Genomic DNA, 144179 nt, shown 5'->3' with positions numbered 1-144179 from the left:
TGTATCTTCATAAGGTATATCTTCAACTATAACTTCATCTTCACCATGATGCTTAGTTTTATCGGCTCCCTTTACCAATGAAGCACCAATATGAATAGTTTCAATGGTTGATTTGTGTTCAATTGGTTTCTCTACATCCTTTGTCAGATTAGGAATATCTGACACAACATTACCTATGATATCATCAACTGAGAAAACATCAAAACCTTCAGTAGAGTATTTGTCTTTACCTTTCCCTTTGTCAAGGGTAGCTGCACATTGGTCCTGTTTTGTTCCCTTTTCTATTTCTTCTTTATCTTCCTTTTGTTGGCTCAAAATTGTTTTCCATAAGGCAACACCCTCATCATGCACACCTTGGACATCTCCTATAGCCACTCTCCCTGTCCTATTCCTTATTCTGAAGCATTGAACACATGCTTCTGCCAATATAGATGCTTGATTATAATCAAGATCATGTTGCACTTCCATGAGTGCTTTTATCCTGTGCTCTTTCTCAATAGATAAAGCTATTTTCCATCTCCCTTCAATTTTATTTTGCAATTCTGATAGAGCTATTCCATATAGTTCACTAGGGTTTTGCAGAACTTATGCATGTTCCAGATAAGTGCTTCTTCAATTTTCCTTTTGTCATCCTCATTGTAGAGGGGATATTTTCTCCCAACACCAGATAGACCTCCAAACTCTTTGATCCCATGGACCAATTCATCAATAGTTAGAAGTACATTTCTACCACTTCTTCTGACTTCTTTTATTTCCACATCAGATTGGGTTTCAGTGTTATCACCATCCTTTTCATCCTTCTTGGGTTTCTTTTTATCCTTTGTGTCAACTAGCCCTTCACTCTTTTTCTTTCTTGCATATGTCACTCCTACCAGTCCACCTTTACCTAGGGAAGATGGAGGAGTTTTTGAGTCCTTTTATTTTGTGTATGTTTCCGGCTTGCTGGATGTAGTACCCTTGGGTTTTGCCTTCAACATTTTCTTCTTTGCTCCTATTTGTTCTTTACCTTTGATTGATTTGGCCCCTGTTTGTTCACTAATATCAGTGGAAGCAGTGGTACCGGATGCTTCACCTCCATACTTTCTATCTAGGGTATCAATCATTTTCCTTACTCTCCTTTATATGATTGGCTCCTTAAGTTCCTATTTTATTTTGGAGCTTGCCTCCTCATAAGTTCCAAATTTCTTTTCTTTTTTGTCTACTGGTTTAGACAATAACATGTTTGCATACACTTTAGTAATGTTTTCTTTGATCTCATAACCCATAGAAGGTACCTGTGTGGGGGAAAAAGCGAGACTAGGTTATCATGCCCTTAATCCTACCTCTTGTCACACACTACGGAATACGAAAGAGCCTAGAGGTATCACACAATTGGCTACTTCTTTTTGTGAAAGAGAGAGCCACGGGCTACCTATTAGGGTTTCTATTCCTTTGTTGTAATGGAAAGGTAAGATTATGCAAGTTCAATTCTTAACCCTAAAATGCAAGTATGAGCTAACAACAAGATTACAGAATTGAACTTAAACAATGGAAAGCTATAAATACAAGGATGAAATAAGAATGCAGATGTGTACCCGGAGTCAAAATCGGACTGAAAATGTGCGGGATGGGGGCGCGGGCGCCACTGTCCTGAAAACTGCACCGGAAACTGTCGTTCTGCACTCTGAAACACTGTCGGGAAGCTGTCTGAAAGCTGTCTGTCCGGAGGACCAGGGCGCCCAGCGCCTCTATCCCAGGGACCAGGGCACCCAGTGCCCCTGTCCTAGCAGGACCAGGGTGCCCAGTGCTCCTGTCCCAATCTTCTGCTCTGCAATTTGATACAGAGTGCTGCCTCGACCTGTTCTCTCCGGATCTGTATCCTGCAGCGTCGTCCGAGTCCCGAAACCTGCACTTATATCTGAAAAAGGGGGTATGGGCGGCTATACAGGGTTTTGCCTTAGTCAAACCCCCGCTTCGGTGATTTCCACCTCCACAAATAGCCAAGTTGTTTTGTAAAATGTATTGTGTGTGCAGACCTAGTGTGTGTGCAAGGTCCTAAAATGCAAGAAAGCAAACTAGAGCAACCTAGAAAGTAAACCCTAATTGCTTGTAAATGATAATGTAAATGCTCTAAATCAAGATGCAAAGTGATCTAAAGCATGAATGAAGGATATATATATTGAAGCTTTATGCAAAGACATGAAAACAACATGAAATCATACCCAACCCTCAAGGGAGAGGTACAAGCCAATCTTCAGTCGGTAATCTCCTATTGTTCTTCAATGTCTTCCAAGCCCTAAATGGATGAATGGAATTGATGAATGCTTGATAGAGGGATGTTGTAAGATGTTGAAGTCTTCAAAGATCTACTCTTTCGCTGCATATGAGGTTCCTGGAAACAAAAATCCGATCCTTTCAAATGAAGAAAGAGAGCTCTTATGTATGAAACCCTAGGTTGCAATTTCGTCTTTTGGCCGACCTAGAGATTGAATATCCCACCAATTTCTTGGGGTTAAGCTTTATTTTATGATTGGATCGCGCTCCTAAAATTTTGGGAAAAATGTCCAGGACCGTGTGCACTCCAGGCACCATGGTCTCGACAAATTTTCACCAAATTTTCAAGGCCGTCAGATATGATGATTTTAGAGAGAATCCCGAAGTTACAGGTGATTTCGAGATGTTTTGACCCCCGAAATCAAGCCCCCAAGTTTGAAATAGGACTTAATTAGGGTTTTTGATTAGATGATGTATTGGAGGAATAAAATGAAAAGGGGCACACTTTAACGAAAGGGCCTGACTTTATGATGTGAAGGATGATGAAATAGGACCTTAGACCTAATTAATTTGATTAATTAAGTGCTAAAGGAGCAATGCAATGCAAAATGTAAAATGCACTAAGGCGGGTGCTAAACTAGGTGTTAAATTGTACCGCTTTAGCAAGTGCATACAATTTACGACGCTACAGTACCCAAAAGGTTCTAGGTTGAACCGATTGAATGATGCAACAATCGGTATCAACAAGAAAACAAATGTTGTCCTTGTACTTCTAAACTATACCAGTTGGGATTCTCTCTCTTTTGTGCATTCTGATTTGGAATTCTTTAAAATATCCCCAAATTATTTCCCCAAACTTATCACCTAAATCCCTAATCATTTCACCTATTTGAACCATGATAGGTTTATCCTCAGACCACACAACATTGCCCTTACTTGGAAAGAAATTTTGCACATAGAAGAATATACATACTAGTAATGAGCCATACTTGAATGACTGTTTCTTGTCCTTTTTAATTCGCTTCATGTTCACCATAAATTGACTTTTGATCATCTCACAAATATCATATGTTGCATCCTCCTTGATGATTCGATTGGCTACATGTATAGCACCGCTTGACACACTGTCAATGCGGCTTGATTGATAGACCCTATATCCTAGCATTGTAGAAGCAAAGCTCACTTCTCCATCCTCAATATGAGCGATTGTCATTACTCTCCCATCACATCGGGATTGAGTCAATTAGGTGACTTTAGTGGATGATATTGTTCTTAGAGTTAGTGATTCACTGCCTGCGCTAAACCCTGTTACTCTTTGAATCACATCCTTTGTGATCTTGATCGGTGCTTCAGCTTCCAGCCATAGGAGTTGATCATGCACTCTTCTTAATACATACCTAACCCAACTGGCATGAAATTGATCAGGAAAATCAACAACATTTGACAAACCCTTGGTCTTCAGATGCAAGTATTGTGCCTTCAACAGATCATGATTACAAAACCCTTTGAATTCATTTCAAATAAATTTGTCTCCAAGTTCTTCAATCTTGCAATGGATGAAGGAGTGAATATCTTCAACCAGTAACACACCAAAGGGCATAGATGATAGGGCACCGGTCATGTCAATCTCTCCAGCCTTCATAGGATGCATTTTAAACTCGGGTTGTGGTTCCTTCATTGCTTCAACCAACACAAGAGTTGATATAGAAGCTGTCATGATGAACTTCAAACAAATTATTCAAAATAGGGTTTGAATACCTAGAATACCTTCTCCTCTAAGGTTGTCAATCACCACTATCACACTGCTTGATCACTTCACACAAATATCACTAGAAATATTTAGATCGCCTTAGGTTGCACGAGAGCTCAAGAATGTTCACAAGAAAGCAAGATAAATGAAATGTATTGACATTTCTTTATTTATCCATTTAGGTTTATCAATGCTTCAATATAATGGCTAGTTTGTATAATTTTGACCATTTATAACTTAAGGTACACTGATTTACTTTTTACCGGTTTCTTGTTACCAATACCAGTACACAAACAACATTTACACTAACCCTCAAAACATTTACCAAATAAGAGCTTTAAACAAACTTTTATGCATCTAAACTATGCAGATAGACATAACCTCATATCGGTCGAGGGGATTTAATAATGATCTTACCATATCTCCTCCCCCTGAGCATCGATATGCCTAGTTTGAAGAGGAACTATCATCACCGATGGATGATGACTTGGTTTTAGAATGATTATCTCCTTCTTTTCTTTCTTCCTTCTTAATCCATGTCTTTTTCATTTCATTCCTTACTTCTTCAATTGTCTTATTTCCTTTCAAGTCATTTTACCCTTTCTTTTTGCCAAACCGGTTCCTGTCTTCAGACCGGTTATAGGATCGGTTCCTACATTCTCTAGCTAAGTGACCGATCTTATGGTAATTCAAACATGCCATACCTATTGTTCTCCATGGTCCTTCATTATTTCTTTGAACCATTCTTAGTCTGCAATTTGCTGCATCATGACCAAAATTACCACAAGTGAAACATGTGGCATTAAACGGATTACTCCTTTTATTAGATCTAACCAGTTTGAATGATGATCTCGATACATTTGACTTGAACATGCATTCTTTAGCTTTGTGTCCATATTTATTGCATGTAAAGCAATATCCATTAAATCTTCTTCTATTAGACATGCTGCTAGATCGAGATCTACACTTATAAGTTGTGTGACCATACTTGTGACAATTATAGCAATAACCATCAAAGGTGAAAGAATTATTTTGACTAACCAATCAATTTCTATAGACATCAGACTTATTACCTGGTTTACCACAATGATTGCAAGAAGATTTAGAAAACTTCATTCCTTTCATTCCTGAATTTTTCCTTTTATCATCCTTCATCCTTTTGGATTTAGATGATTCTACAGTTTCCCTAGGACCTATACTGGAATAACCAAGACCGGTTGTCTCCTTTGTTCTCCTCTAAGATTTCAATTGTTCATCTATCTTCTCAGAGCTTTCATTAGGTTTTCTCATCTTTTCATTTCTCTCATTTGCAGCTTTTAGCTCATTTTTTATTTTTTCAATCTCTTTCATCATCTTCTCCTTTTCCTCTACATTGTCATGAAGATGCTCATGTATGTATTCATTCTCCTAAGTAAGAATTCAGATTTCTTCATCTTTTTCAATGATGATTGTATCATTTTCTCTGAAGGCTTCTTTAACAAGCCTTTTGGCTTTTTTCAGCTTTTGACAAAACTTCTTCTGCATCTCTTTTTCTTTCATCTGCTATCTTGCTGGCTTCTAGTATTTCAGTCATTCTCAAGGCCTGACTTTCATGCTCTCTTTTTAGATATGTGATTTCTTCAGTCAACTTCTTATTCTTTTCCATCAGTTCAAAGACTGCTCCTTCTTCTTCAGATCCACTCCGTTCAGAGAGTTGATCTATGATATCCTGACTCTCATTTAGTTGTAGAGCTAGTTCCTTTCTTTTAGCAAGTGATTTTCTCAATCTCTCTTTCAGCTGAGCAATAATTTCACTATCTTCATCAATCTGCTTTTGATACTGATATTCCTCCATGATCTTTTTCCTCAAGTTGTCAAGCTTTCCTTCAAAGGACCAATGCTCTGATACCAATTGTTAGTATTAACTGGTGGTTGAGAGGGGGGGTGAATCAGTCAAAACTATTTATACACAATTCAACCTTTCAAACTAACCAGTCTACAACTATCCTTCCAAATTAACTTAAACTTTGCATTAATCGTGAAAGAAGAGAATGTCATAGAAAAGAAATTTGGATGCACAAATAAGCATCACATAACACTAGCAATTATATGTGGAAACCCTCAGTTAGAGGGAGGAAACCACGATGGGGATAACCCACAATCTCTTTTACTGCAATGAAAAAGAGTTCCATGTTAAGATCTTACAACCAGTTCTTTCTGAGAACATCACCCTGTTAGGAGTGAATAGTATCTAGTTAAGAATACCTTAGAACTTGTTAAAGTTCACCTTGCTAGAGGATTTTATAACTTTATATTAGAAGTGACTCTGTTAAGAGATTTTACATGAAGAACCGGTTAAGGTTCACCTTGTTAAAGGATTTACAATTCTGCAATTGTTAGAAGGAAACAAAGATGATTGATCTATCTGATGACACTACCTCTGTCTCATAGATCCACTTTTCATGCTCTGTTCTTCTTATCAGTGTCGTCTTTACCGATTCATACCTCTATCTGATGCACTCTATTTTTCTCCCCTGTTAACATTCACACAGATCTTTTTCTCATTAACAACACATGCAATCCTTATGAAAGATGTGAATATATTAGCCTTTTATTCTAGCGCCAACTTTCCCTCCAAAAATCAGATTCAAAAGTCTATTATCGTGCCTCAAATTAATCTCCAAAAATCATTTTGGGAATATCGATAAAGACAATCGTTCATGTTGATAAGCTTGCCAGTTGAAAAGGGAAGTTTGTAGGTTCAACTGGATGTTATCTGGATATTTCTAAGTCTGTCGATTGAGACTCTTGTATCACTAGTTGTTGCCTATGTACCGGTTCAATTCTGCCTAACCGGTTACCTTCTGTATATCGGTCTACTCACTGCTTAGCTGGTTACCTCCTGTATATTGGTCTACTTGTTACTTAGTCGGTTAACCCCTATATATCGGTCTACTCATTGCTTATCCGGTTAACCCTTGTATACTGGTCTACTCACTGTCGATAGGAATAAGGACTCTTGTTCTTCACCGGTTACCCTTTACTCCTTTACCAATGGACTGTGGAGACTTAGAAGATGATGTTGCCAACAATGACAACCATTTCATCGGTCATACAAAATGCATCATAATGCCAACAAAGCCGATGGTAATGATGCTAGTGGAGAGGTAGCAGAGGAGAAAGGAGAGGAGAAGGCAGATCAGGCTTTGGTAATAGTGGCAAGAGATATTGTAACTAATAAAGGTAAACAAATTGCTATTGATTTAGATGATTTTGGTCAAGGGCCTATTGATTTGAGGTCTTTATCTCCAATTCAAGCACTAAAGTTAGAAAATCTCACTTGAGATAAAGCAAGTGAGGACTTACTGAAGTCCCATACAACAGACAAAGAGTTGATAACATTGGTAGGAGATGTCCTGGAGACAAATTTTCCATCTTTCAAATCAGAAACATCAGATCCCTCCAGTAAGCTTAAGAGTATGTTGAATGTTGTAGGTTCTGATTTTGAGTCTTTGGAGAAGGCAACAAATACTCAAGTTTTGAATCAATTTAATGCCATGCGATTAAAAACATTTTTGAAGATGATTGAGGATGATAGAGTTAGTTTAGTAAGTGTTATGAAGGGTATTCAAGATGAACTTGATGAAGGTGGTCATATATACAAGTCATGTCTAATTTTTCCTAGGTTTACTATAGACATTGACAAGAAAATAATAGAATGTGAAGGCCATATTGCTAGCATATCTTAGTCATATGCACCTCAATCAGTCCCGGCTAGCAATTTTGAACCACAAGTTTTGATCATATTGAATAAGATTAAGAGTCTAAACTAGGAGAAGGATAAAATTTTAGGTAGAGTAGGAGAAGTGAGGAATCTTATCACTCCCTGGATAGATTCTCTAATGAGTAGTATGCAAGATGGTAAGGATGCTTTGGATAAGAGTGTTCTGACAAACAGACAGGGAGCATAGATGCATGCTTACCTTTTTAGTGGGATGAATAGCATTTTGGAGAGATTGAAGAAGGCATGGGATAACCATTTGTTGTCCCTAAGAATAATTTTTGTTGATATTTTTTAAATTTTTGTGAGCAATTGTACATATCCTTGTATATAAGTTATGCCAAATTCCTATCTTTGGCATTTATATCAAGGGGGAGAGAGCAGAGTGAAATTTATGGTGTAAATTCTCAGGGGGAGCTTGTAGAATCTTAGAGAGTTTGGAATCTTGCGTGTATTTATTTTTCATAGTGTTGCCATCAATACCAAAGGGGGATATTGTTGGCAAGAGACACTTTTCCAGTGAATATTGGTGCATGATTGATGCTTAGGAGTTGTGTTTGATGGCAACCTAGTTTGAAAATCACATTCGGTGTACATAAATTTTATTTTTTGGAAGTCATATTGTTCCTAAGGTATAAGTTTGGAGGGTGGAACACAGTAACCGGTAGAGCATGAGATCATTGTGCATATCTTGATATTGGTAATGTAATTTTGGTTCCGATGATTAAGGCAAATGATTCAAGGTTTGAGGTAGCTTATTTCATGATCCCAGTATCCAGTGTTGATTCATAAGCAAGATTGAAGGTCTGGTATCCGGTAATTCAGTTAGAACAGAGCTATTTTGGTGTAACGTGTGATGCAGAATTGTTGGGTTGATTTTGGTGATTGGTTTCATGTTTGAGGTGATTGGGCTGACTCATATGAATCTTGTTATCATTTTGTTTAGATTCAAATATGGATTTGTGGATGGATTGAGCCAATTTAAGGTTACACGTTTCATGTTGCGTGTTATGTGGTTTTTGTGAAGCCGACATGTTTGAGATCTTATTAGGTTGTGTGGATATATAATGTCAATCCAGATGATCATTTTAGGTATGATATATGTCAATGTGGATGTGTGGTATGTAGATGAGCATCATAATGCATAATTGGTGCTTCAGTAGATGATTGTGCAGTATACCAGGGCAGAAAGGAAGAGTAGCATTTGATGGTCAGATTATGCTTAACCGGAACTGATCTTTGGCATTTGTAGATTCTATATTCTAGTTCAGACATTGTAATTAATCTTGTATCTCATTTGTAGGATAGTGAGTCCTTTGGGGTTGTTGCCCTCTTTTGTAATTGAGCAGTGAGCTCTAGGCAGTGTGCTTGAATGCAAGTGCATTCCCTTTATGTAATATTATCATACTTCTAGCCATAGAATAATAATATTGTGGGTTCAAATCCCACCATGGTTTTTCCCTTTCCAGGTTTCCATGTAAAAATCTTGGTGTTATGGTTGATTGCTTTATGTTTCTACACTTTACTTTCTTTCTTATGCATCTGGTGGTTTAAGAATCAGATTAACAAGTTTGAAAATTGCAAAACACCAATTTACTCCCCCATCTTAGTGTTCATTGATTCCAGCATCTATATTTGGTTTGATTAGCTTTCAGAGAATCAACATCTTTTTTCAGCTTACATCCGGTCACCATAGGTTTACCAATAGGTTTAGAATCCTCAAAACCAAATTTCTTCAACAATTCCTTCACAAATTTAGACTGAGATATAAAAATATCTTTATTAAATTAAGTAATTTGCAATCCGAGAAAGAATTTTATTTCACCAATCATAGGCATTTCAAATTCATTTTGTATTTCTTCAATAAATTTATTACATAGCCAATCATTTCCTCCAAATATAATATCATCAACAAAGCCTTCAACAATCAAGATATGATTCTGATTAATCTTGAAGTAAAGATTACTGTCAACAGTACCTTTATTGAATCCAAGCTTCATCAAATACTTATCCAATTTGGTATACCAAGCTCTAGGGGCTTACTACAATCCATACAATGCTTTCTTCATCCGACAAACCATGTCCTTTTGATCCGTCAGCTGAAATCCATTTGGTTTCGCAATCTAGACTTCTTCCAATTCTCCATTAAGAAAGGTTGATTTGACATCCATATGATAAACCTTGAAATCTTTGTGAGCAACATAGGCAAGAAATAACTAACGGCTTCAATTCTAGCCACCAGAGCAAAAGTCTCCTCATAATCAATTCCTTCCACCTATGAATAACCTTTACAAACGAGTCTAGTTTTATTTCAGACAACTTCACCCTGTTTATTTGTAGTGCCTCTCCCTAAGCCATCTATCTCTTTTGTACAACAATAGATCTCTTTGTTATAGCTTAGTCTACTTAATGTTGATTTGATGATATTTTATGATGTACTAACCCTAATTCATGATGTGAGATCAATTATGATATTTCTTGATTGTTTGCGAGTGTCTTCTACTATCTTCGTGATAGGGACAATGTCACATCACTCATTGCGAGTGGGATATGCCATTGCGATTCTCTATCACTTGCCTGTATTATATATTATACATATCGTATCATGGCTTTGTGGATGTAGGATTTGCAAGTACTAGATATCGACTCCACTTGGCTTCATAGGTCTAAGTGTGTCTTATCCCAATGGAAAGTTGATCAGAGATGACACTCTAGGTTTAAGATTGATTACCCTTGTCAGTCTTTATGTGAGTTGTTGTTTAGTGTCGAGTGATTTCTTGAGTTGCTCTTTGTTATCTTGCATGGCGTATTGTGTTTATTGTTTGATTTAATTATTATTATTAATTAATTAATTGAGTTATATAGTTTAATAATGTTAAATTGAATTAATAGACTTATATAGTTTATATTAAAATAAATATATATAGTTGGTAATAATAAGATAAATAATTAACTCAGAAGGAGTACTTTTGGATAAATAATTTTATATCACATTATTAATTTGGAATTAATATTATCATTTAGTAAGAAAGCGCTTTATTATTAATTAGAGTATTTATTTATATAAATAGCCTTTGATTTATTATTGTGGCTTTAATTTATTATAGCCTTGGTTTATTTATTTATTTATTTTGGTTTATATTTAATAGGTGATTTTATATTATTGATTAAATATTTATCGATTTATGATCATTGGATAAATATTATCTATTAATTTGGGTACTTATTTATTTGTGCCCATGAGTATTATTATTATTTCTCTTGTTACACTTTGGGATAGTTAATATATTCTTTCTACTTACCCTCTTATTCTATTGGCTGAATTATTGGGTAGGTTAATTAAATAATATTTTATTATTTTTACCTTGGTTTTTGAGATGGGTTGATTAAATATTATTCTACCTACCCTTTCGTGTGATTGGTTGAATTATTGGGTAAGTAAATTAACTATTATTTTATTTATTTCTAACTTTGATTTTGTTATGGGTTGGTAAGAAATATTAATTTTGCTATTATTTTTATTGGCTGACATATTCTATGGTTTTGGCCTAGTTTTCTATTTAATTGCTTTCTTGAGATTTCATAGGGTTTGGCTCAGGAAGTATTTTCTGCGAATTTGGGATTTGGATTTCTTGGAGGAATTTGGATTGTGGTTTGTTAGATCTTCTTCAACAAATTCATCCTTTCATTTTTAGCTTTCACCAGGTCGGAGGATTTCTTGCTCTTGCATTTTTGAGTTTTGAAAAGATTGTCTTCTCTACGTATTCTTGGGAGTTTTTGGGGAAAATATTCATATAGTTTTATATAGTTTAAAGTTTTAATTTATGTCACATGAATTATATACTATAGTTAAAACTATATTAGATTGGGGAAAATTTGTATTATGTTGTGCACAGCCATGAATGGTCGACACTACATATATTGTCTGTTTATTATTGTCTTGTATTCTTGGCTTCTTGTGAGTTATCCTTTGGATAGGATCTGATATTTGACATTGTTATTCCCTTTTATTGTATGCTGGAGGGAGTTGAGAATTCATTTTAATCTCTATAATTTTTGTGTGTTCTGGCTCAATGTCATGTCGACCATTTTTGGAAAATATTTTATTATGGTTTAGGATTTGGTGTTTTGTTTATATCATTTGTTTCCCATGATCTAGGCGTCTCTTTTGAGCCTTTATTTATCAATTTTTGATACTTCTATGTGTAACTAGGAAAATGGAATGCATCAAAGCAATAAATATTAGCTAACCACAAAGCCAAAATTGCAATGAAATAAATCCTAATTACAATCAATAGAAGAATTGAAAACAAGACACTCAAAGTAAATGGAAATCCATCACCAATGCCTCTTTCAATTGACCTCCATTGTTCTCCTTTCTCCTCCAAACAGCGGATTTGTGTGGATCTCACCTACAAGTGCAAAAGCATGAAGCAAGATTGATTTTGATAGCGCAAGGATACTAGAAGCGTGGTTGATTGATTCGATTTTATTGAAGAAAATCATCCAATTTATAGACAAATTGGAGAGAGGACAAGATTAGCATGAAGAGATTTGAAAGGAAATTCAAATCAAGAATGGCAAAATTATGACAAATGTATGACAATTTCTATGCAAGGTGTATGACAAATTATGACAAGTTGCTATGCAAAACGCATGACAAATTATGGCAAGTGGAAGCATAAACATAGGAGAAAATGAGGGAATGAAATTAGGGGAAATATTAGAAAAATTAAAGAAAATAGGAGAAATAGAAATTAGGAATTAGGAGAAATTAGCAAATTAGAAAATTGAGGAAAAAGATGAAATAGAAATTAGGTGAATTAATTAATAGGTTTTCATCCATTAATTAATTCATGAAAAGAGACCTAGGACTAAATAAATAGATTTATTTAACCCACAAAGAAGAAGAAAAGGATTAAATGAACAAATCATAAAACCCTAGAAATAAGAGGACAAGGAATTAGGTCAAGACAACAAGAAATTAATGTAGGTTCGATCATGATTCTAATTGACAAAGGACCAATGTTGATAAATGATTGAGATTGATTGACAAAAATCAATGACAAATTGACCAAGATTGACAAGGAGATCAAATTGATAGGCGCCAATTGACGAGGAACAATGACTAATCGATCCAAATTGACATAATTGAAAAGGACAAGGATCGATGACGAATCGATCGCAAAATGACAAGATTGACAAGGACAAAGATCGATGACGAATCGATTGCAAAATGACAAGGCTGACAAGAGGACAAAACCTTAATTTTATCATCGATTAGGATTGACGATGTCCAAAATGATGATAAATGAGCACACACATTGATACGACAGGATAAGATTGACCAAAATCATGATTGAAGATTGCTATCAACAAGACCTAATTCGAAAGCGATGATAATGAGGAATGCAGAAGAAGGACTCGATGCTCGCAAATGATAAAGACCAAATGTGCAACATAGAAGAAATGTTAATGTGACACAAGAACCCTAAAATAAGGCAATGCGCAAATGTTAAAGTATGACTCCACAAGCGTTGACCAGAATAAGATGTCTACATTTTGCCCCTCTTTGAGACAATGCGATTTTAAGCATTGTTTCAAAGAACAATAATGAAAATGCCCCAGACAATAGCAATGACATATGCATGCCCCCTCGAGGAATTGGCTGGAAAAATCTAGAAAAGAGGCCAAGTGATCGATAAGAATGACAGAAGATGATAGGTTCGAACAGACTGCCAAGACTGATGGAAGAAATGTTAGTAAGAAGAAATTAGACAGAGGACAGTTAGAGGTGAAGGAAAACTTGCTTTCACAAATACACATAAGTAGGTGAGAACCTTTATTTAATGTAGCAAAGCGTATGCAGAGCATCATGGCATTGAAGGCCAGAGCTAGAACGCAACCCCTTTTGCAAAAGATAGACACATTGCACACAAGGAATGAGTGAAGCATCCTAGGGTGCATACATCAAGGGTCAAGGTCTGTGCGGTGTTCACAAAGTGAACGTACTTATCACAAACACCCAATGATATAGTTGCCCCAGTTTGTGACAAACATTCCACAAACAACAAACACAACAAAAAAGGAAAGGGACCATGAACCATCTCGGTCACTCTAAATCACTCAGTGACATCATCGAGCAACATAGGAACATGATAAAAGCCAAAGATAAATCAGTAAAAAGATAAGATGCACAAATTCAACCAAGTCAAACAAATAGTCTGATTGTCATTGTCAAAAGTGGAAAACAAGAATGATCATGCTGTCTAGTTTCAGGGAATGCAGTACCCCGTCTAAGATAGGACACAGTCTAGTTTCGAGTATACCATACCCTATATAAGACCCATGATAATGTTGACAAGGACAAATGATATTGATGTTGAGTGATTGATATGACAATTTTGATCAGTTTGAATGCCTAGTTTGATTGAAAAGTTCATCTATTAATGCATGATTTCATTAAAGCACAATGTTTGATTGATTGTCGTTGGTTGTATGCTCAGTGATCTGTCTATGCACAGAGGGGACCATTTATTGACAAAATGCAAAATGCCAAATTGTTTTTGGATTTTGATGTTTTTCACTTTGTAGGAATTTCGACTTTTTTACAATTTTTTTGTTCGTTTTTTCAGGACTTTATTTGACTTTTTAGGGATTTTTTCAGGACATTATTTGATTTTTAGGGATTTTTTCAGGACAATATATGATTTTTAGAGATTTTTTCAAGACATTTTATGATTTTTAGGGATTTTTTTAGGACATTATATGATTTTTAGGGATTTTTTCAGCACATTATTTGATTTTTAGGGATTTTTTCAGGACATTATTTGATTTTTTTGGATTTTTATGATTTTGCCCCCAATGTCTAGCAAAGAAAGGAATATGAAAGGTGAATAAATAGGCTTGCTAAAATGTTGGTGGATAGAGGGAAGACAAAGGCCTTTTATTATGGAGACAATACAGATGCAATTTTCAAGGGTTATGGCCTGATGGGACAAGAGACTAGATATGACAATGTAAAGCAGGAACATGGCATGAGGGATATGTCAAGAGGTTTTTGAAACCAAGTTTAAATTTTGCGTCCTTATGTCAGATCAAGATCAAGGAATGAAAAAGAGTGTATGGATAGTGATAAAATATGGATAGGATAAGCAAGACCAAGAATAGATAAGGGACATGGACTGAAGGTCAGGGTAGGCTAAGGGATAGTGGCAGAAAGTTGCAATAAGCTAGGGAATATGGATGAAAGGTTATAATAAGCAAATGGATAAAGACCAAAAGCTATGATGGACTAAAAGCTGAAAACTAGATGCATGATGCTCATGATGATCCTCAGCCTTGTCAAGATCAAAGGTGGAAAGAGGAAATGGAGAAATGGACATGAGGGACAATAGGATAATGGAGGAGTATGACATGGTATGATAGGATAATGGAACAATGAAGGACAAAAGGATATGATAGGATAAGTACGGTATGCAAGAAGTTCATAGATTACGCATGACACCTGTTTGCTAGGTTTTCATCATGGTACTTGCCCAAGGCACCTGTTTGCCAGGTTTTCACCAGTGGACGAATTGTTTTTGCTTTACTTTTTTTTTCTTTTGCTTTTTTTTTCACTTTTTTTTTTTTTTGTATTTTGACTTTTTCAATAGAAGATGGACACATGATAGGGGATGGAAGAAGGACTCAAGCGTCTTTTTTTTTGGATAGTAGCCTTGAAAAAAATGGACCATGACCTTTAAAAGTATGCTCAAAGACGTTGGTAGGATAAGGACATGGAAAAAGAGATGAAATTAAGGCAAGGATTTATGCAAAGGATGGGATCAAAGGGATCGAAGAATGGAAAATATGCATTGGATAATGGATAGGGTATTGAAAGAATTGGGCTTCAGTGGATGGAAATGAAGGCAAGATCAACATTGGCACACACCTTGATGGGTGGTGAATTGATGGAGGAAAAATGAATCTCAGATTGTGAGATTTGGATGGAGGAATAGCTTGGGATTTTGGGACATAAGGGCCCAAAATGGATGAAGAAGGTGATGGAGGAACAAATTTGAGAGGGCTGGATGGAGGAATAGCAACTTTGGATGCCAAGTTGGATGTTTATTTAGGATTTTGTGCTTCAAGGAGCCGCTTAGGGATCCACATGGTTTTTGATTTTTCATGCTTTTGTGGTTCCTTGGAGTGCATTGCTAACACAAGGGATTTAGGAACCCATATATATTTTGACTTTTCTTTATTTTGCTCAGTGGGCCTTTGTGGCCTTTTGGATATTTCTTTTTCTTTATAGATCATATTGTTTTTTGTTTTGACATGTCGATTATATTGGACATGTTGATCCTTGAATACATGTGGATTGCTAGACTTATGACTTTTATGCTTGGCATCCAAATTGCTTAGAGGGGGAAAGGAATGCATGGATGGATATGAATGAAATGGACTTCTTTTGGATTGATGAAATTTACTCAAGGATGTGTGCCTTTGCTGACCTTTCATAGAGAATGAAGGAATATAAGGACCTAAAATGGATGGAAAGTATGATGGGGAAGGTGTATGTTTTGATTTTGAAGGGATGTTCGATTTAGTAGGGGTACCCACGTCTTGAGGAATTTCACTGAGGCCATGACCCTTAATATTTTCTTTAACATGAAGGGATTCTTGCTTATGGAGATCTACTCCTTTGCCTTTATGAATATCTTGACTTGTAGGATACTCTTTTCTTTGGGAAGAAGACGCAAGTCCATTATGAGGTGGATATGATATGAGAGAAATAATGAGATCTTGAAGTGGATCAGATTGCACCAAAGTTGAAGAACCCATTATGCATGTTGAGGGTTCATGAACATCTTGCACTGACATGTTAGAATCATGAGGGGGATTAGGATCATGAGGGGGACTAGGATTGTGTAGTGGACATGGTTCAATGACAAGCTCTTCAAGAGATGGAATGGGAGAAATAATGGGATCATCAAAAGAAATGCGATCTTGGAGTGTATATGGAGCATTAAGACAAGGAGATGGAGGAACAAAAGGATCTTGTGGAGGATTTAAAGGAATAACTTGATCTTGACAAGGAGGAAGATCATTGGAATCCTCTTTAAAGGTGCTTTGCTCTTGACTTTTAATGGGATCATCAGAAAGGATGGAAAGGATATCTTGCTCTTTCTTAGGAAGTGGAATGCCAATGGGATTTGAAAGGACATTTTGTTCTTGGATAGAATTGACAAGAATAAGTGAATCATTGCAAGTGTCTAGGGAAATGGGATCTTGGTCAACAATTGGATGGGATGATAAGGTTTCAAGATCTTGATCTTCATCTATTTCAAGACACGTTTCTTCATGCTCTAAATTATCCTCTTGACATGGGGTTGGACTTTGGATATGCATGGGGGATTTTGGCAAGGGATTAATGCTTTGGCACGAAGGGGATGGAATTTGAATGGGACTCTCTAAAAGAGAAGCATTTGATGGCATTAAAACTTGTATTTCCAAATAGTACAAGGGATTTGTATAAATGAATTGATTAGCATATATTTTTGTGGCAAACAATCCTTGGGAGGATGCATTATTTGATACATCATTTGGAGGTGATGGTGTAAATTGCTCTTGTGAAACTTCAAAATATGATGGAATGGGAGGGGAAGTGGAGGCAAAATGAGGGTCAAATTCTTGATGGATGGATGAGCCATTGCTAGACATTGGTGTATGATTTTGATCATCCTCAGGAAAATCACTTAGGACTCTCTTTAAGATTTGTCTAATAAGGCCACCTTTCTTTGGAGATGCATTTGAATCCTTGAGTGGTTTTGACATGATTGGATTTATATTTTTAACTTTCTTGGCAAGAATTTGGTCTTGGTTTGATGTCATGTTTTGATATTGGACTTGGTTCAATTGTTCTGACATGTTTGAAACTTGGGTTGGTGTGTGTTGCAACTTGTGTTTTTGAATGTTTGGTTGTAGTTGTTGACATTGATATTCCACCATTTGCTGAACCATTTGTTGACATTGTATAGTTGGTTGGACATATTGTTGAAATTGGACCATTGGTTGTGTCTATTGGAAATGTTCGAACTGTTGAACAATTGGTTGTGATGGTTGAAAATCTGATTGATAGTAGACACCTTCTTGTTCTTGTTGTGCAGGCACATAATGTTGTTGTCTCTTTTCTTGAAATTGTTTCATCATCTCTATTTGTGAGAGGAGATCTGGTATGTTTGATTGTTCGATAAGAGATCTTACATCAATTGGCTCAATATTTGGATTTTGACCTGGAAATTTTTGAAACATTTTGGACATTTGTGATCTATTCTTCTCAATGCTTTTCACTTTTTGTTCCAAAATCTCCTTTTCTTGAGCTAGTTTCTCCTCTACTTTTTGTATTTGGACATTTACATCATCATGATAAGTTTGATCCAAGTTCTGAGACATGTAGAGATTGGATTGACATGATTGATTTCTCAATTGTGATGACATGGCTTCGTAAGAAGGTTGAGACCTCATTTCAACAAACATGTCACTATGCAATGCAACTAATGGGATTGACAAATGCAACCTAAAAGGATGACAATGCAACTTAATGTTTTTCTTGTTTTTCAAGATTTTGACAAACTTTTGGAATGCAAACCTAAAGACTCAACCTTGGGAAGTTGAAATGAAGCGAAGACCTTAAAGGACAAAGGACCAAATGACAATAGGACAAATTGACAATGTCTCACCTATATGCTTGGATACTATGCTAGGTTTGACAAAAATGATATTAATGAAAGGACAAATTTTAGACAAGGTCAAGACTCCCTAACAACAACTTAGGGTATCATCCAAAGTTTTGATTTTTCAAGTTTGACAAACCAAATTTTTGAGACTAAATGCAAGAAGGCAATGATTATGACAATGACTTAGGATATGACATGAAAATGATCTAAGGATATGATATGACAAGATGAAGCCAAGACAAGATGACAATACAATGATAAGGATATGCGAAGACCAATGACTTGGAATAGGTAAAATGCAACCTAGGCAAGACCTAATTTTAGCATGACAAGGATAATGCACGAATGTCACCTAAATGGAAATCTAGCTTGGATATGACAATGAAATGCAAACTTAGGGAAATGATTTTGAACCTAAGTGCAAAATGAGGACGCTTGCAATGAAAAGGACTAAAATGAAGGGAGATGACAATATGCCCTAGGACCTAAGTTGGACTATGCAAAACCTAGCCTAAAGTGACATGAATTTTGAAACACAGACATTCAATGTTTTGACAAGCCATGTTCAAATGTTGGATGAATACTTGGACAAATTTGGAATTTTGTTTAGATTTTGAATTGAAGGTTTTTTATTTTGAAAACCCAAGTTGATTATGAGCACTTTTGAAAGTTTGTTTTTGATTTAACTTTTGACAATGACGGAAGACAAAAAAAGTTTGTTTGACTTTGACTCAAGACAATCAAGCACATTCACAACAAATCCTATGGCTGGCAAAGGAAATATCTGTTGAATCCTCTAACCATAAAATACAACACTCAGCCAGATAGCTAGACACTTGGTAGCACTGGCTCCCCCTTACAGTGCACTCACTTCTCGGGCATACCAAGCTTCGAGTTTAAGGGGAATCACTTCCCAAGAACTTGCTATCTCTAACTGAGGAGTACATGAGAGGTGTCTTCAACATGCACATATCACAATGCCTAAGCCAACAGATAGAAGGATTTTGGCATCTAAAAACAAGAGATTCTAGTAAGGGCATCCATTCGGGTGGGTATTGATCCGGTGAATAAATCGTCGCAATACCATTCCAACACCCATTGTCTACAACTTTCGTTGCATCCATGGTTATTTAGAGTGGTTTGGAAGAGCTTGGCTTTAGCCCATCACCACTTTGGGTCATTCCCTCTCACCAATGCCTGTGCGAAGTGCCAGGCAAATCGGGAGGCAAGCCCAGTTCTAGAGGCTAAAAACACACAAACAAAATAAAAAAAAAGACATGATAAGCATTGATTTTTTTGACCTTTAGAAAATCAAATGAGTTTATTGATTCATTTGCATCCTAATTAAGACTAGATGAGATTAATTCCACATTAATTTGAAAAAGATTCGATCAATTTAAGCCATGATTAAATGCAATTTGTTGTTTATTTTAAACCCTTTTGCATGCATGAAATATGGAATTTGTTGTTGTTCTTTGATCCAAATATTAATTAAAACTATGTGAGAATTGTAGGATTCATTCAAACCTCCTAATTAGGCTATGTGAAATTTTTTTGTTCATTAAATCCCTCTAATTAAACTATGTGAAGATTTGTTGTTCATTGCATGTTAAGAAATCCTACATAAATCATTGTTTAGACTCCATAAAACCCACATGCAATAATAGATCCTATCATAAATACTGCATGCAACAACATATTAGTGCAAAAAATCTGCATGCAACAATGGATTAGTCCAAAAAATACACATGCAACAACAAATTAGTTTAAAAAACTTGCATGCAACAATATATTAGGACAAAAAACCTACATGCAACAATGGATTAGTCCAAAAAGCCTACATGCAACAATAGATTAACACCAAAAACTTGCATGCAAAAAGAAATCCACACAAAAAACCTACATGCAAAAAGAAATCCACACAAAAAACCTACATGCAAATATTAGACTCACAAAATTGTCAGATTTACGTGTTCACGTCGGGTTCACCAAAAAATGTAACTAGGAAAATGGAATGCATCAAAGCAATAAATATTAGCTAACCACAAAGCCAAAATTGCAATGAAATAAATCCTAATTACAATCAATAGAAGAATTGAAAACAAGACACTCAAAGTAAATGGAAATCCATCACCAATGCCTCTTTCAATTGACCTCCATTGTTCTCCTTTCTCCTCCAAACAACGGATTTGTGTGGATCTCACCTACAAGTGCAAAAGCATGAAGCAAGATTGATTTTGATAGCGCAAGGATACTAGAAGCGTGGTTTATTGATTCGATTTTATTGAAGAAAATCATCCAATTTATATATAAATTGGAGAGAGGACAAGATTAGCATGAAGAGATTTGAAAGGAAATTCAAATCAAGAATGGCAAAATTATGACAAATGTATGACAATTTCTATGCAAGGTGTATGACAAATTATGACAAGTTGCTATGCAAAATGCATGACAAATTATGACAAATTATGGCAAGTGGAAGCATAAACATAGGAGAAAATGAGGGAATTAAATTAGGGGAAATATTAGAAAAATTAAAGAAAATAGGAGAAATAGAAATTAGCAAATTAGAAAATTGAGGAAAAAGATGAAATAGAAATTAGGTGAATTAATTAATATGTTTTCATCCATTAATTAATTTATGAAAAGAGACCTAGGACTAAATAAATAGATTTATTTAACCCACAAAGAAGAAGAAAAGGATTAATTGAACAAATCATAAAACCCTAGAAATAAGAGGACAAGGAATTAGGTCAAGACAACAAGAAATTAATGTAGGTTCGATCATGATTCTAATTGACAAAGGACCAATGTTGATAAATGATTGAGATTGATTGACAAAAATCAATGACAAATTGACCAAGATTGACAAGGAGATCAAATTGATAGGCGCCAATTGACGAGGAACAATGACTAATCGATCCAAATTGACATAATTGAAAAGGACAAGGATCGATGATGAATCGATCGCAAAATGACAAGATTGACAAGGACAAAGATCGATGATGAATCGATCACAAAATGACAAGGCTGACAAGAGGACAAAACCCTAATTTTATCATCGATTAGGATTGACGATGTCCAAAATGATGATAAATGAGCACGTACATTGATGTGACAGGATAAGATCGACCAAAATCATGACTAAAGATTTCTATCGACAAGACCTAATTCGAAAGCAATGATAATGATGAATGCAGAAGAAGGACTCGATGCTCGCAAATGATAAAGACCAAATGCGCAACATAGAAGAAATGTTAATGCAATGCAAGAACCCTAAAATAAGGCAATGCGCAAATGTTAAAGTATGACTCCACAAGCGTTGACCAGTTTTAGATGTCTACACTATGATTTCATTTTATTCTCGTAAGTTTCATTTTTTCTATATGAGTTTTCTGAGTAAATGCGCTAAAGGAATATATGCGTTATTTTTCTTGTTATATGCGATGTTTTATTTACTAAATGTGCTAGTCTCTACCCCAAATGAGCTATTATAATCATCAAATGTGTTGTTTCAATGTAAATGTGCTATTAGTTTTTGTAAATGCAAGATAGAACCAAATATAAGTGTTGCAAGACATAATATATGTGTTGCAGAGATTTGTATAAGTGTTGCACAATAATGTGAATGTGCAATTTTGTTGGTTTTCTATGTTTTGAGTCATTCTTCTAGTTTTTTGAGTATCAGTTTGAATTTTTGCCGATTTCTTAGTTGTTCTAGTGGTCTATCCAGAGGCTGTGCTATGTTCCTGAGTGCTCTTGGATGTCTGGAGTAATATTTTGATGTGTTATTTGTTCAATTGTATTGTTGCAAGAGGAATAACACCTTTCTATGTTAATGTATTCTTACGCTATGATGTTGTTGTTGGCAATTTGGAGGAATTGATTATGTGTTGCATTGATGTTTTTTCATTGATGGCAACACCGGTTGTTTTGGTTGTTTACCAGTTTTTTGTTGGTTCCGGTAGAGTGGTTGGTTTATGATATTGATCTGGTATGCTTCGGTATGCTTTGGTTTGTGGAACTGGTTTGGATCTATCATTCATGCTATTCAAATGTGTATCACAATTAGTTGGTTCAGGATTTGATGACTCAGATACCATCATTTGTTCTAGTAAGCCTTTTGGTCATAGGTAAGGGTTTTACTGGCAAAGCTTTGTTGAAGATCTTTTGATGCACGTGATAAGTGGTGTTGGTGCGGATTCTAGATGGCTTTCAGGATGCCGTTGGTTATCTTGTTCCTATTCCTATTGATTGGTGGTGTTGGATTTGGTTTATGGCAACCTATTTTGGGTCTAGTGCTATCTAGGTTGTGGACCAATTTATGTAACGTGTTGGAGGATTTTCCTGATCGATTACCGACAAGATTTAATGATTGTTTTATATTGTTTTTGGCCTCAGCCAACTTGGTTGATCATTGGATTGCCGGTTTATGCTATGAATTTATTGTATTATCTTTTTGATGGCTGACCTAATTGTTTAGGTCCCGGGTTGGTATAAATATGATGTAAGATCTCTTTGTAGATCATAGGAAAAGGTTATGGGATGATCTATGTGCAAATAATGTTGTAATTATATGCAAAAGGGTTGGTTGAGCATAGGTGATCGAATTGGGTTTGCGTAAGAGGTTTAAGACCTTTGGTATTGAGCTTAACCGGAACTATACTTAGGCATAGGAGATGTTATCCTTGTAGTTCAATCTTCATTTCGGATTATAGTCTAGATTTATTTTGTAGTCAGTGAGGTTCCTTTTTTGATGAGAAATGTGCTCTAGGCTATTGGCCTTCTTGCATGTGCAAGCCCCTCATATTGTAATAACATACTTACTATAGAAGAATTATCTGACTATGGGTAGGCTTTCCACTGTTGTTTTTTCCTTTATTGGGTTTTCCACATACAAATCTAGGTGTCGTGTGTTCTGGATGGATGGTAACTTTTTTGTGATTTATGTTTATGTTTAGTTTCTATATCAATTATTCTGGTATTTGGTTTATGCATTCTGGTATTGATTTTATGTGTTCTGGTAATAAGGTTTTGAATGCTTAAAGTTCTATAATTCAGTGACAACTGATTCACCCCCCCCTCTCAGTTGTCCTCTAGTTATCTGAGTTGTCTAATAATTGGTATCAGAGCTTGGTCTTCTCTACAGAATCTTAACCACTTGAGGAATATCCTATGGCATCTAGCAGTTCAAGTTCATCAAGTACATCTGCAACTATTTTTCGGAGAGAAATTTCTAGGCTTGATAGAACAAATTTTAGGGTATGGAAGATTCAGATGGAGACTCATCTAAGATGTCTTGGAAAGGAAATTTGGGAGATCACTGAGAAAGAGGTAACATCTTTTAATCCAGCAAGCCTAGATAAAGAACTTGAGAATGATTGTAGAGCTAGAAGCCCTTTTGTGTGCACTTTCTGATCAGTAAATAATGGGAGAAACTGACAAATCAACTGCAAAGGCTATATGGGAAAAATTGGAGACTTTGAATGAAGGTGACCCTACTGTTAAAATTGCTAAACTTGATGGTTACCGGGTGAGGCATGAGAACCCGGAGATAGAAGAAGATGAAAAGATTACTGCTTTTATGGAGAGAGTTAATGAGATTGTTATGGGAATTCAATATTGTGGTGGATCTCTGAGCAAAGATGAAATGGTTCCTAAAGTACTAAGAGATTTTCCACCGGCTTATAAGATAAAATCTACTACAATTAATGAGCTGAGATCTATGGAAAACACCTCTATTAATAGGGATACCTTGGTTGGAAATTATCTACTTTTGAACTTGAGGAATTTGGACCTTCTGGAGCTGTTAAATCTGAACTTGCTTTTCATGCATCTACATCATCTACCAGTAAGAGTGATTGGAAATATTTATATGCAAAGGAACTAGAGGATATGAAGAAAGAAGATGAAGAGTTTGAGCAACTTGAAGCCTTATTTGCTAGAAGAGTACCTAAAAGACCAATAGGAAGTAAGTATGAAGAAAAACCACCTTTTAAATGCCTTGCATGTAATAAGATAGGTCATTTTGCATCTAGATATCCTAAAAGGAATTCAAGATTTAAAGAAAGAGCTAGAAGATCTTTTAGGCCTAACCATGATTATCAGAACAAGTATACGTATAGGAGAAACAAAGACAAACCATGCTAGTTTGTAGATGAGGAAGTTGTGACTGATTCTATTGATGAACCGACACAAGATTCAGCTAGTGGATCCAACAATGGAAAGGAATGGGTATTTTTGGCTATCAAGGAAGATTATTCGGTACCTGAAGAGAAGGCCCTTGCTGATAAAATTGAAGACAAGGATGAATGGGTAATTGACAGTGGATCTTCACATCATATGACTAGAGATAAAAGGAAGTTCTTATCTATGCAAGAATTTGATGGTGGTTTGGTTAGATTTGGAGATGACAAAGAATGCATGATCAAGGGAAGAGAAACAATATCATTGGATGGTAAGAATAACACTAATAATGTTTATTATGTTGAAGGTTTAAGGCATAATCTTTTGAATGTAGGAAAGTTGGTGGATAAGAGACTTTAGTTACAGTTCAAGGATGGAAAATGCAAGATTATTAACAGATCTGGATTGGAGATTGCAACTGGTACATAGACTAAAGGTAATATCTTTCATTTGAACTCCGATGAGAAGACACGTTTGATTGCACAAATTGATGAGAGTTGTCTATGGCATAAGAGGTTGTGTCATGTGAATTTTGATTGCATTGTGAAGATCAGTTCTACTAAGGCAGTTAGAGATATACCTAAGATTGTAAGGCTCTATAATCTAGTATGTAAGGAATGTCAAATGGGAAAGAAAGTCAGAACTTATTTTAAGAGTATACAAGACAAATCTAATGATGTTCTTGATCTTATTCATACTGATTTTTGTGGTCCTTCTAGAATCAAAAGTTTTCAGGGTGATAGATATTTCATGCTAATCATTGATGACTATTCAAGAATGATGTGGGTTACTTTTCTAAGGGAGAAGTATGAAGCATTTGAAAAGTTTAAAATATTTAAAGCTAAAGTTGAGATAGAGACATGATTGAAGATTAAACATTTAAGGTCAGATCAGGGTGGAGAATTCACATCCGGTGAATTTAACAACTACTATGAGAAGAATGGGATAAGGAGACAGTTGTCTGCAACTCAAACACCTCAGCAAAATGTAGTTGTGGAAAGGAAGAATAGAACTATCTTGGATGCAGCTAGAACTATGATGATGGAAGCTCATCACCTCATGTCTACTAGAGAGAAGCTATAAGCACGATGACATACACATTCAATAGAGTTCATATCAAAGAGATATCGGTAAGACACCTTATCAATTATGGGTTGGTCATACACAGACAATTAAGTATTTCAGAATCTTTGGTAGTAAATGCTATATCAAAAGAGATGATTCCATTGGAAAGTTTGATCCTAGATGTGATGAAGGAATATTTCTTGGTTATTCTAATGAAAGCAAAGTATATAGATATTATAACAAAAGATTGCAGAGAATTATGGAGAGCACAAATGTCAAGGTGGATGAGCAGAACAAAAGTCAAATCATAACTTATGAGAGAGAATCAACAGTGGAAATGATCATAACTGAACCAGTAGCACCTACACTGGAACAAAATGTTGAGCCAGTTACTCGAGAAGTATCAGAAAATTCAACAGTAACTGAAGATCAGGACAAAGGAACATAAAATTAGAAGACTCCTATGTATATAAGGTTGAATCATTCAAAAGATTAGATCATTGGAGACAAAAACAAAGGAGTGATGACAAGAAGAAGGTTGGTAGGTGATGAGGTATATTTTACTTCTCAAGTTAAACCGACATTAGTAATTGAAGCTTGTAAAGATGAATATTGGATGAAAGCTATGGAATAAGAATTAGATCAGATAGAAAAGAATAACACATGGAATTTAGTTCTCGGACCTAAAAATAAAAATGTTATTGGAACTAAATGGGATTTTAGGAATAAATTGAATGAGGATGCACAAGTTGTAAGGAATAAAGCTAGATTGGTTTGTAAAGGATATTCTCAGAAGGAAGGAATTGATTATGATGAAACCTTTACAATGATAGCTAGGATTGAAGCTGTGAGATTATTTCTTGCTTATGCTGCACATAAGAGCTACAAGGTTTATCAGATGGATGTTAAGTGTGCATTTTTTAATGGAGATCTTGAAGAGGAAGTTTATATTGAGAAATCTGATAGATTTTCACTTTTAGATGACAAAAACATGGTTTGCAGGTTAAAGAAAGCTTTATATGGATTGAAACAAGCCCCTAGAGCTTCGTATGCAATATTGGATAAACATCTTTTGAAGCTTGATTTCACTAAAGGTAATGTTGACAATAATTTATATTATAAGATCACTGATGATGACATATTGATTATTGAGGTCTTTGTTGATGATATCATTTTTTGGGGTGAAGATAAGTTGTGTATGAAATTCTCTAACAATATGAAGAATGAATTTGAGATGTCTATGATTGGGGGGATGATGTTTTTCTTAGGTTTGTAGATTACTCAAACTGATAAAGGTATTTTCATCTATCAAACTAAGTATGCTAGAGAGTTGTTGAAGAAATTTGTTATGGAAAATTCTAAACCGGTTGGTACTCTGATGGTTACAAGTGAGAAATTGACAAAGAATGATGCATCTACATGGGTAAATTCTACAAGGTACAAGTCTATGATTGGAGGTTTGTTATACTTGACTCAGACTAGTTTGGATATGATGAATGCAGTTTGTATTGTATCAAGATATCAGAGTGATCCTAGAGAAAATCATGAGAGTGCGGTGAAAAGGATTTTCAAGTATTTGCTGGGAACAACTGAGTATGGTTTGTGGTATCCTAAAAATGATTACTTTACATTATGTGCATATACAAATGCAGATTGGCTTGGAACTGTTGATTACTGGAAGAGAACATCCGGTGGAGCTTTCTTTCTTGGAAAGAAACTTGTTTCATGGATCGGCAAAAAGTAGTCATGTACCTCTTTATCTACTATTGAAGTTGAGTATGTTGTTGCTGCTACTAACTGTACACAATTTCTATGGATGAAGCAAATATTGAAGGATATAAAGGTGGATTGTAATGAACCGGTAGTTATTCACTCTGATAACTCTGTTGCTATTAATATATCAAAGATTCTGGTATTTCATTCTAACACAAAGCACATATCTATCAAGTATAACTTTTTGAAGGAAAAGGTGGAAGCAAATGAAGTCAAATTGGTTTATGTGAACACTAAAGAGCATATTGCAAACATCTTCACTAATCCTTTGCCTAAAGAATCATTTGAGTACTTCAGAGACAAATTGGGTGTTTATGCCCATCAGGTAGAGACCTAAGTGATGCTCATTGGCATTAGTCTAATATAAATTTATAGAGCTAATATTCATTCTGGATTGATGTGGTGGTGCTACTACTTAGGGGGAGTAGTCAGCTATAAGATTCATAGGATTTATGATTTTTCTTTGATATTTATGTCATATCTTTGGCATTGATGTCAAAGGGGGAGAGTTATTCTGGTGAAAAACATAAGGGAGAGATATATTCATTAGGGGAGTTTGGTTTAGAACTTCATTTCTATATCATTTTGTGGGAGATTGTTGGTTGTCTTCCATAGGGGGAGATTTGTTTGACATTTCTTGGCACTTGGATTTTTTTTACATCTAGTGTTGCCTTTAATGTCAAAGGGGGAGATTGTTGGCAATTTGGAGGAATTGATTATGTGTTACATTGATGTTTTGTCATTGATGACAGCACTGACTTTTTTGGTTGTTTACCATTTTTCGGTTGGTTCCAATAGAGTGGTTGGTTTATGATATTGATCTAGTATGCTCTAGTATGCTTTGGTTTGTGGAATTGGTTTGGATCTATCATTCATGCTATTTAGATGTGTATCATGATTAATTGGTTTGGGATTTGATGACTCAGATACTATCATTTGTTCTAGTAAGCCTTTTGATCATCGGTAAGGGTTTTACCGACAGAGCTTTGTTGAAGATCTTTTGATGCACATGATAAGTGGTGTTGGTGTGGCTTCTAGATGGCTTTCAGGATACTGTTGGTTATCTTGTTCATGTTCATATTGATTGGTGGTGTTGGATTTGGTTTATGGTGACCTATTTTGGGTCCGGTGCTATCTAGGTTATGGACCAGTTTATGTAGCATGTTGGATGATATTCCTGATGTGTTACCAATGGGATTTAATGATTGGTTTATATTCATTTCATCCTAAGCTAACTTGGTTGATCATTGGATTGCAGGTTTATGTTATGAATTTATTGTATTATCTTTTTGGTGGTTGACCTAATTGTTTAGGTCCCAGGTTGGTATAAATATGATGTAAGATGTCTTCGTAGATCATACGAAAAAGTTATGGAATGATTTGTGTGCGAATAATATTGTAATCATATGCAGAAGATTTGGTCAATCATAGGTGATCAAATTGGGTTTTTGTAAGAGGTTTAAGACCTCTGGTACTAAGCTTAACCGAAACTGTACTCAAGCATAGGATACGCTATCCTTGCAGTTCAATCTTCATTCTGGATTGTAGTCTGGATTTATTTTGTAGTCAGTGAGGCTCCTTCTGTGATGAGCAGTGCACTCTAGGCTATTAGCCTTCCTGCATGTGTAGGCCCCTCATATTGTAATCGCATACTTACTACAGAAGTATTATCTGACCATGGGTAGGCTTCCCACCATGGTTTTTCCCTTTACCGGGGTTTCCACATACAAATCTTGGTGTCATGTGTTCTGGACAGATGGTAATGATGAATACTAAGAGGGGGGGGTGAATTAGTATACCAAAAAATACTAAACTCAAACACTTAAACAATTTAGCAGTAAACCGGTATAATAGTTTTACTAACAAACCGGTTAACACAAATGCAAACCAAACAACAAATACGACATTCACCCACAGAAGCACAATCACCATAACACAAGATTTTGATGGGGAAACCCAAATGGGAAAAACCACGATGAGATGAAACTCACAAGTAACTATCTACAAAATAGTAACCAGACTGGTTAAGGTCAGACCGGTTAAGGTCATACAATGTTCTTCACCAGAACAAATCCTATTAGGAATCTCAATCTCTGTTAGGAGATAAGTCCAATTAAAGACTACCTTTTGAGAGGATTTCAGATCCACAGTTGTGAACCACATTGTTAGAGGATTTACAAAGGCTTTGCCAAGCCTACCCGGTTAAGGGTTTCAGACTTGTCGAAGATGTGAGTAATCAACAAGTGAGTGATCTAAATACTAGCACAGTATGCTTGGTTAGATCCTTAATAGCTCATTGTTAATGCATTTCAGCATTACTTCAGACTTCAAAAATCTCCACATTCTATTTCTTCACATAGACCTAATCTTCTTCTGTGATCGCACATGCAAAAACCTCATCAACCACCTAAAACCCTGACCACCACTAAAACCCTAGACATGATGTCCTTATAAAGGAATCTGATTTCATGTCGGTCCAATATGATTACATTGCAAGTTCCTAGGTTGAGTGTATCTGGACACATTTGGTAACACGACACAGAATCACCGCCAAAGTGTCGGTGGATGATAACTCATCACAAAAATAATACCGATTGGTAACTCATCACAAAGTAATACCGGTTCATACATTTACCTATTACCGGTTCACATATTTTACCAATTACCGGTTCATACATTTTACCAATTACCGGTTTTGTCAGAATGAAGATTGGGAAAATTGATAACAACCACTTTGGGATCCTTGAACCACTTGTGTCTTCATACCACTTAGGTCTTCATACCGCTTGAGATTGGTAAACACTTTCTACAAAACACTGATAGTCTAAAGACTATAATATATAATACCAGTTGGATCAAATACCGGTTGAGTATAACTCATACATACAAAAAGTGATCTCAAAGCAAGTGTGTGTCCATCAATGACAATCACAACATCATCATAAAAAATGCCAACAATCTTCCCCTTTGGCATTGATGGCAACACTTAGGAAAATTTTGACATATAAGTGTTTTACAACAAAAATATGCCATAATAAAAAATTACTCCCCCTAAGCATATACACTATCCCTTTTGTAGAAAATACAATGTATACTACTCCCTTACAGAGATAAACATGAAAGTATACATAACATGCATCAAAATTTTAAATACAGAATACTACTCGCCCTTTGCCAACAATGACAAAGTATTGCAGAATAACCCCTGTTTCTCATTATCATTAATATAATAAATGTTTATGACAATAATGAGTGAAACTTATCAAAACCTGATTTAAAATCCTGAATAAATATCTTCATGGATAAAGACCATACTCAAGCAATGAGGTGGCAACCTCACTTTCCATTTGCATCTGGGAAACCTGTTCTTCCATGGAGTCCAAGGTACTCATCTCTTGAGTGACCGTTAAGGCATCCAGATTGAGATAGCACTTCTGAATTATTTGCAGTCTTGGTAATAGAGCCAGTTGAAGTTCCTGCAGATCTCTGGTCCGGTTGGTGATCCCCAACTCTATTCTAGTAGTCTAGAGTTGAAATCGGTGAACGGTTTTACCATATGTGGTGGAGGAATCATAGGGCGTCTTGAAGGTGCTTATATATGCCTGTAAGTCAGATTGTAGCTTTTCCTTCTATGCAAGCACATCATCACAAAATAGATGGGGTTGGCTTATCTTACTAAGCAGTAGTTTCCCCTCATCCAAAGCATCTCTTATGTCCTTTTGTGCTTTTTGAAGTTCAGACCAGAGCTCGTTTAATTTCTTCACTAAGGCAATGTTCAGTGCTTTTTGATGCTTCTTTTGTGCATTGGCTTCAGCAACATCTTCTAGGTTTTGTACTTGGTCCTCTACAACTATGCATAAAAGTTTTAGTTGGGCCAGAGAGGAATCAGTACTGGGGAGGTTGGTACCAGGTATCAATAAGGTAAGATTTTCCACCACAGTTTGAATAACATCTTGTTCCTTCTTCCTCCTTAGCATTTCCAGTTGCTCTTGGGCAAGCTTAATGCTTTGGAGTAGCTCCGTTTCATTTGTAGATTGGAGGTCAATGGGACTAGTAATGTCATCTGGTTTGGCTTGACTATCGGTTGCCTTTGGGGTCTCCACTTGTGTGCTCTTTGCCACTTCCTCCTTCTCCTTGGCTCTTTTCTTTTCCTCTTCAGCCTTCTTTTACTCCTTTGTTCCTTTCTTTCTCTTTTCTTCTTCCTTATTTCTATCTTCTTCTTTTTGCTTCTCTTCTTCTTTCTTCTTCTCCTCTTCCCGTTTCCTCTTCTCTTCCTCTTTTCTCTTCTCCTCTTCCTGTTTCTTTTTTTGCTCTTCCTCTTTCTTCTTCTCCTCTTCCTTTTCCTTCTTCTCCTCTTCCTCTTTCTTCTTCTCCTCTTCCTTTTTCTTCTTCTCCTCTTCCTTTTGCTTATTCTCCTCTTCCTTTTGCTTCTTCTCGTCTTCCTCTTTATTCTTTTTCTCTTTCTCCACTTCCACTTTATCAGCCTTTTCTTTGTCCTATTTTTCTTTGTCCACTCTCTCTTTGTCAGCCTTGTCCTTTGTTGCATCCAGAGTGACATTTTCACCATCCAAAGCATCAACGTCAATTGTGTCCATTTGTTCAGTGACCGGTTCTCCTTCACTGTCATACACCTCATCCGATTTTCCAGTTTCTGGTTCTTGCTCGGCCTTCTTGTTGTCTTCGGACACTTGGTGCAACCTTAGAATGGCTTTGGCATGCGAGTGGGTATCTTTTACCACTTCGGGGACTTTCCCTTCCAATAACATGAGTCTTCTTCTTCTCATGAAAAAGAGGCCTGTGTACTTTTCCATAACTTCATAAAGTTCTGAATTTGACACATCAAGAAAATATTGTGCAAATATTTCTTCTCTTATTTCCTTTTCCCTTTCTATGGCAATGTGCCATTTTTTATCTAAAGAATTATATAAAGAATTCGGTGTCACAGATCTAATTTCTGATTGCAACCGGTCATTAATACATAAATATTGGATAACTTCCTATTCAACTTCCTCCTTTTCATTGTCATTAAAATCATCAAAATGATCTATTAAATCACTTAGCACTTTTCTCCTAATATTTTTGATAGTTCTTTGATAATGTGTCAAAGGTTTGTAAGAGGAAATGTCTATATTCACCAGTGTTGATGATGCTGGTTCATTGTTGGTTGTCTTTGTCTTCTTCCTCATTTGCCTAGTCTTTTTAGGTTGTATCTTAGGTTCTATATCCTCAGAATCTGGTGAGGTGTTCTTAGTTTTCCATTTCCTTTCAAAGACCTTGGCAGGTGTAGCTTCTAGTTTCTTCTTTATCGGTGACCGCTTGGTCACTTTAGGACTTGCTGAAGTAACCGGTGCCAATACCAATGACATTGCCTTTCCTTTCTTCACTGAAGGTTCTTCAACCGATGTTACCCTCTCCAAATAGGTGCCAGTTCTTTTCTTCTTAGGATCAAGAGGTGAGGCAAGTAGGGTAGAAGCATACCCGTCTAGCATGTCATATATTACCTCATATCCCATGGGCTCTACTTCTTCTTTTCTAGGCTCAACCGTCTCCATTATGCACTCATCTACTCTAATGATAAAGCAGATGTCCTCTTCATACTTCTTGACAATATCACCAGATATTCTCATCCTCTGGCTCATCTTGCGTCTGAACTCATCAAAGTATTTGTTTAGGACTTCAGGATAACTGATTCCTATTGCTTGAAGACTCTCTCTGATTTGCTTGGTAACCAGTTGGTCAGCAGATCATTGGATATCACCTACTACTGGGAAATAGCCTTGAAAGTAGAAAAACAATCCTACTAGCAGTTGTCCAAATTTAAATCTTAAGGCATTGTCCTATTTAATTGACTTCAGGTTCACCAGAAGTTGCCTTTGCATACAGGTGCATAAATCAAATGAGGCATCTTCCATGATCATCCTATAGGCGACATTTACTGCTATAGCAGAGATAGAGTTAATTCTGCTAGCATAGAACATCCGATAACCTATCACCATACAAGCATACTTGACCAGATCATCCTTGATGGTATTGATGGTCATTCCCTGTTGGTCGCTCATAGAACCGGTGACCTTGGTCATTTTCATCTTAATGACTTTCCTTAGGGTTGGCACATCTCCAACGTTATAGAAACCGGTGATGGCATGAATCACTTCTGGTGTGATGCCATGTGTCCACTCAAGATACATTTTGTCATCGTGCACTCTGCTTAGAATTATGTGGATGTCATCTTCTATAAATTCTTCAAGGAAATAGACCGCATTGTGAAGTTTCTTTGTTTCCAGGATGCTATATTCAGGTTTGATCTTCTTATCATCTCCACAAAACAGACCTAGCTGGGAATGGATTACTAGTGATCCTATGTCTTCCAGTTTACAATCAATATACCCTGAAATATCATCTTCTACTATAAGTCCAACGGGTATCTAGGATAGGGCATTGTATTTCACCTTCCGTTGGATGAAATCTATTGAATCATCAGGTGCACTATGACTGGAGTGCGATGCAGAAGCCATGATAAATGGATAAATAGGAATTTCGATAAATACCTTCAAAAATCTGCAATTTAGGGTTTGCAACTTTAGCTTCGCCACACACTACTTCAATTGCTGGATTACTGCTTTGTGTTCTTCACCTGACTGATTGATATTATCTCCGGATTCTACTTCAAATTTTTGAAATCTCTTTGAATCGCAAGACAAATCGCCTTTTGTCGCTCTGCAGTTGAAATTTCTTCGCTCGCAAACAGATAAGTGAAAATGACTTGAAAATTCCTTTTAAACGAATTCTTCACCTACAATAATAAATGCTCCACCATTAGGGCGTAAACCCTAATTTTCCTTTTACCATTTCCGGTCTTCTGCCAATTGATAGGTATCACATACTGGTTAAGGTCTTTTATCGATATAAACCGGGGGTTCAAAATATTTCACTGATTTGCTCCCCCTAAGCTTTTCTGAAGCTTAGTTTATCGGTTCAGCGACTTCCACACTAGGTGCACAAACTGGTTCTTCTTGTGACACTTCTTCAGGTTTCTTCTTCCATGTTGTCTTCATATCTACTTGAACAGTTTCAACATCAATCTTTCCTTTCGAAGTGACCGGTATATCATTTGATATGTTCTTTCTCATTCTACAAGTTCTGGTAGGGTGTCCTGGTTTGTTGCAATGATAGTAGACCATTCCAAGAGCTCTCCATGGTCCATTATTCATGTTTCCATTCTTCCTTCTGCATGTTGCAGTAGTGTGACCATGACCATGATAGATCAAGTAGGTTGCTCTCCAACCGGTTGCCGCTTGATAGCCACCACCACCTGACTAATGATCATAGGCATTATACTGGTTTGGATTCCAGTTTACAGAGGATTCAAGAAAAACTCCTTGACTCCTTTGAGGATATCTTCCAGTGTTGTGTATAACAAACCTGCACTCAAATGCTCTATGCCCAAACTTGTTGCATGCATAATAGTTACCATTGAATCTATTGGATCTAGGCTTAATGTTTAGAAAGTAGGGAAAATTATTGTAAGCCTTACTTCTACATACATTGGCAGTGTGTCCTTCCTCGAGACAATTAAAGCAAATAGGTTTGAACTTTTTCTTACCTTTATCCTTTGGTGTCAATTGCTTCTTTGATGCTCCATCTTTTGTTCTAGAGGTCTCACCTTCCTCATAACCAGAAAAACCAAGTCCAGTGGTATTCTTTACCGATTTTGCTGATTCAAGCTTTTGTTCTAGCTTAACAGTGCTCGTATTGAATTTGGCAAGTATTTCTTTTGACTCAGTGAGCTCTTTGAAAATAGTAGCATTGGATTCCTTCAAGCTTGCATTCTCAAAAATAGCCATGTTTAGTTCACCTTACATTTCTTCTTTTTCCAATTTACTCTCTTGGAGATGAGCGGTAAGTGTACTGATTTCTTGCTTCAGCTTGGAGATCTCATGATCTTTGTCTTTTACCAGATCTTCAGCTTTCGTCCAATTCTCAATCTCTTGACACATTTTGATAGTCAGTCCTTCCAGTTCCCTTCTTAGGTTAGCATTAGATTCATTCAGTTTTTCAACTTCTTCAACTAGGGCTTCCATATCTGCTTCATCAGAGGAACTATTTTCAATAAGCTCCATCAGTTTTTCAAAATGCTCTCTTCTCTTTGCTAGAGAGGTTTTGTATTTGACTTTGAGTTCATCAAAGGCTTTCTCAATCTGAGTGAGATGATGAGTAAGTTCCCTCACATTTTATTCCCCCATATCTCCTTCCAAGTGGTTAAACTTATAGAAAGGTTGGCTTTGATACCAATTGATGAATACTAAAAGGGGGGGGTGAATTAGTATACCAAAAAATACTGAACTCAAACACTTAAACAATTTAGCAGTAAACTGGTATAACAGTTTTACTAACAAACCGGTTAACACAAATGCAAACCAAACATCAAATAAGGTATTCACCCACAGAAGCACAATCACCATAACATAAGAGATTTTGACATGGAAACCCAAATGGGAAAAACCGCGGTGAGATGAAACTCACAAGTAACTATCTACAGAATAGTAACCAGACCGGTTAAGGTCATACAATGTTATTCACCAGAATAGATCCTATTAGGAATATCAATCTCTGTTAGGAGACAAGTTTGATTAAAGACTACCTTGTGAGAGGATTTCAGATCCACAATTGTGAACCACCTTGTTAGAGGATTTACAAAGGATTTGCCAAGCCTACCCGGTTAAGGGTTTCAAACTTGTTGAAGATGTGAGTAATCAACAAGTGAGTGATCTAAATACTAGCACAGTATGCTTGGTTAGATCCTTGATAGCTCATTGTTAATGCATTTCAGCATTACTTCAGTCTTCAAAAATCTCCACACTTCGTTTCTTCACACAAACCTAATCTTCTTCTGTGATTGCACATGCAAAAACCTCATCAACCACCTAAAACCTTGACCACCACTAAAACCCTAGACATGATGTCTTTATAAAGGAATCTGATTTCATGTCGGTCCAATAGGATTACATTGCAAGTTCCTAGGTTTAGTGTATCAGGACACATTTGGTAACACAACATAGAATCATTGCCAAAGTGTCAGTGGATAATAACTCATCACAAAAATAATACCAGTTGGTAACTCATCATAGAGTAATACCAGTTCATACATTTACCTATTACCAGTTCACATATTTTACCGATTACCGGTTCACACATTTTACCAATTACCGGTTTTGTCAGAATGAAGACTGGGAAAATTGATAACAACCTCTTTGTTCCTTCATACCACTTTGGGATCCTCAAACCGCTTGTGTCTTCATACCACTTAGGTCTTCATACCACTTGAGATCGGTAAACACTTTCTGCAAAAACCGATAGTTTAAAGACTATAATACATAATACCGATTGGAACAAATATCGGTTGAGCATAACTCATACATACAAAAAGTGATATCAAAGAAAGTGTGTGTCCATCAATGAAAATCACAACATCATCATCAAAAATACCAATAGGTAACTATTTTGTGACTTATGTTTATATTTAATTGCTATATCAGTTATTCCAGTATTTGGTTTATGAATTTCGGTATTGAGTTTATGTGTTCTGGTAATAAGGTTTTGAATGCTTAAAGTTCTATAATTCGGTGACAACTGATTCACCTCCCCTCTTAGTTGTCTTATGGTTTTCTGAGCTCTCTAATAGTTGTGTGGTTTATGTGACCTACGTGGTATATGTTATTCACTCATTGTGCTTTTATGATGTTGTATCTTGGTTAGCCAGATAGTGTTTTGTGAGTTTCCTTATTTTGATTTCATGTGTTTTGAGGCCTAGGTGCATGATCAGGGGGAGTGGGCTTTTGTGAGTATAACGAGGTCACGATGAATAGACTAATAGGATTCTTGAGTAATAGAGCTAGGGTCTAGATCATTTGGATAGCTCACTGGAAGTTTTCCATTATAATTGATAAGTGATAACTTAATAATTAATATTAGGTAGGTTGGGTAGAGTAACTCATCTAAGAAAGATAAGAGATGTGTTCTATAATACCCATCTCATGGATCAGACACCAAAGTGAGGTGGTAGATCTGATAACTAGGTAAACCGTACTACCTTGATTTCCTCAAAGGTTGAGATGGTTCGGCATGTGTATCCTATTTGGTAGCATGTGATGACACTCTTTCCCTACATGTTGGTCCTAGTTCCTTATGTCTTTTTGTTTAGTCACCTCTAGAGGTTTCTTAGTTGTTTTGTATGTTTTCCTTGGTTTGTGTTAGTGTTTATTCCTCTTTGGTTGTTAGGTGTTAGTTTAGATCTAGAGTGTGTGTGGGATCTTGTGTCATCTCCTAGCACGGGGGGTGGTTCCTTTGGTTCCACATGGTCAGGTGGTTGGTGCCTTTTTTCCATTGGGATGTTCTTGAGTGAATTCTTTTCTTAGATGCCTTGCATGGATGTGGATATCTCTTCTCTTCAGTTCATGGATGGATATTAGTAGCAAATTATTGTACTTGATTCATTTGAGATGTATATGTAATTGTATTTGAGGACTATGCTCATTGTTGTAAAAGACATCGTATTCATGTATCTAGTGGATGTTATTGGAAGATGATGTATCATGTGTATTTTGAGAATGATTAATAATGAGAATAATGGATATTAAATCTATGAATGTGTACTTAGTGCTCTGCTTGTGATGATGTGATTATTTCATATTGCTATGGTTTAATAATGTAGTAATTGGTATTGAAATGGTTAATTGATGTTACAAGAAATGAATGGTTGGGATTAGGAACATTTAGTATTGGTGCTTTAAAATGAACCTTAAGGGATGGTTGAGTATTCATAAATAGATGTAATCATTCAAGATTAGAGTAATGAACTTTATGTGATTGTGTGAAAGGAACTAATGATAGTAAGTTTGACTGCATTTGGATTATGAAAGTAAATATATTATCATGTTTAGGAATTGTTAAGTGTTTAGACTAAGTAATGGCACTGATTTACCCTAGGGAAGTTAGATGTTATTGTTGAAGTTGTGTTTAATTCTGCTTGCGTATCTTATTGGTGTTCATGTTCATATTGATTTTATACTTCTTAAATAATGATTGTTATTTCATAAGAGAAGTTATTGTATTGGATGCATGTATATATGTTTTTAAAAAAAAAATTATCTCTATTTTGCATGATAGTTAGTGTATTTCTCTAGGGTATTTTGGCAGGAATTACATCATTCAACTTATTTTGGAATACACATTTAGTTCCAATTACATTTTTAACCTTAGGTCTAGGAACAAGAATCCATGTATTATTTTTCTCAATCTGATTCAATTCTTCTTCCATAGCTTTAATCCAATTTTCATCTTTGCAAGATTCATCAACATTCTTAGGCTCAATCTTAGATATCAAACAAATTTATTCAACAAATCTTCTCCTAGTCATCACACCTTTATTCTTATCACCAATAATCTAATTTTTTGAATGCTTCAATCTTACATACCTGGGAGTTTTAGGATTTTCTTGAATTTTACGTTCTTGAACTCTTTATTCTGCACTAACATCTACACTTTCATTCTTAAAATTTTCTGGAGCAATCTGAACTTGAATTTGGGTCTGCACCTATTTTCCTTTATCTGAACTGGTATCTTGATCATCAGTAGCATATCCATGAAATCTAATATATCTCACATTACCTTCATCAACCTTAACATTAGCACTTTCAACCATTTTTCTCAATCTTTTATTATAACACCAGTAGGCCTTACTTCTAGTAGAGTAACCAAGAAATATTCGTTCATCACATATAGCATCAAACTTTCCAAGATCTTCATCTCTTTTGATATAGCATTTGATATCCCTTATCAACCATCTGACCATCACTCAAAATATTATGCTTTAAGACTTCAATATACAACACATGATCAATACTATGCTTACCATCAAGAGAAATAGAAACTCTACCATGGATTACACAAGGTTTTTTATCACCAAATCTTATTATACCACCATCATACCTTTTCAAGTTTACAAATTTATTCTTATCACCTCTCATATGATGAGAGAAACCACTATCAATTACCCATTCATCTTTCTCCTCAACTTTAACAGCTAAAGTTTTCTCTTCATTAGTGCATCTTGTAGAATCTGTAGTTACAAGATCATCTTCCTTGATAACAATGAACACAAATTCATCTCCTAAATTACCCTTATCTGACTCATCATCTATCTCACCTTCATCATCAGCACAATAACACTTCTTCTGCTATTTAGGCTTATATGGCTTAAATGGCTTCTTAGGATTTCTATCTCTGACCAGAGACCTTGATGCAAAATATCCTATCTTATTACATGAAAAAAATTTAAGAGGTAACTTTCCTTCATACTTACTCACACCTTTTGGAAATCTTCTGGCAATAAGTGCTTCAAGATCCTCAAGCTCTCTTTCTTCATCTTCCATCTCTTTCATCTCTTTCTCATATCTAGATACTCTTGTAGAACTTTCTCCCAGATCATATCTCTGATTCCCAGAAATAGTAGCTTTGAATGCAGATTCAGTCTTAGGAAGAGAGTCTCCAAACTCACTCATCTCAAAAGTAGCGTTTGTCAACCAACATTCCTCTTGTTACATTTGTCACAGTCTGGATCTCATCAATAGCAGCAACTTTATGCTTGTAAGTAGGAGGCAAGGATCTCAACACCTTAGCAACAATCTCAGACTCTTCTAATACTCCATCAACACATCTAACTCCAAACACAAGTTGTTAGGATTAATGATAGCCCCAAAGATACTAAGACGGGGGGGTGAATTAGTATCTAACCAGTTTACAAAATATTTGACCTTATTAAGTATTTTGCATTCCAAAACAATGTATCGGTAAATAAGAATTAATGCAGTAAATAGGAACAATAAAGACAACATAGAAAACACACCATAACACAAGATTTTTAACGAGGAAACCTGGTGTAGGAAAAACCTCGGTGGGATTTGTGACCCACAATATTCACTCACTAGCCAATGAATGGATATTACTTACAATGTGGTGCCTGCACATGTAGGAAGGCCAATTGCCTAGAGCTCACTGCTCAATCTACAAAATGGAAGTCTCACTGACTTACAAAATGGATTATGATAATCCAATATAATGTATTGCTACAATTCAGCATCTGCTATGCCAGGTTCAGTACCAGTTTAAGCTCATACTACAACCAAAAACCTTATACAAAATTTGCCTTAATATTCACTCATCACTTCTACCATATCCATCATATGTCTATATCAAAATGATTTACAAGATCTAATACATATATGAGTCTATTACAATATGCCATGTTGGCTTTACAAAATATATTTACAATTAAATACAATAAACAAAAGTTTTTTCTTGTCAGTTGGGGTGCCGGTATACATTGTTGCCGCTGCCGGTGAAGTGTCTGTCGGTGCCAGTGTTAGTGCCTGCCGGTGGTTTACCTAATAAATGCTACAAGGTTACCTAAAGGTTTCCACTAGGTTACCATCAATGAAAACACCTTCAATTCTCATTAGAGTGTATAATGCCAACAATCTCCCCCTTTGGCATTGATGGCAACACTCATGAGAAAAATCCAAAAATATGTTCCAAAAATGAAGTCCAAAATTTTACCAAAAATGTGTGCTCCCCTTGAGCAGATGATCTCCTCTGATTAGCCATTTTTCTCTGTCCACTACTCCTCCTTTGACATAAATGACAAAGGTTGTCAAAAATTGTCAAATGGGTGCAGAATTTCACCTTGAAGTTTGTAACCGGTTGGTTACAATCTGAAATATGTTAGCCAAAACCAAGTTTAAACTCTTTATGAATCTGTTACTGTCAGTCATGGTTGCCTCAATTCTTTGGATTGTACTGGTGAGATGATGCATATGCTCATCTAGTGACTTTTTCCCTTGAATTAATGCCTCAAAGATCTCTTTCCTCAGAGAGATAAGGTTGTCTAATTTAGGACTGAGTTTGAACTTAAGCTCTCTAGAATTGGCCTTGATCCTTTCTTTTTCTTTCTCTAACTTCTCCAACTTTTCCTCAAATCTTGCTATCTCTTGCTCAATAATTGATATAGGTTTAGATGTACCAATGATATTATCACCTATATCATTTATCTCCTTTTGAACTTTTCTTATTTCCTTTTCAATGTCCACTATCAACAGATGTGGCTTGCATGTGTCCATGTACAGTTCCTTATACTCCAAAATTGTTTTATTCAATGCCGGTAAAAGTGTGTTAATGTGTTCCATGCACTTCTTTATTGTTTCCTCAAAGAAATTTTCTTTTTCTTTTTCCATTTTCTCTTTGAATGTTTCCTCATTTATTTGATCAACTATTAGTATATTTCCAGCAATGAATTTAGACAATGTGTCTAATTGACTTAAAGAATCCTTTACATGATCTAAATTGCATTTTGGTGCAATCATTTTAAGAATAGGTATTGTGTCATCAATTGCCTTATAGGCTAATGCATTACAATCAGTTATCTTCTTTATTGAGTCCAGAAGTGCCTCTGTCACATTTATAGGTCTGAATTTGCTCAATGAAGTACTTGATGTTTGACCAACTACCTTCACTATCTCAGTGCTTGCAGTACTAGCAACCAATTTTCTTGAATCAACCTTTGGTGGATCAGTCCGAGTTTGCATTTCTACTAGCAATGGTTTGGGTTTCTTAGTGATTACCAGTTACACTGTCTCAATGTGTACCTGTGTATCTATCGATTTCTCTATATTATCTACTTTCAGTATCTCTGTTACTATCTCTGCAGGTTTCTCAATGCTAGCATCAATACTTTCCTTCTCAGAGTCAGAGAATGTATTATATAGTTTTCTCACATTTGATAAATTATCGTCATCAGTGATTTCACTCAATAAGTTATCCAGAGGTGGTATAACCAATTTTTGTTTCTTCTTTGGTGTCAACTTCTTTGTTGGTGGTCTTACTGCCTATTGCTTCTTCATTGTTTTCTTTGGTGAAGGAGAGGGTACCGGTGAGGGTTTTCTCTTCCTATCAACTCTCTTAAATTCAGCAGGTATTTCACTTTTAGATGATGTACCAATTGGAGAGATATGTGTCTCCGATTGTAATCCTTCTAGGTCACTTTCCTTTATTCAAGTTATGTTCATGATGTTTTCTTTTATTTCCTTTACTTGCTTTGTTGCACATATTGATGAAAGTTGGTTATGGCATAAGAGACTTTGTTATGTAAATTTTGATTGCATTGTGAAAATCAGTACAACTAAGGTAGTAAGGGATTTACCTAAGATTGTTAAACCTCACAATCCGGTTGGTAAGGAATGTCAATTTGGAAAGCAAGTTAGAGCAACTTTTAAGAGTATTCCAGAAAAATCCAATAATGTTCTTGACTTAATTCACATTGATTTATGTGGTCCAGCAAGAACTAGAAGCTTACAAGGAGATAGATATTTTATGCTAATCATTGATGACTATTCTAGAACGTGTTGGGTTACTTTTCTCAAGGAGAAATCAGAAGCTTTTGGGAAATTAAAACTATTCAAAGTGATGGTAGAAAATGAAACGGGTAAGAAATTCAAATGTTTGAGATCAGATCAAGGAGGTGAATTCACATCTAAGGAATTTAATACATTTTGTGAAGTGAATGGAATTAGAAGACAGCTATCAGCACCTCGGACACCCCAACAAAATGGATTTGTGGAAAGAAAGAACATAACTATTCTGGATGTAGCTAGAAGCATGATATCATAAGAAAATCTACCTCATGTATATTGGAGAGAAGCAGTTAATACTACAATTTACACATTCAACAGAGTTCACATCAAAGGTGAAACCGGTAAGACCCCTCATGAACTATGGTTTGGTAATACGCCTACTCTTAAATATTTTAGAATATTTGGAAGTAAATGTTATATTAGGAGAGATGAGTATATTGGGAAATTTGATCCTAGAAGTGATGACGGAATATTTCTTGGTTATTCATCTAAGAGCAAGCCATGTAGATGTTTTAATAAGAGATTGCAAAAAATTGTTGAGAGTGCAAAAGTGAAGATTGATGAACAATTCAAAGGTAATTCAAGGTACATGGACTCTGAACCGGCAATAGAGATAATATCAAATGAACCTACAATGAGTACACCAGTATAGAATGTTGATCCAGTCACACTGGCATCTTCTGAGAATTCCACAGTGACTGAAAAACAACAAGAAGTAAAAACACCCAAGTATGTAAGATTGAATCACTTTGAAAGTTAGATAATTGGGAACAAATATCAAGGTGTTATGACTAGAGGAAGACTAGAAAATGAAGAGGTATGTTTAATTTCTCAAATTGAACCAGCATCAGTTAATGAGGCATGTGAAGATAAACTTTGGATTAAAGCTATGGAAGATGAATTGAGACAAATTGAAAAGAATAACACACGGACATTGGCTCCCCGGCCTATAAACAAAAATGTAATTGGAACAAAATGGGTATTTAGAAATAAAATTAATGAAGATGGTAAGGTAATCAAGAACAAAGAAAGATTAGTGTGTAAGGGATATTCACAGAAAGAAGGAATTGATTATAATGAAACCTTTGCACCGATAGCTAGAATTGAGGCAATCAGATTATTCTTAGCTTTTGCAACACACAAGAACTATAAAGTATATCAAATGGATGTTAAATGTGCATTTCTGAATGGTGATCTTGAAGAGGAAGTCTACATTGAACAACCTGATGGATTTTCATTAACAAATGAAAAATATATGGTTTTCAAGTTAAGGAAAGCTTGATATGGATTAAAGCAAGCTCCTAGAGCTTGGTATGCCAGATTGGACAGATATTTGTGTTATGTGTTGTGGATGTTATTTGTCTTTCTGTTTCATGCATTAAACTTTACCAGTATTGTAATTAACTATTAAAACTGTTAATCAACATAAAGTTTGGTTAAGTTAGTATTGGATTTGAAATTAATAGACAATTGATTCACCCCCCCCCCCCCCCTCAGTTACCTCTGGGACCTAACAATTGGTATTAGAAATAAGAAAGCATGCAAATAAGAAATAATTTTCTCATCTTCACTCATCTTTAGGTTCTAATATTTACCCTTCAAGCTTTGTAACTTAGCAATCTTCACATGACTATCACATTCATGCAAGGTCTCCAATTTTACCTAGATCTCATGAGCAGTCTCTAAGTCCATTACATTAGTTATTTTAGAATTTGACAAGGCACTCAACAATGCTTCCTCAGATCTAATGTTGATTTCTTCTTCCTTTATCTCATCCAAAGTGGTAGGACCATTCTGAGGAACATTATATACATTCTTAGTAATCTTCTAGTACTCTTTTCCAATGCATCTCAAATGACATTGTATTCGGCTCTTCCAAAGAGTTTAGTTCATTCCATTGAATCTCAAACTATCCTTCTTGAAAGCAAAGGTTTCCATCTCGGATCTCCTCAAGCAGCCAAGATTCTTCCAGAGGATCTAGCTCTGATACCAATTGTTGGCAACAATGCAACAAACTGAGAGGGGGGGTGAATCAATTTGCACCCAAAACTTACTACAACTTAAACCATAAAATAGATCTTGTAGACACCTAAAAATGGTCAATGCTTGCGGGATCATACTTTAACATTTGCACATTGCCTCATTTTAGGTTTTTTGCATTGCATTAACATTTTATCCTATGTCATGCACTTGGTTTTTATCATTTGTGAGCATCGAGTCCTTCCTCTGCATTCTTCATTTGTCTCGCTTTTGAATTAGGTCTTGTTGATAACAATTTTCAGTCATGATTTTGGTCGATCCTTATCAACTTGTCAATTTTGTCATTTTGCGATCGATTTGTCATCGATCGTCGTCCTTCTCAATCATATCAATTTGGATCAATTAGTCATTGTTCCTCATCAATTGGCACATTTATCAATCAAATCATTTATCAATCCAAAATCATGATCGAATCGATATCAATTATCCTTTGTCAAGACCTAATTGTCATCTTTGCATTTCTAATTCATCTTCCAAGGTTTTATGATTTATTCATTTAATCTTGTTTGGCATTTTCCCTTTAGGTTAAATAATTTATTTATTTATCCTAAGTCTTCTTGTCACAATTAAATGTTTATTTAATTGGCTAATTAATTCCTCCTATTTTTGTAAATTAATTAATTAATGAGAAATTATTAATTAATTTACCTAATTTGCATCAATTTCCTAAATTCCAAGTCATCATTTCTAATTTAATTTTCTAATTTCTCCTAAATTCCTAAATGTCTATTTCTATTTCAAAATCTTGTCATAAATCCTTGCATAGCAATTTGTCATAAATTGTCATAAATCCTTGCATAGCAATTTGTCATACACATGTCATAATTTTGCTATTCTTGATTTGAATTTCCATTCGAATCACTTTCATGCTAATCTTGTCTTTTCTCCAATTTATCTATAAATTGGATGAATTTCTTCAATCAAACCCCCTGATCCCCAATTGATCACATTTTGAAGCTTGGATCCCCAGCTAATAATCGCTTGTTTTGAATTACTTTGTTGAATCAGTCATGCTTCGAGTACTCTTGAGAAATCATCTTGTCTACTTGCTTTCATATCATGATCATGCACTAGTAGGTGAGATCCACAACAAAGGCTATTTGGAGAAGAAAGAAGGACAATGGAGCCGCATGAAGGAGACATTCGAATCTGCATCTGGTTTGCTTAGTTTTTAGTTTTGAATGTTTTTCTTTTCATGTCTCTATTGAGTGTGTTAGGATTGATCATTGCAATCTGCTTTCGTGATTGAGCTAGACCAATTTCCTATTTGCTTTGATAATTTCCGATTTCCTAGCTACATTAATTGGTGAACCCGACGTGAACACTAACCATCCAACCCCTTAACTGTGTTTTTGAGTGCTTTCGAGTTGATTTGCAAGTCAAAAACCCAAGAAACAGGGTAGTGCAAGACTTTCTGGGAACTTCTGCACCTGTGTCAAGCATTCTGCACCTATGTTATGCATTTTGTGCCTATGTCAAAGACAATCTACACCTGTGTCATGACTTCTGCACCTATGTCAAGACTTCTGCGCCTGTGTAAAGTCCAGAAACAGAGGTAAAAGACAGTGTTTTTCACTTGCAAGTTGTTTTCTTTTGCATTCTGTTTCTGCTTTTTTGGTTTTGTTGGTACTAATTCTCTATGCAGAACCTTGGCATACGCATGGCAAAGACAAATAAATGAAACTACTAACACATTTTTGTGCAGGTTCGATAGTCGAAGACTAAACATTTCAAACTTCTGACTTGGGTTTTGCAGGTTGCCTTGGACTACAACTAAACTTTGTGTTTGAAATTAATGTTTAGGCACCTAGTGATTTCTAAATAGGATGGAATGAATCTATGCTTGATTTGATTGTTGAGTTTGACATTGGAGTAGGAGAGTATGCTCTCATCCTTTTTAGGGTGATCAGAAATCCAAATCTTCAATACCATGCTCATGTTTTTGATTGTTTGTCACCTTTAGAGGGCCTGCCTTCCCGACCATTTGCTTTTGCAAGCAAGTGATAATCATGAGAAGGGAATGACCCAAAGTGAGTACGGCTAGAATACCTTGGCATTCTAACTCACTATAAACAAATACCTGATGGGCGAAAGCTTTGAAGGAAGGGTTACGTGGGAATTGCAGTTACTTGGGAAGTGATGACCCTTGAACTCTTTCTCATATCAACATCTAAGTAGGACCTCATGGTCTAAATCATGCTTGCGTGACTACATTTGTTTGGTATCTTGGTGGGCTTAATGTCTCAATCTCGCTTGCGTGACACCAAGGAGTAACACTTAACAGAAATCCTTACTAAACACCTTGTATTTAGAGGCCAAAAATCCTTCTAGTTGCTTGAGAAGGACAAGTTCGGATACTTGGAAGAGATACTAAGTTCGCCATGGGGAGATTTCCATGGGGACTAATGCTTGGCTACCTTGAGAAGTGAGTGCCCTGGAGGGGAGCCCATGGGGTCAAGCATCTATGTATTCTCCTTGAATCCCATAACAAGTCTACCTCTCAAGTACCTAATGTCCTTGCCTACTATAAGAAATGTGTTAATGAGCATGATTGTCTTGAGTCTAAGTTGAAATATCTTGTCTTCTTTGTTTGTCAAAAGTTGAATCGCATCTCACGACAAATTGATTCAAAACAAGGTTAAAACATAAGAACATATCATTTAGCAAAATTCAAAGCATCTTCAAACATGGTTGTCAAACATTTTTCAAAGTCTTGTCTCATTATTCATGTCACTTAGATTTAGGTGCATCTTAGGTTTGCATTTTGCAAAGTCATTGTCAAGTACCAAGGTTAGGTTTCATCTAGATCATACTCCTTTGCATATCAATAAGGGTCATCCTTTTGCATGTGTCCTCTTGCATTAGAGTAATACCATTGTCATACATTCATATTTGCATACCCTAGGTCTCTTCATTAAGTTTAGGTCATTATCATATCATATTAGGGTTATTTGGATAGTAATTGTCCCTTTGCATATAGTGTCAAAACTAGGTTTTGTCATACTTGAGTAATCCAAATCTTTGATAAACCCTAAGTCATTGTTAAGAAGTCTAGACCTTATCAAACCTTTTCTCTTTATGTCATTATTGTCATTTGGTCAAACCTAGCTTAGTATCCAAGCATATAAGGGAGATGTTGTCATTTGTCCTTTGAGGTCTAGACATCATTTCAATTTCCTAAGGGTCTCTTTTAGATCTGCATTCCAAAAAGTTTGTCAAAATCTTGAAAAACAACCAAAAACATAGATTTCACTCTTTCCATAGATTGCATTTTCATTTATTTAGTTTGCATTTAGTTGCATATCATACATTATCCTTGAAAAATCCCAAAAACATTGCATAGTGACATGTCTATTGAAACAAGGTTCCAAGCACCAATGATGCAACAAAGTTTGACATATCAACCGACAATGCAATCACAATTATATCCAACCCAACAACAAGGCAATATCGATCAAACTTTTTATGATGAAACAAATCTCCAAATACAAAAACTAGAGGAGAAGCTGGCTCAAGAACAAGAGATTTTGGAACAAAGAGTGAAAAACATTGAGAAGAATAGATCACAAATGTCCAAAATGTTTTGAAAATTTCCAGGTCGAAATCCAAAGATTGAGCCAATTGATGTAAGATCTCTTCTTGACCGATCAGACATACCAACTCTCCTCTCTCAAATAGAGATGATGAAACAATTTCAAGAAAGGAGACGACATCAATTTCAACATTATGTTCCTTCACATCAAGAACAAGAAGGTGTTTACTATCAATCACATTTTCAACCATCACAACCAATGGTTCAACCAATTGTCCAACATATTCAACCAACACAACCAATGGTCCAATTTCAACAATATGTCCAACCAACTATACAATGTCAACAAATAGTTCAACCAATGGTGGAATATCAATGTCAACAACCATAACCAAACATTCAAAAACAAAGGTTGCAGCACACACCAACCCAAGTTTCAAACATGTTAGAATAATTGAACCAAGTCCAATATCAAAACATGACATCAGATCAGAACCAACTCCTTGCCAAACAAGTTCAAATTCCAGATACAACTATGTCAAAACCTTGAAAGAAAGGTGGCTTTATTGCAATGATCTTGAAGAAACTACCAAGTGAGTTCTTTGAGGAAGATCAAGATAATACACTGATGTCTAGCAATGCCTCATCCCCTCGCAAGCAAATGGACTCTCCAGTGGCATCTATCCCTACACCTCTAGAAGTTTCACAAGAACCTTCTATATTGTCCTCATCAAACAATACACCCAAGGATGCAATTATCCAAGAGCTATCCATAATTGATTGCCACGATAATCCAATTCATGATGCACGTCCTTGTCATGTTTCAGAAATACAAGACTCAATGCCACCATGCACTTTATTGCCATTACCTATTTTAGAGGACCCCATTCGAAGTCCCTCTTCCTCATGTTCAAGCATTGATTCCTTGTCAGAATCCATCACAAATGTTCAAAGTGCATCCCCTTCGTGCCAAAGCATTGATACCTCGCCAAAATCCCCCATGCATATCCAAAGTCCAACCTCATGTCAAGAGGATAATTTAGAGCATGAAGAAACGTGTCTTAAAACATATCAAGATCAAGATCTTGAAACCTTATCATCCCATCCAATTGTTGACCAGGATCTCATCTTCCCAGAAACTCATGATGATTCCCCTATTCTTGTCCATCCAATCCAAAGTCCTATTGACACTCCATTCCCCGGGTAAGATCAAGATATCCCAATTCATCCAATCCCAAACGATCCCCTTCCATTTCATGAACACAATGTCCTTTCAAATCCCATTGACATTCCACTTCCTGAGAAAGATCAAGATATCCTTTCTATCCTTTATGATGATCCCATTAAAAGTCAAGAGCAAAGCACCTTTAAAGAGGATTCCAATGATCTTCCTCCTTGCCAAGATCAAATTATTCCTTTAAATCCTCCACAAGATCCACTTGTTCCTCCATCTCCACGTCCTAATCCAGCATATACACTCCAAGATCACATTTCTTTTGACGATCCCATTATTCCTCCCATTCCATCTCTTGAAGAGCCTATCATTGAACCATGTCCACTACACAATCCTAGTCCCCCTCATGATCCTAATCCCCCTCATGATTCTAATGTGTCAGTGCAAGATGTTCATGAACCCTCGACATGCATAATGAGTTCTTCCACTTTGGTGCAATCCGATCCACTTCAAGATCTCATTATTTCTCTCATATCATATCCACCTCATAATGGACTCGTGTCTTCTTCCCAAAGAAAAGACTATCCTACATGTCAAAATATTCATAAAGGCAAAGGAGTAGATCTCCATAAGCAAGAATCCCTTCATGTTAAAGAAAATATTAAGGGTCATGGCCTCAGTGAAATTCCTCAAGACGTGGGTACCCCTGCTAAATCCAACATCCCTTCAAAATCAAGACATACACCTTCCCCATCATCCCTTCCATCCATCTTAGGTCCTTATATCCCTTCCTCCTCTATGCAAGGTCAGCAAAGGCACACATCCTTGAGTAAATTTCATCCATCCAAAAGAAGTCCATTTCATTCATATCCATCCATGCATTCCTTTCCCCCTCCAAGCAATTTGGATGCCAAGTATAAAAGTCATAAGTCTAGCAATCCACATGTATTCAAAGATCAACATGTCCAATATAATCAACATGTCAAAACAAAGAACAATATGATCTATAAAGAAAAAGAAATATCCAAAAGGCCACAAAGGCCCACTGAGCAAAATAAAGCAAAGTCAAAATATATATGGGTTCCTAAATCCCTTGTGCAAGCAATGCACTCCAAGGAACCACAAAAGCATGAAAAATCAAAAACCATGTGGATACCTAAGCGGCTCCTTGAAGCACAAAAGCCTAAAGAAACATCCAACTTGGCATCTAAAATTGCTATTCCTCCATCCAAACCTTCCAAGTCTATTCCTTCATCACCTTCTTCATCCATTTTGGGCTCTTATGTCCCAAAATCCCAAGCTATTCCTTCGTCAAAATCTCAATATCCAAAATACATTTTTCCTCCATCAGTCCATCACCCCTCAAGGTGGTGCCAATGTCGACCTTGCCAACATTTCTGTCCACTAAAACCCAATTCTTCCAATACCCTATCCATTATCCAATGCATATTTTCCATCCTTCGATCCCTTTGATCCCATCCTTTGCATAAATCCTTGCCTTAGTTTCATCTCTTTTTCCATGTCCTTATCCTACCAACGTCTTTGAGCATACTTTTATAGGTCATTTTTTTTTTCAAGCCTACTATCCAAACAAAAAGACACTTGAGTCCTTCTTTCATCCCCTATCATGTGTCCATCTCCTATTGAAAAAGTCAAAATACAAAAAAAATAGTGAAAAAAACAAGCAAAAGAAAAGAAAAAAAAAAATAAAGAAAAATAATTCGGCCACTGGTGAAAACCTGGCAAACAGGTGCTTTGGGCAAGTACCATGATGAAAACCTAGCAAACAAGCATCATGCGTAATCCATGAACTTCTTGCACACCACACTTGGGGGCAGGTTTCCTCCTTCATATCCTATTGTCCTTCATTATCCTATCATACCCCTATCATTACCCTTCATATCCTATTGTCCCTCATCTCCATTTCATCTTTCCACCTTTGATCTTGACAAGGTTGAGGATCATCATGAGCATCATGCATATTGTTTGCAGCTTTCAGTCTATCATAGCTTTTGGTCTTTATCCATTTGCTTATTACATCCTTCCATCCATATTCCCTGTCTTATTACAACTTTCTGCCACTATCTCGTATCCTATCTCGACCTTCAGTCCATGTCCCTTATCCATTCTTGGTCTTGCTTATCCTATCCATATCTTATCACTATCCATACACTCTTTCTATCCCTTGATCTTGATCTGACATAAGGACGCAAAATTTAAACATGGTTTCAAACACCTCTTGACATGTCCCTCATGCCATGTCACTGCTTTACATTGTCATATCCAGTCTCTTGTCCCATCACACAATAGCCCTTGAAAATTGCATCTGTATTGTCTCCATAATAAAAGGCCTTTGTCTTCCCTCTATCCACCATCATTTCAGCAAGCCTCTTTATTCACCCGTCATATTCCTTGCCTTGCTAGACACTGGGGGCAAAATCCAAAAAAAATTGAAAAATGTCCTGAAATAATTCAAAAAAAATTGAAAAATGTCTTGAAATAATTCAAAAAAAAAAATCAAATAAAGTCCTGAAATAATCCAAAAAAAATTGAAAAATGTCCTGAAATAATCCCTAAAAAGTCAAATAAAGTCCTGAAAAAATGAACACAAAAAAATTGTAAAAACTCGAAAAACAAAACATAAAAATATCCCCTTTGTGCATAAGACAAATCACTGAGCATCCCTCCAACGACAATCGCAATCCAACATTGTGCTTTAATGAAATCATGCATTAATAGATGAACTTTTTCAATCAAACCAGACATTCCAATTGATCAAAATTGTCATATCAATCAACCTCACTATCATTTGTCCTTGTCTCTACTATCATGGGTCTTATACAGGGTGTGGTATACTTGAAACCAGACTGTGTCCTATCTTAGATGGGGTACCGCATTCCCTGAAACCCGATAGCATGATCGTCCTATCAGCACTTTCAACTTTTGACAACGAAGATCAAGGTGTTTGTTTGACTTGTTGGAATTTGTGCATCTTATCTTTTTATTCATTTATCTTTGGCTTCGATCATGTTCCTATGTTGCTCGATGATGTCACTGAGTGATTTAGAGTAACCAGGATGGTTCATGGTCCCTTTCTTTTTGTTGTGATTGTTGTTTGTCTGCGATGTGTCTGTCTTTTGCAAAAAGGGTTGCATTTCAGCTCTAGCCTTCAATGCCATGATGCTACGCATCCATTTTACTACATTAAAATAAAGGTTCTCACCTACAATGTGCATTACTGAAAGCAAGTTTTTCTTTGTCTCTAACTGTCCTCTGTCTAATTTCTTCTTACTAACATTTCTTCCGCAATCTTGGTAGTCTGTTTGATCCGTTCGAACCTGTCATCTTCTGTCATTCTTATCGATCAATTGGCCTCTTTTCTAGATCTTTCCAGCCAATTCCTCAAGGGGGCATGCATATGTCATTGTCAGTGTCTGGGGAATTTTCATTATTGCTCTTTGAAACAACGCTTAAAATCGCATTGTCTCAAAGAGGGGCAAAATGTAGACACCTAAAAATGGTCAACGCTTGCGGGATCATACTTTAACATTTGCGCATTGCCTCATTTTAGGTTTTTTGCATTGCATTAACATTTTCTCCTACGTCACGCACTTGGTTTTTATCATTTGCGAGCATCGAGTCCTTCTTCTACATTCTTCATTTGTCTCGCTTTTGAATTAGGTCTTGTTGATAACAATTTTCAGTCATGATTTTGGTCGATCCTTATCAACTTGTCAATTTTGTCATTTTGCGATCGATTTGTCATTGATCGTCGTCCTTCTCAATCATATCAATTTGGATCAATTAGTCATTGTTCCTCATCAATTGGTGCATTTATCAATCAAATCATTTATCAATCCAAAATCATGATCGAATCGATATCAATTATCCTTTGTCAAGACCTAATTGTCATCTTTGCATTTCTAATTCATCTTCCAAGGTTTTATGATTTATTCATTTAATCTTGTTTGGCATTTTCCCTTTAGGTTAAATTATTTATTTATTTATCCTAAGTCTTCTTGTCACAATTAAATGTTTATTTAATTGGCTAATTAGTTCCTCCTATTTTTGTAAATTAATTAATTAATGAGAAATTATTAATTAATTTACCTAATTTGCATCAATTTCCTAAATTCCAAGTCATCATTTCTAATTTAATTTTCTAATTTCTCCTAAATTCCTAAATGTCTATTTCTCTTTCAAAATCTTGTCATAAATCCTTGCATAGCAATTTGTCATAAATTGTCATAATTTGTCATAAATCCTTGCATAGCAATTTGTCATACACATGTCATAATTTTGCTATTCTTGATTTGAATTTCCATTCGAATCACTTTCATGCTAATCTTGTCTTTTCTCCAATTTATCTATAAATTGGATGAATTTCTTCAATCAAACCCCCTGATACCCAATTGATCGCATTTTGAAGCCCGGATCCCCAGCTAATAATCGCTTGTTTTGAATTACTTTGTCGAATCAGTCACGCTTCGAGTACTCTTGAGCAATCATCTTGTCTACTTGCTTTCATATCATGATCATGCACTAGTAGGTGAGATCCACAACAAAGGCTATTTGGAGAAGAAAGAAGGACAATGGAAATTTCTAATTCATCTTCCAAGGTTTTATGATTTATTCATCTAATCTTGTTTGGCATTTTCCCTTTAGGTTAAATAATTTATTTATTTATCCTAAGTCTTCTTGTCACAATTAAATGTTTATTTAATTGGCTAATTAATTCCTCCTATTTTTATAAATTAATTAATTAATGAGAAATTATTAATTAATTTACCTAATTTGCATCAGTTTCCGAAATTCCAAGTCATCATTTCTAATTTAATTTTCTAATTTCTCCTAAATTCCTAAATGTCTATTTCTCTTTCAAAATCTTGTCATAAATCCTTGCATAGCAATTTGTCATAAATTGTCATAAATCCTTGCATAACAATTTGTCATACACATGTCATAATTTTGCTATTCTTGATTTCAATTTCCATTCGAATCACTTTCATGCTAATCTTGTCTTTTCTCCAATTTATCTATAAATTGGATGAATTTCTTCAATCAAACCCCCTAATCCCCAATTGATCGCATTTTGAAGCCCGGATCCCCAACTAATAATCACTTGTTTTGAATTACTTTGTCGAATCAGTCACGCTTCGAGTACTCTTGAGCAATCATCTTGTCTACTTGCTTTCATATCATGATCATGCACTAGTAGGTGAGATCCACAACAAAGGCTATTTGGAGAAGAAAGAAGGACAATGGAAATTTCTAATTCATCGTCCAAGGTTTTATGATTTATTCATTTAATCTTGTTTGGCATTTTCCCTTTAGGTTAAATAATTTATTTATTTATCCTAAGTATTCTTGTCACAATTAAATGTTTATTTAATTGGCTAATTAATTCCTCCTATTTTTGTAAATTAATTAATTAATGAGAAATTATTAATTAATTTACCTAATTTGCATCAATTTCCTAAATTCCAAGTCATCATTTCTAATTTAATTTTCTAATTTCTCCTAAATTCCTAAATGTCTATTTCTATTTCAAAATCTTGTCATAAATCCTTGCATAGCAATTTGTCATAAATTGTCATAAATTGTCATAAATTGTCATAAATCCTTGCATAGTAATTTGTCATACACATGTCATAATTTTGCTATTCTTGATTTCAATTTCCATTCGAATCACTTTCATGCTAATCTTGTCTTTTCTCCAATTTATCTATAAATTGGATGAATTGCTTCAATCAAACCCCCTGATCCCCAATTGATCGCATTTTGAAGCCCAGATCCCCAGCTAATAATCGCTTGTTTTGAATTACTTTGTCCAATCAGTCACGCTTCGAGTACTCTTGAGCAATCATCTTGTCTACTTGCTTTCATATCATGATCATGCACTAGTAGGTGAGATCCACAACAAAGGCTATTTGGAGAAGAAAGAAGGACAATGGAGCCGCATGAAGGAGACATTCGAATCTACATTTGGTTTGCTTAGTTTTTAGTTTTGAATGTTTTGCTTTTCATGTCTCTATTGAGTGTGTTAGGATTGATCATTGCAATCTGCTTTCGTGATTGAGCTAGACCAATTTCCTATTTGCTTTGATGATTTCCGATTTCCTAGCTACAGATCTAATAATTACCAGTTAAAGCATGAAACAACACCACATCAATAACGCACAGAACACCTAGATTTTTGACATGGAAAACCCAATTAAGGGAAAACCATGGTGGGAACCTACCCACAATTATATTTTTACCCTGTTAGGAGTAAATGTGAATATTACAATGGGAATGCGCATGCATATAGCCACACTACCTAGAGATCACTACTAAAAATAAGAAACCGAGAAAGGCTACAACCTTAACGGAAGGCTCACTGCCTTACATGAAGTCTCACTAACTTAGAAAAACATTCAAACTACAATTCAGATCATAGGAACTGTGAAAATAGCATGTCCATATGCTTGAGTACAATTCCAATTAAGCACATAGTCTTCTCTACAACATTTCTCTTCTTCTTCACACTTCTGAAAGATCAAAATACTTGTTCACACATCCAGTTCAATCATACACTTATATATACAATGCAGAGAATTGAAGACATACATCTTACATGGTTATTACACATATTTATACAAACCCTCAGCCCATTAAATATAGGTTAACTAAACCCTCAATACAAATTACAAAATAATATCCTCACACACTACAATAATACATGTGGACCAAAACAATGTTGGCTAAGACATAGTATGGACCCAAATCAATACCACAAATATGAAACACCTCTAAGAATTATGCTTCGATCATCCACAACATGCTACAATCACCAACAATATCATATAACATGAAGAACATCATCGGGCAAGGAAATATTGGCATTTTTGATGATTGATGCTGTGATTATCATTGATGGACACACACTTGATTTGAGATCACTTTTTATGTATGAGTTAAAGCTCAACCAGTATTGTTCCAACTGGTATGATGTATTATAGTCTTTAGACTATCGATGTTTTGTAGAAAGTGTTTACCGATCTAAAGTGGTATGAAGACCCCAAGCGGTTCGAGGATCTCAAGTAGTATGAAGGAATGAAGCGGCACAACTCATATTTCCTAGTCTTGATTTTGTCAAACCGGCAACCGGTATTTTGCTTGAATCGGTAATACTCTGTGATAAGTTACCAACTGACATTTTGTGATGAGTTACCATCCACCGATTGTTTTGCGGTGCCGACACTTTGACGGTGCTTTTTGTGTCATGTTACCAAATATGTCTAGATGCATTGAACCTAGGAAATTGTATTGTAATCCTATTGGACCGACATGAAATTAGATTACTTTAAATAGGACATCATGTCTAGGGTTTTAGGTTGTTGCAAGGGTTCAAGATGGTTGATGAATTTTTGTAAGTGTCAACATAGAAGAGAAGTTCAGGTCTGTGAGAGAAATAAGAGTGTGAATGTGTTGAAGACTGAAGTAATGTTGGAATGCATTAGGAATGAGCTATCAAGGATCTAACCAAGCAATCTATACTATTTGCTAGATTACTCACTTGTTGATTACTCACATCCTCAAAAAGTCTGAAGCCCTTAACCAGGTAGGCCCAAAAATCCTTTTGTAAATCCTCTAACAAGGTGGTTCACATCTGTGGATCTAAAATCCTCTAGCAAGGTATTCTTTAATTGGACTTATCTCCTAACAAAGATTGAGATTCCTAACAGGATCTGTTCTGGTAAAGAACATTGTATGACCTTAACCGGTCTAGTTCCTATTCTGTAGATAGTTACTTGTGAGTTTCATCTCACCATGGTTTTTCCCATTTGGGTTTCCATGTCAAAATCTCGTGTTATGGTGATTGTGCTTCTATGGGTGAATGCATTATTTTCTATTTGGTTTGCATGTGTGCTAACCAGTTTGTTTGCTAAACTGTTTTACCGGTTTACTAGTCTAGTAAAGTGTTTAAGTACAGAGATTTTTGGCATACTAATTCACCCCTCCTCTTAGTATTCATCAGGAAAATCTTCAATAACATGCACAATGATCTATGTAGACCACCAATAAGCATAGAACATGATCTAGAGACATTCACAAGCAACGTGAATTGTATCACAACAACTGCAACAACTCGGATTACCAAAATCATCATCATCTCTCTACCAGAGCTCAAGAACATCAACATAACTAACTGTCAACCTAAAATATTTGCTTGTGGCTTTCCAAATCATGAACCATACAAATTGAAGACACACCTCAACATCTAGAATACATCCCACACATCCGCAACCAAAGATATATCAATTCTGGAGCAATACTGAGCACAAATCAAAATACTAAATAAGAAGTACAACTACATAACATCCTCAATACCAGATCTCATAACTCGATCAAATTATCGTGCAAACCTTTGCATATGGTAATGAACCATCTATAGACAACATAATAGAAACCCTTTAAACCACATCAGCTCATCTGCAACCCATATGGTAAACCAATTCATCCAATTAAACTTTAACACTGGAATACACAAAAGAAAACTTTTCATCAATCTCCTCATCAATAATCTCCACATATGTTGACATCAAGGACAACATATTAGCCAATATCCAACATGGCATCTCTTTATCTTTTTTCAAGTTCTAGATGCCTAAAATATTACACACAAAAAATGGTTATATTTATCTCTCACTTATAAAAAACTTATTTATGTTCCATTTGTATGTTTTTACATGTATTCTGGTGTAGCCATGGTCTAGTGGGTCCTCAAAGAGAACAGACCAGATCATGCAAAAAGATTAACAAAATGAAAGAAACATCAACACATAAAGAAAAGGAATAATCAGATATCGGCATCATCATATATTCATTGTAGATCATCTAATAATCATTTGGTTACATATGGGCTAACATGCCTAGTTACAGACTACATTCTAGATTAAAATCCATCCGGACCTCTAAGAGGTATCTGAATTACCATTCTAGAATCTAGATCCTCCTCCTCCCCCAACTACCTTCTAAGGGTCACATAAAACAATATTTATACCATCTAGAACACATTTGGATCAGCCACAAAAGTCTACATTTACCAAGGAAGGAAAATGAAATGTGTAAAATAGGTCAGGCCCAAAACGCAAAGATCTCCTTTGCCAAGAATGAAAAAGAAGTGCAGACCACCAAGGAAGGTTGGCCAAGGACTCAAGAACATCGAGAAAGGTGCCAAATAGATTTGCAAGCCAGGAAATGGCTCTTCATGAGAAGAAATCACCAACTAGCCGTTAAGCTCACAAACTTCTCCGGAAACCAAGAACAACCAAACTGAAAGAAATAACTCACTAGAAAAGAATCCAGATGAACTAAAAAAATGGAATGGCGATCAAGAATAGGCTTGAAAACCAAAAATATGATCCACAATGAAAAAACACTAGCTACTGAAACACATTGAAAGATCACAGAAACTACAATGCTGAATTGAACAAGAACAAAATCTGAAAGGAAACATTTTTGGTTGATGCGAGATTTCTCATAGACCAGGAATGCTCTTGCATCAAACACCCTTGATAGAAAGAGATGTTCCATGAGAGGAAACTCATGAACATCAAAAAGGATTCAAAATATAGTCTCCATTCTCATTTATGATCCAAACATCTTCTTTGTCTGCAAACCTCTTCCTTACCTCCTTTGAAACCTTAACTAGATTTTCTGACTCCTGACTCTCTTTATTTTTCTTTCCTCACTTTAGTCCTACACATGGTTTCTAACCAATGATTTCTTTCTTTTTAAACTCTTCTTTATTTTTTCCATAAGATTTCATCTTGTCTGCCATCATAACCTTACTGCCATCTGGTTCCTCCTTACTATCAGACTTATATACTAGACCCTTCTGCAAATCCATGTCACCATCTGATATAACCTCTGCAACTTTCTTCTCAACACTGCAACTTCTCTCAAGACTCAAATTCCTCACTTCCTTCTCTTTCTCTCTCAAATAAGCCAATGTGAACTTATTCCCATCATTCTCAATAGTGATTTGGTTTCTTCTACAATCATAGATAACTCTTCTATCAAACTACCAAGGTCTTCCCAACAAAACATGACAAGCACTCATAGACAAAACATCACATAAGACCTCATCCCTAAAAGGTCCAATATTATAATTTACCAAACATTGCTCTTTTACTTCTAAATTTTGATTATCTTGCAACCAACTTACCTTGTAAGGACAAGGATGCTTAAGCCTCTTAAATACAAGCTTCTCTACCATCTCCTCAGATACCAAATTATCTGTACTTTCACTATCAACAATATTCTTGCAACACTTACCACCTGATTTAAACACAGTCTAAAAACGATTCTTCCTCTGAGTAGGTCTGGTATCCTCACTACTCTGCTCCATCAAGTCTCTTCTAAATATAAGAGATTCTCCCCACTCCGGTTCTAATGCATTCTCATCGGTAACTCTTGCATGCATCTAAAAATTGTCAATGCTTGCGACACCATACTCTAACATGTTCGCGTGACCTTATTTTAGGGTTTTCGCATCAATTTAAATTTCCTTTATGTTGTGCACTTGATATTTATCATTTGTCGACATTTTGTCATTCTTCTATGCTTTCTTCCTCTTTTGATTGTGTTTCTCACATTTTTAATTAGGTCTTGTCGACATTATCATGACTTTCAATATTTGGTCGCTATCAATCATTTTGTCTTGTCAATTGGAGATAGTGAATCCTAATTGATGTCGAATTAGGGTTTTGTCCTCAATCTTAATCATTGTCAATTTGATCTTATCAATTCGACATCGTCAACCCTTCTCGATTGTTGAATCAGGGTTTTGTCCTTGGTCTTCATCAATTTTCAAACAATCTTTGATCAGTCATTGTCATTTTGTATCATCTTAAGTCATCAATTTTTCAATTCCTTATCAATTTGCGACCGATTTCTCATTGGTCTGTTGTCATGTGACCTTCATCAAGTTGACCATTTTATCAATCTTTAATCAATTGTTATCATTTTGGATCCTCTCTTCAATTGCCATTTGTCAGTCGATATTGTCAATTTGTGATCGATTCATCAACGGTCTTCATCAATCTAACCATCATGTTATTTGACCTTTCATGAACTTGACCTTTTATCAATCTTTGATTGATTTGTCATCGGTCTCAATCAATCATCAAATGTTTGTCAATTTTGGATCGATTAGTCATTGATCTTTTGTCTTTTGTCATCTATCAATTTTGTCCTTTTTTCAATTATCAATCAATTGGTCATCAATCTTTGTCAATCAACATTGACACTTTATTAATTATCCAATTTTTATCATTTTCAAATAGATCTTACATTTATTGCTTTTTTTTGTCATGACCTAATTGTTGTCTTTTCATTTCTAATATTTCTTCTAGGGTTTAATGATTTAATCTTTTAATCCCTCTAACTTGTCTCTTTAGGTTAAATGGATTAATTTCATTTATCCTAGGTCCCTCTTGTCACAATTAAATATTCCATTTAATTGGCTAATTATGTCCCCTTTGTGAATTAAATATTCCATTTAATTGGCTAATTAATTTCACCTAATTTGCTAATTTCTAATTCCCCATTTTCCACCTAATTTGTTAATTTTTGAATTTCAAATTTCTTTAATTTTCCCTCCTAACTTTTCCCACTAATTTCTCCTCATAATTAGCTCCCCCTTTTTGTGCTCAATTTGTCATAAAGCAATGATCAAATTTTTCAAGTCAATTTGTCATATGTCATGTGTTAGGAACCAGGAAGGACAACTGAGAGGGGGGGGGGGTGAATAAGTTGTGAACCATTTTTATATAAATTGTAATCCAAATGTAGATTATTCCAACTTAAACTTAATAACAGTAAACCAAACTTAAGTTCTAGTAAAACATATTAATAGTTATAGTAGTACCGGTTTAACTTAATACATAAAACAGAAAGAGAAACAATATCCACAACACATGACACATAGATTTTGACATGGAGACCCGGTAAGGGAAAAACAATGGTAGGAAACCTTACCCACAATCAAATGATACTAATGCAGATAGTAAGTGTATACAAAATGGGGTCTTCACATGCAGAAAGGTCAACCGCTTAGAGCTCACTGCTCAATCACAAAATAGGAGTCACACTGACTACACAATTGGATGGTTAAATCCAATGATAATGTACTACTCAAAATAGCATCTGCAATGCTGGATTCAGTACCACTTTAAGCTCTGAACATCTTCATAACCTTTCCTTTAACCTTAAAATAATGTGTACGTGATTCACACAAGGATCTACTTATTTTCGCTCTTCAATATTCACTCATACCATTTCCATATCCATGTACATATCCGATCTTCAATAAGATCTTACATTTATACAAAACCTAGGACCAAATGTATAGCTTGGCTCACTAAAGATATTACAATTAAAATTAATTACAAATTAATCTTGATGTGATACAACATGTCAGCTCAATACATTTACCATATTATCCAATCAATAAACAATCTCCATAACGTGTCGTGCTGATCTGGAATAGATAACATGTACCAGTCCATAACCTAAACCTATCTGCTAGTAAAGGCAAATATGTCAACCTGATTAGACCAATAAGCAAAACACCAATTCCAAGCTTCCAATCAATGTCTTTGACATAACCAAATGATCTCTAGATGATAACAAGTCATCATCGATGCCGGTGAACAATATAACCTGCTAGTGAACACATATCAGTGAATGTGCATAAGCCACTAACCATAGTGCCAAATCAATAATGTAGACCTCCAAGAAGAAAAGTGTTGACATAAATGACAAAACCAATGCAACACATGACGAAGTCATCTATAATACCAACAATCTCCCCCTTTGGCATTGATGGCAACACTAGATGGAAAAAAATCTAAGTGCCAAAAACAGAATGCCAAAAACAAATAGACCAACAATCTCCCAAGGGTAGATCAATACAAAGTTCTATAACCGAAAAAGAAATAAAAAAACCAAAAATACATATATCCAAAGAGTATATCTCTCCCCCAAGGTATAATGTTTTTCCATAGATATCTCTCCCCCTTTGACATCAAATGCCAAAGCAGTTAAGTTTCCAAAACCATAACATTCAACCAACTACTCCCTCTGAGAAGTAGCTCTCCTCCATCAAGGCTGGAAAAAGATTTTTCTGTTAGTCCTTGTCGGTTTGATGCCAATCTTCATCATCTAAGTCTCTGTCGGTGGGGAAATTACCCCAAGCTTCTCTCTGAGATATTCAAATGTTTCCTTAGGCAAAGGCTTTGTAAAGATATTTGCAATTTTCTCTTTAGTATTTACATAAACTAATTTCACTTCATTTGCTTCAACATTCTCTTTCAAAAAATTATACTTAATAGAAACATGCTTTGTCTTAGAGTGAAATACCGGATTCTTTCATATATGAATTGCTTCTGAATTATTACAATAGATAATTATTGGTTCTTTGTATTTTACCTTTACATCCTTCAACATTTGCTTGATCCATAATACCTGAGTACAATTAGTTGTTGCTGCAACATATTCCGATTCTACTATAGATAATGATGTACAAGTCTGCTTCTTGCTTATCCATGAAATCAATCTTCTACCAAGAAAGAATGCACTGCCAGTGGTACTCTTTTTGTCATCTACATCTCCTGCCCAATTTGCATCGGTGTATGCAGATAAATCAAAATTTTCATCCTTAGGATACTGTTGGTGTAAATAAATATTCATTATGGATATTATTACACTTTACTTAAGTTAACTTAGGATAATGCATCTCTTCGTAGTTTGGATTTGAGACACTTAGGGAAGTGTGCACATAGGGATAGAGCTTGTAGGAGAAATTCCACCTTTTGTGGTCTTATTTTGCTATTACACTCCACATTCGATGGGTCATCCACCTCTTGTGGAATATTATATTATTTCTCCTACCTACCCTTGTTTCTCATTGAGCCACATGTCATAATTGTGTGCTCATACATCCATATGGCCTTGCCTATATAAGTAGGCCTATATTCATTGTATTGGTTAATCCAGTTGATCATTTGCATATTGATGAGAATACAGTTTGTTCTTGTCATTCTATTGTCTCTTTTTATGCTTTTCATTGTGCCCTTGATCTTAGAAAAATCCTACTTGGTATCAGAGCTATTGGGGCTTCATTGATTAGTTTTTTGGAGACATTTTGGAGGCTTCTATTTTTGGATTTGGGGATCTTCATTTTTTGGGGGTGTCGTACAGCGATTTGGACATCACCGTTGAATCCAGGAGGCCGTTTCCATAAATTTCGACTATAAAGTCGACCTATTTTGGTGAGAAATTTTTTTTTCCCCATTTTGGCTATCATTGTACGGATTTCGAAATTTTTTTATTATTTTCCGAAAAAGAAAAAAATTTGAAAAATCAAAACAGCGATAAAAAAAAAATCAATTTTTTTTTTTTTTTTGGTGTTTTGGGGGTCTGCAGACCCCCCCGTACCCTGCGTGTGTTGTAGGTGTCGCAAGCGTACCTACTGTCGGAGCCGCCGCTGTCGCGTAACTGTACCCGCCACCGCCACCGTGACCCACCGTGCACCTCCTGCCGGCTGCTTTGAAACTCTCACCGATGCCCAGGATCTTGCCATCGCTGCTGCCAGCCGTCTAAAGCTCCTGCCGGCCACGACCTCGGCTCCCGCCCAGACTTCCTCCCGCCGGTCGGGACCCAGCGCCGCTGCGGGCCAGAACCTCCGGCACCGCCCAGTCACCGTCGGGCGCCACGCAAAGCCCAGTCAGTTGCCGGGACCTCGCCACGTAGCACACGTGCAGACTGTTTGTACGCTATGCCCTGTCAGATCCATACGCCCAGTCAGATCCGTATGCCACATCAGCTTGCATAGTCAGCAGTCCGTATGGTACGGACGCCCAGTCAGCAGGGAGGCGAAGTTTTCACGACGGTCATACGGCCGTCAAATTTAAGATAGTGAATTGCTAACGTCAGTGCCACATCAGTAGTTTTTTGAAATTTTTCAACCTGTCTCCATTGAGCTTTTTAGTTTTGCAGTCCAACTTTGAAAGGCCATATCTTGCTCATTTTTGCTCCTTTTTTGGTGCAATTTTTTTTGAAATGGGCTAAAATTTCATGATCTTCATAGTGGTGTGGTTATTTGTTGATTTTGGTGCACAATTTTTTCGGAATTTTTGGATTCTCTCAGTTGTACCTATCCAATCCTCAATTTTGCAACTTCAAAGACCTCGTTTGAGCTCATACGACCTCCTTTTCAGGTGCTGTTTTTTTTGAAAGTGCATGTTTTTTTGTCTACTTTCATAATCTATGATAAAATTTTAGATATTTTGAGTGGAAATCATACTTTTAGACATTGGTCTTATTTGGCCTATAAGGTGCTTGTAATGTGCTTGGATCTTAGTTTAGATCTCTTGCATTATCAGTTTGAGTCTCTTTTGGCCTTATTGAGGTAGTTGTAAAATTGTAATCAGAAGTCCACTTTGCCATTTTTTGCAAGTGGCCCATTGTATACGCACTAAGTATAAAGTGCCAAATCATCACTTTTGGGGGGGGTTCTTTGATTGAGTGAATTTGGGGGGGTGTCTTGTGTGATTGTGCCTCTCTTTGTGCTCTTTCCATTTTTGTTGCAATGAGTCCTAATAAATTTCCACCTTTAACTCCACATAATTATGCATCATGGAAAATTAAAGTATGGAGTAAATTAATGGAAAAGGGTCTCACACATTACATAGATGGAACAATAACAACACCACCTGATCCTAAGGCTGATCCAAATTCTCAATTAGAATGGCTCACAAAGAATTGCATGGCTCTTGGAACTTTGCGCAAGTATGTATCAGATGACCTCATTTTTCACATTGAGAAGTGTAAAACAATCAAAGAGGCTTGGGATATGTTTCAAAAATTGTATGGTCAAGTTGATGAAATCAAAGGCTATCAGATTGACAATGAGCTCACCAACTTGGATCCCAAGAGTTTTGATATAATCCAAGATTATGTCACCAAAGCAAATGAGCTAAGAGCAAAGCTTAAGGATTGTGGAATTGACAAAACGGATGCTCAGTTGATATTCAACTTGTTGGACAAGCTTGCACCAGAATATGCAGCATTTGTGTCTAGCTTCCAAACTCATCGTTTGAGAGTGGGGAGTTCCTATGTTATGCCTTCATTTGATGCTTTCACAGAAATGTTAATATTGGAACAATCTAAGTTGTTGAACATGGAACTTCTCAAGTCTTCAAAGTCCAAGGCTTTGGTCGCTAATCAAGGGAATCAAGGAAGTCAAGGCAAAGATTCCAACAAGAAGAAGAAGCACTCTAAGTCTAAGCCACACTAGGAAAAAGGACAATCATTCTCTCCATCACAAGGCAATTTTTCCTCCTCTTCCAAGAAGGGGACACCACCTAAGAAGGATAAACCAACTTGTGCATATTGCAAGAAGTATGGTCATGATGAGCATCGATGCCACACAAAGCAAGTTGATGAGTTAACTAATCTTCTCAAGAAAAACAACATCAACTTGCCATCTGCCTACATAAAGAAGGATTCATCTCCTTCCTCATCCTCACAGTATAAGGGAAAAGGGAAAGCATTTGTGGCTACAACAGGTTCTTCACAACAATGGATACTTGACTTGAGTGCCTCATATCACATGGGTTCTACAAAGGAGCAGTTTTCTTCATTGGAGCCATCTAAGGTACCTCACATTTACATAGGTGATGATACACAAGTAGAGGTTGAAGGGAAAGGTTCAGTTGACATGGATGATGGAACATTTGAGAATGTTCTCTATGTTCCTAACTTGTCTACCAACCTTCTCTCTATCTACCAAATCACTCACTATGGGAATGGGAAAAAGGTTGAGTTTACACCAGATTTAGTTGTGGTAAAGGAACTTGATGATGATGCCTTGGTAGTAGTGGGACAAGTCAATGACAACTCAAGGCTTTATTCATTCTCCCACTTTGTGCCAAGTTCACCTTCTAGGGCCTTGCTTACTCATTCAAATTCAGAAAGTAAGCTATGGCATGAGCGGTTTGGTCACCTCAACTACAGCTATCTTCAGCAGCTCAGCACTAAAGACATGGTCACAAGTCTACCTTGAATCAGTTTTTCAGAGGGTATATGTTCAGTTTGTTCCATGGGCAAGCATCCCGAAGAGAAGTTTGATAAGGGGAAAGCTTGGAGAGCTTTGGAAATTCTTCAACTTGTTCACAGCGATGTAGCAGGTCCATTTCTAGCACCTTCATTTAGTAAGGCCCGCTATGTTCTCACCTTCATTGATGACTACTCCCGCTTCACTTGGGTCTACTTTCTCATTCATAAGAGTGAAGTATTTGATAGATTTCAGGACTTCAAGACTCGTGTGGAGAAGCAATTAGGGAAAGTGGTCAAGATTCTTCGCACAGATAATGGAAGGGAATATGTGAACAAAAGACTTGAGGATTTTTGTAAATTTGAGGGGATTGATCTTCAGCATTCTGTCGCATACACTCCACAGCAAAACGGGGTTGTAGAATGCAAGAATAGAACTCTCAAAGAAATGGCTAGCTGTATGATACATGCACATTCTCTTGATCCCACCTTTTGGGCAGAGGCTATCAGTTGTGCCACACACATCCAGAATCAAATTCCTCACAAACCTTTACAAGGTATTACTCCTTTTGAGGCTTGGGCTGGTAGGAAACTGATTGTGAGACATTTCAGAGTCTTTGGGTGTCCAGCATGGGCTCGCATACCTCTGCAGAAATGAAAGGCATTGGAACCATAGAGTCGGCCTTGCATATTTGTTGGATATCCTGAGGGTGTTAAGGCATATAGATTGATGGATCCAGAGACACACAAGGTGTTCATTGAGAGGAGTGTTCACTTTGAGGAAAGCTCTCCTAGCTTAGCCTCTCTACCTCCTCCACCTTCCTCCATTGTGGATAGTGATGTTATCGATTTAGATGATGAGACTCCGTCAACTCTGACTCGTAGGGTAACACCTCTGTAGGGTCCACTTACAGTTGTGGAGCCTCGTTCTCCACCTCCACCTAGACCTCGTTGGGCTCAACAGACACTTAAGTCCACGGGTTCTCTTGTTGGGGATCCTTTAGATACATGATGAAATCGATCACAACATCAAGATCTTCCACATGCATTCATTGCTACCGCTTCTGATCCACAGACATTTAGGGAAGCATCAGGGGTTCCTGAGTGGGACCAAGCTATGGAGGAAGAGTATAGTTCCTTGATGAGGAACAACACATGGGATCTAGTCCATCTCCCTAAGGGGAGAAAGATGGTTCGATGTAAGTGGATCTATCAGACCAAGTATGCAATGGATGGTAGTGTGGATAAGTATAAGGCTCGGCTTGTTGCGAAAGGGTTCTCGCAGGTGCAGGTGTTGACTATACTAAGACCTTTGCACCTGTAGCCAAGATGAACTCCATTCATTTGACACTTGCTATTGCTGCAGCTCATGGTTGGGTTGTACATCAAATGGATGTGAAGAGTGCTTTTCTTCATGGTGACCTTGATGAGGAGATTTATATGGAGCAACCACAGGGTTTCATCTAGGATACTTCCTTGGTTTGTAGACTAAGGAAATCTCTCTATGGCCTTAAGCAGGCCCCCAGGGCTTGGTACACCAAGATGGATTCCTTTCTTCTCTCTACAAGGTTCACCAGGTGTCATTCTGATCCGAATGTCTACATTTTGCGATAGGATGACTCTCACTTGATAATTGTGCTCTATGTTGATGACTTGATCATTACAGGGAGTACTTCATCCATCATTAGTAGGGTCAAATCTGCTTTGCATGATAGATTTGCTATGACTGACTTGGGTCTTTTTCACTAATTTCTTAGGATAGAGATTTCACAGTCACCTTCTGGGATTACATTATCGCAGCCCAAGTATGCTCTTGATCTACTTGCATGCTTTCATATGGCTGATTGTAAGCCTGCCCCAACTCCCTTTCTTTCAGGAGTCAAGCTTGAGGCTTAGTGTTCTTCTACACCAGTTGATGCCACTTTGTATCATCAGCTTGTGGGTAGTCTCATCTACTTAACTCATACATGCCCTGATATTTCATTTGCAGTTGGCATGGTTTCCTGCTTCATGCAGGAACCACATGAGCTTCATTAGAAAGCCGCCAAACGCATCCTTCATTACATCCAGGGTACACATCACTATGGGATTCACTATGCAGCAGGCACAGGACTTCGCTTGGTTGGTTACACAGACTCCGATTGGGCTGGCGATCTTGATGATCGTAAGTCTACTTCTGGTTACAGTTTTCACCTTGGTTTGGGCCCCATTTGTTGGTAGAGCAAGAAGCAACATGCTATTGCTCTCTCTTCAACTGAGGCTAAGTATCGAGGCGCTATTAATGCAGCGACTGACACCATTTGGCTCCAGCAGATTCTCACAGAGTTTGGATTCACCACTCCATGGCCAACAGTTCTACATTGTGACAATCAGAGTGCTATTGCGATCTCGAAGAACCCGGTCTAGCACCAGCGGACCAAACACATCGAGATTCATATGCACTATATCCAAGAGCTCATCCAGGAGTAGGTCATTGATTTGCAGTATTGTCCTACAGCAGAGCAAGTTGCTAACATATTCACCAAACCTTTCACCAAGAGTAAGTTCCAGCAATTGCGAGCTCTCTTGGGGGTGTAGGATGTGTCATTAGGGGGGGTCAGCTAACTTCTCCTTCCTCTCTTATGGGGGGGACTTTTTCCTCTTTGAGGTTTTGTCCTTCTTCTTTGAGAGTCTTTTGTACATTCATCTCTCTTTTGGGGGGGAGTTTTTTCCCACTGGGTTTTCTCCCTTTCTCCATTTGTGAGAGATTGCATTGCATTGTTTTGCTTGCATTTGCATATTGTACATGGGTACCTATCATGGCCTAGTAGCTGGGACCCATCTTGCATTGTTGACTTGAGTCTTCATTCCCCTAAGTTGCACTTAAGGGGGGGTGTTGGTGTAAATAAATATTCATTATGGATATTATTACACTTTACTTAAGTTAACTTAGGATAATGCATCTCTTCGTAGTTTGGATTTGAGACACTTAGGGAAGTGTGCACATAGGGATAGAGCTTGTAGGAGAAATTCCACCTTTTGTGGTCTTATTTTGCTGTTACACTCCACATTCGGTGGGTCATCCACCTCTTGTGGAATATTATATTATTTCTCCTACCTACCCCTAGTATTTCTTACCTACCCTTGTTTCTCATTGAGCCACATGTCATAATTGTGTGCTCTTACATCCATATGGCCTTACCTATATAAGCAGGCCTATATTCATTGTATTGGTTAATCCAGTTGATCATTTGCATATTGATGAGAATACAGTTTGTTCTTGTCATTCTATTGTCTCTTTTTATGCTTCTCATTGTGCTCTTGATCTTGGCAAAATCCTACAGATACCATAAACCAAGATTTGTTATGCCTTGTAAGTACCAAAAAATCCTTTTAACTATTGATTCATGATTTTCTTTAGGATTTCTTTGAAATATAGATACAATACATAGTGCATTCATTATATCAGGTCTAGTTTGTGTTAAATACAGTAATCTTCCAATCATAGATTTGTACCTTGTCAGATTAATAGGAGCTGAATCATCCTTCAATGTCAATTTATTAGTTGTAGACATAAGAGTGCTTACCGGTTTGGAATTTTCCATACTAAATTTCTTCAAAAGTTCCTTCAAGTACTTTGTTTGACATATGAATATACCTTTAGCTGTTTGTGAAATCTGCAAGCCTAGAAATTTTTTTATCTCTTCAATCATAGGCATTTCAAATTCATCCTGCATCTTGTTTGGAAAGTCCTTACATAATCCATCTTCACCTCCAAAAATGATATCATCCACAAATACTTCAATAACCAAAATATCATCATTGGTAACTTTGTAATACAAATTGTTGTTAGCATTACCTTTTGTGTAACCAATCTTCAAAAGATATTTATCCAATCTAGCATACCAAGCTCCGGGAGCTTGCATCAAACCATATAAAGCTTTCCTTAACCTGCAAACCATATCCATATTATCTGTCAAAGAAAATCCATCAGGTTGTTCAATGTAAACTTCCTCCTCAAGATATCCATTCAAAAATGCACATTTTACATCCATTTGATAAACTTTATAGTTCTTATGAGTTGCAAATGCAAGAAATAGTCTAACTGCCTCAATTCTAGCTACTGGTGTAAAGGTTTCATTATAATCTATTCCTTCTTTCTGTGAATAACCTTTACAAACTAATCTTTCTTTGTTTTTGATTACTTCACCATCTTCATTAAGTTTATTTCTATATACCCATTTAGTTCCAATTACATTTTTGTCTTTAGGCCCGGGAACCAATGTCCAAGTGTTATTCTTTTCAATTTGTTCTAATTCATCTTCCATTGGTTTTATCCAATGTTCATCCTGACATGCTTCAATAACAGATGCTGGTTCAACTTGAAAAATTAAACACACCTCTTCATTTTCCAGTCTTCCTCTAGTCATAACACTTTGATTCTTGTTTCCAATTATCCGATTCTCTGAATGATTCAATCGTACATACCTGGGTTTGTTCTGATTTCCACTTACATGTTGTTGTTCTTTAGTCATAGTTGAGTTTTCTGATGATGCCAGTGTGACTGGGTCTTCACTCTATATCGGTGCAATCTTTGTCGGTTCATTTATAATCATTTCAACTGTTGGTTCTACAGATCTTGAATCTCCTCTAAAATTTTCATCTATCTTCACATTAGTACTCTCAATGATTGTTGTAACCTTTTATTATAACATCTACATGCCTTGCTTTTAGATGAATAACCAAGAAATATTCCTTCATCACTTCTAGGATCAAATTTGCCAATATACTCATCTCTTCTAATATAACATTTGCTTCCAAATATTCTGAAGTACTTAAGAGTAGGAATATGACCAAACCATAGTTCATAAGGGGTCTTATCGGTCTCACTTTTGATGTGAACTCTGTTGAAAGTATAAACCATTGTATTCACTACTTCTCTCCACTCTCTAGTATACATGAGGTAGATTTTCTTCCATTAACATGGTTCTTGCATCCAAAGATATAATGCCTTTTCCTTTGATTAAATGATCTTTATCATCTCCAAACCTTACTAGACCTCCATGAATTTCTTGAAAAGATAAGAATTTTCTTTTATCACTAGTCATATGATGCGAGCATCCAGAATCTATTATCCATTCATCCTTTTCTTCAATTTTTGTTGCCAGTGCCTTCTCTACCAGTTTGACAATAGGTGGCGGTTGATCTTCTTTTATTGCAACAAAATCTCATCCGCTATCTACTGGATCTTCATCTAAATCATTTGCATAGTAACATAACTTATCTCTATTTTTCTTAAATCTACATCTCTACTATTCAAGGTTAGGCTTATATGATCTTTTTCTTCCTCCCTTAGTCTTGCATGTCTATCAAGACATCTAGAAGCTATATAACCAACTTTATTGCAATTAAAACATTTGAAAGGTGCTTTACCTTCATACTTACTTCCTGCTGGACCTTTAGGCATTTTTCTTGCAAATAGTGCTTCAAGTTCTTCAAGTTCTTCATTTTCTCTCTTCATATCTTCAAGTTATTTTGCATAAAGTGCTTTCCAATCAGTTTTGTCAGATGGTGATGATGCTTTGAAAGCTAAATCAATCTTTACAATAGCAACAGGACCAAACTCTTCAAGTTCAAATGCTAAAAGTTTTCCAACCAAAGTATCTCTAGAAACTGAAGTATTAGGCATTGTTCTCAACTCATTAATGATAGTCACTTTCATTTTGTAATCTGGTGGCAATACTCTTAAAAATTTAGACACAATTTCATCTTCACTTAAGGATCATCCACAATATTGTATTCCTAAAACAATTTCATTAACTCTTTCCATAAATGCAAAAATTCTTTCATCTTCTTCCATTTTTAAATTTTCATACCTGACCCGGTAACATTCCAATTTTGCAATTTTGACAGTGGTATCTCCTTCATTCAGTGTTTCCAGTTTATCCCAAATAGCTTTAGCAGTAAATCAGCCTGATAATCCCATGATTTGTTGATTTGATAATGCGCTCAAAAGTGCTTCTCTTTCTTTGCAATAATTGTCCAAGTCCTTAGCCAATGTTCATGGATGAGGTTGATTTAGAATAGGAGCAACATAGCCATTCTTTGTAACTTCCCATATATCTCTTCCAATGCAGTTCAGATGTGTTTCCATTCTGATCTTCCATATACCATAGTTAGCTCCATCAAGTTTCAGATTGTCCTTCTTGAAAATATTTGTTGTCATAGGATCTCCTTAAGCTATTAGGCTTCTGGAAAATGAGGACTTAGCTCTAATACCAATTGTTAGGAACTGGGAAGGAAAACTAAGAGGGGGGGGGGTGAATCAGTTGTGAGCTGGTTTTATATAAATTGTAATCCAAATGTAAATTATTCCAACTTAAACTTAATGTCAGTAAACCAAACTTAAGAGCCGATAAAACAGATTAATAGTTATAGCAGTACCCATTTAACTTAATGCATAAAATAGAAAGAGAAACAACATCCACAACACATGACACAAATATTTTGACGTGGAAACCCGGTAAGGGAAAAACCACAGTGGGAAACCTTACCCACAATCAGATGATGCTACTGTAGCTAATAAGTGTATACAAAATGGGGTCTACACATGTAGAAAGGCCAACAACCTAGAGCTTACTTCTTAATCACAAAATAGGAGTCACACTGACTACACAATTGGTTGGTTAAATCCAATGATAATGTACTACTCAAAATAGCGTCTGCAATGTTGGATTCACATAATGTCTATGTGATTCACACAAGGATCTGCTTATTTTCACTCTTCAATATTCACTCATACCATTTCCATATCCAAGTACATATTCAATCTTCAATAAGATCTTACATTTATACAAAACCTAAGACCAAATGTATAGGTCGGCTGACTAAAGATATTATAATTAAAATCAATTACAAATAAGTCTTGATGAGATACAACATGTCGGCTCAATACATTTACCATATTATCCAATCAATAAACAATCTCCATAATGTGTCGTGCTGATCTATAATAGATAACATGTACTGGTCCATAAACTAGACCTATTTGTCGGTAAAGGCAAATATGTCAACCCGATTAGACCAATAAAGAAAACACCAAATCCAAGCTTCCAATCAATGTCTTTGACATAACAAAATGATCTCCAGATGATAAAAAGTCATCATCGATGCTGGTGAACAATATAACTTGTTGGTGAACACATACTGGTGACTGTGCATAAGCCACTAACCATAATATGTTGGTTCAACAATAAACCAATATAACCATAGTGCCAAATCAATAATGTAGACCTCCAAGAAGACAAGTGTTGACATAAATGACAAAACTAATGCAACACATGATGAAGTCATCTATAATACCAAAATCATGGAGCAAATTTTGTGCATAATTGTGTCATAATTGATGAGCATAATTTGCTCTCAATTTGTCATATTTTGACATGAATGTTTTTCAATCAATTTTTCATGATTTTGGTCATTTAATAATACCTTTTTCCAAATCAATTTGGCCTCTTTCAATTCACTCATTCTAATTTCATGTCTTCCTTAATTTGTCTATAAATTGGTCTCTCTTTTCAATCAATCTGAACCACAATTCAAGTACCCTCATGTTGTCGCTTTCCAATCCATCACTTGCAATCATCTTGCTTGCTAATCTTTTGCATTTATAGGTGAAACCAACATAATTTGGAGGAGAAAGAATAACAATTGAATCAAATGGAGGATATTCAACATTATGGTTTGCATTTAATTTATTTTGAATCTTGTGTTCATGTTTCTATTGAGTGTATTAGGATCATTTCTTAGCTTATTAGGGTTTATGGTTACCTAATTTATGGCTTTGATGTTTTCCATGATTCCTACATACATTTTTTGGTGAACCCGACGTGAAGTGACCTATTTTTGTCTCTTGAGTACTTTTGGAGTGTGTTGCAGGTCCAATTTATAGAAAAGAACCCTTTTTGAGCAGTTTCAGGACTTTTGCGGCTGTGCAGGCTACTCCTGTGCCTATACAGGCTATTTCTATGCATGTGCAGGGTACTTTTACGCCTCTACTGGGTTTTTTTGCACCTGTGTGGCCCAAAACTTTGGTTGTGCAGAGATTAGGGTTTTGAGTTGCAGGATTTAAAATTTTGATTGCATTAATACTTTTGAAAGTTTGTGATCTGCAAATTGGTTTATATTGTCATAAATCATGGCTTAAAATGAATTCACATAGTCCTAATTAGGCCTTGGTCAATGAACAACAATCTTCACATTTTCAGTTTTGTGCATACAATTGGCTAAAAAGAACCCTACATCTTTTGATTTGGGCTTTAAAAAGAACCCTAATTCACTTATTTGGATGCAATTACAAATCAATTAGTCTAATTAGGGCTAAAATGAACTCATATAACCTAATTAGGATGGTTAATAGACCAAAAATTCTCACATCTAGTCATTAGGGTTTTGAAATTTGCAACTTTTGCATCTTATTTTTTAGTATCATAAACTGTTGCAAACTAGGGTTTATGGATTGCATGGCCTATTTCATACTTAGATCTGTCATGGGTCTTTGTGATTAAGCCATAATTTTCTCATCTTGTTTCATTTTTGGCTCAAATAGGTCAAATTTGATCAAAATTAGGGTTTACATGCTTTCTAGGGTTTCAATTTTGCTAAATTGACCTTTAGATTGATCAATTTTCTCTATTTTGTAGGTGCATTGAACTTCTATACTTGTGTGTCCTGAATTTGTGCCTGTGCAGGATAATTCTGCACATATGCAAGGTTATTATGTGCTTATGTTCCCTGAAACTACGCTTGTGGAAGGACAAAACCTAAGGTATAACTGATCAATTTTACTTGCAAAATATGATGTTTTCTTTCTGTTTCATGCATTTTGGATTTCTATGTTACTGATTGATCTATGCATCACCTTGGCAAAACATTTGACAAAGACTTATTCACAAACTACTAATGCGTTTGTTGCAGGATGCGGCCAAAGAATTTCATCAAAACTAAGTGTCTACAAATTTTAGAGTAGTTGCACACTTCAATTTTATAAGGATTAATGAGCACCATGATTGCCATGTCTGATTTTATTTTGTGTGTTTGTTTTTACCCTTAGAAGTGGGCATACCTCCTAATTTGCCTGGCACTTCGTACAGGCATTGGTGAGAGGGAACGATCCAAAGTGGCAACGGACTAAAGCCAAGCTCTTTCAAGCCACTATAATCAAACGTGTTTGTGATGAAAGTTGAAAGAAATGGGTGCTAGAATGGCATAGTGATGATTAAATTCTTTGGATCTATGCCCACCTAAACAGATGCCCTGACTAAAAACCTTTGTGATTAGAGACCAAAAACCTTCTACTTGTTGACTTAAGCGTTGTGATACGTGCATGCCGAAGAAAACCCTCATGTTCCCTTCAATTCAAGATACTAAATTCTTGGGAAGTGATGCCCCTTGAATTCAAATCTTGGTATGCCCGTAGAAGTGAGTGTCATGGAGGGGAGCTAGTGCTACCAAAATTCTAATTATCCGATTGAATGAGGTATTATGGATAAGGGGATTCAACAAGTATTGTCCTTGCAAGCCTTACGATTTTTTCATTAAATGTGCATGAGTGTCTTTTGTCAAAGTCAAACAAACATCTTGTCTTTTGTGCTAGTTAAAAGTGAATCATAATCAACCCTGCAAACATTGACAAAAGTAATTTTTTAAAAGCAGTCATAATCAACATTGATCATCAAACCTAAACGTTTGTCCAAACAAACTTAAAACAAAGTCAAACTTGGTCCAAATAACTTCAAAGTATTCATCCAACAAGTTGCAATTTTTTTATCAACGTGGCTTGTCAAAAGATCGAGCACCCTTGTTTCAACATTCATGTCACTTAGGGATAGGTTTTCCATAGTCCAACTTAGTTATTAGGACATATTGTCATTCTCCTTCATTTTTAGTCCATTTCATTTCAATAAACCTCATTTTGCACTTAGGTTTAAAAAACATTTCCCTAGGTCTTCATTGCATTGTCATACCCAAGTGAGGTTTTCACTTAGGTTGCAATCTTTCATTATCATTGTCATCCCAAAATTAGATCTTCACTTAGGTCATATTATTTCTTTGCATACCCCTTTCTTGCATTAGATCATACCATTGCATAGTCCAATACTTTAGGTCATATCATATTCCAAGTTTTGTCAATATTTTTTATTCATAGCTTAAGCTCATATCATTGTATAATAAGTCTTGAGTCATTTCATTTCATGTCCTTAGGTCATATTCATATTATATCTTGGGTTCATACTCTAGGTCCTTGTCATATTTATTGTCCTATTGTATAATACTCTCAAAATTAGGATTTTCCAAACTTGAAAATTCAAATCTCTAGATTAAACCCTAAGTTATTGTTAAGGAGTCTTGACCTTGTCCAAAATTTGTCCTCTTGTAAACATCATTTTGTCAAACCTAGCTTAGTATCCAGGCATTAGGTACGATATTTTCATATTGTCATTTTGTCATTTGTCCTCTTGTCCTTATAAGGTCTTGGCTTCATTTCAAATTCCCAAGGTTGTGTCTTTAGGTTTGCATTCTAAAAAGTTTGTCCAAATCTTCAAAAATCCAAAAACATAGATTGCATTCTTGTCCTAGATTGCATGATCATTTTCTCAAGTTGTACTTAGTTGCATTTCATTGTCATTCTAAAGATCCAAAAAGACCAAAAACATAAGTTGCATTTTCATCCTTTTAGGTTGCATTAGTTGCATACATCAATCCTAAAATCAAAGTCCCAAAAATATTGCATTGCATAGTGACATGCCTATTGAAACAAGGTCTAAGTACAAGAAATTACATGAATAAACATATCAATCCATGTCTTTTCCAATGGATGATGCCTATTTGAGAAAATCACAATTCTATCCAATCCAACAACGAGACAATATCGTACAACCAAACTTTAATCCAAATTTTGGTCCATATACAAACATGCTATGAGAGTATGGAATCATTCAATTGGGACCACCACCAAATTTTGAACCAATCTTTTTTACCAATGAAGTGTTCAACCAAGATCACCCTCAAATCAAACAATCATTCAAAACCAAACCTCAAGTTTGCATCTGAAAATTCAAAACCTTAGTTCAAACAAGACTGATCCTAGCCCACATGTGATTTGGTTAGAGAAAATGATGATAGATAATCAAATACCACCAATCATAAGAGAACTAGACTCAGACTCACAATCAGAATAAGAATTGGAATTTGAGTCATACCAACCTTCATATTCTTATGAGACCCAACCTTCAAAAGTAATCTATCCTTCCTACTAGTCCAACTTACACATGGTCCAACAAATCCAACTAACACAACCAATGGTTCAATTTCAATAATATGTTCAACTAAGAACACAATGTCAACCATTAATTCAACCAACTTTGGAGTATCGAAAACAAAGTCAGCCAACAAATCAATATCAACAACTACAACCAAACATTCAAAAACCAAATTTGTAACTCACATCAGGCCAAGTTTCAAACATGTTAGACCAATTTAAACAAATCCAAAATCCAAACTCAACTATTTCAAAACCTCACAAGGATTCAAATGCATCTCCAAAGAAAGGTGGCTTTATTACACAACTCTTAAAGAATATGTTAAGCGATCCTTCTGAGAAATATTGAAATTGTGCACCTATGTCTAGCAATGGCTCATCCCCCTGTAAGAAATTGACTTTCTAGCGGCATTTATTCCTACACCTTTTAAAGATTTGCAAGAACCTTCCATATCATCCTCATCAAACCATACATACAAGGATTAAATTCCCCAAGGGATATCCACAACTGATTGCCAAACTAATCCAATTCATGATGCAAGTCCCTGCCATGTTTAAAAAATGTTATATTCATTGCCACCATGTGCTTCATTTCCCATCAAACCCATTGCAGAAGATCCCATTCAAAGTCCATCTCCCTCATGTCAAAGCATTGTTTCCTTGCTAGAATCCCCCATGTGTATCCAAAGTCCAACCCCATGTCAAGAGGATAATTTAGAGCATGAATAAATAAGTCCTAAAACAGATGAAGATCAAGATATCCCAGTCCATCCTATCCCAAATGATCCCCTTTAATTTCATGAACAAAATGATATTCCACTTCCTAGGAAAGGTAAAAAAATCCCCTTCATCCTTTCTGATTATCCCATTGAAAGTCAAGAGCATAGCACATTTAAAGAGGAATCCATTGATTGTCCTTGTCAAGATCAAATTACCCCTTCACTTTCATGTCCACCACAAGACCCCATTATCACTTTAAATCCACCACAAGATTCCATCTCCCTAAATGATCCCTTTATTCCTCCCATTCCATCGTATGAAGATCCTATCATTGATCCTAGCCCCCCTCATGATCCTGATCCCCCTAGTGATCTTGATCCCCCTCATGAATCTAATATGTTGGTGAAAGATGTTCAAGAACCCCCTACATGAAAAATTGGTTCCTCCACTTTGGTCAAGTCTGATCCACTTCATGATCCCATTGTTCCCATTGTATCACATCCACCTCATAATGGACTCATGTATTCTTCCCAAAGTAAAGAGTATCCTACGGGTCAAAATATTCATAAAGGCAAAGGAGTAGACCTTCACAAGCAAGAACCCCTTCATGTTAAAGAGAATATTAATGGTCATGCTCTCAATGACATTCCTCAAGATGTTGGCACCCCTGCTAAATCCAACATCCCTCAAAAATCTAAACATATCTCTTCTCCTTTATCACTTCCATCCATTTTAGGTCCTTATATCCCTTTGTCCCCTATGCAAGATCAACAAAGGCACACGTCCTTGAGAACCTTCCATCGATCCAAATGACCACCATTTCATTCCTATCTATCTATAAATTCCTTTCCTTTTGTTGGTGCCTAGAACCACAGATTGGAAAACAAAAGACTTGCCTAATCCTTAGTTAAACCAATCAGCCTTGGCCAACGAACAAGGATGGTCAAAGACCAAAGCCCTCTACACTTTAGGCTTCACTAAACCCAAGTGGGTGTACCTTACACTCTCAAGCACAAAAGAGGTTTGTTTTGAGTGAATTTAAACTGTGGGAATTAGCAATTGCAGGGATGGCAAAAGGTTTTCCTGCAACTATGCTAACATAAGTGCTTTTTATTGAATGCCTTTAAAATTGATAAAGTGTGTGTATAGTTGTATTATGTAAACTATTATTGTTAGGAATTTCAGCAATTATGAAAAAGAGCAATACTTATAGGAATTAGAAGATTTGTTTCTTTGATAAGGACCTAATGCATACAAACTTATTCAACAAAGATTAATAACAAACCAGTGCCTTTATCTGACAATTATTGAATAACTTTGTGGACAAGAATCTCTATCAACTCAAGAGACAATTATAAAACCATTACTATGAAGATTTCATTATGTGTCGCTTGAACCATAAAAACCCAATTTTACATTCGATACAACATCATGTGATGGCACATCATAGTAAATCCAAAAGATTTATCAAGAGGACATATGATTCCATCAAACACAAAATTAGACATAATGATTTGAAGATAAAAAAATTAAATCTTGTATATTAACTTCTGGAATAAGAATGTACACAAAAACTGCACTTACAAATACTCCAATACATTCAGTTTGCACAGAATAAACTCCTCATTCCTACTAGACTTGCCTTAACATAACACTAGTAGTCCCAACAAGAAAGGTCTCTGAAAGATGAAAAAATTGTCCTCTATGATACAGAAATGACTCATTCCATATATATGAGCCAAAGGATTTAAATGAAAGGACACACCCTTTCATCTTGTTAAAATAAACTTAACTAAAACCTAACACCTAACTACTTAACTACTAGACACAAAATATAATAAAAAGTAGTTCCGATCGTCTAGTATTGTATCACACTTTTGTATGTGCTCCAAATACTTGTTGTCCTTGTGAGTGCTGGTGTTGAATACAATATCCCTGACAGTGATCTCCATGGTACCCAATCTCTCCATTTGCTCACCTATCTCCTTCATATCCAAAACATCTGCCCGGGCAATATTAATAGATGTGTTAAGTACATTCTAGCATTCTACAATCCAAATCCCCTTGTCCTTTAACTTCTCTGGATCATCCACAATATCTTGTACACCATGCCTAACAATATCTTTACAATCGGTAAATTCCTACTTAATTTCTACACCAAATGCTTTATGCTTGTTCAACCTTCTCTGGATCTTCTCAACAATTTTCTCATCGACACTCTTCTCTTTCAACAATGCCTTCAACCTCTTCAAAGTTCTTTCATGAGAAGCAATATTATCCTAGGTCTTCTAACAATTTGTCTAGAATTCTTTGAGAACTTCCAACAAATGCTCAAACCTATTTGTCAACAAATTACAAGCAACATCTACCCTGGCAGTCCTGATTTGCCTTCTTAGCTTAATGTTTTCTCTCATTTAGTCTTCATATTTCTTTTTCCATTGCACAATAGTATCAGTTATATGTGGTACTTCATGAACATGACCTCTCATTAGGTCTTCATATAAATTCTTATATTTTTTACCCTCTTTTAACACCCATTGCATTTGGGCCTTATTCAGTTTTGCAATGTCAATCCGCAAATCTGTTGTGACAATTGGATTAACTTCTCCCACTTTCAACTTCATCATGTGCCCAAATTCCTTATCTACATCTATGATCTTGGGTCTTTTATTTGGAGGGTATAGGTCCCAAAGAAACATTTCCTCTCCATTTGGATCATATTTCAATCCAGTAAAAATGTCATTAACACCCTGTATGTCTCACTTTACATCCTTTTTATCAGAATGCAACAAGTTGTCAAAAATGAAAGAAGCACTTAAGTTGTATCCTGGGAACAAAATGATGCCTGCCTCACTGAGAAGTTGTCTCCCTCTCTGTGGTGTCATTGTGGCCACTCTTGCATCAATGTCTTCTTTCAATTTTTTAAGCATCTCTGCTTCATTTTTTGGGGTAACATTTGGGATACTCTCCCTCAACTTTTTCCCTTTGTAATGGTACAAGAATGACAAACTCTTTGGACTATACAAAAACTTCATCTACAATGAAATTTGCATGCTCTTCCATTCTCACGTCTGTGTTGGCATTTATTCTCACCATGGCTTGCTCCTGGCTCTCTGCCACTTCTTCTAATTTAGGTTCACAGAGGGTTGATATAGTTATATTGTCATCAAACCCACTCTCAAAATATCCCTCTTCTTTTAGTTCCTCAATCCTTTGCTTCCACTCTTCCAAATTTTGGTTCAATTCTTCTAAAAGTGCAACAACCTCATCCCTTTCCTTGTTTCTAAATAAATCTTCAACCTCCATGGGTATATGCAAATATTCTCCCAGGTTCTGGCTCTTCTTGCAGTGGTGGATATATGCCTTTGGATCATAATTTTTCCAAGCTTGGTGTCCATACAACTTGTACTCCTCTACCAGCTTCTTTTCTATCATCTCATAAGCCTTGGTAGATACAATGGTGAAGTCTCCAAAATGCAAAGTGTCAGGCATAAATACCTACTTGTGTGTGCCACCCAAATTTTTTGCATTTGACATACTTAGCTACCTAACTATCTCTAAATAGACAATCCTATCAAGAACTAATGTAGGCAACATATATGGAACACCCTCAAAACCATAGACCCTGAAAAAGGTGAAATTCTGACACACAAACCAGTCAACCCAATTGTGGTTGACCCTAGTGTCTCCAAAAGCATGGGGTTTCAAGAATCTCTTGATATCAGGTGAGATAGACCCATCACATTCCACTCTAAACAATTTGTATAGAGGCTTAACAAAATATTCTTCAAACAACACATAATGTGACTTGTCAAATCTCAAGTCCTACAGGGATACCCATAATTGAACCGGTTGGTCCTATCCAGCTTTGTTCTTGGGAGTCACCCTTAGATCTTCTAGCCACAAACCTTTCATCTTCCCATGAAACAAAACCATACTCATTAGCAATGAGTAAAATCTGAAAGTAGGGTTAGGCTCTGTTTGCAAACTCAAGAATCCTTCATGCAGCTTCTCTGCCAAGTGAGTTGCATAATCAAATGGCTTTGGATCATGCATTTGAATTTTTGTAGCCAACACCATTGGGCCTATCCTTGTAACATCAAGAACTTCTTCCCCACATACCTAGCCTCATGTCCAATATGTTTACTATAAATATTGCCTGAACATGGTAATTTTGAAAGGAGGACCATCCTGCTCTGTCAGTCATCCCTTCTCCTTTATGTGAATTGCTAACTTCTACACTATGTGAGTGGTGTCCATTTGGGTATACTCTCCTTCTAAATCTGTAAAGGATAGGGGCATTTAGGGCTTATAAGACACACCAAAAACCTCCTGAATAGACTCGATAGATATCCATATGATGGATCCTCATTGGGCAATTGGATGTATCTTTTTTCTTTGTTGTACTTCCTGGTAAGAAATTCCAATAATCTGATATTCAGAAAAACATTTGGGACCACCAGTCTTCCCAAATTTGTCATCCAAGGGTTCGACAATGGCATCTCCTTGTTCCACCTTAGGTAGTGATATAGAAACAATTTGTTTCCCCTTATGGTTGTCCAGATATCTCCAACCCCTTTGTACTTATCTTCCAATTGATCCTTGGGCAACAAATAGGTTTTAGACCTCCTCGACTTAGCACCAGATGAATCCATTTGGTCAATCGTGTCCTGGTTCAACTTTCACTTTTGCACACCCTCCATAGACTTTGACTTTTTTGATTTAGTAGATTGTGTATCTGAAATATCTATGAACTTTCTTTTCCCTTGTGAACCAGAAGCCTCGATGATTAAATGCTTGAATTCTCCAATTACTTGCACTTCTTATCTGCAACTTCAATGTTGACGGTTGAAGAAACTATGAATAATAAGGGCATGAAAACTTTTTCTTTATTCTAGATATGCAACCGCTAGAGTCTGTAACAATCAAAAACTCATCTTTACAATCGGTAAATTCCTTCTTAATGTCTACAACAAATTCTCTAAGCTTGTTCAATCTTCTTTGGATCTTCTCAACAATTTTCTCATCAACACTCTTCTCTTTCAACAATACCTTTAGCCTCTTCAAATTTCTTTCATGAGAAGCCATATTATCCCGGGTCTTCTGAAAATTTGTCTAGAATTCTTTGAGAACTTCCAACAAATGCTCAAACCTGTTTGTCAACAAATTACAAGCAACATCTACCCTAGCAGTCTTGATTTGCCTTCTTAGCTTAATCTTTTCTCTCATTTGGTCTTCATATTTCTTTTTCCAATGCACAACAGTATTAGTTATCTGTGGTACTTCATGACCATGACCTCTCAATAGGTCTTCATATAAATTCTTATATTTTGTACCCTCTTTTTAACACCCACTGCATTTGGGCCTTATTCAGTTTTGTAATGTCAATCCTCAAATCTGCTATGATAATTGGTTTAACTTCTCCCACTTTTAGCTTCATCATGTGCCCAAATGCCTTATCTACATCCATGATCTTGGGTCTTTTATTTGGAGGGTATAGGGCCCAAAGCAACATTTCCTCTTCATTTGGATCATATCTCGATCCAATAAAAATGTCATTAACACCCTGTATGTCTCACTTTACATCCTTTCTATCAGAATGCAACAAGCTGTCAAAAATGAAAGCACTTAAGTCATATCCTAGGAACAAAATGATGTCTGCCTCACTGAGAAGTTGTCTCCCTCTCTGTGGTGTCATTGTGGCCAATTCTGCATCAATGTCTTCTTTCAATTTTTTAAGCATCTCTCCTTCATTTTCTGGGGTAGCATTTGGGATGCTTTCCCTCAACTTTTTCCCTTTGTATTGGTACAAGAATGAATTAAACTCTTTGGACTGTACAAAAACTTCATCTACAATGAAATTTGCATGCTCTTCCATTCTCACATCTGTGTTGGCGTTTATTCTCACCATGGCTTGCTCTTGGCTCTCTACCACTTCTTCTAAATAAGGTGCACAGAGGGTTGATACAGCTATATTCTCATCAAACCCACTCTCAGAATCTTCATCTTCTTTTAGTTCTTTAAGCCTCTGCTTCCTCTCTTCCAAATTTTGGTTCAATTCTTCTAAAACTGCAGCAGCCTCATCTCATTCCTTGTTTCTAAATAAATCTTCAGCCTCCATGGGTATATGCAAATATTCTCCTAGGTTCTGGCTCTTCCTGCAGTGGTGGATATATCCCTCTAGATCATTATTTTTCCAAGCTTGGTGTCCATACAAATTGTACTCCTCTACCAGCTTCTTTTCTATCATCTCATAAGCCTTGGTAGATACAATGGTGAAGTCTCCAAAATGCAAAGTGTCAGGCATAAATACCTACTTGTGTGCGCCACCCAAATGTTTTGCATTTGACATACTAAGCTACATAACAATCTCTAAATAGGCAATACTATCAAGAACTAATGTAGGCAACATATATGGAACACCCTCAAAACCATAAACCCTGAAAAAGGTGAAATTCTGACACACAAACCAGTCACCCCAATTGTGGTTGACCCTAGTGTCTCCAAAAGCATGGGGTCTCAAGAATCTCTTGATATCAGGTGAGATAGACCCATCACATTCCACTCTAGACAATTTATACAGAGGCTTAACAAAATATTCTTCAAACAACACATCATGTGACTTGTCAAACCTTGAGTCCCACAGGGATACCCATAATTGAACCGATTGGTCCTGTCCATCTTTGTTCTTGGGAGTCACCCTTAATTCTTCTGGCCACAAAAATTTCATCTGCCCATGAAACAAAACCATATGCATTAGCAATGAGTAAAATTTGAAAGTATTGTTAGGCTTTGTTTGCAAACTCAAGAATCCTTCATGCAACTTCTCTGCCAAGTAAGTTGCATAATCAAATGGCCTTGGATCATGCATTTGAATTTCTACAGCCAACACCATTGGGCCTATCTTTGTAACATTAGGAACTTCTTCCCCGGAGACCTAGCCACATACCCAATATGTGTACTATAAATATTGCCTGAACAGGGTAATTTTGAAAGGAGGGCCATCTTGCTCTGTGAGTCGTCCCTTCTCCTTTATGTGAATTTTTAACTTCCACACTGTGTGAGCGGTGTCCATTTGGGTATACTCTCCTTCTAATTTTGTAAAGGATAGGGGCATGTAGGGCTCATAAGACACACCAAAACCCTCTTGAATAGTCTCGACAGATATCCATATGAATGGATCCCCATTCGGCAATTGGATGCATCTTTTTTCTTTGTTGTACTTCCTAGTAAGCAATTCCAATAATCTAAGATTCAGAAAAACATTTGGGACCACCAATCTGCCCAAATTTCTTGTCCAAGGGTTCGACAATGACATCTCCTTGTTCCGCCTCAGGTAGTGATATTGAAATAATTTGTTGCCCCTTATGGTTGTCAAGATATTGCAAACCCCTTTGTACTTATCTTCCAATTGATCCTTGGGTAGAAAATAGGTTTTAGACCTGCTCGACTTAGCACCAGATGACTCCATTTGGTCAATCATGTCCTGGTTCAACTTTCACTTTTACACACCCTCCACAGACTTCGTCTGTTTTGATTTAGTAGACTGTGTATCTGAAATCCCTATGAACTTTCTTTTCCCTTGTGAACCAAAAGCCTCCATGATTAAATGGTTGAATTCTCCAATTACTCATGCTTCTTGTCTACAACTTCAATGTTGATGGCTGAAGAAACTATGAATAATTCTGGCTCGAAAACTTTTTCTTTATGCTAGACATGCAACTGCTAGAGTTTGTAATGATCAAAAACTCATCTTTACAATCAGTAAATTCCTGCTTAATGTCTACACCAAATGCTTTATGCTTGTTCAACCTTCTCTGGATCTTCTCAACAATTTTCTCATCAACACTCTTCTCTTTCAACATTATCTTTAGCCTCTTCAAAGTTCTTTCATGAGAAGCCATATTATCCTGGGTCTTCTGACAATTTGTCCAAAATTCTTTGAGAACTTCCAACAAATGCTCAAACCTGTTTGTCAACAAATTACAAGCAACATCTACCTTGGCAGTCCTGATTTGCCTTCTTAGCTTAATGTTTTCTCTCATTTGATCTTCATATTTCTTTTTCCATTGCACACCAGTATCAGTTATCTATGGTACTTCATGACCATGACCTCTCAATAGGTCTTCATATAAATTCTTATATTTTTACCCTCTTTTAACACCCACTGCATTTGGGCCTTATTCAGTTTTGCAATGTCAATCCCCAAATCTGTCGTGACAATTGGATTAACTTCTCCCACTTTCATCTTCATCATGTGCCCAAATGCCTTATCTACATCTATGATCTTGGGTCTTTTATTTGGAGGCTATAGGGTCCAAAGCAACATTTTCTCTTCATTTGGATCATATCTCAATCCAATAAAAATGTCTTTAACACCCTATATGTCTAACTTTACATCCCTTTTATCAGAATGCAACAAGCTATCAAAAATGAAAGAAGCACTTAAGTCCTATCCTGGGAACAAAATGATGCCTGCCTCACTGAGAAGTTGTCTCCCTCTTTGTGGTGTCATTGTGGCCACTTCTACATCAATGTCTTCTTTCAATTTTTTAAGCATCTCTGCTTCATTTTCTAGGGTAACATTTGGGATGCTTTCCCTCAACTTTTTCCCTTTGTAATGGTACAAGAATGACTTAAACTCTTTGGAATAAGTCACTTAATACTTCATCGAATGTTCCCATGACATCTAACTTTCTTTTTGATCGGTGTAACTTTTACCGATTGCTTCATCGGGCGTTAGCGTAGCATATTTTTCTTGCTTCCAATAGTTATAGTCTCCCTTATAGATCCACCCTCTATGGCATTCTGCCCATCGAGCATCAACACAACTCTAAAAATGTTTCTTCGGTAGCGTAAGCTATCCCGATGAGTCTTCTTGCACCTTACTCTCCTTATCAGGTTGCTTTGATTTATCGACGTAGGTTTTCCCGATGTAGTCACTTCGACTGTGGCAAGCTCATCTTCCTTATTAGGCATCAGGATAACTCAAAACACTTTTCCTGATGATGTATGTTATCCCGATGAGTCTTGTTCCCTTTCTTGCTTGGTACCACTTTATTTGAGAAAGTCTCTCCGATATAGTCACCTTCTCCACTTAGTCCATTGAGTATCAGGGTAGCATAATTTAGGACTTCCTGATGACCTGATGACATTGCTAGAAATCTCCCCATCGGTTGTCAGAAAGAGTTCCACCAATAACCCCATCGGGTAATGGGATAACATTTTTTCTTTATTCCTGATAGTGTATGTTACTCTGATGACTTTGACTTCTTATCATATAATCGTCGTAACTCTCCCTGATGGATTACTACTAAGTCACACTTCTTCACACTACTCACGCCTTTTAGGAAACATCATCGGCATGAGTTACTCCGATCAACATACTCCGTCCTCCTTGGGCGATCTCATCGGGATAACTTATGTCGATAAGCAAAATTTTGCATTTTTTACAAAATAAGATTTTATCCATGGATGCAACTTTTAATAGTCATACCGAAAGGTTTCTCCCACACCATTGACATATTTGAACAAGCTCACAACCCTGCTCTATGTTGATTTTCCAAAAAATGCTCTTGCAATGGGACTAATTGTCAAGATGAGGATTACCAGAATGTCATTACACTCAACACTTCCCTTGAATATGCCCAAGTGATGCCTTTTCATGAAGACATTGCAACATATCACCTACACATACAATCCAACAATAAATGCTCTTTTGATGGAACTATATGCAAAAACATCCATATATAGCAAATTAATAGTTTGTAAAATATGTGCTAACAGTGGCTCTTTCTGGGGATGTATGTTCCTTTTAAGAACATAGCAAGATCTCAGCTATCTCTGGAAAGCAAACCCAAATAGAAAATTGAAAACACATAATAGAAAACAAAAGGAAAACTATATTACTAGGATACAAGAAATACCCCCTGATTATCAAGAGAAGAAATTCTTAAGGTATTGAGCATGGACTGGAAATTCCAGCACTTTGCCATCGGTATCCTACATGTAATATGATTTTTCTCCACTTTTTCCGAGATGATATAGGGTCCTAGCCAAAGTGCATCAAATTTTCCATGTTTTCCTTTGTCTTGGTCCCTAGCATTCCATTTAAGTACCCACTCTCCTTCAAATGTTTTGTCACAAGCCTTTTTATCATGTAAAGCCTTAACCATCTGTTGCCTCTAAATGTTTCTTTCCTGAGCCTCTTTTCTATACTCATCCAACTCAGCCAACACCATCAACCTATCCCCCATGAATTTTAATTCCTCTAAACACTCCTCTGTAACAAATTTATAAACTGGAAGCAAATTATTCAAGGGTAATCTTGCTTCTTTTCCATTTACAAGCTCATATAGAGCAAATTTTGTGGACTTCTTGACTGTCACTCTATCAGCCCATACTGCTAAGATCAATTTTGAATCCCAAGCTCTTTTATTATCACCCAACATCCTTTTAATAATCTTCAACAAGTTCTTATTGCTTGATTCTGCTTGTCCATTTCCTTGGGGATGGTAAGGCGATGAATAGGACAAAGTGATGCCATAATTTTCACAGAAATCAGAGAACTCCTTGGATCTCAAACACATCCCATTGTCCACCACAATCTTCCGAGGTACTCCAAATTTGGTCAGAATGTTTTCCAAGAGAAACTTTGTTACCACTTTGCTTGTAGCCTATCTTGTGGGAATGGCTTCAACCCGCTTAGTAAAATAATCAGTAGCCACCAAAATCCATTTATGCCCACCACTAGATTTGTTTTCTATTTCCCCTATGAAGTCAATACCCCACATCTGGAAAGGTTCTTCTGTATGCATGAGTCTGAGAGGAATATCTCCATTATACTTAAGCTTCGCTGAAATTTTTTGACATACTTCACATTTTCTGATATAAGCATGACAATCCTTGAAAACTTGGGGCAAATAATAACCGACATTAAGAATTTTATGAGCAGTGGTTTTGGCTGAGAAATGGCCTCCACATATACCTCCATGTAAGTCTTTTAAAACAATAGGTGCTTGATACTCATCTAGACATAATAAGAGAATACCATCTCTATTTTTCCAGTATAAATCTCCATTAAGTAATACATACCTAGATGTTTGAAGCTTTAAAGTTCTTTTCTGACTATCATTTAAACTATTAGGACACTTCATGTATTTCAAGTAATAAACAATATTTGTATACCAAGCGCACCTCTCAATGCTCATTTGTGCATCTTCCAACTCTATTTGATTTACCTGTGATGCTTCAAGATTGAATTCCGCCATCAATTTTGCTAAACCCTGACCCCTCACCAACTTTGTGATCTGTATATCAATATTGAATTCTTGGATCTGGTTTATCCATCTGCATCTCCTTCCATTAGTCCTTGATTGTCTGAAGATGTCTTTAACAACATCATTTGGTACATATGTAATAATAGTAGCACCAACTAGGTAGGGTCTGAAAGCTTTTATGACTTTCACAAGAGCATAAGCCTATTTTTCATTTAAATCATAGTTCAACTCAGATGCTTGCAATGTTTTGCTAAAGAATTCCACTGGTTGTTCATGGCCCTCATCATTATTTTGTAACATGACAACAACAATAGTATGGAATGAAGAAAATGAAAACACTTGGAAAGGCTTAGAGAAATTAGGGGACTTTAATATAGGGGCTTCCTTGATGGCTCTTTTGATGTTTACAAAAGCTTCAAGAGCTTCATTAGTCCACTTTATTTCAGCACCCTTTTTAAAAATTTTAGCAATAGGTTTTACAATTTCAGAGAAGTTTGAAACAAATCTTCTTACAAAGTTAATTTGACCGAAAAGAGATTGAATTGCCTTAACTATTTTAGGGATTTGAATCTTATCAATAGTAGTAATCCTTTATGGATCTCACAACATCTTTTGAAACAATATGACCTAACAATTTCCCTTTAGTAACTCCAAAATGACACTTTTTGGGATTTAAAGATATGCCATATTCTAATGCTCTAATAAAGATTTTTTCTACGTCATTACAATGGTCTTTTTCTATTTTAGAATAAGTAGTCATATCATCCTAGTAAACTACCAAGATATAATCAATCAGCCCCTCAAAGGCTACATCCATAGCCCTCTGAAATATAGCTCCTGCATTTGTCAGTCCAAAAGGAATCCTAGCATAGACATAGGTGCCCCAAGGTGTGGTGAAAGTAGTTTTGAACTTTTCTGCTTCCCTAACTTTGACTTGATTATATCCTGAGAAGCCATCCATCATAGATAATAATTCATTTCCAATGACTTTCTGCAAAAGAGCCTCCATGTTATGTAAATCATAATTATCTTTTAAAGATGAAACATTTAAATTCCTAAAGTCCAGACACAGTCTGATATCACCATTCTTTTTTCTGACTGGGACCAAATTGGACACCCATATCGAGTGCCTTATGGGCTCAATAATACCAGCATTTCTCATTTTCATCAGCTCTTCTTTCATCTTGGCAGCCAAAGTAGGCTTTATTGGCCTTTGCTTCTATCTGAAAGGATTTGCATCAGGATTCAAGGGTATCTCATGATAGAACAAGTCTTCCCTATATGCTTTAAGGTCATCATATGACCAAGCAAAAACATGCTTTTACTTCCTTAGCAAATTAATCAATATTGTTCTTATCTTTGGTGTGAGATTTTTTCCAATATATACTTCTCTTGGATTGCTTTCACTTCCCAAGTTTATTTTTTTAACATCCTCACATCCTCCTAGATTAGGTGTGAAACTTGCTATATCTTTATCATTAAACATTCTTTCAAGCTCTATCAATCCTTTTGGGATTTTATTTGTTTTCAGCTGCAACACCTCTTGCCCAAGTACAGTCCCCTTTCCATCCTTGTCCTCCACAAGTCCATTCCAATCAATCCACTAGTGCTCATACTGATTCTCACAAAACAAAAACTTTAGCAAATCCCTATCATCATCAAATACTTGCCAACTCTTTATATTGTCAGGGACTGATGGTCTGGTCTTGATTTCTACTTGGGTAATATCATCAAAAGGGATATCATTATGTTTGATTGCCAGGTTAGCCATGAAGTCTACCAAAATGTTATTGGACCTTTCGATCCAATTTATGGAGAAAGCATCGAATAGTTCAATGTAATCCCAAACCTCGTTCCTATAGCTTCTTAATTTTGCATTTTTTGCACCAAATTTGCCTCTAATTTGTGAAACGTCTAATTTTGAATCACCATAAACTATTAGTAACTTAATGTCATGTTTATTTTCTATTTTAAGTCCTAATAAAAGAGCCACATATTCAGAAATATTATTAGTACACTCAAAAGCTAACAAGAAAGAGTATTTAAAAGATTTTCCATTAGGTGAAATAAGTACAACTCCTACTCCATTTCCATCCTTACTACAGGCACCATCAAAATACAATTTCCAAATTAAATTTCTATTTTGTTTAACCATTTCTATAATTTTATCAACTTTTAAAGGTTTAGAAATACTTACCTGAAAGTTGTCCATATCTGAGTGGCAAAAATGAGTCACTTCATCAGGATCAACTTCTTCTATGAGGTAGGGAGATCTTGGTTATTTGTTTATCCTCACCTTTGTCCCTTTCACTGGAATAGTGTCATATGACAAGTCAAGCTGGACATGTCCACCCACCAAATTAGACCACTGTGTGGACAACAACATCCCATAATTCGTAGGCACTTGTATAGCTATGATATCTGTCTTGTATGCAGTGTCTGGTCAGGCTGGGAATCTGAACTCAACGTCCTTCATAATGCCTACAATAGGAGCTGACCTATTATCCATGGCATAGCACTTACCGTAAGGTGTATCAACATGCATTTCCAATTATTTCATGACGTCCTCTGGCATGATATTTAATGCTTCTCCTTAATCTATCATGCAATTTTTTAGCATTTTTATGTTTATCAACAATGTTAGATAGAAAGGATCTACCTGTGTGAGATTTTTGGTAATAGACGTGCCAGGATACACCACAGGAGGATCTTCTTTTGATTTAGGATCTTCCCTACTTATTTCTCCAACATTAGTTATAATTTTCAACATCTCATTCTTGTAATCTGGGAATTTCATTACTTCTAACAGAGGCACAAATATCTTTACTTGAGACAACGCCTGGGACATGAATGAATTACTATTTGAAGTGAGCTTGATTACTTGCTTCTTCTCCATAGGCTTAATTAGTTTTGGCATTTCTTCTTTCTTGGCCTATTTTGGTATTGCTTCCTTTCCCTTTTTGGCATTTGCATCCTTGCTTTTGAAAGTGTTGTCTTTGTTCCCATCTGGTTTTTTAATTTTGGCAAACACACTTGTTGGCTTGCCCTGCTCATTATTTACATTCCTATTTCACAACTGATAATTGCTCTTAACTTGTTCTACTACTGCAATAGTGAAGACACTCTTTTCTTCCTTAGTGAAGGCACTGTATCATCTTGAAACAATCTTCTCAAAGCTGGAATGTCTTCATCATCATCATCTAAAAAGACCTATTGTATACTGTAATCCTAGTTTTCTCTCATTTGCTACACATCAGAAAAATTCTCTCCCTCGGATGAGTCTTCATCCCTTCCCCAATATGGATCAGATGATAGTACATTTACAGTAGGTTCACAATCCTCATTATGATTTTCCTCCTTTATCAAACCTTAGGCAATCATGCATTGTTTTGCAACATGAGGTAAATTACAAACATCACACCATGGATATACATCTCCAAAATTTGTGGCCTTCTTCAATGGATTGGGACTTTCTTTGCTTACATTAGGCTTCACTGGCTTCCCATCCTTCCAGTTTGTGTTATATGGCATATCATGTAGCCTCAACCTATTGTAATTCATTTTCTTATTGTTTTTATATGGCGGCTTTTCATTAGGGTTTTGCTTACCCTTTATGTCCTTAAGCATGCCCATGATCTGAGTAAGTTCATCTTTCTTGGGAACCCTGGAATTTTACAACTTTGGATCATCTCTCTTGGCAACCTTCCCAACAACTTTCCTATTATTCTCAATGGTAGCAGTTGTCTTGAATGCCTGTTGTAGAGTATCAGGTCTATGATACAAAATCTCATAATGGGGTTTGCTGTCAAAAGCACTCAAATAAAAGTTAATCAGAAATGAATCAACATGTCTGACATCTCTGAGTATTCTATTTAATACTTTATTAAATCTTTTATTAAACTCAGTTACTAATTCATTTTGATTCTTCTTTATACTTGTTAATTCATGGGATGCAAATGAAGGATTATTGTGATCTCCAAATTCTTCCAAGAACAATGCTACAAATTCTTGTCAGCTGCCAATACATCCATCAGGAAGGCCTCTATACCATTCTCCTGCATCTTCTGTCAAAGATTGAACAAACAATTTCATAAATACATCCTCATGAGGAACCTCAAATTCTTCGATGGTATTTTTTACATTAACTACATGTTGTTTTGTTGAATCAATTCCATTTCCTGAGAATTTAGGGATGACTAATCTTAAATCATTAGTGATCTGATTTGGATAACCAACAATGCCAATGAAATCCAACTATTTGTATCTTTCAATGATCATAGGTTGTCTGCCAACTTGATTGTTCATATTTCCTCTATTGAATCCACCATTGCTGCCATAATTACCATTGTTCCCATTGTTTCCACCTCCATTATTATTGCCATTATTTCCATTATTACCTCCATTTCCATTATTGTTGGTTCTATCTCCACCATTACCATTTCCATAATTGTCATTGTTACCTCTATTATTTCCATTATTTTGGTTGCTTTCATACCCATTACTTCATCTATTATTATTTATATTGTTACCCCTATTGTTGTTATTCTAGTTCCCATCATTTCCCCCATTTCCATTTCTTCTTCCATTATCATGGTTGTTTCTCTGCCTTTCTTCACTTTGATCCCTATGCACATCCCTCCATCTTCTACTTCCATTTAATAACGGGTTTTCAAAAGTTACAAAAGGCTTCTCTATTCTTCTCATATGAGGGGGACTATATTTAGGAGTTTCTGGCCTACTTCCCTCACCTTTACATTTGTCTTCTATCCCTTTTGACCTAGGGCTTTGAATTCTATCTCTTTTTAATCCTAGTTTTTGCAACACCCAATCTAGTTGTCTCCTAAGAGCCTTTGCCATTTTGGATTCATTTCCATTTAAGTCAGCCATTTTAAGTATGATTTCATCCCATTGCCTCTCCTCCTGTTCCTCAACAGTCAGGGTTTCATCATGGCCACCATTATTATCTTTTACATTTAAGGTATAGAAAGGATTTTCCTCCATATTTTCAAACTTATCACTAGATGAAGAGCCATCCTCTCTGCTAGGAAACTTCTTATAACCCCCAAATGCCATACTTGTTGATTTATTTTCTTTGGACTCAAGTGAATAAGATTATCTTATCCCTTATGCAGAGACCTTCTCCCCTGCATCAATTTTATTGATAAATGCCTAGGGGTTTCTCTTACTTTCTCAAAAAACAACCTATTATTCATGTATTAAATGTAGAGTTGCCACCTCCTAAGAGGAACAATATCTTTTATTAATCTTCTAGGCTCTTTCCTCTAGTAGAATCTAAAACAAACCACCAAAGACTTTGAATACTTCCTAAGGCAACTCCCCAGCAGAGTCGCTAATTTGATGTGTGACTCGGATGGGGAAAACAAAACCTATCAAATCTTCAATGAAAAAACACCAGAGCTTCTAGGTGAATGTCAAACTATGTATGACGACTCCCCAATAGATTCACCAATCTGTTGGTGCCCAAAACCACAGATTGGAAAATGGAAAACTTTCCTAATCCTTAGTTAATCCAATCAGCCTTGGCCAATGAACAGGGATGGTCAAAGACCAAATCCCTCTGCACTTTAGGCTCCTCTAAACCCAAGTGGGTGTACCTTACACTCTCAAGCACAAAAGAGGTTTTTTTTTAGTGAATTTAAACTGTGGGAATTAGAAATTGCAGGGATGGCAAAAGGTTTTCCTACAACTATGCTAACAGAAGTGCTTTTTATTGAATGCCTTCAAAATTGATAAAGTGTGTGTATAGTTGTATTATGTAAGAGATTAATGTTAGGACTTTAAGCAATTATGAAAAAGAGCAGTACTTATAGGAATTAGAAGATTTGTTTCTTTGATAAGGACCTAATGCATACACACTTATTCAGCAAAGATTAATAACAGACCAGTGCCTTTATCTGACAGTTAATGAGTAACTTTGTGGACAAGAATCACTATCAACTCAAGAGGCAATTATAAACCATCACTGTGAAGGTTTCATTATGTGCTGCTTGAACCATAAAAGCCCAATTTTACATTCGATACAACATCATGTGATGGCACACCACAGTAAATCCAAAAGATTTATCAAGAGGACATATGATTCCATCAAACATAAAATTACACATAGTGATCTAAACATAAAAACATGAAATCTTGTATATTAACTTCTGGAATAAGAATGTACACAAAAACTACACTTACAAATACTCCAATACATTCAGTTTGCATAGAATAAACTCCTCACTCCTACTAGACTTGCCTTAACATAACACTAGTAGTCCCAACAAGCAAGGTCTCTGAAAGATGAAAAAAATGTCCTCTATGATACAAAAATGACTCACTACATATATGTGACCCAAAGGATTCGAATGAAAGGACAAACTTGATGGGGAGGTTACTCAAAGAGAGCTATTCCCTTTCTTAAGGGAAGTTAGATATTATCATTGTGGGATTCATACTTTTTTCATATTATCTTCTAGCCAATTTGGACACCTAAGCTCTCTAGGAGTTCTCCCAATCCAGGTGTGCTCTCTTGTTGCTCAAGCATGGTTGAGATTCACCAGGGTAAATCCAACCTTACACTCTAAAACTCTTAACAAGTTCTTGAAGAGGGTGTAGTAGGTACTTGGGATTTTTTCAAGGTCAATCAATTGGTTTTGAGTGAGGGTTTCATTCTTTTCCCCATCACTCCTTCCTTCTCCTATTTTCTAGGCCTAGTAGCCCTAGAGCCCCAATTAGCCCTACCTAACTGGTTTTTGTGGATTTTATCCCAATTTCTCCAAAGACCCACACAATCCCTTTGCTGATCAGGATACCCTTTTGGAATTACATTCCAACTTCTAAATTTAGGAAACTCAGTCTGACCGTATAGGTATGGAACCTGAGAAATGCTTGTTTTAGGTGGTTTTGGGCTTATTTTGGTCTTTTTCCAAGGGTTAGGTGTCTTCCTTGATCTGCCTCACCTCCAAATTCACACATATGTTCTGCCACACATCACTTGTTCAGCCCAAACACTCTGCAACTCCAACCCTTCTCATTCCTACAAACACTTGCATAATCTCATTCATTTCCTAACCGGGCTATGATTGAGCTTGCTTAGGAAATGACCTCCAAAGGAAAATAAAAGCTTTATACACTATACAAAGTTTCCATGGCTTGAGTCCCAATGGTTATTGAGAAGAACTCAAAGGACTTGATGCTGGAACCATGTCTGGGCCTCTCAAACCCTTACTTTGGCTGAGAGCTTACAAAATGAGAAACTCAATTCAAACCTGCAAATAAACTAATCAAATTGCTTCCTAAGCACTAAAAGAACATTTACAAAACAAAAATCAAGGTTCAACAATGCAATCAATCCATTAAGTACAGATTGCTGCTCTAATTCTTGACAAAATGCAATGTAAAACTTCAAAAAATGGTCTCAAAATGTATTCCAATCTACTCCAGAAATTGAACAACCTAATTAAATTGATTCTCAAATATTTAATATGCCATTTTTTGCCTAACTAACTCTCCATCAGTTCCCTAACCAACCCTTTGCACAAAAATGCAAAAAGTTGCTCAACGTTGCAAAAAGTTGTCAAACAACTTTGACAACTTTTGCCAAAAAGTGCATTTTTGCCTTGCATGCTTGATTCTCTCCTCCAAACCATCTAAAATGACTAAAAACCATTACATTGACATGTCCTAATTCCAAACAAGGCTATTAAAGGCCTCTTTTTTTTTTATCAAAATGCAAGATTTTGCCATTTTAGGCTTATAAGGGCTTACAAGCCAAAATTGAGAAAATGCATTGTCCTAAGGACATTCAACCTACCAAAGTGCTAAAAAAACATAGTAATACCTAAGAGAATATTATTATTCACCACTCCAAACCAAACTAAGAACAAACACATCAAAATGTAGAAACTGGACTCAAAACTAGGTGCTCCTGCACCATACTCCCCCAAAGAAAAGAAGTCAAGTGACTCCTTGAGGCAGCAAAGAAAATGGAACTCCATTCTTAGAGAAGTCTACCTCAGGTATCCAAGTAGCCTTTGATGCTGGAAGGTGTTGGCACTTGACCAAGTGCTCCATGTAGGTGGTATGCCTTGTTTTCTTCAAAATTCTAGAATCTAACACCTTCTCGACTTGGGGAATGGGTGTAGCTGGTAAGGGTAGGTCTGAGAGTGCTTGATAGACTTCTAAAACTCGACTATCTTCTTTTGGAAGTGTGCCCTTATACTGTACCAAATCTGCTACATTGAAGATTGGTGAGAAAGCCATATCATCAGGTAAGTCTATCTTGTATGCATTGCTTCCATACTTGGCCACAACTTTGCAAGGTCCTATTCTCCTCATCTGAAGCTTACTAGGGACACCTTTTTGAAGTCTTTATTTGTTGAAATGAACCATCACCATATCACCAACAACAAACTGGATATCTTTCCTTTTTTCATCTACCTTGTCTTTGATCTTTTGAGTAGTGTCCAATAGGGTTGTCCTAACCTTCTCATGAACCTCTTGCATTGATTGGGCCATGTCCAAGGAATTTCCACTCTTCTATCCCATCTTTCCCACATCTCTGAGCTCCAAAACTCCTCAAGGATGAATGCCATACACCACCTCAAAAAGGATTTTACCGGTGGACCTATTCACACTATCATTATAAGAAAATTTTGCTTGATGGATGATCTGATCCCAAGCATAACCATACTCTTTTGTAAGGCATCTAAGTAGATTCCCAAGTGTTCTATTAACCACATTAGTTTGACCATCCATTTGGGGATGATAGGCTAAATTGAAAGACAAATTAGTACCTAATCTTTTCCACAAAGTCTTCCAAAAATGACCAATAAACTTTGCATCCCTATCTGACACAATGTTGATAGGTAAACCATGAATCCTAATAACCTCTTTGAAAAACAAATGAGCAATGTGGCTGGCATCATGAGTTACCTTGCATGGAATAAAATGTGCCATCTTACTAAACCTATCTACCACAACATAGATGCCATCAAAACCAGATTTGGTTTTTGGCAAACCAACCACAAAGCCCATACTTACACACTCCCATGGCCGGTTGGGAATAGGTAAAGGCAGATAAAGACCAGCATTGGAAGATGTACCCTTAGCTCTTTGACAAATGATACATTGCTCCACATATCTTCTGATATCTCTCTGCATCTTAGGCCAATAGTAGAATCTTTGGACAAGTTCCAAAGTCTTGATCAAACCAAAATGTCCACTCAAGCATCCATTATGCTTTTCTTGCATCAAGTTTCCCCTCATAGACCCTCTAGGCACACATGGTTTTCCTCCTTTTAACAAAAGGCCATATTGCAAGGTGTAATATGTATATTCACTGTGAAAATGGTTTCCAAACCCTTGGCAAACCTTGTAGGCAGCAACAAAATCTTCATCTTCCTCATACAAATTCTTGAAGCTATCCACTCCAATGCTTTTGAGCTGCACTGTTAGTAATCTCCTACTCAATGCTTCAGCTACCTTATTACATTGTCCTTTCTTGTGCTTGATGGTAGAGGTGTATGACTACAAATACTCCACCCATTTAATATGCCTACGGTTCAACTTTTCTTGTGAATTAAGAAAGCTAAGAGCTTGATTATTAGTGTAAACCACAAATTCCTTAGGTAAAAAATAATGCCTCCACTTCCTAAGTGATTGAACAAGTGCATACAATTCCAAATCATAGGAGGAACACCTTTTCTTTGCATCATTTATTTTCTCATTGAAGAAGGCAACCAGCCTATTTCTTGACTCAAAACTTCTCCAACCGCTGTGTTGCTTGCATCACATTAAATTATGATGAGTTTATCAAAACTTGGTAGAATAAGTACTGGTTGAGTAGACACCTTTGTCTTCAGGAGTTCAAAACCTCTTTGTGCTTCCTTTTTCCATACAAATCTAGTTCTCACACCTCCCTTGATTTTCTCAAGCATGGGTGCACATATTTCACTAAACCCTCTGATGAACTTTCTATAAAACTGAGCCAAGCCATGGAAACTTCTTACTTCACTTGTTGTCCTAGGTGTAGGCCAACTGATTATGGCTTCCACCTTAGAGGTATCCATCTTCAAATCACCTCTTGAGACTACAAACCCAAGATACACCAATTCATGTTTCATAAACTCACATTTCTCCAAATTGATGGTTAGTTGTTCATCACATAGTTTACTCAAGACAATTTCTATATGCTTAAGATGCTCATCTTTAAACTTTCTAAAAATTAAGATGTCAACTAAGTAAACAACAACAAATTTACCAATATAGTCCTTGAGTACTTCATTCAAGAGCCTCATGAATGTGCTAGGGGCATTTGTGAGTCCAAATGGCATAATAAGCCATTCATAAAGTCCTTCTGTAGTCTTAAAGGATGTCTTCCATTCATCACCCTCCTTTATTTTGATTTGGTGGTAACCACTCTTAAGATCTATCTTAGTGAAGTATTCAACACCCCCCAAACAATCCATAATCTTCAATTCTTGGGATGGGAAATCTATATCTAATAGTAATCCGGTTTATGGCTCTAGAGTCAATGCAAAGTCTCCAAGTACCTCCCTTCTTCGGAGCCAAAATGATGGGTACTGCATAGGGGTTAATGATCTTCCTGATTAGACCATTATCTAGGAGTTCTTGTATTTTCTTGGCTATCTCCTTGTTTTCATCCAGTGTCATTTTATAAGATGCCTTATTGGGTAAGGAAGCTCTGGGTATAAAGTCTATTTGATGACTTATGGCATGTTGAGGTGGCAATGTGATGAATAATGATGAACAGTTAGTACCAAACCAGTACTGAGAAGGGGGGGTGAATCAGTACAGACAAAAACTTTCCCTGAACCAGTTTGACTGCAAAGACTACAATTAACTAGTAAACAGTAACACCGGTCTAAATCAAGGCACTACCGGTTACACACAGTGAGAGTATGAAAGACATAAATCGGTAAACACTTAGATCTCTACACAGTTGGCATTTTTTATGTTTGATGCTATGATTGTCATTGATGGACACACACTTGATTTGAGATCACTTTTTGTATGTATGAGTTAAAGCTCAGCTGGTATTTGTGCCAACCGGTATGATGTATTATAGTCTTTAGACTATTGGTGTTTTGCAGAAAATGTTTACCGGTCTCAAAGTGGTATGAAGACCCCAAGCAGTTCAAGGATCTCAAGTGGTACGAAGGAACGAAGTGACACAACTCATATTTCCCATTCTTCATTTTTGTCAAACCGGCAACTGGTATTTTTCTTAAACCGATATTTTGTTTGAACCAGTAATACTCTATGATGAGTTACCAACCGGCATTTTGTGATGAGTTACCATCCACCGATTGTTTGACGATGCTGACACTCTGGTGGTGCTTTTTGTGTCATGTTACCAAATATGTCTAGATGCATTGAACCTAGGAAATTGTATTTTAATCCTATTGGACCGACATGAAATCAAATTCCTTTATAAGGAGATCATGTCTAGGGTTTTACGTGGTTGCTAGGGTTTAAGGTGGTTGATGAGTTTTTGTAAGTGTGAATATAGAAGAGAAGTTCAGGTCTATGAGAGAAGGTAGAGTGTGAATGTGTTGAAGACTGAAGTAATGCTGGAATTCATTAGGAATGAGCTATCAAGGATCTAACCAAGCAATCTGTGCTATTCGCTAGATCACTCACTTGTTGACTACTCACATCTTCGACAAGTCTAAAGCCCTTAACTAGGTAGGCCCAAAAAGCCTTTTGTAAATCCTCTAACAAGGTGGTTCACATCTGTGGATATAAATCCTCTAGCAAGGTAGTCTTTAATTAGACTTATCTCCTAACAGAGATTGAGATTCCTAACAGGACCTTTTCTAGTAAAGAACATTGTATGACCTTAACTGGTCTGGTTCCTATTCTGCAGATAGTTACTTGTGAGTTTCATCTCACCGTGGTTTTTCCCATTTGGGTTTCCACGTCAAAATCTCTTGTGTTATGGTGATTGTTCTTCTGTGGGTGAATGCATTGTTTTCTATTTGGTTTGCATGTGTGCTAATCGGTTTGTTTGCTAAACTATTTTACCAATTTACTAATAATCTAGTAAAGTGTTTAAGTAAAGTAAGTTTTGGCATACTAATTCAGCCCCCCTCTTAGTATTCATCAATTGGTATTAGAGCCTACCTTTCTATAAGTTTAACCACTTGGAAAGAGATATGGGGGAATACACTGTGAGGGAACTTACTCATCGGCTCACTCAATTTGAGCAAGCTTATGAAAAACTTATGGTCAAATATAAGGCCTCTCAGGCAAAAAGAAGAGAGCATTTTGAAAAACTGATGGAGCTATCTGAAAATAGTTCTTCTGATGAAGCGGACATGAAAGCCCTAATTCAAGAAGTAGAAAAGCTGAATGAATCCAATTCCAACCTGAGAAAAGAGTTGGAAGAACTGACTATGCGAATGTGTCAAGAGCTTGAGAATCGAAGGAAAGTTGAAGATCTTGTAAAAGACAAAGATCATGAGATCTCCAAGTTAAAACAAGAAATCGGTGCACTAACCGCTCAACTCCATGCGAGCAAAGTGGAAAAGGAAGACATGCAAGGAGAATTGAACATAGCCATCTCTGAGAATACAAACTTGATGGAAACAAATGCTGCTATTTCCAAAGAACTCACTGAGTCAAAGGAAATACTTGCCAAATTCAACAAGAGTACTATTAAGCTAGAGCAAAAGCTTGAATCGGCCAAACCTGTCAAGAATACTGATGGACTTGGTTACTCCGGTCATGAGAAAGGTGATAACTTTGGTGCAAATGCTAAAGCATCGAAGAAGCAACTGACATTCAAAGGTAAAGGTAAGCAAAAGTTCAAACTTGTTTGCTTTAACTGTCTCAAGGAAGGACACACTGCTAATGTATGTAGAACTAAGGCTTACAATATTTTTCCTTATTTTCTAAATGGTAAGCCTAGATCCAATAGATTCAATGGTAATTGTTATGCATGCAACAAGTTTGGGCATAAAGAATTTGAATGCAGGTCTATCATGCACAATACCGGAAGGTATCCTTAAAGGACTCAAGGAGTTGGTCCGGAACCTTTTGTGAACCAGAATCCCAACCGGTTTAATACCCTTAATCATCAGTCAGGTAGCAGTGGGTATCAAGTGGCAACCGGATGGAGAGAAAACTATTTGATCTATCATTGTCATGGTCACACCGCTGCAACATGCAGGAGGAAGAACGGTAACATGAATAATGGACCATGGAGAGCATCTGTAATGGTCTGCTATCATTGCAACAAACTGAGTCACATTGCCAGATTCTACAGAACAAGAAAGAACATATTAGATGACATACCAGTCACTCTGGAAGGAAAGATTGATATTGAAACTATTCAAGCAGATATGAACAAAACCTAGAAAAAGAAACCAGGAGTGTTACATGAAGAACCAGTTTTTGCACCTAGTGTGGAAATCACGAAACCGACAAACTAAGAATCAAAAAAGCTTAGGGGGAGAAAATGGTGAAATATCTTGAACCCCTGGTTGACACCGATAAAAGACCTTAACCAGTGTGAGATACCTGTAAGTTGGTAGAAGACCGGAAATGGTAAAAGGCAAATTAGGGTTTACGCCCTAATAGTGGAGCATTTATTATGGTAGGTGGAGAACCTATTTAAAAGGAATTTTCAAATCATTTCTTACTTATCATTTTTAAAGTAAAGAATTTTTCCAAGTGCAAAGCGAAGAAAAGCGATTTAAACTGAGATTCAAAGAATTTATCAAAATGCTGAAGAAGAATCTAAAGAAAACATCTGTTGGAGGAGTGTAGAACGCAAAGCGGTATCTCTGCAACCGAAGGAGTGTGTGGAGAAGTTCAAACTACGAAGCCCTAAATTTTGATCTATGAAGGTATTTATCATAATTCTTCATTTATCATGGCTTCCGCATCTCATGATAGCTCTAGTGCAACCATTGATTCTATGGACTTCATTCAACGAAAGTCGAAATGCAATGCCCTGTCTTAAGTACCCGCTGGTGTTATAGTAGAAGAAGGCATTTCCGATTACATAGACTGCAAAATCGAAGACCTAGGATCTCTTGTGATCCATTCCCATCGGAGTTTGTTCTATGGAAAGGATAAGAAGATTAAACTAGAATTCTGCATTCTGGAAAAGAAGAAACTTCACAATGCAGTTTACTTTCTTGAAGAATTTTCGGATGATCACATTCGCATTATTCTAAGCAGGGTACACTGTGATAAGATGTACTTGAAGTGGATGCATGATATCACACCAAAAATGATTCATGTCGTCACTAGTTTCTGTAACATAGGGGAAGTGCTAGCCCTAAGGAAGGTCAGCAAGCCTGTAATGTCCAAGCTCACCGGTTCAGTGAGCGACTCACGTGGAATGACCGTCAACTCAATCAAGGATGATCTGGTCAAGTATGCCTACATGGTGATAGCTTACTGGACATTCTCAGCTAGCGGAATTAATTCTCTCTGCTGCAGTGATAAATGTCGCTTACAAGATGATCAAGGAAGATGCATCGTTTGATTTGTGCACTAGTATGCAAAGACAACTCATGTTGAACATCAAGTCAATCAAACAAGACAATGCACTGAGATTTAAGTTCGGACAACTACTAGTTGGGTTGTTATTTTACTTCCAAGGCTACTTTCTAGGAGTAGGTGACATTTAGTGGTCTCTTGACCAGCCGGTGACAAAACAAATCAAGGAAATTCTACAAGAGGTTGGAACCGGCTATCCGGAAGCACTAAACAAATACTTTGATGAGCTCAGATGCAAGATGAGCCAAAGGATAAGAATATCTGATGATATAGTCAAAAAGTATGAGGAAGACATTTGCTTGACCATCAAAGTGGATGAATGCATAATGGAGGTCGTTGAGCCCAGACAAGAAGAAGTGGAGCCTATGGGCTATGAGGTAATGTATGATATGCTGGACGGGTATGCTTCTACCCTAATTGCCTCACCCGTTGATCCTAAGGAAAAGAGAACCGGAACCTATTTGGAAAGGGTTACACCAGTTGTAGAACCCTTAGAAAAGAAAGGAAAGGTAGTGCCTTCAGCATTGGCACCGGTTACTGCAGCCAATCCCAAAGTGACCAAGCGGTCACCAGCTAAGAAGAAACCGGAAGTGGCACCTGCCAAAGTCTTTGAGAGGAAGTGGAAGATGAAAAGCAATACACCAGACTCAGAAGAAACTGTCAGAAGAACCGCCTAAGAAGATAAGGCAAACAAGGAAAAAGACAAAGAATGAATCGATGTCATCTACACCAGTAAATATTGATATTTCTTCTTACAAACCTTTGACACATTGTCAAAGAACTATAAAGAATATTAGGAGAAAATTGTTGAATGATTTAATTGATTGTTTTGATGACTTCAATGATGATGAAAAGGAAGAAGTTGAACAAGAAATCATTAAGTATTTATGTGTTAATGACCGGTCACCTTCAGAAATTAGATCTGAGACATCAGATTCATTGTATAATTCTTTAGACAAAAAATGGTGCATTGCCATAGAAAAGGAACGAGAAATGAGGGAGGAAATGTTTGCTCAATATTTTCCTAATATATCAAATTCAAAACTTTTCAAAGTTATGAATAAATACAAAGGCCTCTTCTTCATGAGAAGAAGAAGACTACTATTACTAGAAGGAAAGGTTCATGAAGTGATAAAAGATATACATACTCATGCTCAAGAAGCTCTAAAGATGCATCAAGTGGCTGAAGCAAACATGAAAGCTGAGCAAGAACCAGAAACTGGCAAACTGGATGAGGTGTATAATAGTGAAGGAGAACCGGTCATAGAACAAATGGACCCCATTGATGTTGATGCCTTTGATGGTGAAAATGTTACTCAGGGTACACCATCAGAAGGAACAGGACAGGAGAAGCAGACAGAAGAAGAAAAGAAGCAATAGGAAGTAGAAAAGAAGAAACAGGCAGATGAAGAGGATAAGAGAAAAGAAGAGGAAAAGAGGAAAGAGGAGGAGGATAAGAGACAAAAGGAGGAAAAGAGGAAAGAGGAAGAGGATAAGAGGAAAGAAGAAGAGAAGAAGAAGGAAGAGGAAAAAAAGGATGAAGAAGAGAAGAAGCAAAAAGATGAAGAGAAGAGACAAGAAGAAGAGAAAATAAAGAAAGAAGAAGAGCAGAGGAAGGCTCAAGAAGATAAGCAAAAAGCCAAGGACAAGGAAGGTGGTAAAGAGCACATAGGTGGAGACCCAAATGGCAACCAGTCGTCAGGCTAAACCGGTTGATATTACTAGTCCCATTGACCTCCAGTCCACAAATGAATTAGAGTTGTTGTAGAGCATTAAGGTTGCTCAAGAACACCTGGAAGTGATAAGGAGGAAAAAGGAGCAAGATGTGATCCAAGCTGCGGTGGACACTCTTACTGGTTTGATACCAGGTACAAACCTTCCCAATACCGATTCCTCACTTACACAATTGATGCTCCTATGCACAGTTGTAGAAGACCAGGTGCAAAGCCTGGAAGAGGTTGCAGAAGCAAATGCAAAGAAGGAACATCAAAAGGCTTTGGACACTGCCTTGGTGAGAAAGTTAATAAAGCTCCGGTCTAATCTTTAGAAGGCATAGAAGGACATTAGAGATGCAATGGATGAGGGCAACCTACTACTCAGCAAGATTTGCCAACCTCATTTATTCTGTGATGATGTGCTCACTCAGAAGGACAAACTGCAAACTTATATGTAGTCATTTATTAGCACCTTCAAGATGCCCTATGACTCCTTCTCCACATATGGCCAAACTATTCACCAGTTTCAACTTCAGTCTGCAAGACTAGAGGCAGAGATAAGCAACTGGACACAAAATTTGCAGGAACTTCAATTGGTCCTACTGCCAAAACTGCAAATTCTCCAGAAATGCTATCTAAATCTTGATGCCCTAATGATCACTCAAGAGATGAGCATGATATATGCCATGGAAGAACAGGTCTTTCAGATGCAAACAGAGAAAGAGGTGGCTACCTCCCTACTTGACTCATGGTCCTTATCCATGAAGCAATTTTTGTAGGACTTTAAATCAGTTTTTGATAAGTTTTACTCTTTACTGTCATAAACACTTATTATTTTAATACTAATGAAACAGGGGTTAGTTTGCAATGTTTTTGTCATTGTTGGCAAAGGGGGAGAAGTATATAAATTTTGATGTTTTCATGTATACTTTCATGTTATTTCTAATAAAGAGTAGTATACATTGTATTTTCTGCAAAAGGGATAGTGTATATGATTAGGGGGAGTAATTTTGATTATGGCATATTTTTGTTGTAAAACACTTAGATGTCAAAATTTTCCTAAGTGTTGCCATCAATGCCAAAGGGGGAGATTGTTGGCATTTTTTATGTTTGATGCTGTGATTGTCATTGATGGACACACACTTGATTTGAGATTACTTTTTGTATGTATGAGTTAAAGCTCAACCGGTATTTGTGCCAACTGGTATGATGTATTATAGTCTTTAGACTATTGGTGTTTTGCAGAAAGTGTTTACCAGTCTCAAAGCAGTATGAAGACCCCAAGCGGTTCGAGGATCTCAAGTGGTACAAAGGAACGAAGCAGCACAACTCATATTTCCCAGTCTTCATTTTTGTCAGACCAACAACCGGTATTATGCTTAAACTGGTATTTTTTTTGAACTGGTAATACTCTGTGATGAGTTACCAACTGACATTTTGTGATGAATTACCATCCACCGATTGTTTGACGGTGCCGACACTCTGGCGATGCTTTTTGTGTCGTGTTACCAAACATGTCTAGATGCATTGAACCTAGAAAATTTTATTGTAATCCTATTGGACTGACATGAAATCAGATTCCTTTATAAGGACATCATGTCTAGGGTTTTAGGTGGTTGCTAGGGTTTAAGGTGGTTGATGAGTTTTTGTAAGTGTGAATATAGAAGAGAAGTTCAGGTCTGTGAGAGAAGGTAGAGTGTGAATGTGTTGAAGACTGAAGTAATGATGGAATGCATTAGGAAAGAGCTATCAAGGATGTAACCAAGCAATCTATGCTATTCGCTAGATCACTCACTTGTTGACTACTCACATCTTCGACAAGTCTGAAGCCCTTAACCGGGTAGGCCCAAAAAGCCTTTTGTAAATCCTCTAACAAGGTGGTTCACATTTGTGGATCTAAAATCCTCTAGCAAGGCAGTCTTTAATCGGACTTATCTCCTCACAGAGATTGAGATTCCTAACAGGATCTATTCTAGTAAAGAACATTGTACGACCTTAACCGGTCTGGTTCCTATTCTGTAGATAGTTACTTGTGAGTTTCATCTCACCATGGTTTTTCCCATTTGGGTTTCCATGTCAAAATATCTTGTGTTATGGTGATTGTGCTTCTGTGGGTGAATGCATTATTTTCTATTTGGTTTGCATGTGTGCTAACTAGTTTGTTTGTTAAACTGTTTTACCGGTTTACTGTTATTCTAGTAAAGTGTTTAAGTACAGTAAGTTTTGGCATACTAATTCACCCCCCCCCCCTTTTAGTATTCATCATACAAAATCTAATATCTCATTTCCACTTCACCCGTATGCATAAACAAGTAATATATCATCAGAAATATAATGACTATTGGTTCAACCTGCTTTACCAGTTGACAGAAAATATTAAAGCATCACACATGACACACTGATTTTTCACATGGGAAACCAACTAGGAAAAACCACGGTGGGGATGAATACCCACAAGCTATTCTTTGAACTCTTTTTAAGTCTTCTCTATTAGGAGCCTAATCTGGTTAAAGACTTTTACAATAGGTTCTACTAAGAACCGATCCTGCTAGGGATCACCCAGTTAAGGGATGGCTAAATACCCAGTTAAAGGTTAGAACCCTGTTAAAGGTTACCTCGCAAAAGGATTTGAAGAACTCATTGAATTGAGTCACCTTGTTAAAGGATTTACACAAAATCCAATTAAAGCTACTCGGTTAAGGGATTTTCCAACTACTGAAATGGTTAGAAGTCAACAAGTAATAGACTAATCTGATAATTACACTCAATGCTAAGGCAGATCCACTTTAGCTCCTTTGCTTCTACAATCACACTCTACAGGTATCAATACACTTCTCCGGTCTGGCAAGAATCAAGTATCTCTTCACTTGGATACACACATAGCATTTTCCAACAAACTCAAAATGAAAAACATCATCAACCTTATAGGAAACAGATAGGTCGGTAGCATAAACCCTAAACCCTAAACATTTAGGTTTAACAATACAATCGGTTCAATCCTGATCATTAATCATACTATATTAAATACAACAGTCTTGAACATATCTCAAGACATTCTCCAATTTTCATTCTTTGCCGCTTTAGTAAGTTGATAACCCATCACGTGCTCTCCACTGTTTATAGAAACTTCACACATTCTCGAGGTAGATAGGATCAATCTCCATGCAAGATCCTCAAGAAAATCCTTCACACACACAAGGCTGACATGGCAACACTATCTGGTCTTCATTACAATGCTAACTCATCACAAGATGTCATCAATTGAATCACACAGGCTTGGAATGCATCAACCAGAAACCTTGAAGTTGAGACTACCAACCGGTAGTCATGCCAAATGAGACCTCGATACAAAACTTCCCATATACCAGTTCTGATTCCAACATACCGCTTCACTTTTTCATATATAGTGGTTCTCTTGCCAATTTGCTTACTTCAATATAACAGTTCATACTTCAACATATTGACATCAATGACAACATACAATATCATCATGTCATCAAGTTTTGCACATATGCCAACAATCTCCCCCTTTGGCATTGATGGCAATATACAAAGATATCTCTCTGGTTCACATCTTCTCCCCAATACTACAGATATCTTTTCCACTTCACATCTTCTCCCCCTTTGACAACAATGCCAAAGTGGAGGCACAAACAACTATGTTCCACTATGCTGCTCCCCCTAAGGAGTAGCATCCTTCAACACACCAATCTTGAAAAAGATTTATCAAATGCAATACCTGACTGATGTGGAGAATACACCTTTAGTTCACCTCTTGAAGGGGTAGCACCCCTAATTCACCTCTTAAATAGGTAAATGTAGCCTTCGGTAGAGGCTTGGTGAATATGTCTGCTAACTGCTCCTTACTGGAAACATGTTCCAATACAACCTCTTTGTTCTGAACCTTCTCCCTCAAGAAATGATACTTGAGCTCAAAGTTCTTGGTTCTAGCATGTAAGAACATATTCTTGGAAATGTTAGTTGCACTTGTGTTATCACAAAATATACTTACCGGTTCAGATACAGGAACTTTGAAGCCACTAAATACATGCCTCATCCATATTGTCTGGGTGCAATTCATAAATGCTGCAAAATATTTCGCTTCTGCTGTAGACTGAGAGATACAACTCTTCTTCTTACTCATCCATGAGAGGAGTCTACCACCAAGAATGAATGCACCACCGGTTGTTCTTTTTCGGTCATCCACATTACCAACCCAATCAGCATCTGTAAACACTTTCAGGTTGAAATCATTACTGTATGGATACCATAATCCATAGTCAATAGTTCCCTTTAGATATCTAAGAATCCGCTTGACTGCTAGCAAGTGGGATTCTCTTGGACTTTTCTGGAACCATGCAGTAATGCCTACTGCATGTGCAATGTCCGGTCTGCTATGTACTACATAGTGTAACTTACCAATCACGGATCAATATTCCTTCTCATTCACCAACGCTGAGTCATCCTCTTTTGATAATTTACAACCGGTCACCATCGGTGTACCAACCGATTTGTTGTCTTCCATGCCAAAATTCTTCAACACCTCTTTGACATACTTGGACTGAGTGATAAAGATACCATCTTTCATTTGTTGAATCTGTAGTCCAATGAAGAACTTAATCTCCCCTATAACTGACATCTCAAATTCCTTCTTCATCTCATCTGCAAAATCATGACTCATCTTGTCATCTCCACCAAAAATTATGTCATCAACAAATACCTCACAGATCAGAATCTGATCTCCTTCTAACTTCAGATAGATATTTCTATCCCCACTTGTTCTTTCAAATCCAATCTTCACAAGATGGGAGTGTAAGCATTCATACCATGCTCTAGGTGCCTGCTTCAATCCATACAGGGCTTTATGTAGCCTACACACCATATCACTATCTTCTAATAGGGAAAACCCATCTGGTTTCTCTATATACACCTCCTCTTCAAGTATTCCATTCAGAAATGTAGATTTTACATCCATTTGATATACTTTGAATCCCTTGAAGGCTGCATAAGCAAGAAGCATACGAGCTCCTTCCAATCTAGCTACTAGAGCAAAGGTTTCTCCATAGTCTTCTCCTTCTTCTTGAGCATATCCTTTACACACCAGTCTAGCTTTGTTTCTTACCACTGTGCCATCTTCATTCAGCTTATTTCTGAAAACCCATTTGATGCCAATGACATTTTTATGCTCAGGTCTGGGTACCAAAGACCATGTACCATTCTTTTCTATCTGGTCAAGTTCCTCTTCCATTGCCTTGATCTAGGCTTCATCATTATGTGCCTCTTTAAATGTTTTAGGCTCAAATTCAGAGATCATGCAAGAATTTTTTGTGACCTTTCTTCTTGTAATAATTCCTGCATCCTTGTCTCCTATGATCTACTTTGGATCATGATTCAGCTTTACATACCTAGGAATGATCTTAGCTATTTCTTCTTTCTTTTCTTCTTCATCCTCATCTTCATTAGCATCAACATCTACCTGTGTAGGACCACTGTTACTGGTACTAGGCTATTTTGGAACTGGTTCCTAAAAGGTTACAACCGGTTCATCTACCACTTGCTCACTGTCAGTTTCCTCAGGTTTCTCAGAGGTTTCATCAACTCTGACATTAATACTTTCAACAATTCTCTAAGTCTTATTGTTGAAACACTTGAGAGCTTTACTCTTGGTGGAATATCCTAGGAATATTCCTTCATCACATTTTGCATCAAACTTGCTATGATGTTCACTCCTCTTGATATAACATTTGCTACCAAACACTCTAAAGTAGCTTACTACAAGAGTCTTACTAGTCCAATACTCATAAGGTGTTTTATTCTTACCTTTCCTGATGAGTACCCGGTTCATAGTGTAGACTGCAGTGCTCATCGCTTCTCTCCAGAAGGTATGAGCAACCTTCCCTTGAATCAACATCATTCTAGTTGCTTCAACTATAGTCCGGTTGTTCCTCTCTGCTAGGCCATTTTGTTGTGGAGTCCGGGGGGAAGATAGTTGCCTCTTGATGCCGATCTCTTCACAGTACTTTTTGAATTCACCGGAAGTAAATTCTTCTCCTTGATCAATTCTTAGGAACTTAATCCTCTTACCACTTTCCTTTTTGACTAGTGCTCTGAAAGCTTTGAACTTTCCAAAAGCTTCAAACTTATCTTTCAAGAATGTGACCCACATCATTCTTAAGCAGTCATTAGTGAGAATCATAAAGTACCTATCTCCCTGCACACTCCTAGTTTTCATAGGACCACACAAATCAATATGCATAAGATCAAGCAAATTGTCTGCAGTGAAAGGTTTACCTTTGAAGGTTGAGGAAGACATTTTCCCCAGTTGACACTCTCTACAAAAAGGATTCTCCAATTTTCTCAACATAAGAAATCCTCTGACTGCCTTTATCTTACTAGCCTTCACAATATTATCAAAGTTTACATGGCAGAGTCTCCTATGCCATATCCAGCTATCATCAAACTTAGCCATTAGACATGTACTGATATTTGCATTTAGCTAAAATAAGTTACCTTTGGTTTGCATACTGGTGGCCATTAGTTCACCACTCTTTCCTTTTATTTTGCACACTCCATCATTGAATTCTAGAGTGAGTCCATTATCATTCAACTAGGAAACACTCAAAAGGTTGTGTCTGAGACCTTCTACCCAATACACATTATCAGCACTTCTTTTTACATTTAGAGAGATGGACCCTCTGCCTTTTACCATACATGGTGCATCATTACCAAATCGGACCACACCACCATCATACTCTTCTAGAGACAGAAACTTACTCCAATCACCAGTCATGTAGTGAGAACAACCACTGTCAATAATCCACTCATTGGAATTACCAAAGCGGGAGACAAGAGCCTTCTTGTCTGACAAATCCTCCTTAACTGCTACAAACACAATGTCTTCACTTTCTTCATCTTCTAATTCCTCATCAACGACACCTTCATCAACTACTACAAAATAGTTTCTCTTGTTTCCTCCTTTGAACTCTTGAACTTCTCCTATTTGTCCTTATTATCACCATTAGGACAGTTTGCAGCAATGTGTCCTATCCTATTGCAAGAAAAGTATTTCAAAGGGAGCTTACCTCTGTATTTACTAGTTCCCTTAGGAAGTCTCTTAGCAAGAAGAGCTTCAAATTCCATCATGATCTCCTCATCATCCATTTCTCTGCTTTGTCTTGGTTCACAACTGGTACTAACTTCTTTTCCCTTTCTAGATGGTGCAGCAGATGCTCTAAAGGCTGATTCAGTCTTTTGAATACTGCCATCATAATTATTTAGCTCATATGCAGTCAACTTAGCAATGATGGAATCTAGGGATACCTTTGTCTTGTCTATAGACCTCAACTCCTGAATAGCAACAACCCTTATTGCATAGACCGGTAACAAGGATCTCAAGACTTTGATAACAACAGTGGAATCATCTATTTTACCTCCTGCACTCTTGATGTCTCCAACAATAGTTTTGATTCTTATTCCATATTGTTGAATGGTCTCTCCTTCAACCATCTACATGTCTTCAAACTTTCCCCGAAGGCTCTCTTTCGTAGCTTGTTTCACATGCTCATCATCGCCAAAGATATTCTCTAGAACATCCCATACTTCTTTGGCATTATCTTTATCTTGAACATCAATAAGCTCAATGTCAGATAGATTGCTGATTAGGGCTTCCATGACTTGCCCATTCTCTTGAATCTCTCTTTTTTGATCATTGGTGAGAGTACCGATAGGAATAAGATAAGCATTCTCAACATAGCTCCAATGTTGAGCACCCATTCTTCCGATGTAGATCTTCATTCTATCCTTCCATATCTTAAAGTTGTCTCTGTTGAACTTTGGGCCTTCCCTCTTCATCATTAGAGTAGGATCTTTTCCTCAAGCGGTTAATCTTATAACATAGAGGACTTGGAAGATGCTCTGATACCAATTGATGAATAATGATGAACACTTAGTACCAAACCGGTGCTGAGAGGGGGGTGAATTAGTACAGACAAAAACTTTCCCTGAACCAGTTTGGCTGCAAAGGCTACACTAAACTAGTAAATAGTAACACTGGTCTAAATCAGAGCACTACCAGTTACACACAATGAGAGTATGAAAGACATAAACCGGTAAACACTTAGATCTCTACACAATCTAATATCTCATTTCCACTTCACCCATATGCATAAACAAGTAATATATCATCAAAAATATAATGACTCCTTGTTCAACCTGCTTTACCACTTGACATAAAATATTAAAGCATAACATGAAAAGCATCACACATGACACACTGATTTTTCATGTGGAAACCCAACTGGGAAAAACCATAGTGGGGATGAATACCCACAAGATGTTCTTTGAACTCTTTTGAATTCCGCTTTGTTAGGAGCCTAGTCTGGTTAAATACTTTAGCAATAGGTTCTGCTAAGAACCGATCCTACTAGGGATCACCCGGTTAAGGGATGGTTAAATACCCAGTTAAAGGTTACCTCGCAAAAGGATTTGAAGAACTCATTGAATTGAGTCACCCTGTTAAAGGATTTACACAAAATCCTGTTAAAGCTACTTGGTTAAGGGATTTTCTAACTACTAATATGGTTAGAAGTCAACAGGTAATACACTGATCTGATAACAGCACTCAATGCCAAGGCAGATCCACTTTAGCTCCTTTGCTTCTGCAATCACACTCTGTAGGTATCAATACACTTCTTTGGTCTAGAAAGAATCAAGTATCTCTTGACTTGGATACACACATAGTATTTTCCAACAAACTCAAAATGAAAAAAATCATCAACCTTATAGGAAACAGATAGGTTGGTAGCATAAAGCCTAAACCCTAAACATTTAGGTTTAACAATTCAATCGATTCAATCCCGTTCGTTAATCATACCGTATTGAATACAACAGTCTTGAACATATCTCAAGACTTTCTCCAACGTTCATTCTTTGTCGCTTCAGGAAGTGGATAACCCATGACGCGCTCTCCACTGTTTACAGAGACTTTGCACATTCCCGAGGTAGATAGGATCAATCTCCATGCAAGATCCTCAAGAAAATCCTTCACACGCACAAGGCTTACGTGGCAACACTATCTGGTCTTCCTTACAATCCTAACTCATCACAAGATGTCATCGGTTGAATCACACAGGCTTGGAATGCATCAACCGGAAACCCTAAAGTTGAGACTACCAACTGGTAGTCATGCCAAATGAAACCCCGATACAAAACTTCCCATATACCAGTTCTCATTCCAACATATCGCTTAACTTTTTCACATATACCGGTTCACATTATCATATCAGTTCTCTTGCCAGTTTTCTTACTTCAATATACCATTTCATACTTTAGCATATTGACATCAATGACAACATACAATATCATCATGTCATCAAGTTTTGCACATATGCCAACACAATGTAGCTGGTGTTCCATTACTAATGATGTCCTCAAACTGATCTAGAACCTACTACACTTCTTTAGGAATGCTCACCTTCTTCTCCTTGTTGTCCTCTTTTGGCTTCACAATAATGGCAAACCCCACTCCTTCTCCCTCTTTGAGTGTGTTGATGAACTTCTTCTCACCAACTAGAAACACATTAGGACCTTTGGATCTTCCCTCTACTTGGTATCCTATGGACTAGATTTTGTAGGTGGTTCCATCTTTTTGGAAGGTATAAGCATTCTTCTCTCCATGATGTATTGCCTTTCTGTCAAACTTCCACGACCTACCTAGGAGTAGGTGGCAAGCATCCATGGGTAAAATATCACATATGATTTTGTCTTTGTAACCTCCAACAGTGAACTCAACCCAAGTTTATTCATTTATAAGAACATGCTTCCCCTTGTTGAGCCATGTAACTCTATAGGGATCACTATGTGGGATTCTTTACAAATTGAGTTTACTCACCACTTCCTCTGACACTATGTTGTCTGTGGATCCTGAATCCACTACCACTCTACATACCTTTCCCATGATCTTACATTTTATTGTGAACAAGGATCTCCTTTGGCTAGGTTCCTCCTTAATCGGTTCTTTAATCAAGACTCTCCTTATCATGAGGTTCTTTCCAGCCTCTGAATCCAAGCTTACTTCTGATGCTTTCATGTTTTCTGCATCCTCTTGAGCATAATTTACTCTCCTTTCACCTCCTTGGGATGAAGAAGACTTCTCAGGGAATCTATAGGCCAGGTGTCCAAGTTGATGGTAGTTGTAGCACTTCATGGTGGCAAAACAGGACCCTCTTCCTGATCCACTAGACCTTCCTCTACTAGAGTTGCTAGATCCCCTTCCTCTATAGTTTCTCTTGCTATTGGAATCCCCACTTTTCTCAACCAGCTTGGATTCCCCTTGGGATATTTGTTCTATGCTTCTTCCACCAAAACTACCTCTCTGACCTCTTCCATCTCTTCCCCTACCTCTGCCTTTGTTGCTTTGTTCTTGTTTCTTCTTGCTCTTTTCTTCCACTCTTAGTGCCAACTGATAACACTCGTACATAGTGTTGGGGCATAACAAACTTAATTCCTCTTGGAAATTCCATCTCAATCCATTTAAGTATCTAGCTGCCTTGATGTTCTCAACCTCTACTGCCTTTGGATCTTAGACACAACTTCTCAAATTCCTCAGTATAGCTGCTCACATCCAAGTCTCTTTGCCTCAGATTTTGTCTCCTCTTGTTCAACTGGATCTCATAATCCTCAGGGATGTATGCCTCTTTCACCTTGGCTAACATGCCCTTCCATGTAGCTATGGGGTTCTTTCCCTCTTTTTGCATCTCTTCTTGGATAAATTTCCACCAAGTCAATGTTGCCCCTCTCAATATAGACTTGGCCACCTTGACCTTTTGTGCCTCACTAATTCCATCACATTCAAAGTGATTCTCCAGCCCCTCTATCCATTCTAGGACTACCTCAAGCTCCATTTTTCCACAAAAAAGTGGCACTCCTTCTAGGGATTTTCCTACTAAGGCTTTAACTTCTTTAAGGAAAGTTTATTTAGGTATAATAGGGTCTTGTTCAGGAGTCTTATCCTCTTCTACAACTTCTTTGCCCTTCCCTTCATTGACCTTAATTGTCACTTTCTTAGTTTTATCTTCAACTACATCTAGTTTGCTCTCCAGTTGTAATAATCTTTCTCTGAGGAGCTTATTTTCTTCTTCTTGGTCTTCTACCTTCTTTGCTAACTTTGCATTGGTCACCATCCTTAAACTATTCTCTCCTACTGATTCAGTGTCTGTCATATGCTGGCTTCTTCCTAGATCTTGGAAGCTCTGATACCACTATGATGGGAAGGTTACTCAAAGAGAGTTATTTCCTTGCTTCAGGGTAGTTAGATGTTATCCTTATGGACTTCATACTTTTTTCATATTGTCTTCTAGCCAATTTAGACACCTAAGCTCTCTAGGAGTGCTCCCAATCCAAGTGTGCTCTCTTGTTTCTCAAGCATGGTTGAGATTCACCAGGGTATATCCAACCTTACACTCTAAAACTCTTAACAAGTGCTTGCAGAGGGTGTAGTAGGTACTTGGGATGTTTTTCAAGGTCAATCAATTGGTTTTGAGTGAGGGTTTCATTCTTTTCCCCATCGCTCCTTACTTTTCCTATTTTCTAGGCCTAGTAGCCCTAGAGCCACAATTAGCCCTACCTAACCAATTTTTGTGGATTTTATCCCAATTTCTCCAAAGACCCACATAATCTCTTTGTTGATCAGAATACCCTTTTAGAAGTACTTTCCAACTTCTTAATTTAGGAAACTCAGTATGACCATACAGGTACGGAGCCCGAGAAATGCTTGTTTTAGGTGGTTTTGGGCTTGTTTTGCTCTTTTTCCAAGGGTTAGGTGTCTTCCTTGATCTGCCTCACCTCCAAATTCACACATATGTTCTACCACACATCACTTGTTCATCCCAAACACTCTACAACTCCAACCCTGCTCATTCCTGCAAACACTTGCATAATCTCATTCATTTCCTAACTGGGCTATGATTGAGATTGCCTAGGAAATGATGCTCATTGGCCTTTCAATGACCTACAAAGGAAAATAAAATCTATATAAACTGTACAAAGGTTCCATGGCTCGAGTCCCAAGGGTTATTGAGAAGAACTCAAAGGACTTCAAGCTAGAACCATGTATGGGCCTCTCAAACCCTTACTCGGGCCGAGAGCTTACAAAATGAGAAACTCAATTCAAACCTGAAAATAAACTAACCAAATTGCTTCCTGAGAAATACAAGAACATGTACAAAACAACAATCAAGGTACAACAATTCAATCAATCCATTAAGTGCGGATTATTTCTCTAATTCTTGACAAAATGCAATGTAAAACTTCAAAAATGGTCTCAAAATGTATCCCAATCTACTCCAGGCATTGAACAAACTCATTACATTTATTCTCAAATCTTTTATATTCCATTTTTGTCCTAACTAACTCTCCATCGATTGCCTAACCAACCCTTTGCACAAAAATACAAAAAGTTGCTCAACATTGCAAAACGTTGTCAAGCGACTTTGACAACTTTTGCCAAAAAGAGCATTTTTCCTTACATGCTTGATCCTCTCCTCAAAACCATATAATATAACTAAAAACCATTACATTGACATGTCCTAATGCCAAACAAGGCTATTCAAGGCCTTTTTCGTCAAAATGCAAGATTTTGCCATTTTAGGCTTACAAGGGCTTACAAGCCAAAATTGAGCAAATGCATTGTCCTAAGGACATTCAACCTACCAAAGCACTAAAAAAACATAGTAAGACCTAAGATAATATTCTTATTCACCACTCCAAACCAAACTAAGAATAAACACACCAAAATGTAGAAACTAGACTCAAAACTAGGTGCTCTTGCACCAACACCCTTTCATCTTGTTAAACTAAACTTAACTAAAACCTAACACCTAACTACTTAACTACTAGACACAAAATATAATAACAATTAGTTCTGGCCATCGAGAATTGTATCACACTTTTGTATGTGCTCCAAATATTGTTGTCCTTGTTAGTGCTGGTGTTGAATACAGTATCCTTGACAGCGATCCCCATGGTAACCAATCTCTCCATCTGCTCACCTGTCTCCTTCATATCCAAAACATCTGCCTAGGCAACATTAAGGGATGTGTTAAGTACATTTTGGCATTCCGCAATCCAAATCCCTTTTTCCTTTAACTGCTCTGCATCATCCAAAATATCTGGTACACCATACCTAACAATATCTTTACAATCGGCAAATTCCTGCTTAATGTCTACATCAAATGCTTTATGCTTGTTCAAACTTCTCTGGATCTTCTCAACAATTTTCTCATTAGCACTCTTCTCTTTCCATAATGACTTCAGCCTCTTCAAAGTTCTTTCATGAGAAGTCATATTATCCTAGGTCTTCTGAGAATTTGTCCAAAATTCTTTGAGAACTTCCAACAAATGCTCAAACCTATTTGTCAACAAAACACAAGCAACATCTACCCTAGCAGTCCTCATTTGCCTTCTTAGCTTAAAGTTTTCTTTCATTTGGTCTTCATATTTCTTTTTCCATTGCACACTAGTATTAGTTATCTATGGTACTTCATGACCACGACCTCTCAACTGGTCTTCATATAAATTCTTATATTTTTTACTCTCTTTTAACACCCACTACATTTGGGCCTTATTCAGTTTTGCAATGTCAATCCCCAAATATGCAGTGACAATTGGATTAACTTCTCCCACTTTCAGCTTTATCATGTGTCCAAATGCCTTATCTACATCTATGATCTTGGGTCTTTTATTTGGAGCGTATAGGGCCCAAAGCAACATTTCCTCTTCATTTGGATCATATCTCAATCCAATAAAAATGTCATTAACACCCTATATGTCTAAGTTTACATCCTTTCTATCAGAATGCAACAAGCTGTCAAAAATGAAAGAAGCACTTAAGTCCCATCTTGGGAACAAAATGATGCCTGCATCACTGAGTAGTTGTCTCCCTCTCTGTGGTGTCATTGTGGCCACTTCTGCATCAATGTCTTCTTTCAATTTTTTAAGCATCTCTGCTTCATTTTCTGGGGTAATGTTTGGGATGTTTTCCCTCAACTTTTTCCCTTTGTAATGCTACAAGAATGACTTAAACTCTTTGGACTATACAAAAATTTTATCTGCAACAAAAGTTGCATGCTATTCCATTCTCACATTTGTGTTGGCGTTTGTTTTCACCATGGCTTGCTCCTGGCTCTCTACCACTTCTTCTAAATCAGGTGCACGGAGGATTGATACAACTATATTCTCATCAAACCCACTCTCAGAATCTCCTTCTTCTTTTAGTTCCTGAGGACTTTGCTTCTGCTCTTCCAAATTTTGGTTCAACTCTTCTAAAAGCACAACAGCCTCATCCGGTTCCTTATTTCTAAATAAATCTTCAGCCTCCATGGGTATATGCAAATATTCTCCCAGGTTCTAGCTCTTCCCGCAGTGGTGGATATATCCCTCTAGATCATTATTTTTCTAAGCCTGGTGTCCATACAATTTTTACTCATCTACCAGCTTCTTTTCTATCATCTCATTAGACTTGGTAGATACAATGGTGAAATCTCCAAAATGCAAAGTGCCAGGCATAAATACCCTCTTGTGTGCACCACCCAAATGTTTTGCATTTGACATGCTAAGATTCCTAACAATCTCTAAATAGGCAATCCTATCAGGAACTAATATAGGAAACATATATGGAACACCCTCAAAACCATAAACCCTGAAAAAGGTGAAATTTTGACACACAAACCAGTCACCCCAATTGTACTTGACCCTAGTGTCTTGAAAAGCATGGGGTCTCAAGAATCTCTTGATCTCAGGTGAGATAGACTCATCACATTCCACTCCAAACAATTTGTATAGAGGCTTAACAAAATATTCTTCAAACAACACATAATGTGACTTGTCAAACCTCGAGTCCCATAGGGATACCCATAATTGAACCAGTTGGTCCTATCCATCTTTGTTCCTGGGAGTCACCCTTAATTATTCTGGTCACAAACCTTTCATCTGCCCATGAAACAAAACCATATGCATTAGCAATGAGTAAAATTTGAAAGTAGGGTTAGGCTCTGCTTGCAAACTCAAGAATCCTTCATGCAGCTTCTCTACCAAGTAAGTTGCATAATCAAATGGCCTTGTCTCATGCATTTGAATGTCTATAGCCAACACCAATGGGCCTATCCTTGTAACATCAAGAACTTCTTCCCTATAGACCTGGCCGCATGCCCAATATGTGTACTACAAATATTGCATGAAGAGGATAATTTTGAAAGGAGGACCATCCTGCTCTGTGAGTTGTTCCTTCTCCTTTTTGTGAATTGCTAACTTCCATACTGTGTGAGTGGTGTCCATTTGGGTATACTCTCCTTCTAAGTCTATAAACCATAGGGGCATGTAGGGCTCATAAGACACACCAAAAACCTCTGAATAGACTCGACAGATATCCATATGAATGGATCCCCATTGGGCAATTGGATGCATATTTTTTCTTTGTTGTACTTCCTTGTAAGCAATTCCAATAATCTAAGATTCAGAAAAACATTTGGGACCACCAGTCTACCCAAATTTGTCATCCAAGGGTTCGATAATGACATCTCCTTGTTCTGCCTCAGGTAGTGATATAGAAATAATTTTTTGCCCCTTATGGTCATCGAGATATCTCCAAACCCTTTGTACTTATCTTCCAATTGATCCTTGGGCGGCAAATAGGTTTTAGACCTCCTTGACTTAGCACCAGGTGACTCCATTTGGTCAATCATGTCCTAGTTCAACTTTCGCTTTTTCACACCCTCCACAGACTTCCTCTTTTTTGATTTAATAGACATTGTATCTGAAATATATATGACCTTTCTTTTCCCTTGTGAACCAGAAGCCTCCATGATTAAATTCTTGAATTTTGCAATTACCCATGCTTCTTGTCTACAACTTCAATGTTGACAGCTGAAGAAACTATGAATAATTCTGGCACGAAATTTTTTTCTTTATGCTGGATATGAAATGGCTAGAGTATATAATGATCAAAAAATCATCAGATTTTCTTCGTGTGGATCCAATCCACCTTATCACAAGCATTAAATAATGGTTGTCATATCAAACATTCTAATGGCTAATTGGCATAACCCTACCCGATAATTCAATTACTTGGCGCCACCCAAATTTTGTGTTCCTTCAATTACCTTTTTGTCTTGTCTATCAGCATAGGTCACTCCGACTAGTCCATCAAATCTCACCCTAGACATTTCCCTTTTTTCCTCAAGGTTTGACTTATCCTGATGGATCCTCCTCTCCTTTCTATGAGTCAGCTTTACTTTATGTTAAATCAGGGTATGTCTCTCCGATGAAACCTCCTTTTGTTTATCCCTCCCATCTCTCCATCGGACTTCGGAATAAGTCACTTAATACTTCATCGAATGGTCCCATGACATCTAACTTTCTTTTTTGATCGACATAACTTTTACTGATTGCTTCATTGGGCATTGGTGTAGCATATTTTCCTTGCTTCTGATAGTTATAGTCTCCTTGATAGATCCACCCTCTGTGGCATTTTGCCCATCGGGCATTGGCACAACTCTAAAAAAATTTCTCCGATAGCGTAAGCTATCTCGATGCGTCTTCTTGCACCTTACTCTCCTTATCGGGTTGCTTCGGTCTATCAGCATAGGTTTTCTTGATGTAGTCACTTAGACTATGACGAGCTCATCTTCCTTATTGGGCATCAAGATAACTCAAAACGCATCTCCCCAATGATGTATGTTATTCTGATGAGTCTTTCTCCCTTTCTTGCTTGGTACCACTTTATCAGAGAAAGTCTCTTTGATATAGTCGCTTTCTCCACTTAGTCCATCAGGTATCGAGGTAACATAATTTAGGACTTCCGGATGACATCGCTATAAATACATCACCCCATCGATTATCGGCAAGAGTTCCATCGATAACCCCATCGGGTATTGGGATAACATTTTTTCTTCATTCCCGATAGTGTATGTTACTCTGATGACTCCAACTTCTTATCATATCATCGTCGTAACTCTCCCCGATGGATTACTACTAAGTCGCACTTCTTCACACTGCTCACACCTTTTAGGAAACATCATCATCATGAGTTACTCTGATCAACATACTCCATCCTCCTTGGACGATCTCATCAGGATAACTTATGTCGATAAGCAGAATTTTGCATTTTTTACAGAAGAAGCATTTCTCCATGGATGCAACTTTTAATAATCATACCGAAAGGTTTCTCCCACACCATTGACATCTTTGAATAATATCACAACCCTTCTCTATGCTGATTTTCAAAAAAATGCTCTTGCAATGGGACTAATTGTGAAGATGAGGATTACCAGAATGTCATTAGACTCAACACTTCCCTTGAATATAACCAAGTGATGCCTTTTCATGAAGACATTGCAACATATCACCTGCACATACAATCTAGCAATAAATGCTCTTATGATGGAACTATATGCAAAAAGCATCCATATATAGCACAAAAATATTTTATAAAAATATGTGCTAACACCTTCTCCCAAAATATTGGATGTCAAGAATAAAATTTATAAGTCTAGCAATCCACATGTATTCAAGGATCAACATGTCCAGTCTAATCGACATGCAAAAAAAAAGAAAAATATGATCCAAAAAGAAAAAGAAAAATCCAAAAGGCCACAAAGGCTCATTGTTCAAAAATAAAAGTCAAAATCTATATGGGTTCCTAAATCCCTTGCGCAAGCAATGCATTCCAAGGAATCACAAAAGCATGAAAAATAAAAAACCATGTGGATTCCTAAGAAGATCCTTGAAGCACAAAAAGAAACATCCAAAGTGGCATCCAAAATTGTTATTCCTCCATCCAAAACTTTCAAACCTATTCCTTCATCACCTTCCTCATCTATTTTGGGTCCTTATGTCCCAAAATACATAGCCTTTCCTCCATCCAAATCTCAATATCCAAAATCCACTTTTCCTCGATCAATCCACCACCCCTTAAGGTGTGTGCCAATGTTGATCTTGCCAATGTTTCCATCTACTCAAGCCCAAATATTCCACCCCCTCTATTATCTAGCACCTCTTTTCCATCCTTCTGTTCCTTTGATCCAATATTTTGCATAAATCCTTGCCTTAGTCCCATCTCATTTCCGTGTCATTGTCCTACCAATGTCTTTGAGCATAACTTTAAATGTCATGGTCCATTTTCAAAGATACCATCCAGATAACAAGATGCTTGAGTCCTTCTTCCATCCCTTATCATGTGTTCATTTTCTTCTGAAAAAGTTTGAAAAAAAAAGTAAAAAGAAAAAGAAAAGAAAAACAGAAAAAAAAAAGAGCAAAAAGTGAAAAAAAAGTAAAGAAAAATAATTCGTCCATTGGTGAAAACCTGGTAAACAAGTGCCTTGGGAAAGTACCATGATGAAAACTTGACAAACAAGCGTCATGTGTAATCCATGAACTTCTTGCATACCATACTTGGGGGCGGGTTCCATTTATTTTATCCTATCATATCCTATTACCCTCCATTATCCTATCACATCCTATTGCCCTTCATTGATTCATTATCATGTCATATCCTATCATATCTTACCCCTTTCATACCTTCTATTATCCTATTGTCCTTCATGTCCATATCCGCTTTTCCACCTTTGATCTTGACAAGGCTGAGGATCTTCATGAATGCCATGCATCCTGTTCACAACTTTCTGTCTATCACAACTTTTGGTCTTTATCCATTGGCTTATTATAACCTTTCGTCCATATTCTTTGGCTTATTGCTAACTTTTATCACTATCCTTTAGCCTATCACAACCTTCAGTCCACGTCCCTTATCCATTTTTTTTTAATCTTTCTTATCTTGTCCATATCCCATCACCATCCATGCTCTCTTTTTCATCCCTTGATCTTGATCTAATATAAGGACATAAAATTCAAAACATGGTTTCAAAAACATCTTGACATGTCCTTCATGCCATTCCATTTCTTTACATTGTCATATCCAGTATCTTATCCCATCACGTGATAGCCCTTGGCAATTGAATTCATTATGTCTCCATAACAAATGGGAAATGTCTTCCTTCTATCCACCAACATTACAACATGCCTATTTATCCATTTGTCATATTCCTTGCCTTGCTAGATACTGGGGGCAAAATAAATAAAAAATCCCTAAAAAACAAATAATGTCTTGAAAAAATCCCAAAAAACCAAATAATGCCCTGAAAAAATTCCTTAAAAAACAAATAACATCCTGAAAACATCCCCAAAAAATCAAATAATGTCTTGAGAAAAAATCCCTTAAAAAGAAAATAATGTCTTGAAAAAAATCCCCAAAAGTTAAATAATGTCTTGAAAAAATTTCAAAAAAATCAAATAATGTCCTAGAAAAATCCAAAAAAATTAAATAACGTTCTGAAAAAATTTCAAAAAAATTAAATAATGTCTTGTAAAAAATCCAAAAAAATTAAATAATGTCTTGAAAAAAATTCAAAAATATTAAATAATGTCCTGAAAAAATTCCCAAAAAATTCAATAATGTCTTGAAAAAAATCCAAAAAAATCAAATAAAGTCCAGAAAAAATCCCTAAAAATCAAATAAATTCCTAAAAAAATCCATAAAAAGCAAAAAATGTCCTAAAAAAAATTCCTAAAAAAATCACATAAAATCATGAAAAAATCCCCAAAAATCGTAAAATGTCCTGCAAAAATCCATAAAAATCAAATAATGTCCTTAAAAAAATCCCAAAAAATCAAATTAAGTCCTCAGAAAATCCCTAAAAAAATCGTAAAATGTCTTGAAAAATAAAAACTAAAAAAATGTCCTGAAATAACACAAAAAAATTGAAAAATGTCCTTAAAAAAAGCACAAAAAAAAAAAAATTTCACAAAATCCTAAAAATCAGAAAACATAAAAATCCAAAAACAATAGCTTTTCATTTCATTTCTCTAATAAACTGTCCCTTTCATATATAGATAGACATTTTCGTCGACGTCAAACAAAAACAAAATAAAAATATTGTGCTTTAATGGAATCATGCTTCAACAGATGAATTGTTCAATCAACCAAGCATTCAAATTGATCAAAGTTGTCATATCAATCAATTAACATTAACATCATTGGTCCTTGTCAACATTATCATGGGTCTTATATGGGGTATTGTATTCCCTGAAACCAAACAACATAATCATCCTATCAACACAACACTCTCACTTTGGCAATGGAGATCAAGATGTTTGTTTGACTTGTTTGAATTGGTGAGTCTTATCTTTCATTGATTTATCTTCGACCATGTTCCTATGTTGCTTGATGATGTCACTGAGTGATTTAGAGTGACCGGGATGGCTCATGGTCCTTTTTTGTCTTCTGTTTCCAGAATGTTTCGTAGCATTCTAAGGCATGTATGTCTTGGGTGTCTATGATAAGTACGTTCACTTTGTGAACGCCGCACATACCTCGACCTTTGACACACATTATGGCTTAAGGTGTCTTGACTCATTCTTTGTCTACAATATGTCTACTTTATGCAAAGGGATTGCATGATCACCTTGGCCTTCATTGCCACGGTGCGTCGCATCCGTTTTGCAATATCAAAATAAAAGTTCTCACCTATTTTTTGTGCATTTGTGAAAGCAAGTTTTCTTCACCACTAACTGTTCTTCATCTAATTTCCTCTTACTAACATTTCTTCCTCCAGTCCTTTCAGCTAGTTCGGTCTAGTGCTCTGATACACCAAAACTAAGTTGCATCCTACATTCAATTATTAGTACATTTGCATATCATAATCATTTATTGCATCACAAAATCAAAAAAAAAAATAGAGAGTTTTGCATAACATTATTATTCATTGCATATCATATAAGAGCAAAAATACAAAAACAAGTGCATATTTCATTCATTGCATCACATGTAACATAAATCATCCCCACATGGCATCATATAGTAAGAAGTACACCATAACATAGTTGCATATGATATATATCATCAAAAGTGTCAAAGTACAAAACCAGACTGTCTGTGTTTGGTATGGACTGCAAGTTGAGTACAAATCTAAGGATGTCTAAATCATACTGAGAAACTATGTCCCTATCACTATGTGCTCCCTCTTTCCTCGTCATGTTTATCTTGTCTTGAGGATGGAGCTCCTCTTATCCATGGTCCATGGTCCGGCGTATCTGTCCAGCAATGAGGCACCCTTTTGTCAGTTTTTTAGGGTTTCTTCCTACGGTCTGCATTTCCTCATTTTACGTGCAAATTGGGTACATTGATGTCTTATTTTATCCCCTTTAGGTCCCTTTTTCCCTAGGATCTCCATTGGCTTCATCGACAAGTTTTTCCACTTGCGCAACTTGCTTGAAACCTATCTTTAGGCACTTATGTGCTTGTGTAGCCTCAACCTATGCTTGTGCATAACACACAAGCGTGGATCCAGCTCACAAAAGCATAGATCTAGCCTACACAAGCATAATTGTCATGTCCCTCTCCCGAAACCCCCCGTAATGTCCTAGATCTACGTGCAATTGACCAAAACAAAAACATGGGTTTTTGAGCCACTTACTAGTGCTCCCGCATTGGTTGATCGTCTAAAGCTATGTACACATTCTCCAAGGTGATCTGCCACTGGAATGTTCCCCATCTCTCTACAAGGTCCTTTGTCTAGAGAACAAAATTTCCTATGCTTGTGATTGCAAATGAGTCATTTTCACTCTACCAATCCCTGTTATAACTTTTCCAAGTGTCTAGATGGATATGTATCTTCCTCACATTGTGTTGTTCATGGTCTTTTGTGCCTTGTGACGCTTGTATCTTTTGCCTCCGATCTCTGATTTTTAGTCCATTTGAAGCGCTGGCTTTCTATCGTTGTTGTCGATCAATTGGCCTCTTTTTAGATTTTTTCGGCCAATTCCTCGAGGGGGCATACATGTCTCCTTCTTGTTGTCTGGGGCATATTTTTTGAGTGTTCTTTGAAACAATGCTCAAAATTGCATTGTCTCAAAGATGGGCAAAATGTAGGCATCTAAAAATTGTCCCAATTAAGTTCCCAATTAAGTTCCCAATTATCTTTTGAGAAGGGGTTGGTTTTTTTGGAGACGGATTTTGGCGAACAAATAGGCGTTGGAAAGGTGATTTCGAGTCGGACTTCGTGGTGGTGGGATTTTTTCCTGAATCTACTATTTGACTATGTTTTTTACCAGTCAAAGTTGGGCTTCTTTTTTGCACTTCTGGGGCCGTAGAATGGGCAAACGAACTCCGTTTTTCGAAAATGAATAGGCGTTGGAAAGCTCTCAGCATGCTCTATTCAGATTTGTGATCTTTTTTCTCAGAATTTTAACCAGGTACATGAGATATCAGTTTGAATTTTTTTTGCTTATGCACTACTTCCTTCTCATTACTATGTACTAGGGTTTGGGTTTCTCTATTGTGGGGGGGTGTTTTTTTCTCACTTTATGTCATTTATATCAGAAATCAAGAACACCTATACTCTCAAAACAAACAAACCCTTCAGCATCTTCTGTCTATTCTGAAAGATCACATAATAAAAACAACCAACAAGCAGGTACAAGTGCAGAGTTTTCTTTGTTATCATGGCAGATCCTTCAGTTGAGTTGTTAACTTCACACAACTATCACACCTGGAAGCCCCGCATCACGAGGATTCTCAAGTCATGAGGGTTGTGGGCTTCTTTGGATGAGGTTTAGCCAGACCTACAGCATCCTTATGAGATTCTTATGTACCGGAACAAGTTGGATGAGGCCATGGGTTTGATCTCTTTGCATGTCTCCGATAGTCTTATGTTTCACCTTGATGAGTTGCTTACTCCTCGGGATATGTGGTTGAAGTTTGATTCTCTCTTCAGGAGGGTCAATGAGATTCAAGCATTACAGATTGAGGCAGAGTTGAATTTTTTGTTACCTGAGTCCTTTCCCACTATTGAGGATTTTTTGAACAAATTCAAGACTACTAGATCTGTTCTTATGGGATGTGGAAAGAACAAGACTGATACAGAGTGCATTCATTTGATTCTTTTGAAGCTTCGGGGTCACTTTCATTTTTTTGCCTCTGCTTTCTACTCCACCATGGATGGCTTGGGTACTAATTTCACCATGCCTAGCTTTGATGTCTTTTGTGAGTGATTGTCTCATGAGCAGTCTCATCTTTCTCAGCTGGATACGCTCTCAGGCTCCAAGAACAAAGCATTGGTTGCTCAGTCTTCTAAGGAGAAACAAAAGCAGAAATCGAAGCCGAAAAAGCCTTCTGCAGGTTGTGAGAATTCCTCCAAGCCTGCTCCTAAGTCTGATTCAAAACCATTTCCTCCAAAATAAGGGAAATCTTCACAGTTCGGTGAGTCTTCCTCCAAGACTAAGAAGAAATCATCAGACACTTGCAGTTTTTGTGGCAAGGATGGACATCCAGTTTCTAGGTGTTGGAAATGATTAGAGGCTTTAGAGGAAGCCATGTAGCAGCATCACATTTCCTCACCTCAGGCGTCTTCTCCTTCCACAGGGAAAGGTCATGCTCTCACTGCTAAAGATTCGACCTATGGGTCCACATGGATTCTAGATTCTGGTGCTTCTCACCATATGACACACACTCAGCAGTTGGTTTCTTCTCTTGCCTCTTGTGGTATTTCACAGATTGCAGTGGGTGACTCAGTTCAGCTTTTCGTCTTGGGTTCAAGTTCTATCTCTTTGGATGGGGGTACTCTACAGGATGTTCTAGTTGTCCCTGACATCTCGACGAACCTCCTATCCATTTATCAGATTTGCCACTCTGGCTCTGGTAAGACAGTTGAGTTCTCACCATAGGATGTGGTTATTCGGGACCTCCATGACCCTGATTTGGTTGTGGCTTCTGGTAGTGTGGATTCTACATCTTGTCTCTACAGATTTGATGAATTTGAGCCCTCCTCGGGTACAAGTTCATCTCTCATAGCACATGCGGATTCGGTGAGTAAGCTTTGGCATGAGCAATTGGGCCATGTCAATTATAGATATCTTCAACAGATGAGTATACAGGCACTTGTTCTTGGGCTCCCATAGATTTCCTACACTAATGGTGTTTGTCATGGTTGTGTGCTTGGCAAGAATCACAGAGATCCCTTTCCGAAGGGGAGAGCCTCTCGTGCTTTGGCACCCTTGGAGTTGATTCACAGTTGACTCACTTTTATTGATGACTTCTCAAGGCACACATGGGTGTACTTTCTTAAGTACAAGTCTGATGTCTTTGATTCCTTTCAAATCTTCAAGACATATGTAGAGAAGCAGTCTGGTTGTTCTATTCGACGGATATGTACAGATAATGGGGGGGAGTATTCTGGAGTACATTCCCACTTTTGAGCAAGTTGCAGACATCTTCATGAAACCTTTTGCATCGCCACACTATCTTCAGTGGCGCTCTATGCTTGGGGTGAAGGAAGTTGTCCTTGGGGGGTCTTTATGAGGCCTTCCTTCCTTCTTCTTCTTTCAGCATGTTCTTTTATCTCTTTTTGGAGAGGAGTTTTTTCCCACTGGGTTTCCTCCTTTGTCTCTGTTTCATAGAGATTTCATTGTATTTGGGCACCTAATCAAGCCTTGTTGTCGGGACCCATCTTTCATGCTTTCAGTAGTTGTTCTAGGTTTTAGCTTCTCCCTAAGTTTAGCTTAAGGGGGGGTGTTAGAGTAATTGGGTCTTTACTTGATTAATTAAACAATATTTGTTTAATTCTTTAAGTTCCCAATTATCTTTTTACACTTAAGCTAGCATTAGGTGCATATAATTAATTATTTTAATTAATTATTATGTGCAAGCCTAGGGTTTTCCCTTTTTAGGGTTTCTTGACCTATTAGAGGTTATTTTTTCTTTTCATTGTATTATCTTTCACAATACATTTTTTGGTGAATTGGAGCTCTCATATTTTGAGAATATTTTTCCTGTGTTTTGTATGTTCTTTAGATTTTACTTCATTGCTTCTCCTTGTAATAGGTTATTCGGCTTGCAGAAGATCTTCAGGCTACTGTGGGGTTGTATTTCTCAACTCCTATATGCCATACTCTAACATGTCCACATGACCTTATTTTAGGATTTTCACATCAATTAACATTTCCTCTATGTCGTGCACTTGATCTTTATCATTTTTTGACATTTTGTCATTCTTCTATGCTTTCTTCCTCTTTCAATTGTGTTTCTCACATATTTAATTGGGTCTTGTCGATATTATCATGACTTTCAATATTTGGTTGCTATCAATCATTTTGTCTTGTCAATTGGACATCGGCAATGCTAATCGATGTCAAATTAGGGTTTTGTCCTCAATAATTATCATTGTCAATTAGATCTTGTCAATTCGGCATCGTCAACCCTTCTCAATTGTCGAATCAGGGTTTTGTACTTGGTCTTTGTCAATTTCAAACAATCTTTGATCAACCATTGTCATTTTGGATCATCTTATGTCATCAATTTGTCAATTCCTTATCAATTTGTGACTGATTTGTCATTGGTCTTTTGTCATGCGACCTTCATCAAGTCGACCATTTTATCAATCTTTAATCAATTATCATCATTTTGGATCCTCTTTTCAATTGTTAGTTGTCATTCAATCTTGTCAATTGGGTGAGTGCACAAACATGGTGGTCAAAAAGGGGGTATAAGTGGACACTTTTTTTTTTTTTTTTTTTCTAAAATCAGGTGAACCTGAACTTGGAGGCAAAATTTAAAAGTCATCCAATCAAGATATGATGATAATAAAAGAACAAATAATGTAGTACTTTGAATCTAGTTTCCAAAATACTAATTTTTAAAAAAATTGGATAAGATTGGGGGTCAAATCCTTCGCACAAAAAAAATAGACCTTGATTTTTTCTGAAAAACATAACATAGTGTCTGATGTGTGCATCAAAAAAGTCATAGTTAGACTTAGTATTTTGACAAATCCTTTCGTAGAAAGATAGTTAAGAGTGAGAACTAGAATATGTGTTTTTTTGTAATTTTTTGTTGAGTATTTTTTTTAATGATTTTTTCAATCAAGCATATCTTGAAAATTAGGTACCTATTCATGAGCGAAGCATAAGTTGCACTAAAAAACTAGAAAATACATTTTGTTTTTTAAATTGTAAAGAATCAAGTGAATGAAAATAATATATAAAGTTTTTTAAATTTGGATAAGTATATCAAAAGTTATTAAAAAACTGGTACACGTATGTTTGTGAGAACTATGGAGACACTGGTAAAAGAAATTCAATAATAATACATTATTGTTGTTCAAATTAAAAAAAAATTATATGGTTAGAAAGATCAGAAGATGGGTGAAAATATGGTGGCAATTTTAGATTTACCCACTTGATGAAGTAAACCTAATGATGAAAAAGTTGAGAAACCAAGTTGATAAAATAAAACATGTCAAAAAGGAGGGAAATGGAGGGAAATCAAACTTCCAAACCGTAGCTTTGTCATCCAAGCCTATTTCTAAGCCTAAACAGTCAAAAGCACGTACGGGGTACCTATGGTATAAAAAGCATGTACGAGGTACTTATGGTGTAAGAAGCGCATATGCTCTATCTTTACTATAAACAACGCGTACACGCTACTTTTGTTCAAAATTTGGGAGTGTGCATAATATGATATTATATATATAATATGCGTATATATATAATATATAATTTTTATATAATATATAAATATATAATATATAATATTTATATATATATATATATATGTATATACAATATATAATATATAAAATATTAAGTATATATATACACATATATGTGTGTATGTATGTGTATTGTCTCCCTCTCTCCCCCTCTCAAGTGTGTAAAAGGTGCACCTCTCTCTCTCTCTCCTTCTCCCTTCTTCCATATCCCATCTCTCTCTCTACCTATATTTCCATCTCTCCCCTTCTTCCTCCATACCCCATCTCTCTCTCTCTCTCTCTCTCTCTCTCTCTCTCTCTCTCTCTCCCCTTCTCCCTTCTCCCTTCCTCCTCTCTCTCTCTCTCTCTCTCTCTCTCTCTCTCTCTCTCTCTCTCTCTCTCTCTCTCTCTCCCTCTCCCTCCCTCTACCCCTCTCTCCCCTTCTCCCTTCTCCCTTCCTCCATACCCCATCTCTCTCTCTCTCTCTCTCTCTCTCTCTCTCTCTCTCTCTCTCTCTCTCTCTCTCCCTTTTATTTCATATTTTATTTACTACAAATAGCAGGGTACTAAGCCTATTAGTTCACTACCCTTCCATAATATTTTTAAGGCGTAGGAGTGCGTACGTGCTAATTATGAGCTCTAAGCACGTACAAGGTGAAAAAAAAAAACCGTTGGGCTTGCCAATATTTTAGGGACTAACAACGCACATGCAATTATGAATATACTACGTACGAGGTACTTAGACATAGTTTTATTTACCCAAGAGCCTCAACGGCCTCAAAAGAAGTTTTTGAGGTCGTTGAAGTCCCCACTACAACTATGTTTGCACTTCTATCACTATTTTATACATAGAAGTAAGTGATTTTTTTGTTTTTTCATGATTTGAAATGATTGAATTGTTATTCTTATTATTTTTGTCAAAATTATTGTGATTGTTTAATAGTTTTTATTCAAAAAAATAATGATAAGCTGCATATTTATGGTTATTTGTTTGTTTATGAACTTTTGTTTACATATATATGTAATATGATTCTATTTAGGACAACCGATATCAACCATGGGAAAGAACAAGCGAGGAACAATGGAACAATGAGAGGCTAAAAAGGAAAGACAAAGGCAGTGTATGAAGAAATTACGTGGCATAAGAGCAATGGGAGAAGAAGGTATGTCATCCTCAACATCTCAATTCGATTTACCAAATGAACATAATGCACCTAATGCAATTGAATAAGAGACATTTGATTTACCATATGAACCTAATGCAATTGAAGAATATACCACATTGAATAATCAATTAAATGGAACATACACCTACTCTATTTAATGAATTGAATGTACACAATGCACCAATGTTAACACCTCCTAGAATCACTTGTAGGAAACCAAAGTATCTATTTGACATTGATGAGAATGTATTGAAGCCAATGCCTGATAAAATGAATGAACGAATTTGTAGGAGAATGGTTAAAATAATATGGAAAAACTATTTTGAAAACTTAAATCAAAGTGCAAGATGTCAATTAATTGTTCAAATGATTAAAAATTTGAATTTTAGAGAGACGATGAAAATTCTAGGCCTAAGATCATCTAAAAGTAACAATGAAAGAACTATTGTGAGAAATATATTTGATGCATATCAAGATATTGGTTAAAAATAACGTACTAAATATTCTAATGCTACTCGACGTGTCATTACATCAACCATAATGAGCAAGAAAATAAAAAAAGATCATTTGATAAGCAAAACAAGTAAGTCATTAAACGTTAGTAGGACAACATTAAGTAGAGCATTATAGAGGCGAGAAAAAATAAAAGAACCTAACAATAATTCTCTTTGGGCATTCTCAAGTAGACTACCATGCAAAGACAAGGTTGTTGTTGAAGCACTAAGAACATTAATTGAAATTTTTTGGCATGACAACACAAGCGTTTCACCCAACTAAAGAGATGTTGTTAGAAGATGAATTGGGTCTACAAATCATGAGACACATGCCAAACACTATTTGGATATGACTCAAACAAAATTTAATGAAAGATTCCTTGAAAAGTTTCCTCAAATAAGAATTTCTCAAAGATTTTTTGAAATGGCAAAACCTTTTTATATTAAGATTAATCATGTATGCACCACGTGTTGTTGTAGGATGCATATTGAATTTTCCATGCACTATGATATTTTTCATCATATTTGATCTACTTTGCATACTAATGATGTTTTGCAGGAATGCAATATACAAGCACCTCCTAAGTTGGTAAGAGAATTTATTTCAAGTGTGCTATGTAATAGACATGATGGTTACATTTATTATAAGATGTCTTGTTTGGAAGGTTATTGTGTTATATGTGGTGGTTTGCAACATTTACCAAGATGTGTACACTTCAAGAGAACACATGAAATTGGTAGGAAATTAGTTTCTTTTAGAAAATACAAGACAATCACATATGGAGTTAAAGATGGAAAAGATTTGAAGCGATGTAAGCTAGTGAAAAATGATAGATGTGTAGCTGAATTTATGAAAATGTTTCAAGAGAAACTAGTTTATGAGTACATAATGCATACACATAAAGCTCAATGGTTAGATGGGAAATTCAAGTTATGTAAGACACATTTCCTCTTGCCACCATTGTCTCTATCATTGATTTTGCTGAAAATTGTACACTACAACCTCAAAATGAAGTGCAATCTATGTATTATCATTCTACACAAGTTTCTATTTTTGTACACAAAACCTTCATGCATGTAGATGATAGCACAAAGGAGGATAGAAAGGTTGTAAGAGAGTATCACTTCTACATAAGTGATGATCGTACTCATTCATCAGAGTTTGTAAAATGATGTTTTAAAGTTTTCTATGATAATTTAAAGGAAAGAAACATACAATACAGCTGACACTTAATATGGTCAGATAATTGAGCCGCACAATTCAAGAATGCAAGGATGTTTTATTGGTTGACAAGGATGCATATCACAAGCGATGTACAACATTTTTTGAATTTCACTAAGGCTGGACATGGTAAGGGAGAGAATGATGGTGTTGAGTTGATAGATGCAGAAACAATTGTGTGATGGTGTAACTCTACGATGGGTCCAGGTCATCTAGGTACGTCAATGGTTCATAGATATTTTTGGTTGATCACTAAATCTAACATTGAAAACTATCTAGATTGTTGTACAATTGCAGGATCGAGTGACATGAACTCATTTATGAGTTCAAATGCAAATTCACTAGTAATTTATATGAGACAGATGGTATGTTTTTGCTTTTCATGCATGTATTGTTTGTAGGGAGAATGTGAATCACAAGATTGGGTTGACAAATGGTCTTGTAGACCATTGGTTCCCATTGATACATATCAAATTCCCAAAGCACTACAATTGAGCTAGATGGAGACATCAGTGGATTTTGACCATGTATCCGACCTAGTGGATTCAGGTGATTTTTTGAGTTAATTTTTTTGCAAGTATTCTTTTTGGCTCATTTTGTTGTACATCACACTTTATTTTTGGTATTAATTATCACTTATAAAATGTAGGTCATGTGTATGCAGTTGTTGCAAAAGAGAACAATGAAGAAGGAACGAATTACTATTTGTGTCATTGTGTTGAGCCTAAAATAAAATTGACAACCACAATCATTGATGGAGAGGGTATTGAGTACTCGATAGGGTCTGTTGTCGTGACAGGAACATGGCTTAGGAGAGACCCTATCAAGAATTTTGATGTTTGGTTGTTCAAGGACTTTGAAACACATAGACATATTCTTCGTTTCTCTAACCTTGTTGTTGCAACAAATTCATTTGATGAAGTATCATGGTAGACCTCATAACAATATTTTATGGAAAGTTGATGAATCTAACCACGAGGAAATACTTAACACAATACGGGTTAGAGCCGATCCTGAAGGCTCACTTGATTGATTCTATGGTTCAGAGTAGAATGATTTTGAAAATTTTGTATATATCGTTGATGAATTGTTCTATATTCTTTTTTTGTATATATAAATGCCCATGAGCTGATTTTTACATGTTTAGGGACATAATTTTGTATATTTAAATGACATTGAGCTGATTTGTACATATTTAGATGCCAAATTTTGTATATTGAAATGGCGATGAGCTGAATCGTACATATTGTAATGCCAAATTTTGTATAAAAGCTGATGAGATCATTTGTAAGAATTTGTTTTGTATATTCAAATATCAAGAGCTGATTTGACCACATTTAAAGGAAATTTTTTGAATAAGATGTGACAATGTTTTGTGACTATGGTTTGAGTTTATGTGATGTGATAAAGTCAATCATGACCATTATTGATAAGGTCAATCATGAGAATTCTTGATTCTTATATAATTATGGATAATTATTTGAGTCATTATTGGGTCATAGGAGTCATAGATTGAGTCTAGATATAATTTGAGCAAAAAATGTCATTATTGTCAAAAACATTGTCAAAAAAGTTGTCAAGCAACTTGTACATCGCGCTAGTAGGGTATGACTCTCGACATTCCAATGCTTTGGGATGCACAAGAGGAGCATTACTAGCATAAAATTTCCCACCTGAACACGCTCGTGATGTCAGTTTGTGCACACGATGAACCAAATCAATTCTAGCCTATCTTGCAACTTTGCATTGCATGCAACTAACAATTTTTGCAGCAGGCGAAAAAATGCTACCAATTGAAAATGGCTCTGAGTTTTAATAAAATGAGATAGGCCATTGTAGAGGAGCCTCATACAACCCCATAGGTTCAAAAAAATTGGTCATATGTGTCTGGATTGGAAGAACTATCCATCAAAGTTTCACAATTTTTTGGACTCAAGGCACTTGAGAGATCGTGCTGGTAGGGTATGACCTCTCGATGTTTCGATGCTTTGGGATGTGTAAGAGGAGAATACCTAGCATAAAAATTCCCACCTAGATGTGCTCGTGATGTTGGTTGTGCACATGATGAACTGAATCAATTGTAGCCTATCTTGCAACTTTTCATTGCATGCAACTGACGGTTTTTGTAGCAGGCGAAAAAATCTACCAATTGAAAATGGCTTTGAGTTGTCAAAAACCAAGAGATTTCATTGTAGAAAAGCCTCATGCGACCCCACAAGTTCAAATGGATCAGTCATATGTGTCCTGGATTGGAAGAAACAGTCTGTCAAAGTTTGACAATTTTTTGGACTCAAGGCACTTGAGAGATCGCACCGGTAGGATGTGACTCTCGACGTTTCAACGCTTTGGGATGCATGAGAGGAGCATGCCTAGTGTAAACCTACCCACTTGGATCACTCATGACATCAGTTTGTGCACATGATGAATTGAATCAAATCTAGCCTATCTTTCAACTTTGCATTGTATACAACTAATAATTTTTGTAGCGGGCAAAAAATGCTACCTATTGAAAATGGCTTCGATTCATCAAAAACTCAGACAGGCCATTGTAGAGGAGTCTCACACGACCCCATAGGTTCAAATGGATTAGTCATATGTTTTGGCATTGTGTTATCATTGATATCAACCAGTATGGGATGACTACCGGTAGAAGAGATGTATGTGCAACACTACTATGAAGGAGTACATGATGTGATATCATGGATATCACCTTGTGTTGCTAAAGACCAGTAAGGTAAGGAAGAGTGATCAATGGTGACACTGGTACACAAGTCAGTGCCTGAATTGTGTGGATGAGATGGATAGGTTACCAGCACAGGGTATCCTTGACAAGGAGAGTATGTCAACTAATAAGTGATGTGTTGACAAATGGGCAAGGTGTTTGAGTGGTTGTTTGTGATGAAGAGGCAGAATGTTACCTAAATCACATCAACACTGGAAGAGAAGAATGAAAAGGTATGTTGTAAGGTTGATGGACAATAGGAATCCCACCTAATGAAGTTGCACTCACCATATGGAGAGATGACTGATAGTGAATGTGCCCACACTAGATCACATGTGCTTGTTTGAAGAGATGTTGCACAAACAAGGAAGTCACATGAAGTGCATTGCAATATGCAGAAGACAAGGTGTGACTCCACAGGTAAGTGGATCTTATCTCTTGTTATGCATTGTGTGCATCATAGTTTGGTGAGATAAGGAAGATGAGGTAAAGGCAAGTGCTCAAAGTCTTTCATCGGATCCACTGGTGAAACAAAAGGAATGCCTCATGTGCATGAGAATAAGGTTATGCACTAGACCAACTTAGAAGGCATGTTGAGATGTTGGTACAATTGAAGTATGAAGTGTTTGTCATCTTTGACAAACCAGCTGAGATATGATCAGAGTTGATCAAGGAAAAGGCATAGTTGGGCAGATGCAGATAGAGGAAGAATGGCCTGACTGAAGAAGGAGTCTAGTGAAGGTTGATGACTTGTGTCATCAAAGAGTGCTTACCAATAATATGGACAAGGTGCAAATGCATAAGACTCTCCACTTTGTGGGAATGAGAACACTTTGGATATACATGTCTGGAGACCAGTTTAAATGTTCCACTGATAGTTCAATGAAGTGCAGACATGAGGAGTTAACCAGTAGAATGTGATATACCAGCAGGGTTAGTAAACCGGCAGGAAAGAGAAACCGATAGAGTGTTTGGTTGGTGATCCTATGTGGACCGACATGAAGGGTCAAGTTAATAGTTGGTTGATGTGGATGCCACATTGAGTCAAGGTAGAAAGCTCACAGAGGTTGGTGAAGTGTCGTGTGGAGTTAGGTATCTCGACAAGTGTGCATTGAATATGGATCCCGTGATTTGTGGATCAGATCAGAAGTGTATGGCTTGAGGAAGAATGAATAACAAAGAAGAATCAAGGATTTGTTGGTGCCTGGATCAAAGGAATAAGATTGGATTGTAAGATGACCTCGAGAAGGAAACAACAAAGGCATTAATGGTGGTTTGACAGATACAAGTTGAGGTAAAGGATCGTGTTTCCTATATTTGGAAAATGTGTATTGGAAGGTGCGACAATGATGGAGATGAACAATTGGTTGCCAAGGAGATCAGATTGAGCATGATCTGATTGGATTTGGTTTTCCTCAAGGATGGTGAGGAAACCCTAACCGCCTAGTTTTTGAATTGGGCTTGGGCAGGAAAATCTGGCTATAAGTATGAAGGCCAAAGATATTGTGAAGTGCTGCTGAATAGAAGAATATTGTGTTGTTGTGAAGTGTATTACTTCTACATGTAAGATAGAATCATCCAAGTGCCAAAAAAGTACTTGAGAAGAGAGTGAGAGTGAGGGAGAACCTATTTGAAGTGTTCTACCAGTAGGAGAGAAGAACCAGTAGTGTCCATACTGGAAAAGTAGAAGAGAGTGAAGCTATTGAGAAGGCAGACATAGAACTAACAAAGTGTTGTACCAGTGAAGAGAAGAGAGTAAGGAGGAGATCCAACAAAGAAGAAGAGGAGAGGTGTACTGGTAGATTTTACCGATAGTTAAGCATTAGATGAGAGCAATAGAAGAGTGAGTCAGTATAGTAGAGAAGGAGTCTCACTGACAAAGTAAGGTATATGAAATGGTTACAAGATTCACTTGTAACAGTATTAAAAATATTGTATTTGAAGTTGTCTTTGAGATCACTAAGCTCGGTGCAAGGGTTGTAGCTCCTTTGGGTTATAGCCCATAAATCTGCCAAGGGTTGCAGCTCCTTTGGGTTGTAGCCCAAAAATCTATTAGGGGTTGGTGCTCCTTGGGTTGGTTCCCTAAGTATTGTAATAGAGGTTTGATTGTGAGACAGGATTGGAGCAGTAGACTCCAGCAACATTGCTCATCGAGGTTTTTCCCATCTTGGGTTTTCCTCATACATCATGGTGTTATGAGATGTCCCTATTGGAGTTGAGGAAAAATCAACTCTACAACTCTCAAAGATCACCTGCATGCAAACCTGTCACAAAAGGAGAGAAGAAAAAAAGCTATGGAGGCTAGAATTCAGAGATCCAGAAAATAGGAGTCATATTGATTGTGCAACAAGAATGAAATTCAATAATTACAGTTGTTATGAAAATATAAAGAGAGAGTCCTTATAAAAGGATACTCAAAACCCTAAAGGTGAAAACCCTAAAGAATTATAAGATTCCTAAGTTTAGCTTAAGCGTAGAGTATAATAGACTAATAATTAAATAAATAATTATTAGCTTATAAAAGATAACTCTAACACCCCCCCCTTAAGATGAACTTAGGGATTAGCTAAAAAAAAACTAAGGACTAAAAAAGTGTGTAGGAGAAAAAGTGACACTAAGCAAACATGCCCTAATCTCACTTTCAATCACACATTTGTGGAATACAAAAGAGCCTAGAGGTATCACACAATTGGCTACTTCTTTTTGTGGAAGAGAGAGCCACGGGCTACCTATTAGGATTTCTATTCCTTTGTTGTAATTGAAAGATAAAATGATGCAAGTTCAATCCCTAACCCCAAAGTGCAAGTATGAAATAATAACAAGATGGCAGAATTGAACTTAAATAATGGAAAGTTGTAAACACAAGGACAAGACAAGAATGCAAATGCATACCCGGAGTTAAAATCTGACTGAAAATGTTCGGGACGGGGGTGCAGGCGCCACTGTCCTGATTCTGCCCCTGAAACTGCTCCGGAAACTGTTGTTTTGCAACCTGGAAAGCTGTCAAAAATGCTGAAAACTGCTATCTGTCAGGAGGACCAGGGCGCCCACCGCCCCTGTCCCAGGGACCAGGGTGCCCAACGCCCCTGTCCTGGTAGGACCAGGGCACCCCACGCCCCTGTCCTAGTCTTTTGCTCTGAAATTTGGTGGGAAGGTCGGTCTCAGTATGCTTCTCCCGGATCTGCAACCTGCGGCGTCATCCGAGTCCCAAAACCTGCACTTATATCTGAAAAGGGTATGGGGGGCTATATAGGGTTTTGCCTTAGTCAAACCCCCGCTTCGGTGATTTCCACCTCCATGAATAGCCAAGTTGTATTGTAAAATATATTGTGTGCAGACCTAGTGTGTGTGCAAGGTCCTTAAATGCAAGAAAGCAAACTAGAGCAACCTAGAAAGTAAACCCTAATTGCTTGTAAATGATAATGTAAATGCTCTAAACCAAGATTCAAAGTGATCTAAAGCATGAATAAAGGATATATTGAAGCTTATGCAAAGACATGAAAACAACATGAAATCATACCCAACCCTCAAGGGAGGAGTACAAGCCAATCTTCAGTCGGTAATCTCCTATTGTTCTTCAATGTCTTCCAAGCCCTAAATGGATGAATGAATTTGATAAGTGCTTGATAAAGGAATGTTGAATGTTGTTGAAGTCTTCAAAGATCTGCTCTTTCGCTGCATATGAGGTTCCTGAAAACAAAAATCGGATCCCTTCAAATGAAGAAAGAGAGCTCTTATGTATGAAACCCTAGGTCATAATTTCAACTTTTGGCCGACCTAGAGATTGAATATCCCGCCAATTTCTTGGGGTTAAGCTTTATTTTATGATTGGATCGCGCTCCTAAAATTTCGGGAAAAATGTCCGGGACCATGTTGCACTCCGGGCGCCATGGTCCTGACAACTTTTCACCAAATTTTCAGGGCCGTCGGATATGATGATTTTAGAGAGAATCCCGAAGTTACAGGTGATTTCGAGATGTTTTGACCCCCGAAACCAAGTCCCCAAGTTCGAAATAGGGCCTAATTAGGGTTTTTGATTAAATGATGTATTGGAGGAATAAATTGAAAGGGGCACACTTTAATGAAAGGGCCCAGTTTTATGATATGGAAGATGATGAAATAGAACCTTAGACCTAATTAATTTGATTAATTAAGTGCTAAAGGGGAAATGCAATGCAAAATACAAAATGCGCCAAGGCGGGTGCTAAACTAGGTGTGAAATTGTACCACCCTAGCAAGTGCGTACAATTTACGACGCTACATTTAGCCCCCACTTTAGCGGTCATATGAACACTACGTGCATATGCAAGCTAAAGTACAGAAGAGTAAACATTATTTGAAAAAGGATATATCCATAAGTTGTCGGACGAAGCCCCCAGCGGTATTTGCAGTACACAGTTAGGAACCGCACCCTAAAAAACACACGTTAGATCACAAAATCACCTAATGCTTACTAAGGAAGGTGATGAAAATTCGAGGGTAGCTATATGCCCCCCCCTGTTTCGGATTGCTAATTTTAGTGAGTTGAAACAGGGTATCATGTTTACCACTTCGAATTGTTAAAGAGTATTGATGACAAATGCTCACAAGAAGATTTGATATGAGATCAAAAACTAATGGAGAATCATTTGGTAAGAAAGAGGACTAAATCTAAATTCCAACACAACAAAGAGTGTGAGGATTTGAGAGTTCTCTAACACAAGATGAAGGATGTAAATGGAAACAAAAATGCAAAGAGAAGAAAAGAAAGGAAAAAAGCATGAATACACACATTGGTGATCCATGAGAAGAATAGTGAGAGAGAAAACATGGACTTCTCGCCCCTAGATCTTGTCTAGGTGATCCATGGGAAAAGGACATGGAAAACTAGCCCCTAGAGTCTATCTAGGTGATCCATGTAAGGGAGGAGAGTGAGAAAGTCTAGCCTTATGCTGCTAGTTCCACTCAACCTCATGCATGTGTGTGTAAGTGAGGTTAGAAGCATCTCATAGGAGTCTATGCCCGAGTATGCTACAACCTATATATGTATAGTACAAAAGCGTGACATCTCGCTCTAAGAGTCTATGCTCTGGTTCCAAGAATAATCCCCTTGCATAAAAGAAAAATGGAGACATCTCGCTCTAAGAGTCTGTGCTCTGGTTCCGAGAATGACCCATTGCTCAAAAAGTGTAATGTTTATGTCATAAGCAAAGTAGAACAAGGATACCTACCTTCATCACAAAAGAGGATACCCCAAAAATGCAACAATGTCATAAATCCAAGCAAGAGAGTTTTGCACTCTTTAAGCAAGGATAAGATAGTTGAAAAGGGATATCCTGTAGTATGTGTAAAGGAGATCCTTAGAGGAGAAGAGATCTTTGTACAAAAGACACCTATCCCTAAGAGAAATTGTCTTAGACAAATATAACATCTTCTAGAATAAGACAAAGAAGATAATAAGAATGCAATACTTCCTTCTTTTGCGAGGTGAAAGTGATTCTTAATGAAGGATGACGCTCTTTTTAACCCAATTAGGAGAGTGAATTCATTATGGATGTATTTTACCAAGTGCAAAAGAGGTTGTAGTCAAGGACTTACACCTCTTGTAAGAGAGAATCCTTGAACAAACAACAACAAATGCATACAAG

The sequence above is a fragment of the Cryptomeria japonica genome, chromosome 2 (assembly GCF_030272615.1).
Source record: "Cryptomeria japonica chromosome 2, Sugi_1.0, whole genome shotgun sequence".
NCBI classification, from domain to species: domain Eukaryota; kingdom Viridiplantae; phylum Streptophyta; class Pinopsida; order Cupressales; family Cupressaceae; genus Cryptomeria; species Cryptomeria japonica.
Note: the sequence above shows the minus strand (reverse complement) of the source record.